This window comes from Canis lupus, chromosome 7 (assembly GCF_048164855.1).
Source record: "Canis lupus baileyi chromosome 7, mCanLup2.hap1, whole genome shotgun sequence".
Classification (NCBI taxonomy): domain Eukaryota; kingdom Metazoa; phylum Chordata; class Mammalia; order Carnivora; family Canidae; genus Canis; species Canis lupus.
In genome coordinates, this window is record NC_132844.1 from 59913880 (window position 1) to 60051988 (window position 138109).

The window sequence follows — 138109 nt, forward strand, 5'->3', positions numbered from 1 at the left end:
TCTCCCTCTGCCTGTGTCTCTGCCTCTCTCTCTCTCTCTCTCTCTCTGTCTCTATGAATAAATAAATAAAATCTTAAAAAAAAACTTTTTGAATTTATGCTCATAAAGCTTTACTGAGGGCAGTCCGGGAGGCTCAGCGGCTTAGCGCCCCCAAGGCCTGATCCTGGAGACCCAGGATTGAGTCCCACTTTGGGCTCCCTGCATGGAGCCTGCTTCTCCCTCTGCCTGTGTCTCTGCCTCTCTCTCTCTCTCTGTCTCTCATGAATAAATAAATAAAATCTTAAAAAAAATTTTTTTTAAATAAAGCTGTACTGAAATATAACTACTCTTATTTGTTTATATGTTGTCTTTGGCTGCTTTTAGGCTGTAATGGCAGACTTGTTAGTGTGGCAGAGACCATGTAGCTTGCACAGTCTAGAATACATACTCTCTTGCCTTTTTATTTTATTTTAATTTATTTTTTATAAATTTTTATTTATTTATGATAGTCACACACAGATAGAGAGGCAGAGACACAGGCAGAGGGAGAAGCAGGCTCCATGCACCGGGAGCCCGACGTGGGATTCGATCCCGGGTCTCCAGGATCGCGCCCTGGGCCAAAGGCAGGCGCCAAACCGCTGCACCACCCAGGGATCCCTCTTGCCTTTTTAAAAAAAGATTTTGTTTGTTCATGAGAGACAGAGAGAGAGGCAGTGGGAGAGGCAGGCTCCCTGCAGGCAGCGCAATGCAATTCCAGATCAGACCTGAACCAAAGGCAGATGCTCAACCATTGAGCCACCCAGATGCCCCCTCTCTTGCCCTTTACAGAGAAGACAGACCTACAGACCCCTGGTCTAGTTAAGTGGAGTGAGGTCTTGGAGCAGAGAGTCAGCTGGTGCTCCTACAGGCAATTCTAGTGAGACTGCACCACTGACCTTTCAAAGGGAGCAGGGAAGCCGCTGAGATAAGAAGCAAAGGATGAATAAAGCAATGAGCAGCATCAGGACCTCGGGGACTGTATGAGCATGGGGATTAGCTCTGAATCCTGAACTCCTGGAGCAAGCACCCTTCCCAAGCTCAGCAGCTGCCAGTTGGGTCCTGTCATTTCTGGTTCTACCCAGTTCCATGAGGCTTATAGCTGCTGAATTCCATGGGGAATACCCTGCACTGACATCTTCACAGGCCAGAGGACTTGATGTTCAGAGATGTTGGACAATTGAGCCAGTCTGCCTGGCCAACCTGGGCTCCAACTCTGCGTCAGTTTCCACATTCTGTTGGGACATGATGAGTCTCATAACTTTCACTCACTTCATTGTTAGCACTAGACTTTTTGTTTTTGATGCAACGCCAATGACAATTTTCCTTCATTTAAGGTTTCCTGAAGAGCTTGGAAAGTGATTGCCTTGGGGGAATCCCTGGGTGGCTCAGCAGTTTAGCACCTGCCTTCGGCCCAGGGCGTAATCCTGGAGTCCCACATCAGGCCTGCTTCTTCCTCTGCCTGTGTCTTTGCCTCTCTCTCTCTCTGTCTCTCATGAATAAATAAAAATAAAATCTTAAAATAAATAAATTCTATCCCAGCTGTATAAAAAGAAAGAAAGCAGTTGATTTTATTGGTCCCATAACTTGGTAAGCTACCTTTTTAATTCTTAATTTGTTTTTTTGTTTGTTTTTTAGGTACAACCCTATCATCTGAGAATAATGACAGTTTGGTTTCTCCCTTTCTAATCCTTGTATCTCTTATTTCTTGTTACTGTGCACCAGCTAGGACCTACAAGACAATGAAGAGTGGAAACAGTGATTCTGGGGATCCCTATCTCACTTCTGATCAGAAAAGGAATGCTTTTAATATTTCATCATTGGGGCACCTGGGTGGCTCAGCTGTTGAGCATCTGCCTTCGGCTCGCGGCGTGATCCCGGAGTCCCGGGATGGAGTCCCATATCGGGCTCCTTGGATGGCTCCTGCTTCTCCTCTCTCTCTGCCTCTCTGTCTCATGAATAAGTAAATAAAATCTTTAAAAATTTTTTTCATCATTGAGCACAATATTTCCTCCTTCTGTCCCTAACTTGATATAAATTTTAATCTGAATATCAAAATTATTTTTCTGCATCTACTGAGTTTATTGTTTTAGTAAATTCCCTTTATATGTTTAACTAATTAAACTAATATTAAGTAATATTAAACAAAAAAGTAATATTAAATGGAATTGACCTACTTATTTATTTATAAAAGTTTTTTTTTTTTTGAGAGAGAGAGAGAGAGAAGCAGACTCCTTTATTTTTTTGAGAGAAGCCCTACAGATGGTCAGATGGAGGGGGCTCAATCCCAGAACTCGGGGATCACAACCCTGAGCTGAAGGCAGATGCTTAACCAACTAAGCCACCCAGGTGCCCCTCCATCGATTTATTAAAATTTTTCTGGGATCCCTGGGTGGCGCAGCGGTTTGGCGCCTGCCTTTGGCTCAGGGCGTGATCCTCGAGACCCAAGATCGAATCCCACATCGGGCTCCCGGTGCATGGAGCCTGCTTCTCCCTCTGCCTATGTCTCTGCTTCTCTCTCTCTCTCTGTGACTATCATAAATAAATAAATAAAAAAAAAAAACTTAAAAAAAAAAATTTTTCTTGAACTCACCTATAAGATTGCCTGAGTCTATTTTCTATATGGAAACATTTTATTTTTTTTTTAATTTTTATTTATGATAGACATAGAGAGAGAGAGAGAGAGAGAGGCAGAGACATAGGCAGAGGGAGAAGCAGGCTCCATGCACCGGGAGCCCGACGTGGGATTCGATCCCGGGTCTCCAGGATCGCGCCCTGGGCCAAAGGCAGGCGCCAAACCGCTGCGCCACCCAGGGATCCCTATATGGAAACATTTTAACTAAGGACTCAATTCTTTTTAATATTTTTAAATATTATTTTTGAAGACTTTTTAAAAAGAGATTTTGTTTATTTATTCATGAGAGACACAGAGAGAGGCAGAGGGAAAAGCAGATTTCCCATGGGGAGCCATCTGATGCAGGGCTGGATCCCAGGACCCTGAGATCACAACCCAAACCAAAGGCAGACACCCAACTAACTGAGCCACTCAGGCACCTCTAAAATTTTATTTTTAAGTATCTCTACACCCGACATAGGACCTCAACTTATAACCCCAAGATCAAGAGTTGCATGCTCCACCAACTGAGCCAGCGAGGCACCCCTCGTTTTTGTTCTTTTTTTTTTTTAATGATATAGGACTATTCAGGTTTTCTACCTCTGCTTGAGTAAATTTTGTTTAATAATTTTTCTGATAGGGCAGCCCGGGTGGCTCAGCGGTTTAGCCCAGGGCCTGATCCTGGAGACCCCGGATGGAGTCCCACATCAGGCTCCCTGCGTGGAGCCTGCTTCTCCCTCTGCCTGGGTCTCTGACTCACTCTCCCTCTCTCTCTCTGTGTGTGTGTGTCTCATGAATAAATAAATAAAATCTTTTAAAAAATAATTTTTCTGATATAAATAAATATATAAATATAAATATATAAATATAAAGCTTTTCTTAAAGCTTTATTATTGCATACTCTTCTCTTTGACTATCTTTCCAACCTCTATTCCATCTAAAGTATGTCCTTTTTTATCCCTAAAATTGTTTTTTGTGTCTTTTATTTTATTTTTTTTTTTAAGATTTTATTTATTTGGGCAGCCCGGGTGGCTTGGCGGTTTAGCGCCACCTTCAGTCCGGAGCCTGATCCTGGAGACCTGGGATCGAGTCCTAAGTAGGGCTGCCTGGATGGAGCCTGCTCCCTCTGCCTGTGTCTCTACCTCTCTCTCTGTTTCTCATGAATAAATAAAATCTTTAAAAAATTGGCATGAGACAGATTAACAGGAGAAAAAAAATAAAAGATTTTATTAAAAAAATTAAAAAATACGTTAAATCTATTAAGTCAAGCCAATTAATTGTGTTGCTCAAAGAAACACACACACACACACACACACACAAAAACAGTTGGACTCCATAGGACATAACTTGGAGAAGGCAGAGGCGAAAAGTGGGGAGATCACACAGGGGTAGGCAAGAGGCATGGTGTTCTCCTTTTTTAGGGTAGAATGATGAAATGTGGGGGCTGAAGGAGGGGAGAACCTCTCTGGGTTCTCTGGGTCAAGAATCGTTTTTAGGCATGTTATGGGGCACGAAAGAATGTCCTCCTGGACAGAGCTGATGGCTGAAGTCATGGACAAGAACAAAATTTCTCAGGGGAGTATAGTGTAAAGGCCAGAGTTAGGATCTAAGCCATTTGGAAATTGTAAACAGGGCATCTTTGGTACCTACTCTATTAATACACCTATGAGTGTGTCTTGACTCTCTGTGGGCATAGTATCAGTGACCTAAGGGGGCGTGACGGAGTCCTGCCTTGTCAACTCAGCTCCAAATTGTCTGTTGTCCCGTCATGATGCCCACCAGGCATCCCTCGCTGTCTTGGTGTTGTTCCTTGCTACTGGGTCCCTTTGACTAAGAAGGTAAAACGTAACCCTAAATCAGTTCAGCTGAGTCGATGGCAGGCAGGGAAGGGGGGGCGGGGTTCTACCACAAACAACCCTGACCTACTTAGCCATTCTGCTGGTCACCTGACTCGCCCCAGGGACAAGTCACACCCTAATGTACAGTTCTCACCTGGCTGGATTTCTGGGCCCAGTGCCCGCGTGGCCCACCTGCACCCAGATAAGGGATGTGGTGGTGCTACTGGGTGCCGATGCCTAAGAACCCGGAGGGACTCAGGTTAGTTAGACATCAGGAAGGACTTTGCTCCTTTCATCTGGGGAGGATTACATGGGAGTTCCAGATCCTGGGAAGCTTGGGATCCTTGGGTATGTGAAAAGAACTGTCACGGGATCCCCGGGTGGCTCAGCGGTTTAGCGCCGCCTTCAGCCCAGGGCCTGATCCTGGAGACCTGGGATCGAGTCCTGTCCCACGTCGAGCTCCCTGCATGGAGCCTGCTTCTCCCTCTGCCTGGGTCTCTGCCTCTCTCTGTGTGCCTCTCATGGATAAATAAATAAAATCTTAATAAAGAGAGAGAGAGAGAGAACTGTCTGGAATATTTTGAAGGCAGGGGAGGAAGGTATACCAGGCTTGCATTACAGTGCCACACCATCACAAGAGGCTTTGTGTCTCCACCCCCTTCACTGTCTGGGAATTCTCTCATCTCTCTGTGTTTGTCTGTCTCTCTGCCTATCTGATAGTAAGAGAAAGAGAGAGAGGCAGAGCCTTGTATTTACCTGGTGCCTTGTGGTCTATAAAATATTTTTCCATCCTTTAACACTGCTAGCTTCCGTTGTTTTTTGGTTTTGTTTTTTAAAGATTGTACTTATTTATTCATGAGAGACACACAGAGAGAGGCAGAGACAGAGGCAGAGGGAGAAGCAGGCTCCATGCAGGGAGCCTGACGTGGGACTCGATCCCAGGACCCCGGGACCCCAGGATCACGACCTGAGCTGAAGGCAGACCCTCAACCACTGAGACACCCAGGCCCCGCCCTCCCCCCCCCCCCCCCCGCGCGCATGGGCACAGCAACAGCCAGCACCGCATAGGGTTCCTGGACGGCGGCAGACCCCCAGATGCGTGAGACGTGAGCAGGGTGGCAGGTGAAAGCAAGAGCTGCTGTTCACTACTGGGTCCGGAGTTTCACAGCCCCAGGGGTAGGCCGTGCAGGTGTGCCCATCCCTGCTTTACGGAGGAGTGGCTCCGGGACGGCAGATGTTTCCTTCAAGGTCACCCGGGCTTAAGCGGAGCCGGTCTCAAGAGGCCCAATCCGGTCTCCTAAGCGCCGGGCGGCACGCGGGACCGCGACGTGTCGTACCCCCCCCACCCCCCCCACCCCCCCGGCCGAGCGGACTCCGCCTCCCGCTGCTCCGCCCAGCCCCGCCCTGCAGCCCTCACCTGGGCCGCGCTGCGCGGGCACCCACAGGCGACTCGCACCGGGAAGGGCTGGGCTGGGGGGAATCGAGGTTTGGTTCTGGCGGGCTCCGGGGACTGGACGCGGGAAGAGCAGCGGCGAGCCGCGTGGATGCGGACGGGAGCGCAAGCCTCGGCTCATCCTAATGGCCTCTTGGTGCCTTGTGTCTCCAGGGCAGTCCTGCATCCAGGCTCTCCCGCGGACTCCCTAAATCACCTTAGTTAAGTCCATACATCTAAGTCACCGTTTGAAGAAGTCACCCAGCGGTTTAGCGCCGCCTTTGGCCCAGGGTGTGATCCTGGAGACCGGGAATCGAGTCCCACGTCGGGCTCCTTGCATAGAGCCTGCTTCTCCCTCTGAGTGTCTCTCATGAATAAATAAATAAATAAAATCTTAAAAAAAAAAAAAAAGGAACAAGGATCTGAGCCCAGAGGATGGGACTCGTCGGGGGTCACACGGCTGGTATCTGGAAGGCCCAAGATGGAATCCTAGGCTCTGAAACAGCATCCACCCCATCAACAGGCCCAGAAGGCATCCCCACCCCAATTTGTGGGGTCTTGCTGACTCACTTGCCCAGCAGTCTGGGGTCAGAATGCCGACTGGCTCATTGACAGGGAGCGCCAGGACTGCCAAGGCTATGGGGAGTTCTGAGTGAGCACCTCCTCTCTTGCAGGGGACCCACACAGCAGCTAGAGCCCAGCTAGGACAGTGCCATTGGTGGGATGGGTTGGGGAGGCGCCATGTCCACAACTTGCCCTAGAAACCGCCTGGCCTGTGTCAGATCTACAGGCTGGCTGACTTCCCTCCAACTGCCACTCTTCATGTCCAGGCTCCGGTTTCAGGCAGAAAGCTCCGCTATCTCTTTGTAAAGTGATTCTGCAGTTCTCGGCTCATAACCATTGTGAATCATCATCCTAGTTTCACATTCCAACTATTTGTCTTCCCCATGAATGGAGTTTCCCCTTCAAGCCCCTCACCTGTTATACCTGCCTTCACTGTGCTCTTTCCATATTCACCTCAAATAAGATATATAGTCCAGTTCATCAGTTATACCAGAGGCTTGACTTCTATTTTTTAAGGACTGCTGATTTTACTGGGGCTCTTAGCCTTTCACAAGTTTAAAGCCCCATCAATTCACCATGTAAGAGCAAACACAAGGAAACGTGTGTGTTGCAGTGCCAACCACCCTAGGGAGGCCAGCATACAGACTGATGTTTTAAACAATGTCACACGGAAGGCAGGTGATGGCCAGGTCAGGTCATGGTGAACCTGAGGCTGATTGTCATGCTCAGCCCTCCCACACCTTACAGGAAGCAAGTGCTAGGGACAAAGTGCTGAGGCCTGACAGTGGAGGCCTGCCTCCTATCCGTGGTGTTGCCTTCAGAGCACCTGTGTCTGGAGCCATCACTGCAGTTGGGTGGGCAGGAGAACTGGGGGCTATGTTTTCTCGCCCCCACCTTTCCTGTCTTCAGGTGAAGACTTGAGGTTGGGAGAATAGAAAAGGGTGTGAGACTGCATAATTTTAGCATTTGCATTAGAAAACTTTTTTTTTCCCCTTTGGAAAAATTAGTAATTTTCTTCAACATCTACTTGAGTACAGGGGGATCTGGGTGGTTCAGTGGTTGAGCATCTGCCTTTGGCTCAAGTTGTGATCCAGGGTCCTGGGGGTGCTGGGATGGAGTCCCACATTGGGCTCCCCATAGGGAATCTGCTTCTTCCTCTGCCTAGGTTTCTGCCTCTCTCATGAATGAATAAAAATAAAATCTGTAAATTAACAAAAAAATCTTTTGAGTACAGAAAAGAAGTAATGTGGGCAACCCAGGTGGCTCAGCAGTTTAGCACCACCTTCAGCCCAGGGCGTGATCCTGGGGTCCTGGTATCGAGTCCCACATCAGGCTCCCTGCATGGAGCCTGCCTCTCCCTCTGCCTGTGTCTCTGCCTCTCTCTCTCTGTGTCTCTCATGAATAAATAAATTTTAAAAAAAGTGATGTAATAACCGGTTTCCCTCTCCTTAAATCATTGCTGGGGTCGGGAGAAATCTACTTAACACCCATTTCTATCCCTTGAGCACCAGCAAGGAAGAGTGCCACCACACAGCTGGGGCCAGGTATGTGAAGACTGTGTGGAGAGGGGGGATGTTTTTAGTACCTCTGGGAGGCAAAAAGGAAGGAAACATTTCCCGAGTATCTCTAGGAGCTAGGAAAAGCACTTGCAGCTGAAAGAGCACAAACAGGAGTAGAATATAGACCCTAGGGACACCTGGGTGGCTCAGTGGTTGGGCATCTCTGCCTTTGGCTCAGGGTGTGATCCCAGGGTCCTGGGATTGAGTCCCATGTCAGGCTCCCTGTATGCAGCCTGCTTCTCCTCCCTCTGCCTATGTCTCTGCCTCTCTTTTTGTGTCTCTTTTGGATAAATAAAATATATATTCTTAATTTTATTTATTCACGAGAGACACACATACACACACACACAGAGGCAGAGACACAGAGGGAGAAGCAAGCTCCATGCAGGGAGCCTGATGTGAGACTCGATCCCAGAACCCCAGCATCGGGCCCTGGGCTGAAGGCAACTAAACCGCTGAGCCACCCGGGCTGCCCGAATAAATAAAATCTTTAAAAAATTTTTTTTAAAAATGTAGACCTTATCTTGCAAAACAGGAGTTCTGTTTAAGTAGCTGGAGTACAGTTACGAGCATGATAAAACTTAGGTCACAAAGCTATCAAATCTGAGGTGCAGAAGGGGAAGGAATTGCATAAACTAGCTGTCCTTGCTGGCAGTGGTGGGAGATCAGGAAATGCTTGGAATACTCTGGAGAGAGACCAATGTAACACTAAGTTTGGTTCTGGATTATTCTGTGGCCATGTGTGGGATGGACTGAGGGCATCTGGGCTGGAGTCCTGAAAGAGCAGAAGGCAGTGGAGGGACCCAGGGAAGACACAGGGTCCCTGAAGGGATCTTGGTGCCAAGGAGCCCAGTAGGACTCTCAGGTTGGGGATGCGTGGGTGGCTCAGTGGTTGATCATCTGCCCTTGGTTCGGGGTGTGATCCTGGGGTCCTGGGATCGAGTCCTGCACCAGACTCCCTGCAGGGAGCCTGCTTCTCCGTCTGCCTATGTCTGCCTCTGCCTCATAAAATCTTAAAAAAAAAAACAGACTCTCAGGTTGGGGTAGCACAGGAAAGTTAAGAAGGGCTGAGGGAGAGAAGACAAAGAGCACAGGTTTGTTTCAGCCTCGTTGCCAAAGGGCACTGCAAACACTGGAACTTCAGGGAACCCTGCTTTTGAATCCGACAGGAAAGGAGTACCTCATTTTTCCACCGACCTCAGGTATATACCTTGGTTTGACAGGTACCCCTGCAGTACACAGACTCCAGTTCTCCATATAATGATAATTTAACTCCCCCCTGAGAACTTCAGAGCTCTTCAAGTAGCCTTAAAAATGTGCTAAGAGCCCTTAATGAGGCCTGAAACCTTCAATTAAATTAAACTGAGAAACAAAAGCCCTGACAGAGGTGCCAATTTGTAGCTATCTGCTGGTCAGGGATTAGTGAGCCGTCTGGGCTGTAGCCAGGGTCAGTATGTATGTGTGTGTGTGTGTGTGTGTGTGTGTGTGTGTCCACTCTGGCCAGCACTCTGGTCCCACTTTCAGGAAGAGTCAATTTTTTAAGAAGGGGGGGTCCAGTGGTACGGCTCCCTCCAAACTATAGAAATGATCCCTGAAAGTATAGTCTTTGGTACGGCTCCCTCCAGAGCCACTCTGAGAGTCCCACACCATCCCACCCCTCCCTAGGTGAGCTGAAGAAGGAAAGGGGAGGGCCCAGTTCCAATGCAAGGACACATGGGCGCTGTGAATACCAGGCAGGGGACAACCCTGGAGGTGTGGGAGTGCAGCCAGGGAAGGGGACTGGGGGGAGGAGGGCAGACCAGCTTTTGTAGGTTTATCCCTGAGGCTGAGGGGTGAGGGGTGACGACAGGTGGAGAAGGTGGCAGTGAAGACAAAAGAAAGATGGGGCTCTACCCCCAGTCCTGTGAAATAAGGAATAGAGCAGCAAAGAAAAATGGCCTTTTATCAGGCTCAGCCAGCGGTCTGGGCATCCTGGCTCCAGGCCTGTCCCTCCTCTGTGGCCCCAGCAGGGGGCACTGCAGCCCCTCTGAGGCTAAGAGGACTAACTGCCCCCACCCCCCATCTTTGGACCCAGGCCCAGGGCTGGCGGAGGCTCAGCTGGGTCATGCTCATCCCCCAGATTCAGGCTGCCATCCCGATGCCCTCGATCTCGAGGGTGTGGAGCTGTGGCTGGAGGACACAAGGAGCCGCGGAGAAAAAAAAAAAGATTTATTTTATCAGAGAGCCTCCAAAGGCACCTGGTTTCTGTTGAATATAAAAAAGGGCAGTAAAATGGCAACTGTACAGGTTGTGTGATTGGTAGGAACAAGGCAAGGGGGAGCAGGAGAGGGACATGGAGATGTGGGGGCAGGAGGTACATGGGGAGAAGGCGGGGTGGAAATATCAGATCGGACCTTAGACAAACAGTCCTGGCCCCTAGCCACCCCTGGTATATATACGCAGATGAACAGACAGACAGACAGACACACACACACATATACACACTCTTTCTCTCTGAGCCCAGAAGCTTCTGCTGCCCTGCTCAAGCAGGGATCCTTCAGAGCCAAGGGGGTTGGGGGGTTGAGCAGATGCAGAGCCCACATGCCCTCCCCCTTGATTCTGACCCTCAGGCCCACAATGTCCCCACTGTCCATCCATAGAGGCTCCCTCCTCAGGGCCTGGACACCTGGGCCCAGAACAGGCCGTGAGAAAGCAGAAGCTGGCTAAAAGAGAAAACCTCAGACCACCCTAGCCCATCCCTGAAGAAGAAAGGGGGCAGGAGCAGGTGGTCAGTGCAGTCCTTCTATCCATCCATGGTCACACAATTGACCGGCACAGGAAGGAGAAGACAGCTCCCAGTGCCAGGCCCAGAGACAGAAAGAAGGCCATGATGGCTCCAGCTGTCTCTGCCTCGGCTGGCTTCACTTTCCTAAAGGCGGGAGGGCAAGGCTTCCTTAGAATGGCCCCTACCCCGGCCCCACCTGGAGCATCTGTGATGGGCCGACAGCCGAGCACAGAATTTTGCTGACAGCCATCCTACTTCCCCACCCACCCCCACCCGATCTGGGGGTTTCCCTCCCGGGGGACTATGTCCCCAGGGCTGTCGCCCGTCTTCCTGCATCTCCATCTAGGAGTCTGGGTGCCCCATTCTCCACCACGACTCCTTCACCTCCATGCCCCTGCAGGATCGGGGAGTCTCTCCTTCCACTGGGCGCCCACCACTGGAGCTCTAGACCCTGCCTAGTGCCACCCAGGTCTCCACTCACTTGGGCCCGAAGCACATGCAGAGACTGGCGAGGTAGCCATTGGAGAAGGCGAAGGCGGCCATGAAGATGATGAACCAGGCGTCGTGCTCAAAGACCACAGCCAGGTGGCGGCGGGGCTGGACATTGCACAGCAGCAGCAGAGGCACGAACAACATCCGGGCAAGCACCAGGCTTGGCAGCCAGTGGCTGTCCTTCCCAGGCTACGGAGAGCCAGGGGGTGTATCAGCCTGGGCTGCCCTGTCCTCCTCCACTGGGGCCCCTCACGATGGGAACTGAATCTGGTTACCCCTAGGACATACTGACTGTGAGGGAGCCTCCTCGAGCCTTCTGGAGTGCTAGAAATGTTCTGTATCTCAACCTGGGTGATGATTATATAGGGATGTGCACGCACCTGTGTGTGTGTCTATGCAAGTGTGTGTGGACATTAAGCTGTACATGTAAGACTTGTACAATTTATACGTAGATTTTGTCTTGTTTTGAATAAATCATGGTCCCCTTACCACCATACTTTCTGATTTCCTTTCTGGGGTTCTCAGGCTGAACTCGACCCTCTCACGGGGGCTGGGTGCCCCCATCCCCCACTTACCCATGTAAATATAGCTGTGAGGCTCCGGCCCAGCCAGTCAAAGACATTGAAAGTCAAGAAACAAGACACAGGAATGAAGTACTTTCCTGGAAGAAGAGCAGATTTGGGGGGTGGTTATTAGGGCCAGAGGGACAGATTTAGCGACCCTAACCAACCCTCCTGTTGGAGGATGCCTGGACTGTTTCCCCAGCTATAAAATGGAGAAGATGCTTTCCAGCCCAGGGAAGGGCAAATGGGCCAGGAGAGTTGAGTTAGGGAGATAGAAGCCCAAGTTCCCTCTTCCCCCACCCCCAAACCCGGTCTAGCACTGGTCTGTCCCCATCCTGGGAACCCACAGTGTCCTCACCCCAGGCACTGTTGCCCGCAATGGTGGACTGGACCTCAGCGGTTACGGCGGGAAACACTCCAATGGTGACCGTGAAGATGAAGCAGACGGAGAGAGCCGGGACTAAGATCTGGAGAAAAGGATCCAGGACCGTGTCTTCATGGCAGCTGTGCATTAAAAAGCCCAGAATCCCCACCCCCAACAGACAGACACACACACAGGAGAATCCAGGAGAGGTCTCGGGTAGGAAAGGGAGCAGATGGACAGTACACGGGTTGGGAGGGGCACAAGTAGGAGAAAAAGAGGGTAAGGGGCAGAGAGCAGAACACCGTGCCCCACGTACATTTCTGAGGATGGCTCGGATAGAGTGGCTTTGCTGGGTGGGCTGAGAGTTGGGGGCTGGAACTCTGGATTCCTCTTTGTTTGCCACTGGCTCCTCTCCTGGAGGGTGGGGGATGACAGGTTGTGGAAGCATCAAGTTGTGGGTAGGTCAGAACAACAGGAGGCCACGCCAACATTCCCTGAAAGAGCTGGGGCTAGTTGGGGGTGAACCACCCTGACCCGGGGCACAGCCATACCCTAACAGCCAGCCCAGATCTGCAAATCCCACAGCACAAGTCCCAGGAGCCCTCACCTCTCCCAAGAGCTTCACGTCCTATTATAAGGATCTGAAATTGCTTCTCATGCCACTCAGACATTCAAGGGCATCCAGAATCTCCCATTTCATTTTCTCCAGCCTTTGTTTTGTATTGTTCTCATCACAGCCCCCAGTCCCTCAGGCTTCTGGCTACCAGCAAATTTGGCACGTTCATTCTTGTGCCCTGTGTGCATGCTGCCCCCTGCTGGGCAGGCCACCCTCCACCCCAGCTTCTGCAGGCCTAGTCTGACCTTTATCTTTTTTTTTTTTTTTTTAAAGATTTAACGTATTTATTCCTGAGACACAGAGAGAGAGAGGCAGACACTCAAGCAGAGGGAGAAGCCGACTCCCCATGGGGAGCCTAAAGTGACACCCAATCCCAGGACCCCGGGATCAGGCTCCGAGCCGAAGGCAGCCGCTCCACCACTGAGCCACCCAGGCGCCCCAAGTCTGACCTTTATTAATGAGGTCCAACTTGGTCTCCTGCTCCCCAGGCCCTTCGAACTTGAACTGCTGGTAGTAGCGGTAGAACTCCTACCAAGTGCAGAACACAGGGGAGGTGGATTCAGAGGTGGAAGCTCCAGACCTCGTTTGGGTTCTCAAAACACCAGTGGTCTGGAGCCAGGGACCCTCCACCCCACATCCGGCTTTCTCCATTTGCTTACCAGTCGGGGCAGGACCAGGTAACAGATGATGGTCAAAACAATAACCCCACAGGCTGTGATAAAATAGCCGAAGGCACTTTCTGATAGCTCTGAGCCACCTGTGTGGAGCGGCGGTCAGAGGTCAGAGACTGGCATCGCCCCCTGCCCGCCCGCCCCCAGCCGGCAGGCACAGCAGGCACACAGGCTGCATTACTTACTGGCGATGGCGCAGATCATGGCCGCGGAGGCGAAGAAGCCTGCCAGGCCCTGGCCACTCATGATGGGGGCAGTGTAGCTGGTGGGCAGGAGGCCAGCCAGACCAAACAGGCTGCCCTGCAGGATGGCACCGAATGCTGGTGGCACAAGGTGGGCATCAGCAGGAGAGAGGGAGCAAAGTGGGACTTGCTTCCACTGGGGGTGGCTTGGGGGCCCGTGGGAAAACAGGTCCAGGGAGTCTTGCCATCAGATGGCCCTCTCTGCCCTGACTCCTGGCCCGGGCCCCTGTCTGCTCAGGCCTCTTGAGCCCTGACCATCTGCAGCATCCATTTCCACCACGGGGAGGAATGGGCTCCTTTCCTGGCTGACTGTGGGTCTGAAAGAAGGGGTGGGGGGGCGATGTGGGAAGATCTCTGGCCCAGGTCTCCTCCCAGCCCTGCTCACAGTTAATGAGAACGATCTTGACCATGGTGATGATGAAGAAGGGCACAGCATCCAGTTGCACCTTCACCAGGATAGCAGTGATCAGGAACACCAACAGGATGGCTATCAGGCTGCCCAGGATCCGAACGGACTGGGGGATCCTGCCAAGAGAGGCCGGGAGGCCGAGGCAGCAGAGGGAGGGGCGGTGAGGTGTGGGTGGGGGGCGGCTCAGCCCAGGGAGAGCGAGGGGTCAGGCCAGGGGCCTGGGCGCTCACCTCTGATGCAGGAAAGAGTTAAGGCAGGTGAAGACCAGCAGGGGTAGCATGGCACATAAGGTCATGACATTATTGAAGATGGCGCTGAGAGAGTTCCGCTCTGGGGAGGGCGCTGTGGGGGTGGCTGAGGGCTGGGTGTCCTTGCTCAGCTCAGCAGTGACCAAGGACATATTCTGGGACTCGTCCAGGCGGTTTGTGAAATACTGTGGGATTGCAAACAGAAGCCTTGAGACTTCTCTCCCGGTGCTCCCAAGTACACATCCAGGCCCTGTGTACCCTGGGGACATGGCCCTTGGGAGCCCAGTCCCCCCTAAGTCTCACCTGGGTGGCTGTCATGAAAAAATTCCATGGGAGCAGCGTCCCCAGACCCAGCATGAAGAAGATAAGCCAGACAGCTTTGTACCTGAGGATGGGAGAGGGAAGAGGGGCCAAGTGACCCTCTGTCCCACCCTCCTTCCCAGATCAAACCTAAATTAAGCTCCTCTGGCTCCCCAACTTGTGGGCTCTCCAGGTGTCCCAGGGCACAGGCATCTGTGTTTATGTCCATGGGCCCCAGTTCTCCAATGGGTATATATGGAAAGGGAAGCGTCCTGGGATAGGGGCCAGGGCACGGACAAGTCCACAGGGGGCAGGGGACCAGGAACACAGGACTGAAAGGCCTGGCCAACAGGACCTTGGTTCTCAGCCCCGAAGACTCGGGGGACCCTGCAGGCTTGGGAACCAGTGTGACCCACACATCCGGAGGTGGTTTGGGAAATCCTGCTAAAGGCTGGGGGTAGGCGGGTGAGCAAGAAAGCAAACAGCAAGTGTCTTCCACCCCCACCGGGCAGGATGGAAGTGATTATGCCGTCTGGGCAGGGACTATGTGGCTCCCCAAAGAGGATTTTGAGGTCAAGAAACTCCCAGACCATTCTGGACCTGGTGGGACAGAAGGGTGGGGTGACTCGGGGTGGCTGGGAAGTGAGAGAGCTGTTTTTAACGCCGGCCCAGACAAAACTAGCTTTGTAGGTCACACTGTGTAGCATAGGTCAGGAGGTATGGGGCCATCAGACGTCATGTGGGCCACAGAGAGTAAATAAGTGCCACCTCAGCCGGTAGGGGCATTGCCCCCAGTCCTGCACCTCAGGGCCTGTCTGGGATGGGCCCTTCCTCCCCACCCCCCTGGTCTCCAGATGTGTCCACCATAGCCTCCGGGCAGCCAATGCTTGCTTTCTTCAGACTGGCAGGGACAAAGCCTGAGGCAAGGAAGAAACAGGCCTGGCCGGCCTGGCCTTTCAAGCGGCCTGGCCTTTCAAGCAGGGAGGCCTGAACCACTGCAACTACAGCTCCCACCCCCACCCCAACTCTCAACTTTGAGGAACACAGCTAAGAGCTTGATCCAGAGGCCCAGAATGAAGGGAGAAACTCCTGGCCAAGGCTGCCCAGAACAGATGGTCAGAGTAGGGCTGGGTGAGGGCACCAAGGTGTATAGAGATGGGAGAGGGTCGACGGAACTGCTGTGGGGAGGGGAGGCCAGGCTCTGACAGGCCGGGCAGCCGGGAAATGGAGGAGACAGGGAGGGAACCAAGCTACGGCCTATACTCACTTTGTCTCCTAAAATTCCCTCCCGTCCAAACAAACCCCACCTGGATTTCACAGGCAGGGAAATGGTCCCAGCATGACTAAACTAAGTGCCTGAGGTCACACAGCCAGAAGTGGCCTAAATCTGGACTTCTGGCACAGGGGAACTGGATGGGCAGGGGTGAGGGGATGGGGTTGGATTTTGGACCACAGGCATGGCTTCATCATCAACTTGGGTCCCAGACTCCTTGGAGGGCTTACACGGAGTCAGGGCCTCTCCCGCCGCCAAACACATATGCACAATCATGGTAGTGGGTCTAACTTATAGGCTCCGGGGGCGGCGGAGTGAGAGGAAGGTCAGCTCAAGGACCAGGGTGGGCCAGGGTGATCTGAGGCAGAGGCTCGAGGCCAGGCCTGACAGAGAGGGCAGTTTTGCCAGATGTGCTCTGGAACGAGGGGTGCCGCCAAATATTTCCCCAGAGTGATGGGAGGAGCTGGAAGCTGCTAGCTGGCTGGAGAGCAACAGTGGAAACACTGAGAGGCCAGGGCAGGGCTGCCACCGCCCACCCATCCTGGCCCTCCCCACAGGCACCCCTGTTAAGGTACACAGGGCCCCCGCCCATTAGGCAGACCTGACTCATAGCTACTTTTCTGGGAGGCCAGTCAGCAGTGGAAACCCCAAATTCCAAAGGACACCGCACCCAGCCCCTTGGAGACCCATTTCCGCTCCCCTGGATCTGCTGCCCAGGATCCTCCTCCCCCCCCCACCTCCCCCCTACCTGTCCTGAGGCTGGTGACTGGTTGTCATGGTGACAGCGTTCTCGGTCTTGCCCGGTTGAGAGCTCCCTCCTTCTGGCGCTGGCTGGGGGCAGAAGCAGTGAGAGGCCACGTCTTGGCCCTGCTTCCCCATAGGCCTCTTTAGGCTCTTGTAGGGGCAGGCGGCAGGCAGGGCACACAGATTGGGCAAGCTGAAGAGTCCAAAAGGACCCCCTCCTGGCCCTGCCCTGTAGGACTGACTGCTCGATCTGACCCCTGTGGCCAGTGCTCTTGGGCCCCCTGGCTGCTCCGGCTCTACCTGGCTCCCAGCCTGGCCACCGCTATTTTTATCCGGCCGCCGAAGCAGTTTGTAAGCTGGGAAACAGGAGAGTGGCGAGCAGGAGAGGAGGAGGAGGAGGAAGTATGAGCCAGGGAGGGAAAGACTGGCAGAGAAGAAAAAGAAGAGGATGAGAGAGGTCAGGGACTGAAACGATAATAGGAGGGAAGGAGGGACAGGAGGAGGAAAAACAGGAGTCAGAGCTAAGAGGGCGAGGGGAGGGGAGGAGGGAGGGCACAAAACAAACAGATTCTCAGCAGCAGCAGCAGCAGCAGCAGCAGCAGAACCACAGGGAAGAGGACTGAAGCCAGAGATGTCCCTCAACCTCCCCGCCTGCCGCCACCCAGGTCCCTCTCTGCGAGTCTGACCTCCACACCCTCTGGGGGGGCCTCCGCACTCATGCCAAGAGTGGGGCTCTGGGGAGCCTGTCCCCTCCTGGAGGCACCCCAGATTCCAGCCTCCCTGTGGCATTTTAACCTACCTTTCCAGTCACTGCCCAGGGATTTCCTAGTTCCTGGCCAGTTTTCTAGGAAAACACTTAACCATGATGTGGGGACACAGTCCTTCCCATAACTAAGCATGCCCCTCCCCCTAATCTCCAGCCCTGGCCCCAGGGTCACCCCATCCCCCCTTGGTTCCTCTCTGACTCACTCCCAGGCCCCTGTCCTCTTCCCCTTTCTGTGAACAGACTTGGAGAGAAGACTGGAGGAGCAGAGGCACAGGCCAGGCCTGACCTAAAGCTCCCAGCCTCCCTGCTCAGTATCCCCCTCCTGCTTCCCGCTCGTGCTGGGGAGGCATCCTGGCACCAGATGAAACAGCCTTCCCTTTGGATAGCATGGAAAGCCAGGCAGGCGTGTGCTGGCGCATCCCCCACGTGCGGGTCTAGCTCTGAAGCCAGGTCTGCTGTTTGGGGTGAGCACTGGTTTCCCCACCCACCTGGGCCTGGGCCTGGGCCAATACTCACCGGATGCCCAGACTTGCCAGCAGAAGGGTCCGAGCAGAGGGGGCCTGGGCAGTCTCTGGGAGGTGGTCCTAGCTGAGGCTCTGGCAGCAAGCCTTGTCCATGGGCTCCCCCTGGGTAAGGGCGCGGAATGAAGAAAGTGGTACAGGGCGTCGTCTGGGGAGAGAATCCCGCGGGCCTTGCAGTGGGAGGGATCGGCCCCATTCGGAGAAGCCTCTTTTGCACGCGCACAATCAGAAGATAAAAACCGGGAGATAGGGGTGCCTAGATGACTCAGTCAGTTAAGTGTCTGCCTTGGGGTCCTGATTCTGGGGTCCTGGGATCAGCCCGCTTGGAGTGGGGGGTCCCTGCTTCTTCTGCCTGCCACTCCCCACTGCTTGTGCCCTAGTACTTGAGAGCTCACTGCTCTCTCAAATAAATAGATAAAATCTTAAAAAAGAAAAAAAAAAAAAAAAAAAAACGGGAGATAAGAGACCCAGCAGTCTCAGCAGGGGAGCTGAGGAGGCAGGGCAAGTCACAGGTACAACCATTGCTCCAGGTCCCAGCCTGAGACGGGGTGATACATCAGGGCCCTCCAACACCCTCAGTGGCCTTTTCTACTCCTCCCCATAATTCCTCTCAACCCCTCCCTGGGTAAATTCCAGACTCTCCAAAGTCCTCCCTCAGCACCCTCCCCCGCCCGCCAGCCCACACTTGGGTTGCAAGGCAGGGGACAGGAGGAGCACAACTACACACCTCCAGATGGAGGCAGAGGGCTTCTTCCATTCATCTTTTCAAAAACTATTTACTGAGGATCTCTGTTCTAGGCACTGGGGGCTGGTGGTGAATGAGTTTTTCTGTTTTCAAGAAGGATGGGAGCAAGAGGGCTCTACCTCGGTGGGGTGCAGGATGGGAGGCAGTGGGGGATAGGCAAAGAAGGCTCAGGACTCAGATATTCTATTAGGTAGCAGGGAAGGGGAACTCCCAGCTTCACACCTCAGCACATCCCGTGCTCCACCCCCACCCCCCCACCTCCACAGGCAAGATTCCTGGCAGTGAAAGAACTGGTATTGCTTCAACCCAGATGGGAGCTGGGGTGGAGAGACTAAAGTATCTTCCCTTCCTTAGTAAAATCTGCCTTAGGCTCAAGAAAGTATTCATTTCTGCCCTCTCCCCCAGCTATACTCCCACGTTCTATTCTGGCTGCAGCAGTCCCCGCCTCAGTCCTGAGCACAGTTCAACTGGGGGCAGGGGGCTCCCTCTGCCCATATCCTGACTTTCAGCCGGCCGCTCAGGTATTTTGTCCTTGCCTGCCTTTGCCCGGCAGCAACCAGGGATTTGGCACCATCAGCTCAGAGCATCTGGTGCCCCTCAAGGTATGCCCTGGCCTGCCAGGATGCAGCCCTGAAAATAACCATCAGATCCAGCACCTCCTCACCTCCAGGCCCCCAGCACCTCCCATGCATCCGAGCTTCTAGACACACCTTGGGGGTAGCATCAAATTCTCTACTCCCTGGGATTGCATGTGGGGCCAGCCACTATCTGCAGATAGTCCCTCTTGCCCTCACAACGGCTCATAAGCTAGTACTAAATTGTCTCCATTGAACAGACCGGCAGGGCTGACAGCTGAGGTTCAGAGATGTTGAGTCACTTGTCTAAGATCACAGGGCTACCGAATGGGTGCGCTGGAATTCCAACTCAATGTGCAGCTTATTCTAACCACCTTTGGGGGTGGGAAGGTAGGTCTAAATGCTGCTTCTCAGCTAGCCCCGTAACTGGGAGATGAGGCAAAAAATAAGGTGGAGGATGAGGTCATCTGCAGCCTGACAAGAGCTTCAGGTGTAAGGTACCCCCCCCCCAAATTACATACACATCCTGACACTGACAGCTCAACAGGCAGGAGGACAAATGGGAACCTACCGAGAGGAAAGGGCAAGGGGCGGCCCCGAGAAGAGTGAAGGGCAAGGCTGAGAGCAGGCTGGACCCACCACTGCTCTCCCTCGGGAAGGAAACCAGGGCTTCTGGGTTAAGGTAGGGTCTCCTCTGGGAGTAAATGAGGATGCGCCCAGAAGGGGAGGCCAGCACCACGAGTTCGGCCAAAACCCAGGCGGAGGTGAAAGGGCCGCCGGCTTCACCTCCGAGCCGCGCGCCCTCGTCCCCAGTCCCCCCGCCCTGCGCAGTCCCCGGCGCGGCCCCTCCGCTGCGACACGGAGATTACCCATCTACTCGCCCGCCCCTCGCGGAGGTCAGCGCGGCGACAGCCGGTTTCGGGCCCGGGAGCCAGGCCGCCCACGCCCCGCTCGGGTCGCGATTTCCGCAGAGTCCCCACGCGCCCCGGGCCCGGCGCGCCACGTGCAGCGCGGCTCCGCATGCTCGGCGCGGGGGCAGCGGGGCCCCCATGCGGCGCTCCCTGTGCGCGCCGCCCAGCCGCAGGCCCGACCTCCCCGCCCTCCTGGCGGCGGGAAGGGGCGCCCTCCAAGCCCGCGCCCGCGCCTCCCGACCCCCGGCCCCCGGCCCGGGCAGCACCTGCTGGGAAGGCGTCCTCCCGCGCCCAGATCCGCGCGCCCACTCGGCAGCTTCCCGCGCCCGCCGAAGCCCATTCAAACCCGCCCTCCGCTGGGCCCGCCCCGGCCGGCGTCCGCAGCCCGCTCCCCCCCCCACCGCCCGCGTCCGCTTCCCCCCCGCCCACGCCGCCCGCGCCCCGCCCCAGCTGCCCCCCCACCCCGGGCCCGCGCAGCTCCGGATGCGAGCCCCCCTCTCCGCGGGCCGCGGCGTCCGCCCCCCCCCCCCCCACGCCTCGCGTTATTTCCGAAGCCCGGACCCCTGCGCGCTGCCGCGCCAAGCCCTGCTCGGTTAACGAGCACCCGGGGCTTGGAGGGGCGGGCCCACTGGCGGCCCTCGTCCCCTCCGCGCAGGGCTCCGGAAACCCCTCCAGAACTCGTCTCCGGGCTCTCTCGGCAGCAAACCTTCTGCTCAGACTGGTCAGGACGCCCTCCCGTCCATATGTCCACAGTCCCTCCCAGATACTCCGGTGTCACTCTCCCAGCTCCCTCCACCCACGCCACGTTTTCCAACGCTGCACCTTCTTCCTTTCTAGCGCCCGCTCCCTTTTCACTGCCACCTTCTGCTCCTCGCACCTCTTCTCTGCTCCCCCAACCCTCAAGCCGAGGGACCCCTCGGTATAATCCGTATAATCAGTGACCTGAATCGTGAGTTTTCCCGCCTCCAGCACACACAGACCCGCACACCCGCGCACAAACAACCCCCCACCCTCAACTGGGACTTGGGGGCGGGGGATGTGTGTCTGGGACGGGTGGATGGGGTAGAGGCACAGGTCTGGAGGCCCCTCAGGATTCACTCTTTCTAAATCCGTAACTTTGGAAAAGCTAAGGAACAGCCGGAGAAGAAGAAGAAGAGAAGAAGCCCCAAACAGCCTTATATCCTGAATGAATCCTATTGTCCTGATACTCCGAGGCAGAGGCCAAGCCTTGCTGAGCCCCACATCCTCTACGGGCTGAGGAGGAAGGGGGTGGGCATGCCTTGGGGTGGTCAGCCCTTCTTGCACCTCCAGCGGAGGGGGAGTGATTCCCTTCCTTTTCTCTGGCCAGTAAATTAGGGGGAGGGAAAAATCAGAGCCCCTTGAGCAGCTCTCAGTGCTGGAGGACAATCCGAGGGCTGGAGAGGGGTGAAGGAGGAAGGTCCAATCCAGCGCACCCCTGCTCCCACCACCCAACAGACCTGTCCCTAGGGAGAAGCTATGGATGCCAATTAACAATTAGGGATATGGGACGCCTGGTGGCTCAGCGGTTGAGCTTCTGCCTTCCACTCAGGGCATGATCCCTGGATCCAGGATCCAGTATTGAGACCCACATGGGGCTCCTTGGGGGAGCCTGCTTCTCCCTCTGCCTGTTTCTCTGTCTCTCTCACTCTATCTCTCATGAATAAATAAATAAAATCATTTTAAACAAAACACAATTAGGGGTACTACCATTATGAAGATGAGGCAAAGTCGCATCTTCTTGCCAGGGAACAGACTGGACCCTGAAGGGAAAAGTAGCTTTTCTATTTAGGATCCATGAATTGTCCCCAAGCTACTCCAGAAGGGGTGTTCTCAGCCTTCCCGCTCTTCCCACAGAGACATGACACACCATCATCCCTCAGCCTTAACCAAACAGAGGGCAGGAAGGGGGAATGGGTGGTATTTTCTTAGGCACTGCCCCATGACTTGAGGACAGCTTCATGTCTGGGTCTTCCCACCCCCATTCCCATCCTGTGTTTGTCCAGTCTCTCTGTCTTCCTCTCCCAGCCCTCCTCTCCCCTCTCCCTTGTACCCTGTCTCTCTCCCTACCTTCATTTCCCATCTTTGGGCCTGTGGGGGTGGCAGGCCTTAGTGGTCAGAGAGATTGCCAGGCCTGGCCAGGCTGGTGACCAGAGGCTGTAGTTGTGTGCAGAGGGGGCTGGAAGTGGAAAGAAACTGGAGGGAAGTGGTGAGGGTCCCAGGCCAGACAGGGGAAGGCTGTTTCCTCTCCCCCACCCCCCACTGAGGCCTGGCCTGCTCAGCCGATGGCAACAGCCAGGACTGTTATTGCTGGAGAGAAGCCCATCTGGCATTCACTCTGCCTGGGCCCCCAGCCAGCATCCACGCCCCTTCAGAGCCCTTTCCTGACCAGAGAGGGTTGCTGGGTGCCAGGGCCCTCTGCTGGACAGCCTCAAGGCCTCGACTCACAATCACAGGTGGGGAGTCTGGCCGGGCTCAGCCAGTCCTGCCACCCTCTGCCCAGTCTTCTGTCTTTCTCCCTCAGGTCCTTAGCACAGGAATAGGGTAAAAAGGGCTGATCCAGCTGCACCTCCTCCTACCCCATCCCCCATGCTACAGGAGACTCCCTGTTCTAGGCCTCAGGCCTGCCCCACCACCTCACGTACGTTTCACTTTTCCCAGCTTATGTCCATCTGTGTTTGTTCTGTGTTTGCTTGGCTTGGCTGTTTGTCGCCAGCACCTGTCTCATGATTGTGCGTTCTCAGTTGCATTACTGTGTCCATGGCTTTTTGGCAGGGCTGGGACTGCGGACAGGCCAATGAGGCGCTCTCCTGAGGAGCACATTTTAAGGGAGTGGCAAAAAATTCAGGAGTCATGATACATAATATTTTACTGCGATATTTTTAAAAAAATCAAAGTTAGCACAAAAAAATATGATGAACAAAACCTCAATATTTAAAATAAAGACGAGATCCAGCCCTCCATAACCAGACTCATCTCACTTCCCTCATTTTCTTAGTGGGTATGTCCTTGAGGGTGAGAACGAGAGTCAGAGTTCAAGATTTGAGGTCGACTACCTCTGGGCTTGGTCTTCCCAGCCCTAACTTCTCAGACCTCTCCCCCTAGCCTTGCTCAGGGCAGGTCTGCGAGCCTGGGGGCATTCTGCAGAAGGCTGGGGTGGCGCAGCGGGGGCGGGGGTGGGGGAGGGTGGCCTTCAAAGTCCCGGAAGCGCATCCCCCTCATGGGGAACGGCAGATCCCGACCGCGGGTATTGCACCCCCCTCCGGCCGCCCAACTAGGGCCCTAACCCCGCGTCTCGCGACCCGGCCCGCGGGGCGCTCGGGCACCGCGCAGACTCCGCCCCACCGCCCAGCGGCCCGCCTCCGCTCCCCGCGCACCTGCCGGGGTTGCACTTGGGGGACGAAAATCCCCGGGCTGGCAGGCGTCCGGTTCCGGGCGGCCTCCTCCCCTCGAGGCTGAGGCCGCGGCCCGAGCTCGCAGCCCGCGCCGGGTCGGACCGGTCTCGGCCGCGGGCGGGAGAGGGGTTGCGACCGGCTCCGCGGGCGCCCGCCCCGCGCTCGACCTGCTCGGTCCCGCCCCGCGCCGTTCCGCGGCGAGGAGCGCTTCGGGAGGCCGGCGGCAGGCGAGGCCGGGCTCCGACGGGAGAAGAGGTGCCCGTGACCCCAGAGGGGGACGGGGCTGGGGGACCCCGCGCTCCAGCCGCCTTCGCTTCGCCCCTTCCCCCAGGTGGCCTTCCCGAGAGGGGCGAGCACGTGTGCTGACTTTTGAGGACGCCGGGAGGAAGCAGATGGTGCCCGGGGGGGCGGGGCGGGGTTCTGGCCGCAAGCCCCGCGGGGCGGGGGCGCACAGCTCCGGCCTCCTCTCTAACCCCCGGGTGGGGGCCGGATCCCTCCTGGTCCCCCTCTGAACCTACGGCCCCTGGAGGGAGGGCTATTGCTTGGGAACAATAAGCAAATTATCCGGAGGCTGAATGCAAATGAACCTGACAACTCATTTGACCCCTCAGGGGATGCTCTTTGAGGCGGCGGAAATACTGAGGTGAATGCCTCTGGTCACTTCCAGCCCCACCCCGCCTAGATCTCGGCGGGGGGGGGGGGGGACACAGTGCCCCTCGGGGGAAGCATTTCTGCATTGCTCCCCAGGCTGGCGGCCCGCAGGGTCCCTTAGCAAGCCAACCTCCTTCTTCCCACACCACGGGGTGAGAAGAGTTCCAGCCTGGCTCTAGGGCGTGTTTCCCCCTACCTTGAGCTAGCCAGCCCAAAAGGGACCCAAGACGGCTGGGTCACAGTGGGACATACTGCCTGAAGTCACACAAGAGAAACCATCTCCAGGAGATGAGGACTGCTGGACGATGGAATAGGAAGCAGAAGGAAGCTTCAAGTGGCTTCCCCACCCCACCCCCACCCTTATCCCCGCCCCAGCCCCAGCTCCCTCCCCCTGGTCAGGTTAGTTAGTCTGTGTCGCTCTGCTCAGGAGTGTAGGAGCTGCGTGGGTGACACGACTTTCAGTGGCATCCGGAGAACTCAAATCAACAAACGTTTATTGAGCACCTGATGCATGCCAGGTTTTGGGCCAAGACTGACTCCCTGGGAACCAAGGTCCTATTATTTTAAGTTAAATCCTGAGTCTGGAGACAGACCGTCGGGGTTAAAAATCTTGCCTTTCAGAGAAATTGTCAGTTACCCCTGGGTAAGCAGTGTCCCTCATTGGACCTCATGTCACCATTCGAGCATGGGAGAGGAGAGTCACTTCCTTGCCCCCGACTTAGACCCAGATGTGATTAGGAAAGGTGTCTTGGCAGGAATTCAGAGAGGGGTAATGATCAGTTTTCTGCTGGGTGCTGGGCATCTTCCAGGCATTCCTGCTGGGAGTGGGGAGGCATTCCCAGTCAGACCCTTGTACTGGGTCCCCCACCGTGTTTTCTGCACAGGGGACAGGCTGCACTCAGTGATGGTGCCAGGACTGTCTTACTCCAAAAGAAAGGCTTTTGATGATACTGCCAGTAGCAGGAATCGTAGCCTCATTTGGGGGGAGCTAGCCTCTCCTTCCTCTCCTGGCCAGCCACTCTGGAGGCCTCCTCGGCGTCCGGCGGATGTCTCTGGCTGAGGATGAACAACAGACAGCCCAGCAAAGCCTCTCGAACCTCCTGCGAGCCTAGGCGGCGGGCCAGTCCACGCAGCAGGGGCAGGAGGTGCCGCCGGGCCAGGCGGGCAGCAGGCAGCAGCAGGCGAGACACCAGCGTTCGCAGCAGCAGTGGGAGCAGTGGAGCAGGCATGGCTGTGAAGGCAATCCAGGCTGTAGGCTTGCCCCTTTCCTGCTCCCTCCTCACCTGGCAAAAAAAAAAAAAAGGGATAGGCAGACTCCTCTCCACTTCAGTTTCTACACTTATGTTCCCCCCACCTCAATTCGTGGGTCATTTTTGCTTTCCAGAAGCCCTTGCTCTTGGCAAGGTAGCTGGGGCAGGAGGATTCTTATCACATGGAACCAAAGCATGAGTAGAGCTGGGCTAAGACCTACAGGTTGCCCCTCTGAGCCCCCGGGGCTCCTGGTGTTCCCTAGATCACCCCTCCTTTAGCCAGGCCCCCCCACCCCCCACCCCCACCCCCCCCACCCCCGCCACATACACTTCATGCACACCCTCAATCTCCTTGGCAGTCCCCAACTCTTCTCACCCCAGCAGAAGTTCTTCCCCAGGCAATCGTAAGTTTTCTTCTGAGGCCCCTTGGTCCACCCTGACCCGATACTTCCGACCCTCCCAATCCCCCACACCCACCCATCAGCAGCAGCTCTCACCAGTTGGAACTGTTGCTCAGAATCAGTCTCTGGAGGAATTTGCCTACAAGGGCACAGCCTCCCCAGACACTCCACCACTGCCCCACTAAGCCCAGCCCCGCCCTAGGACAGCTTGCCTGGGTGGAGGGAGCGATGAAGAGGCAGCTGTGTTCTGGCACCTGGTGCATTGAGGGGAGGGGGCAGCTGGGCTGGAAGAGGTGGGAGGAACATATGCAGGAATTGTCCCTGCTGAGTGTAGACCTCAGAGTTGGAACCCAGACTGCGCTTTCTTTCTTTTTTTTTTTTTTTATGATAGTCACAGAGAGAGAGAGAGAGAGGCAGAGACATAGGCAGAGGGAGAAGCAGGCTCCAAGCACCGGGAGCCCGACGTGGGATTCGATCCCGGTCTCCAGGATCACGCCCTGGGCCAAAGGCAGGCGCCAAACCGCTGCGCCACCCAGGGATCCCCCAGACTGCGGTTTCTAATAGTGGGACCTTAGGCACATTGATCCTACGGGTCTCCAGTCCTATCCTCTGTTAGCTCAGTAACTGGGAGTAACTGGGAGGGGTAACCGGAATGGAATGATGTGAGACCCCCACTTGCCGGAACCTCAGCAGCGGGAAGGCTGCAGCCTAGACACACCACGCACACCAGCAGAGTGTGGCCCACTCGGGAAGAATAGGATCTGGGCAAGCACTGGTGGGCCGTCTCCCAGGGACAGAGGAGAGGGGTCACAGTCCATCTGACACCTGGGCCCAGTTGGACACAGCTGGGTGGCACTCCCACTCAGGGCAGGAAGAGAGATAGCCACTTTAGGACCATCTTTACCCACCTTTGCCCCAAGATTAAATGAAGTTCCACAGGGGTGCCTGGGTGGCCTGGTCCATTACATGCCTGGCTTCTGCCTTCCACTCAGGTCATGATCCCAGGGTCCTGGAATCTCGCCGGCATGGGGCTCCCTGCTACCCTGGGAGTCTGTTTCTCCCTCTCCCTCTGCCACTTCCTCCCCCATTCTTGCTCTCTTTCTCAAATAAATAAATAATCTTTAAAAATAAGTAAATAAATGAAGTTCCATGAGATAGCCTGACAAAGGGACAGCCTGGGTTTGTTTTGTTTTTAAATGCCTCATCCTCCTACTTCCTAAAATGGGGCTACTTTTTGTCTTCCGGGACTCAGAAGAGATAAGGGCCATGAAAGTATCTTGTAAACTCCAGGGCCTCTAGAATATCATCTGTCCTCATTCCCCCGCCCCCCCCAGCCTCCCTTGGTACCATCACCATTTCTAAAACCATCAAAGACCTTGAAGAAAGGAAATGTAAATATCAAAAAGGCCTGTCCCACTTCTGCCTGGAGGAAGCAGAGGAGAGGAGCTAGAGCACAGATTTATAGACATAGTCTTCGTCTTTTTCCGGGTACTTCCAGAGGAGATGTGTTGGCTGTGGGCCATCCCTGGGCCATGGACAGAACCCATAATGAGTCCACACAGGTGCCAATCCTGTGAATTTATGATCTTACTAGTTCTTACCTCCACTCTGCAGGAGAGACGTTATTATAACCATTGTAAAGATGAGGAAACCAAGGTTCAGAGTGGTTAACTTACCCAGAGTCATACAGCAGATAAATGGTCTGATCTTCCCCCAGACCTGTCCCCTCCCTCGGGCCTTCCCATCTCTGTAAGTGGCAACTGCCACTTTCTAGTTCCTCTGGCCAAAATCTTAGACGTTCTCTTGACTTCTCTCTTCCCATCACAGTTCACTACCCATATTAGTAAATGCCAGTAGCCCTACTTTCAACATATTCAGAATCTCACCACCTCACTGATGTCGCCATGACTACCCTTGTGTGAGCATTCATCATCTCTCACCTGAATTATTGTAGTAGCCTGCTAACTAGTGTCCTGTTTCTGTTTTTTTTCCACAGTGACCAGAATGATCTTTATAAAACATGAATCAGATCCTGTCTTCTTTCTGTACAAACTGCCCAGTGGCTCCCATCTCACTCAGAATTAAAGCTAAAGGCTTTCATTGTGATCTACAAGGCCTTGGGTGGTCTGATCTTCCCTAGCCTATTGACTCAACTTCTCTCCTTGTCTGCCATTCTGCTCTAGCCACACCGGCTTCCTTGCTTATCCTTAACTATGCCAGACATATTTTATGCCTCAGGGCCTTTGCACCTACTGTTGCTCCTTCACATAAGGCTCTTTCTCCAGGTATCCACCTGGCTCTCTCTCTCACCTCCTTCAAGTCTTTGCTCCTATGTTACCTATCCATCCTATTTAAAAGTACACTCCTCCAGGGGATTCCTGGGTGGCTCAGAGGTTTAGCACCTGCCTTTGGCCCAAGGCGTGATCCTGGAGTCCCAGGATTGAGTCCCACATTGGGCTCCCGGCACGGAGCCTGCTTCTCCCTCTGCCTGTGTCTCTGCCTCTCTCTCTCTCTGTGTCTCTCATGAATAGGTAAATAAAATTAAAAAAAAAAAAAAGTACACTCCTCCATCTTCTCTCTATCTAACCTTTGTTTTACTTGTCTCCACAGCAAATCATTATCTGACATGCTATATAATTTATTTTACTTCCTTGTTGATTATCGGCCACCCCTCCAAGAATGGAGGGACTAAACTCTATTTTGTCTGCTGCTGTGTCCTCAGTGCTTGGCAATAAACAATGCAAGTATAAATCAATAGAGGTTCTGTGCTGGGACCCAAACTCAGGTCTGCTTGTCCAGACCCTTGTGCTGCAGAGCCCCAGAGCTCCATTGATCTGAATATACACCCCAGTTGCCATGAACAACTGGAGAGAGCCTTTTGGAGAGGGGGAACTGATCCCATGAACCCAAGGGAGAAGAAATCAGACCTCAATGGTTCCCTCTGGGACCCTCTGAAAAGCGTAGTTTTAGGGTACCCTGTAGTCTCAACCAAGCACTGGCCCACATAAACTACTGCTGTGACCTCAAGTAAGTCACACGGCTCTCCAATCTCAGTTTCCACAGCTGCAAGATCCTTGGACCCTGGACCTGGAGCCAGACACCTGCCCCCATCCTCCATCCCCATCCCCCATCCCCTCTCACCATTCACCACTGAGCAGAGTGAGGGTTTCCAGAGCAAGCAAGGGAAACAGGCTGTTGTAACAATGGGAAACCCCAGAAGGGGGGTGAGAAGGGAGGTGAAGAGGGGAAGCAGTTGCCAGAAGGACCTGGGTCTAGTCATAGTTTACTCTCTACTCCCTTTATCCACTCTGATATTAACTTCCCTGTCCACCTCCTTCCCACTTTCACCTGGATTAATCCTTCCCTACACCCATCAGCCTGCCCCATTTTATCCAAGGTAGAAAACCAAGGGCTCTGCTAAGGATTTCCTCAGCCTTTCCTGGAAAGATTACCATCCTCTCTGGCAAAAGGGCTACACGGAACAATTCCTTCTAGTTCCTGATTTAGCCTGTGTAATGGATCCTGCCTGTACCACCACCCTGACCTCTACCCTTCACCCTCTGCTGCTGGGGATAGGCCAGCAACTTTGAGGAAATTGGCTAAACCTCCTGTTCCTTAAAGTTAATTAAAAAAAAAAAAAAAGGGATCTGAGTGCCAATTTGTGAAGCTGAGGACTGTGGACTGGACAGTAAGTGAGCCCTGGAGTCCTCCTCCCTGGTCCTCTTCCCAGACTTTCAGGGCCTTCCAGAAGCATTATGGAGAGCACCACCCCTCCACCTCACCCCTGCAATAGGCATCAATTAATTGGACCATTCATGTCAACAACAAGCACTGAAGTGCAAGCAACTGTATGCCAGGCCTGTGCAAGGCAGTGGGACACAGGACAGACACACTCAACAGATAAGGTGATAGACAGGCAGCCGGTAGACCAAGGATGAGGGTGGGGTGAGAGTTGCAATATAGCTGAAGGTTTCTGTTGTTGTTGTTTTTTATTTTTTTAAAAGATTTTATTTATTTATTCATGAGAGACACAGAGGGAGAGAGAGAGGCAGGGACACAGGCAGAATGAGAAGCAGGCTTCATGAGGGGAGCCTGACATGGGACTCCAGGATCATGCCCTGGGCCAAAGGCAAGCACTCCTGAGCCACCCAGGCGTCCCTGTTTTGTTTGTTTGTTTGTTTGTTTGTTTTTAAAGTAATCTCTACAGGGCAGCCCCAGTGGTTCAGCGGTTTAGCGCTGCCTTCAGCCCAGGGTGTGATCCTGGGGACCCAGAATCGAGTCCCGCGTCAGGCTCCCTGCATGGAGCCTGCTTCTCCCTCTACCCGTGTCTCTGCCTCTCTGTGTGTGTGTGTCTCTCATGAATAAATAAATAAAATCTTCAAAAAAAAAAAAAAAATGAAGTGATCTCTACCCAATGTGGGGCTTAAATTCACAACCCCAAGATTAAGAGTCACATGCTTTACTGACTGAGCCAGCCAGACACCCCGTATAGTTAAGGAGTTCTGGTGGGACCATGGAGCACTGGGCCTCCTGCTCCTCCTACCGCTTTCTGCTCCCCATCGAGGCAGCCACAGCACTCTACTGCATGGCCTCCTCTGCCATGAGCTGCACAGACAGGTGAAGAATGGATTCACATGCTGGCTGCTCTGGGACTCTCTGTTAGGGCTGCTAGGGATGCCTGAGAAGCCTTTTTTTTTTTTTTTTAAGATTTTATTTATTTATTTATTTATTTATTTATTTATAAGATTTTATTTATTTATTCATGAGAGATACAGAAAGAGAGGCAGAGACACAGGCAGAGGGAGGAGAAGCAGGCTCCATGCAAGGAGCCTGATGTGTGTGGGACTCGATCCTGGGAATCTGGGATCCCGTCCTGAGCCAAAGGGAGACCCTCAATTGCAGAGCCACCCAGGCATCCCTAAAACATTTTATTTATGAGAGAGAGAGAGAGCATGAGCTGGAGAGAAGAGGAGAGAGAGAGGGAGAAGAAGACTGCCTCCTGGGCAGGAAGCCTGACCCCAACATGATGTGGGGCTCCATCTTAGGACCCTGGGACCTGACCCAAGCTGAAGGCAGTTGCTTAACCCACTGAGCCACCCAGGAGCCCCATAAGCAGACTATTCATGGAGCTGTGCTGTGTGGGGGCCCTGTTCTCTACCATGGGAATTATCATAACCCCTACCTCTGACAGGATTGAGGCATGGGAAAATACTAGGTCCAGAGCTGGCTTCCAGAAAGTGTCCAGTAAACAGAATCTCCTTCCTTTACCTCCCAACCCACCCTATGTCTGAGGTCAGCCAGATTGGCTATGCCTCAAAGGCCTGCTATGAGGCACTGATGCTCACAACCAGCCTGTGAGAGTGGATGCCAGGCTTTAGTGAAAGCTTAAAAAAATCGATGGACCCCTGAGTCCCCTTGAAGCCCCTGGGTCTGTCAGGTTTCACTGTCTTGTTGTCTCCTCTCAGGGATCAGCATTGGCCTGGAGCCCTTCCCATTTGTGGGAAGTTGAAGCCAATGCTGACTCCCAAACAAAGGCTGGAGAGGCCTCATCCAGGGCAGGGGTGCTGCGGACGCAGGTGCTGAGGGGCAGGTGTGGAGGCCAGTCAGGTGTAGGAAGTGTTGGCAGGGAAGGGCAGACTACTGGCCTGGAATTGGGAGTTCGTTCATCCCTGTTACCTATCACACCTCCTCTTGGCTGGTGACAATAGTCACTCAACTATCTGAGTGGAGCTGTTGTGAGTTGCTGACTGACACCTGGTTGTGGTGACAACTCAGAGAATGTTTTAGGAACTTGTAGCTCCTCCAGAGTAAGAGATCATGCCCTTGGGAGGGATAGTCTTATACCCAAGACCACCATTCCTCTGCCCACCAATTCCAGGCAATGATAGGCCCATGAACAGGGAACTGGGTAAGAGAACACATACTAGATATGCTTACTAAGCATGAAGAAATGGGTCAGGGAGTTGGGTGTTGCCTGAAGAGTAACTAGAGCTGACAAGTGGGGCCCTACCCTATCTGCAAGAACAGTTGCTGGGGCCAGTGAGAAGAAGGCCCAGAGAGAGGAGTCTATACAGAATGCAGCCCATTGTCCCCACTGAAACAACTGTCACTCTCCCCAGAGTCAGCTGATGGGACCTGAAGTGGGAGGTGGGAGCACCACCCACTCTGGGGAGGCCTTACCAGGAAAGTCAGCTGTTGGGCCAGGACAGCTGCTCCCTGGACGGTGGGAAGGAGGGGTGTGGACCAGAAGGCAGGAGGAGGAGGTGAGGAAGGACATGCCTGGCATATCTGATGGGGGGAGGGAGAGCACCAAAACCCACAAACCCTAGGAAAAAATCTAACAAGGATTGAGCAAGACCCGAGTGGTGAAAGCAAACAAAATGTTTACAGTGGGACCAAAAAGAAGACCTACATATATGGATTAAAGTACCAAGGTAATAATTGTCAGGAAAGTATCATGTTATACAAATGTTAGTTCTCCCCCAAATTAATCTGGAAATTCGATGTGATTCCAATGAAGACCCCAACAGTGTTGATTTCTTCCTTCTCTGGAATTGAGTAAGCTGATCAAAAAATGTATATGGAAGAAAAAAGGACCAAGAATAGCCAAGTCAATCTGAGAAGAAAAAGAAGAGATGGTACCAATGTGGCCAATCTGATAATATGAGAATTACAACGATGTGGCAAAATGCAAAAATAGACACAGTGACTAAGGAACAGAATAGAGAATTTATTTTTTGTTTTTGGTCCTCCCCCCCCCCCCCAGAAGAGAGAATTTAGGAATAGATTCAGGAATATATAGGGCAGAGAGAGAATTTCTGATCAAAAGAGAAGGGACAGGATCAGAATACAGGGTCAGAAAGGGGGCTGGGACAGTTGGTCATTTATGAAGGGGAAGGGAAGGTTTTGGGGGTTTTTTTGGAAGGTAATTTTTGATCATCTGGAGCATCAGCTATAAAAGTATGGGGCACCAGGCTGGCTCAGTAGGTAACACATGCACCTTTTTTTTTTTTTAATACTTTATTTATTCATGAGAGATACACAGAGAGAGGCAGAGACACAGACAGAGGGAGAAGCAGGCTCCATTCAGGGAGCCTGATGTGGGACTCGATCCCCGGTCTCCAGGATCACGCCCTGGGCTGAAGGCAGGTGCCCAACCACTGAGCCACCCAGGTGTCCCTTGTTATGGCCATTTTCAAAATTACACAAAAGTAGAGATAATGGTATAACAAACCCCTATGTATCAATCACCCACCTTCAGTGATAATTCAAAAACTTTTCATCAACAAAAGATATTATAAACAAAATGAAAAGGCAGTCCATCACAGACTGGAGAAGACTTTCTGCATAACTGAAAAAGATTTAGTATAAATCATAAATAAAGAGACTTTTTAAAGGTTTTATTTATTTATTTATTTGTTTGTTTGTTTGTTTGTTTGTTTATTTGAGAGACCACAGGCAGGAGAGGCAGAGGGAGAGGGAGAGAATCCCAAGCAGATCCTGCACCAAGCATGGAACCCAACATGGGGCTCAATCCCACAGCCCTGAGACCATGACCTGAGCCGAAACCAAGAGTTGGATGCCCAACTGACTGTACCACCCAGGAGCTCCAACGGATTTTCAATGTAGACAAAACAGCCTTCTATTAGAAGATGCCATCTAGGACTTTCAGAACTGGAGAGACGAGGTCCGTGCCTGGTTTCAAAGCTTCAAAGGACAGGTTGACTCCCTTGTTAGTGGCTAATGCAATTGATGACTTTAGGATGAAGCCAATGCTTATTCTATTCTAAATAAATAAATAAATTCTTATTCTATTCTAAATATTCTAAGACCCTTCAGAATTCTGCTGCCTCTGCTCTATAAATGGAACAAAGCCTGGATGACAACACATCGGTTTGAAACACAGTTGAATATTTTGAATACTGTAAGCCCACTGTTGAGACCTACTGCTCAGGAAAAAAGATTCCTTTCAAAATAGTACTGCTCATTGCTGATGAGCCTGCTCACCCAGGTTAATGTTTTCATGCTTGTTAACACAACATCCACTCTACAGCCCCTGGATCAAGGAGTCATTTCAATGTTCAAGTCTTGGTATTTAAGAAGTACATTTCATAAGGCTATAGCTGCCATGGATAGTGATTCCTCTCATGGATCTGGGCAAAGTAAGTTGAAAATCTCTGATAAGCAGTCACCATTCTACTTTTTTTTTTCTTTTTTAATTTCCTTAAGTAATCTCTGTACCCAACATGGGGTTTGAACTTACAACTCTGAGATCAAAAGTCACATGTCCTACTGACTGAGCCAGCCAGGTGCCCCCTGGATTCACCCTTCTAGATGCCATTAAGAACATTTGTGATGCATGGGAGGAGGTCACATATCAACATTAATGGGTGCTTGCTTCAACAGCACTTGTACTAAAATTGGAACAATACAGAGGTTAGCACGTAAAGACATGCAAGAAGGACATGCAAATTCATGAAGAAAAAAATAAAACATTAAGAGGAGTTTGGAAGAATTTGATTTTAACCCTCATGGAGGACTTTGAGGGGTTCAAGATTTCAATGGAGGAAGTGACTGCAGATGGGGTGGAATTAGTAAGAGAACTAGAATCAGGAATGGAGACTGGGGACACCCAGTGTGGGTGGCTCAGCAGTTTAGCGCCTGCCTTTAGCGTCTGCCTTCAGCCCAGGGTGTGATCCTGGGGTCCTGGGATAGAGTCCTGGATTAGGCTCCCTACGTGGATCCTGCTTCTCCCTCTGCCTCTGTCTCTGCCTCTCTCTCTCTGTGTCTCCCATGAGTAAATAAATACAATCTTTAAAAAAAAGAAAATTTTAAAAAAAGATTTAGAATATTCCATAAACATAGTTGGGAAAGCAGCAGGTGTGAGAGGACAGACTCCAATTTTGAAAGAATTTCTGCTGTGGGTAAAATGCTATCATACAGCATTGCATGCTGCAGAGAAATCATTTGTGAAAGGAAGAGTCACTCAGTGTGGCAAACTTTACCGTTATTTTTTAAGAAACTGCCACAGAGGCGCCTGTGTGGCTCAGTCGGTTAAGCATCTGACTTTGGCTCAGGTTGCGATCTGGGGTGGGGGAGGGGTCCCTGGGAGTGAACCCTGAATGGGGCTCTCTGCTCAGCGGGCAGTCTGCTTCTCCCTCTTCCTCTGCCCCTCCTCCTGCTCATGCGCGCGCGCTCTCTCTCTCAAGTAAATAAATAACATCTTAAAAAGAAAAGAATCTGCCACGGTCACTCCAAGCTTCAGCCACCACCACCCTGATCAGTCAGCAGCCATCAGCATGGAGGCAGGATCCTCCACCAGCAAAAAGATTACAGCTTGCTAAAATCTCAGATGATGGTTAGCATTTTTTTAGCAATATAGTAGTTTTTTAAAAAATATTTTTAAAAAATATTTTATTTATTTGAGAAAGAGAGAGTGAGCAAGAGCAGGAGTGGGGGGAGGAAGCAGACTCGACCCCAGGACCCTGAGATTATGACTCAAGCCAAAGGCAGCTGCTTAACTGACTGAGCCATGTAAGCACCCCAGCAATAAAGTAGTTTTTTAATGAAGATATGCACATTGGGGTTTTTTTTAGACATAACGCTATTGCACACTCACGAGACTATAGTATTGTGTAAACATAATTTTTTAAAAGATTTTACTTATTTATTCATGAGAGACAGAGAGAGAGAGAGAGACAGAGACACAGGCAGAGGGAGAAGCAGGCTCCATGCAGGGAGCCCGACATGGGACTCTGGGACTCGATCCAGGGTCTCCAGGATCACACCCTAGGTTGCAGGCCGCGCTAAACCGCTGTGCCACCAGGGCTGCCGGATTAACGTAATTTTTATATGCACTGGGAAGCCAAAAAACTCATCTCACTCACTTTATTGCAATATGTGCTTTGCTGCACTGAACCTGCACTATCTCTAAGGTGTGCCTTTTGTTGGTCTCTCTAACCTCTTACCCCTTTTCTCTGGATCTCTCTCTCTTCACCTTTTCCTCATCTCCTTCCCTCCCTACCTCCTATCAATTTCTGGATCCCCAGCAGTAGAGACAATGAGGGCTGGCAGTTAGGGAACATGGTGCTGGGAGGCAGGCCTCTCACTTCTGGCTGTCCTTGGGGGGTGGGGGTGTCCTTCTTTCTGTGCTCTCCTTAGCTGTCTAGAAATGGTACCTTTCTCTCCTCCCTCTGTTCTCTGGCCCCCCTAGGCAGGAGTTGGCACTTTGTGCCAGGGTTAGGGCTGGCATCAGGAGTGGCAATAGGACAGGCAAAGGAGGGAGACCTGGGGAACTTACCTATGTGGAGGCGACATTGCCATGCCACCCCCATGGCAATCCAGGGGAGCACAGACTGCGCCCCGAGTCACAGACCTAGAAGGACTATCTGTGGCCACTAAACCTTTATCTCTCTTCTCCTGCCCTTTGTGAATGCAAATGCAGAGGCCCACTTCGGCTGGCCTCTTCCCTCTCTGCCCCGCCCCCATCTCTCTTTCTTTCTTTTTCTCATTCTCTCTCTTGGTGAGGAAATTCTGCAAATATGAAGGAAGGGACTGGAAACTCAGCCTAAACGTCCTTGGAAGACCTGCAATGGTGGGTTTGGGGAATAAATATTTTCAGGACTTCGAAGGTAACTCCCTGTAAGTTGTAACAGAACAGATGCTGTTAAACTCTGTGCAGCTCAGCTGAGGGGTATTTATTCTGTTTGAATCTGATAACACAAATGTTGAAGAACAGAAAATACGGGCATAGTTCTTTTCTGCATTTTAAAAATGTTTCCAAAAAAACAAAACAAAACAAAACAAAACAAAAACAAAAACATTCCATTTCCATTCTTGGGATAGTCAAATAGATATGTACACAAAAATTGACCTATAGAATGGCCGTTAGAGTTAGAATCATCCCAGGAGAGGGTGGTTGCGTGACAGATCAGTTTTATTAGAAGACGGCAGTTCTCCGGCCAAATAATACTAACATATTATATATTATTTAATAGGAATGCAGTATAGGGTGGTGGTGAAGCACATAGTTTCTGCCTGCGTTCAAGTCTCAGCTCTTCTACCTCCAATGTAGAATCTTAGGCAAATGAATCATTAACTGCTCTGTGCCTCAGTTTACCTTTGTTTGAAACAGAGCTGATTTGGATGAAAAGACCTTAATACCAGTGAGATATTAGAACTTTGTCTCATATAGGGGCGCCTGGTGGCTCCAACAGTTAAGCATCTGCCATTGGCTCAGGTCGTGATCTCAGGGTCCTGGGATCTAGCCCTGCATTGTGCTTCCTGCTCAGCTGGGGGCCCGCTTCTCCCTCTCCCTCTGCCTGCTGAGTGTGCACGAACACTCGCTCCCTCTCTAATAAATAAATAAAATCTTAAAAAAAAAAAAAAAAAAGATGCCGGGGATCCCTGGGTGGTGCAACGGTTTGGCGCCTGCCTTTGACCCAAGGCGCGATCCTGGAGACCCGGGATCGAATCCCACGTCGGGCTCCCGGTGCATGGAGCCTGCTTCTCCCTCTGCCTGTGTCTCTGCCTCTCTCTCTCTCTCTCTCTGTGTGAATATCATAAATAAATAAAAATTTTAAATAATAAAAAAAATTTTTAAAAAAGATGCCTGGTATAGAAAACAAGCTCAGTGAATGGCAGCATTGTTTTTTTTTTTTTTTCAGCACTGTTTTTAATAATGTACCCACTTCTCATATTCTTTTATCACATTGTCATTTACAACGTATATGATTCACGTGGCCCTTATAATTATCCCCTTAGTGTTCTCTTCCCTAGACAGATGAGAAAACTGAGGTTCAGAGAGGGCCTCTGTCAGAGTCCGAAGAGGGAGGGCAGGAAGACGGTGGAGGTAGAGGAGTTTGCACATCAGACCCAGGAAGGTTCCAATTCCAACAGGGCCCGCTTGGCCCTCCGGGAGGTTGAAACCTTCGAAGGTTCCAGCTGGGGGGCGATGGCGTTAGCTGGGAAACCCACCCGTGGTGTCCTCGGTCCACACACGCGGTCAGTGCTCCGGCGCCTGCACTTGAAGCGCGTCAGTGAAGACAGCCCTGCCCCCAGCATAGGGAGGGGAGGCGGAGGGGTAAACAGGAAGTTGCAATAGGGAGACACAATTGTTCTGCAGGGGAAAGTGCCAGGCACCTTCGGAGCCCAGGGGCGCGGCCGGCGCGGGGCGGGGGGGTTGGGGCGGGGGCGGGGGCGGGCCCGGGGGAATTGCCCAGCGCCGCCGCCTGCAGGGCGCGCGAGCCTGGAGTCGGGGCCCCAGAAGGCGTGGCAGGGGTGAGGTCGGGTGGTTGGGGGGCGGGGGAGGGTGGAATGGGGGGCGGCTTCCGAGCGGGATGGCCCGGAAAAGCCCGAGGGCGGGGGACGGTGCTCGGGGACAGGGATGGGCGGAGGGTGACAAACGGTGGTGGGAGGCCCCGGGGAGGGCGGGGGTCAGAGTCCAGGTGAGGCCGGGCTGGTGCGCCCCAGGCCCGGCGGGGGTGGTGCTTCGGGCCGGCGGGGGCTCGGAGGCCTGGGCGGAGAACCGTGCAGGGGCGAGGCTCGGCCGTCCGCGGGCCGGTGCCGCCGGCAGGAGCGGGGCAAGCCGGATCTTTCTGGGGGGTGGGTTGATGGACCCACGTTTCTCACTAGGCGAAGGTGCTTCTGAAGACCCGGAGACCTAGGGGCTGCCGACTGCGGCAGGGCTGCGGGCTTGGGTTAAGCTTGGGCGAGGCAGGGCCGCCTGGCTGGCTCAGGGCTTGAGCATCCAACCGCCTTTGGCTCAGGGCGCGATCCCGGGCTCCTGGGATCAGACCCGCATCGGGGGTCTCTGCCTCCCTCTCTGGGTCTCTCATGAATAAATAAATAAAATCTTAAGGAAAAAAAAAGGCTTAGGCAGGGCAGGAGGAATGGGAGAGAGGCGGAGGGGGGTCCCGGGAGAGGGAAGGTCACCACGGGTAGGGATGAGCAGGAGGGCCAGTTGCTACCCACGCTGCCGTCCTGCCAGCCCATCTCCATCGCCGCCAGTTGACAGGCCTGGGGGAAGAATATGCACCAGGAAAACTCTGAGAGGCGTGAAAGCGCAGTGATAATCGGCCCCCGGAGGGACTGGGTAGATTTCTTAAGTTTCTTTCATAAATGAACACACACACACACACACACACACACACACACACACACGCCTTGAGAAGCAGGAAGTGGTTTATCCTGAGAAGTGGACTAACAGGTGAATGTTCGTTTTCTTCTGTGTGCGTTTCTCTATTTTCTGTGTCCTAATGAGAATACGTAATCCCGGAAGCCAGACAAAGGACTCCGTAAATGTTTTTTACACACAAGAGGAGTCTTCAGTATAGAGCCAGATGTCACCAGGAAGAATGAGGAACAAGATGGGTTTTGGGATGTGGCTCTGAGAGGGGTCAGGCGACCCGAGGAAAGCCGAGGAGTGAAGGAGGGGTGGAGTCCATGTGGCTGGCATTAAAAACCTAGTGGAAAGACAAATGACAAAGTGGAATATTGGCAGCCCCTATGGCAGGCAAAGGCAAATCTTCCTAAAATATAAAAAGCTCCTAGAATTTTATACGGAAAACCACAAAAGCCCAGTATAAAAATGGACTATGAATATAGAGAGCCGGCTCACAGAAAGTGAAATGACATGCAAGCAAATGAAGCAAGCATGGATATTTGCTCAGCTTCAACTGCAATAAGAGAAATGCAAATTACAAGCAAACTGAGAAGACATTTTTCTTCTATCAGATTAGAAATATATAAAAGTTTAACCACAGGCTGCGTTGATGAGGCTGTGGGGACGTATGTGCTCTCTTATATTGCTGGTGGCAGTGTAAATTTCCCCTATATGGAGGGGAGTTTAATGTATGAACTGAATTACTGATGTATATACTCTTTTTTTATTTTAAACATTTTCTTTCTTTTTTCTTAAGATTTATTTATTTATTTATCATAGAGAGAGAGAGAGAGAGGCAGAGACACAGGAGGAGGGAGAAGCAGGCTCCATGCCGAGAGCCTGACGCGGAACTTGATCCCAGGACTCCAGGATCGCCCACTGGGCCAAAGGCAGGCACCAAACCGCTGCGCCACCCAAGGATCCCCTCAGTGGAGAATCTACTTCTCCCTCTCCCTCTGTCCCTACCTCCAGCTTGTGCTGGGCAGGTATTTTGTAAAATGTCCAAAAATGGGATTTGTCTGATGTTTTTTTTTTCTCATAATTAGACTGGAAGTTTTGGGTTTTGAAAATGAAGCCACAGAGGTAAAATGCCATTTTCATCACATCACATCAAGGGTACATTCTATCAACATGATTTATTACCATTGATGTTGACCTTGATCAGCTGTGTGAAGTGGTGTTTGTCATGTTTCTCTACCATAGAGAGTCTTTTCTCCCACTTCTCATACTATCCTTTTTATTTTTATTTAAAAAATTTTTTTAAAGATTTTATTTATTTATTCATAGAGACACAGAGATAGAGAGGGGCAGAGGCACAGGCAGAGGGAGAAGCAGGGAGCCCGATGTGGGACTTGATCCAGGGTCCCCAGGATCAAACCCCGGGCTGCAGGAGGCACTAAACCGCTGCGCCACCGGGGCTGCCCTATTTTTATTTTAAAAATATTTTTTATTTTTATTTATTCATGAGAGACACAGAGAGGGAGAGAGAAAGAGAGAGGCAGAAACATAGGCAGAGAGAGAAGCAGGCTGCATGCAGGGAGCCCAATGTGGGACTCCATCCTGTGACTCCAGGATCAAGCCCTGGGCTGAAGGCAGGAACTCAACCGCTGAGCCACCCAGGCATCCCAAGATACAGATTTTTTTTTTTTTTAAGTTACAGATTTTTTAAGTGAAAAAAGAGTGTAGACTGATGAGTATAATATGCTACCTTTGTGCAAAGAGGATGGAGAAATAAGAATATATGTTTGTAATTGCACAGAGAAATTGTAAAAGGATGTATAAAAATTTACCGAGGGGCTCAGTCAGTTAAAGTATCTGACTCTTGGTCTTGGCTCAGATCATGATCTCAGGGTTGTGGGATTGAGCTCCACATCAGGCTCCACACTGGGCATGGAGCCTGCTTGGGACTCTCTCTCTCCTCTTCTGCTCTCCCTACAAATAATAAATAAATAAAATCTTTAAAAAATGGTCAAGATGGGAAATTTTATATTCTATTAAAATTATCATTTAAAATGTAGAAAAAAAAACTTGTGTTCATTTTGCTTTATTATATTCCCCCCAGCATGTTTTCAGGATCTTGTGGCTGTTGCTGTGTGGCAGTCCACTGCTTCCAAGTGCTGCATGATAGTCCATGTTTTTTCTAGCACACTTAATTTTATATATTTTTTTTTTTAATTTTTTTTTTTTTTTTTTTTTTATTTATGATAGTCACACAGAGAGAGAGAGAGGCGCAGAGACACAGGCAGAGGGAGAAGCAGGCTCCATGCACCGGGAGCCCGACGTGGGATTCGATCCCGGGTCTACCAGGATCGCGCCCTGGGCCAAAGGCAGGCGCCAAACCTCTGCGCCACCCAGGGATCCCCTAATTTTATATTTTAAAAGATTTTACCTATTTATTTTGAAAGAGAGAGAGAGAGCACAAGCAGGGGGAGCTACAGAGGGAAAGGGAGAAGCAGGCTCCCCACTGAGCAGGGAGCCCAATGTGGGGCTCTATCCCAGTACCCTGGAATTATGACCTGAGCCAAAGGCAGATGCTTAACCAACTGAGCCACCCAGGCACCCCCATTTTTTTAACTGAGAAATCACTGACATATAACATTATATTAGTTTTAGGTGTACAACATAATGATTTCATGTTTGTAGATATTATGAAATGATCACCACAATAAATCTACTTAACATCCATCACCATACATAGTTACACGGTTTTTTTCTTGTGTTGAGAATTTCTAAAAACTGGTCTTGCAGGGTATCTGGCTGGCACAGTTGGTGGAGTGTGTGACTTTTGATCTTGGGGTTCTGAGTTTGAGCCCCATGTTGGGTGTAGAGATTATTCAAAAATAAAATCTTTGGGATGCCTGGGTGGCTCAGTGGTTAAGCATCTGCCTTTGGCCCAGGTTGTGATCCCGGGATCCTGGGATCGAGTCCAACATCAGGCTCCTTGCAGGGAGCCTGCTTCTCCCTCTGCCTATGTCCCTGCCTCTCTCTGTGTGTCTCTCATGAATAAATAAATAAAATCTTTAAAAATATTTTTTTAAAAATTAAATCTTTAAAAAAATATCTATTCTAGCAACTTTCAAACATACAATACAGTTTTATTAAGTATAGTTATGATGCTGTAAATTACATCCCTATATTTATTTTATAACTGAAAGTTTGTACCTTTTGACCCCCTTCATCCATTTTGCCCACCCTCACATCCCTGTGTCTGATAACCAGTAATCTGTTCTTTATATCTTTGACTTAGGTTTTTTTGCGGGTTTTTTTTTTTTTTTTTTTTTTTATTCTACGTATAATTGAGATCATATAGTATTTGTCTATCTTGGTCTGACTTATTTCACTTAGCACAATGCCCTCAAAGTCTATCCATGTTGTTGCACATGACAAGATTTCTGGCACACTTTTAGACCCCACTTTCTCGGAAACTAGGGTATAAAGCTATGAGGGACCAGAGAAGTCTGGCTGAGGGTGCTCCTCTGATGTGGCCTCATCTTTGCAGAAAAATCGGAGGCTCTAGGGAGGGGGTTCTGAAGGAAATGGGCCAGCAGCTGTGGAGAATGACAGTCATCAAGATGTGAAATCTAGATTGCCACAGAGCCTCAGTCAAAATCACCCGGCATGAGCTGCGCAGGTTGCAAGCAGCATGGGCTAGTGCCCCTCCCCAGCAAAGCCCTACAACCCTGTGCTGTGAAGAGAGGAAGCCACCCACACCGAAGACCAAAGACCGTAAGAGAAGGGCAGCAAGTGTGGTTACAGATCTTCGAAGGACAGCAAGGACAAAGTGGGAGTGGTGTTCCAGGACATCAGACTGGGGAAGGAGGCAGATGAAATTGAGTTGGAATGGAGCCCACAGGGGCTGGAGAAAAGGTGAGGGGTGATGCAGATTTTGCCAGCAAGAGGAAGGACCAGCCAGGCCTGGTTGGAGCTGGGGGGCACTTCTCTTTAGATTGTGGATGTGAAGGGATGTGACATATGCATGCTTGCATATGTGGTGGATACATATGTTCATTAGATATATTTATTAAATGTATGCTAATTCATCTCACTTCTCAAATACTGGGCTGTCGCCATGTGGTAACATGCTAGGGATGTCCTTCACGTCACAATCCAGGTGAATGACACTCCCTTTAGTTGTTTAGTGCACAAACTGCAGATGGGGCTCCTTGGAATCTAAGCGTGATGATGAGTTTACCAGCTGGGGAGTTCTGACTACGGTCCAGGCATAGAGCACACTTTCCTCTCTGTGGACACCCCCTGAGAGAGCCACTGTCACCTCGGTTAAAAAAGAAAACCACAGGTCCAAAATGGAGTCACTTATGTTAAGGCCCCATATCAGCAAAACCAGACTTAATACCTATCCTAGGGACACCTGGGTGGCTCAGTGGTTGAGCATCTGCCTTTGGCTCAAGGCATGATCCCCGGGGCCTGGGATAGAGTCCTGTGTCAGGCTCCCAGTGGGGAGCCTGCTTCTCCCAGATTTCTGCCTCTCTGTGTGTGTCTCAAATAAATAAATACATATCTTTAAAAAAACAAAACAAAAAACCGAACCTAACTGCAGTTGCAACCCCTCCCAGGAATGTGACCTTTAGTCAGTCAACCTAGGATTTCCTGGACAGCGCTAGGAAATTGAAAGATAGACCCATTCCGTTTCCCTTGCCTAAAACAATACACTCTGCTAATAATTTCCTTTTCCTGCTTCCTCTCTGCCTTGACAAACCTTTCCTTTTCCATAGCTGGACGGAGCTTTTTTTTCTGTTGGCCTGGTGGGATGCTGCCCAATGCATGAACTGTTCAATAAAGCCAATTTGATCTTTTAAACTGCTGGAGTTGAATTGCTGTTGTTTAACAGATTTGGTGGCAGTTGCAGACTGCAGAAGACTTCTGATAGGCCCGGTGCCCACGAACCCCTTTCTGAGTTCACTATCTTTCTCACCATTTCCCAGGGCTGTGGGTGAATCTCTTTTGGGAGCTAGGCTCTCTTTACCACAAGCTCCTGATCTAACTGGCTTTCCAATCCGGGGCTTAGCAGCTTAGCTGGAGTTGGCAGATGGTTCCATCTGAAACCCGAGGCCCTCGCCCTTGGTTCAGTCTGTAGGTCCCCAGTTGTTTGGACCTCCTTGCCCCAGGTCCAGGCTGAGGTCCCCATGTCCGCCTGTGAAGTCCACACTGGTAATTGCTGGTGGTGCTGGGGGCCTTGCTGTGGGCCAATGGGCTGTGACATCTGAACGCCAGCCCTCAGTTCTGTCCTCAGATTCTGTGCTGGGAGCTGCTGGTGACAGCTGGTCTCCATTTGCTGGGAATCAATCTACTTTCCCATTGTTTGGGTCTACTGGTTCCGCCCCTTCCCCAGTCCCTATTTCTTTGGGTATTGCTTCTGTTCATGTGCCCATGAGGTAAAGGCCAAATGCTGATGGGGATCTTGGAGGCCAAAAAGCCAGAAAAATTGATGGGCACAGGTCAGGTGCTTAAGAATTGTTAGAGCACGTGCCACCTGACCCAAAGATCCCTGTGTTAGGACAAATTGGTCACAGAACGGGTTAGGTTGACACTAAGTCACCTGCCAACCCCGAGAGAGTTTCTGTGCAATGGGGTGACACAGTGTGAAACCTCACACAACCCTCATGCCACGCACAGTGCCTCTTGCTTGGGTACAAATCTGGCTTTGAGAAACCCAAAGGCTTCACTAAAAAAAGAAACAATAAAAATAAGGAGATAAGTAATGAAGATGGGATCCTTTATTTCTAGAGAGTCAAGCGTACACCATCCAGCACACCTGCTTATTGTATGTCTAAGAACTGCAGTTCCGGAAGCTAATAACTATCTATGAAAATGGCAACATCTTAGGAAGCATGATTTGTGTCCTGAAGAACGTGGCTTTGTAACTGCCAGATTGGGGCCCCTGAAATAAGGCCAGATGGAAATGTGAGTTGTACCTCATTTACCATTTAGATCTTGCTGGACAGAAATGTGGGCTAAACTCCATTTGCGGCTAGGGCCTTACCGAACTACTCTCAGCCCTCAGGGGGAATCACAATCTAGAATTACAATGGCCATTATGAAGAATGTTCCAAACTGATAAGATCATATAAGAAGTGCATGTAAAAACAAAAGCTTCAAAACTGCAAAAATAGCTTTATGGAAAGTTTCATTGCAAAAGAGCTGATAAAAAATTTAAAAGACCCAGAAGTTTATTTATTTACTCATGTGAGACACACAGAGAGAGGCAGAGACACAAAGGGAGAAGCAGGCTGAGGGGAGCCAGATGTAGGACTGGATCCCAGGACCCCAGGATCATGATCTGAGCCAAAGACAGGTGATCAACCACTGAGCCATCCAGGTGGCCCAAGACTGTCATAATTCTTGTGGTCTCTCTCTTTTACTTGACCATTCATTCTAGTTATCCTCTGTCTGAACTGTCTCTACATGACTATAGACAAAAATCCACCAAGTTGATGACCTCATAGAGAGCCACATATCAACCTTCAAAGGAGGCCGCCCTTCCCCGTGAGCCCCTCCCAGAGCTGATGGGACTCTGAGGGATTTTCTGCTGAATTGCTACATTATTCTCTTAGCCAAGGAAAACTAAAGCAAAACCAAACCACACCTTGCCAAATTCTAGTAAATATCAGAGTTATACCCTTTGCTCAGACTGGGTGTTACATGCAATTTTTAAAAAAATATTTTATTTATTTATTCATATGAGAGAGAGAGAGGCAGAGACACAGGCAGAGGGAGAAGCAGGCTCCATTCATGCAGGGAGCCTGTCGTGGGACTTGATCCCGGGTCTCCAGGATCACGCCCTGGGCTGAAGGCAGCCCTAAACTGCTAAGCCACCGGGGCTGCCCTGTTACATGCAATTGATGAGTCATTTGAACTTTACTTCTGAAACTAATAATACGCTGTATGTTAATTAATTGAATTTATTTTATTGAATTTAAACACAATAAAAAAATTAAAAAACCCGCTCAGAAACTTCAGATGGGATCCTGGAAAAAAACTGATGGAAGCTGGCTAATGGCTGTTTCATCTCAGCTAAATGTGCCCAGAAACAAACAAAAACATTCCAACATAGGTGAGTGGCTATGTCAGTCCTTCAAATCCAAGCTACAACCTAGTTCTTTAAAAGAGGGAGTAAAGGCAACTGTCCTTAGACATGCAGGTTTTGAGGCAATTCAAAGTTCACCTATTTCTTTATTCATTTCCATACTTCCCTATTTATCTCAAGCGGCTCATAAATTATTGACATTGAAAAACCAAAGTCCTCGTTGGAGGGATGTGCATTCTCTCCCTGGGACTTTGAGATAAAAATAATAAAAGTCCGCACCTCAGGGAGGTAATTCTTTTTATTTTCCTCCCTCTTTTTAAAATTTAATAACTGGAAGTATGTAGTCTTAATTCCCTTCACCTATTTCCCCCAAGGTAATTCTTTTTTTTTAATTTTAAAATTTTTAAATTAAAAAAATTTCCCCCCAAGGTAATTCTTACCAGAAGTAGAACAAAAGGGATAAAAGGCCATTTGAAATTTAGACAAATGAAAAGTCATGTGTTTTCTCTACAAATATTGGTAAAAGAATCTTTAGCCGTCTGAGCAGGTGACCTTGACTTATTCTATCTGCCAGAAAAACAGTTTGAAAAAAAAAACAGTTTGGATCCAACTGTTCTTTTAAAAACTAATGGGTAAAAAAAAAAACAAAAAACAAAAAACTAGTGGGTTTTGCATTTTCATATCCATAGCATGGCTAAAAAATTTAAAACAATAAATATAAGGTCTCTGTTTATTTATTTTATTTATTTATTTATTTATTTATTTATTTATTTATTTATTTATTTTTTAAGGTCTCTGTTTATATGTTTATTGTAGATGAGTGACATTTTCTACCTCTGGACGGTATTGCTAGAATTAATTTGTAAAAGACTTCTTTTTTTTTAAAAGATTTTATTTATTTATTCATGAGAGACAGAGAGAGAGGGGCAGAGACACAGGCAGAGGGAGAAGCAGGCTCCATGCAGGGACCCCGATGTGGAACTCGATCCCAGGTCCCCAGGATCACGCCCTGGGCTGAAGGCAGCGCTAAACCGCTGAGCCACCCGGGCTGCCCTGTAAAAGACTTCTATTTAAAAATAAAAAGACTTCTATTTAAGTGGTTTACAAATAAGCACTTAGTAATTAAAAATTACTAAATCTCAGAAATATAATAGAAACTAACCCAAATGCTTTTCAGGTTCACACAATCTGGGAAGATATTTGGTATTATAAGTTAAGGTTGTTGGTTTAATTAAAATAGACGTATCTTTAAAGCTATTAGCATTAAATATAATACTTTTCTCTCACCCGGGCTAACTCATCAAGTAAGGTCATGTTATCACTGTTAGAAAATTTGTCATCAAGAAGAATAGCTTGAGACAATGGTTGATTTTATCTAATGTCTCGTGAAGTTTTTGTGGGTAATCTAAATATAATTGTTAAGAAAAAATAAATTGGATAGATGTAAATAAGATTAAAAATTTTTAGGTAAACTTTTAAAATAATTTCCTCATGAGGCGCCTGGCTGGCTCAGGCGGAAGAATGTGTGACTCTTAATCTCAAAGTCTTGAGTTTGAGCCCCATGTTAGGAGTAGAGATTACTTACATAATAATAATAATAATAATAATAATAATAATAATAATAAAATTTCCTCAAGTCTTTTAAACATCTTTGTCTTGTTTTTAAGTAAGCTCCACACCCAACATGGGGCTGGAACTCTCGATCCTGAGAACAAGAGTGGCATGCTCTACTGACTGAGCCAGCTACGGACCCTTTCCTCAGGTATTTTTGGTAGAAATCTTAAAGCTTGCTAAGTTAAGTGATGAGTTAAGTTAAATTCATAGACTATCCAGATCATTTCCAAATAAGATAAAATACTGAAATGTTAATTACTGAACATAGGCTTATCTTCTTTTTCTTCCTTTTGCAGAAGAACTAAAGGTAATTGCGTCTATTGGTCAACATGTTTTATACCACGTTGAGAAATTTCCTTTAAAAAAAGTGTGTTTCTAGGGGTGCCTGGGTGACACACTTGGTTGAGCATCAGATTCTTGGGTTCAGCTCCAGTTGTGATCTTGGGGTAGTGGGATTGAAACCCAAGACAGGCTCCATGCTCAGTGCAGTCTGCTTGGGACTCTCTCTGCCTTTCTCCCCTGCTTGCTCGCTCTCTTTCAAGTAAATGAATACATCTTTTAAAAATTCTTTTTAGGGCAGCCTGGGTGGCTCAGTGGTTTAGCCCCTGCCTTCGGCCCAGGGCCTGATCCTGGAGACCCAGTATCGAGTCCCACATTGGGCTCCCTGCATGGAGCCTGCTTCTCCCTCTGCCTGTCTCTGCCTCTCTCTCTCTTCCTCTGTGTCTCTCATTAATAAATAAATAAAATCTTAAAAAATAATAAAACGAGAAAAAAATTCTTTTTAAAAAGCCTGTTTCTATAACTCATAAGAAGTATTTATCAGTCTGACAATTCACAGTATGTTAATGTAGAAGACAGTTCACAATCATTTACTTATTAGGTAAGGTTCATACAGGTTAAGAATTCTAATTAATATGTGTGATTACTGCTACTAGAAATAATAATGATCATCTCTGTATGCAAGAAAAGCAGAATGCGTGCTTTCAGTAAAAGAAGTTATGAAGAGGGCAGCCCTAGTGGCTCAGCGGTTTAGCCTACCTTCAGCCCAGGGCATGATCCTGGAGACCTGGGATCGAGTCCCACATCGGGCTCCCTGCGTGGAGCCTGCTTCTTCCTCAGCCTATGTCTCTGCCTCTCTTTCTGTGTCTCTTATGAATAAATAAATAAAATCTTTTAAAAAAAGAAGTTATGAAGAAAAGTAATGCAATTTTGCAGATGGAAAATATAGTAATTTTGTCCTCGAATGAGAATATTTAAAGAGGGAAATATAGGACAAAATTTGAATGTAAAACAGAAAGAAAAAAGTGGTTTGTGGAAGATTTGTGGAAAATGAATTTTAATGTGTGATCAAACTGGTTAAGAGTAAAATGAAATTATTTAAAAATGAGTTTTAGGGGTGCCTGGTGGCTCAGTCAGTTGAGCCTCTGACTCTTGATTCTTCTCAGGTCGTGATCTCACATTTGTCAGATGCAGCTCTGCCTCCAGTTCCACGCTGAACATGGTGCCTGCTTAGGATTCTCTCTCCTTCTCCCTCTGCTCCTCCAGCCCCATGATTGTACACTCTCTCTTTCACTCTTTTTTTTTTTTTTAAAGATTTTATTTATTTATTCACGAGAGAGAGAGAGAGAGAGAGAGAGAGAGAGAGAGGCAGAGACACAGGCAGAGGGAGAAGCAGGCCCCATGCAGGGAGCCTGATGTGGGTCTCCAGGATCACGCCCTGGGCTGAAGGCGGTGCTAAACTGCTGAGCCACCTGGGCTGCCCTCTCTCTTTCACTCTTAAAAATAATAATAATAAAATAAAAAATGAGTTTTAATACCAAAAGTCCAAAATTAGAAGTTGTTTTTTCTGTCAAAAGAACAAAGTTTTCTTGAGGCACCTGACTGGTTCAGGGGAAAGAGCATGTGACTCTTGATCTCAGGGTTGTGAGTTTAACGTCTTGGAGTCATGGGTTTGAGCCCCATGTTGGATATAGAAATTATTTAAAAAAAAAGAAAAAAAGGATAGGGGACATGACACCTGGGTGGCTCAGTCAGTTAAGCGTCTGTCTTTGGCTTAGGTAGATTCCAGGATCTTGGAATGGAGCCCAGAATGGGGTTCCCTGCTCTGTAGGGAGCCTGCTTCTCCTTCTCCCTCTGCCTGCTGCTCCCCCAGCTTGTGCTCTGTCTCTCCCTGTCAAATAAACAAACACACACAATCTTTAAAAAATAAAAATAAAAAAGATAGTTTTCTAGATTATCACTCTTTTTTTCAGATTATTGATCTGTGTTTCATAAGACATTGCAAACAAAAGTTTTTCATTACCTTTAAAGTAATCTACCTAGAAACACAAAGGTTCTGTTTGCCTTTATTGCCTTGATTACAACCCCCCCAAAACACAAACCTGAATCTTTTTAATATTAAAAGAGCCAGAGTTTTTTTATAACTATTTAACTTTCTGTATTTGCCTGCAAAGTCCTGTCACTTTGATTAAATGGATAACTAAGTATTGTGAAAGTGACCTATGATTCTATTTGATCAAGTGCTTTAAAACCTTTTTGATATTTTTAATGAACTTCCCCCAAATCAAATCCTAAGTAGTCTTTTTGACCTTGAACTAACTTCAGATTATTTCAGAAGTTTCCTAGAATAACTCAAAGAATTTGTTCTCTCTCATAAAAAGGGAGATATTAAACTAATTAGGTTTATTTGCTATATTAAAATACATGGGAACGTTGTCAAATAAGTAATACTAAACCTTCTTTATATTATGTCTGTATACATGTTCCGGAAATTATGTAAAATTCCTGGAAATCTGATGTGTCCTAATATAATATCAGTGCTTGTAATTCTAATTACTGTTTTAAAATGTATGTCACAAAAATAACCAATTTCTTTGTCAATTGCATTATAATGAACTCTCATCAGATCTTTATCCAGGTCATTTTTAAGTCTTTTATCATTTATCAGTAGTTATTGCTATACTCAGATACTTTTTAAAAAGCTTCCTGCAACTGTCCTTTATCTTCAGGGAAATTTATAGAAAGGAACCTGACAAGTACACTAGAATACAGATTACTTTCAGATCATACAATTGAACTGGTTAAGAACAAAGACTGCCCTTGACTCTCCTTGAAAGGGACCAGAGCAGATCCTCCTCACTAGACAGATGGCAGTCAAACTTTACGGGCTGAAATCTTGCCTTTCGGGATCCCTGGGTGGCGCAGCGGTTTAGCGCCTGCCTTTGGCCCGGGGCGCGATCCTGGAGACCCGGGATCGGCTCCTGGTGCATGGAGCCTGCTTCTCCCTCTGCCTGTGTCTCCGCCTCTCTCTCTCTCTGTGTGTGACTATCATAAATAAATAAAAATTAAAAAAAAAATGAAATCTTGCCTTTCGGACTGCTGGATTTGTCATCCAAAATTCCTATCTGTCCATTCACAGTGCCACCGTTAGTGGAAGTGGTTTGTACCCCGACTGGGTTTGTCCTTTGTCTTAGGTGATTATCATTCTCTTGGGCCTATGAATGTTGAGGTGGCTGGGACACAGCCAGGCAATGCCTCTTAGGGTACCTCATGTGCCCTCAATTTTTTACAAGTGAAATATGACATCTCATTGACTGATTTCCCTGGATTTACATCTTCAAGCTAGAAAAGACCTACCAGGAGGCATTCACAACTCAGGATCTGCTTCCTTTGGCAGAGCCATACTTCCTTCTTTAAGAGGAAATGTAGGTATGAATATGATCAGGGGTGCCTGGGTGGCTCCCTGGGTTAAGCTTCTGACTTTGATTCAGGTCATGGTCTCTGGGTCCTGGGATAGAGCACCGCCACCCCCCCCCCCAAGTCTCCCATTGGGCTGCAGGCTCAGGCTCAGCAGGGAGTCTTTCTCCTTCTGCCTCTCCCCCTCCCCCTGCTCATGCTCTTTCTCACTCTCTCTCTCTTAAATGAATAAATAAAATCTTTTTTTTTTAAAGATTTATTTATTCATTCATTCATTCAGAGAGAGCGAGAGAGAGGCAGAGACACAGGCAGAGGGAGAAGCAGGCTCCATGCAGGAAGCCCGACGTGGGACTCGATTCCGGGTCTCCAGGATCACACCCCGGGCTGCAGGCAGCGCTAAACCGCTGCGCCACCAGGGCTACCCAATAAATAAAATCTTAAAAAAAGAAAAAAGAATATGATCAGAAACCTCTCCTTAGCTCTTAAAGATATTGACAGAACCTGTCAGTAAGACAATAGCTGCCCAGCAAAGCTCCTTCAACTCTCCAGCCAAAGTTGTCCTTGATAATAAGCCCCTGATTATCTTTTAGTGGAGCAAAGAGGTGTCTCTGCTGTCTGTGCCAACACCACTTGCTGCACCTGGATTAACACTTTTGGGGAGGTTGACACTCAGTTGTATGAGATCACTGAGCAAGTCCGCTCAAAATGGTGACTCCTTCAGCGGGGTCTTTCTTTGACTTAGTTGATTTTGATTGGTTTGGGTCTTGGAGACCATGGCTCCGAAGTGCACTCCAGACATTGGGGATTATCCTGTTTATAATAATCACAATAATCTCCCTGGTACACTGCACTCTCTCAAAAGCTTTAAATACATCTTCGCAGCTGCTAGCCACCAAGCATGTGATCTCCTGAAGACTAGACTTGGGAGTCTAGAAAAAGAATGAAGTCAGAAAAAGAATGAAGAGGACAACTGACTTAAAAATTATGAACTTTGGGACACCTGGCTGACTCAGTCGATGGAGCATGCAACTTTTTTTTTTTTTTTTTTTTTTTTTTTAGCATGCGACTCTGGATGTCTGGGTTGTGAGTTTGAAGCTCCACATTGTGTGTAGAGATTACTTAAAAACAGTTGTGAGGGTAGCCCCGGGGGCTTAGCGGTTTAGTGCCGCCTTCAGCCCAGGGCATGATCCTGGAGACCTGGGATCGAGTCCCGTGTCGGGCTCCCTGCATGGAGCCTGCTTCTTCCTCTGCCTGTCTCTCTCTCTCTCTATGTGTCTCTCTTATAAATAAATAAAATCTTGAAAACAAAAAAACAATTGTGAACCTGAAATTGTAACCTGTGTCTAATCATAGTCATAGAATGCCTTACATTCTTTAAGATTTTATTTGTTTGACAGAGAGAGAGAGAGTGTGTGTGCGTGCGCATGCATGAGCAGGGGGAGGGGCAGAGGGAGAAGCAGACTCTGCTGTATGGGGAGCCCAACGTAGGGCTGGATCTGGGGATGATTCCAGCCCGAAGACAGATGCTTGACCAACTGAGCCACTCAGGCACCCCGAATGCATTACATTTTGATCACATCTCTCAGTTAAGCTTAGAATCTAATCAAAAGGGAGATATTGCTAAAAAGAAAACCACAGCCCCCACATGGAATCACTTATGTTTCGGCCCCACATCAGCAAACCAAGACTTAACACCTAACCTACTTGTAGTTTCAATCCCCCAGGAATGTAACTTCTAACCAGTCCACCTGGAATTACCTGGGCAGCACTAGGGAATTTACACATAGACTCCTTCTGTTCCCCTTAGGAGGGAGACCCACCTGAAACAATACCCTCTTTGCTAATAATTCCTTCCCCTGCCCCCTCCTCTCTGCTTTCACAAACGTTTCTTTTTCTACAGCTGCCCAGAGCCCTTTTTTCTTTTGGCTAGGTGGTGTGCGGCCTGATGCATGAACTGTTCCATAAAGCCAATTTGATTTTTTAAATTACTCAGTTAAATTTTTGTTGTTTAACATTGCCAGTCCACAAATGTGAAAAAGGAGACTGTCAGAGAAGTAAAATAACTTGCCCAAGCCGCCCAGACAGAAGGGGGTAGCATATTGTGCTAGTGCAAGACACAAGTCCCAAGTGGGACTGCCCAGGACCTCTCAAAGGCTCAAAGGACCTGCTAGTTTTCCAGCCTCTCCAAGTGATCCCTGCCCTGCCCGCCCCCCAATTCCACGGAGCCTTTCTTTGATCCTTTGAGAGCAACCTTGTGGAGAAAAGGTGGCGGAAGCAGTCTTTAAGAGGCTTCTCAAGAGAGTGTGACCTCTCAGACAGGATTTGTAGAAGGCAGAGGAAGGAAGAGGGAGGTGGCTGGTGGAGATGATTTCTGGGAAGCAGTGAGAGTGGCAGAGGAGTGAGAGGGTAGCCGACTCTGTTTAGTCTGTGGGACCACAAAGGAGGCCTGGGGCAGGGCTGGTGCAGAGAATCAGTCACTGGATCAGGGGACATTGGAATCCCAGCCCCTAACTAAGCATTAAGAGGGGTGGGTGGGTGTCATGCAAAGGGAAGGAAGCCTCTGAGCACAGCTGCAGGAGGACACTTGAAGCCAGCCATCCGGAGAGGACAAAAGTGCACATAGGCACAGGAAGGATCTAGATGCATTTAAGGTAGACAGGTCCCTAAGCTAAGGGTATTTGGAGACTGTCTCTGTCCAATAGGCTAAAAACCTTGATGCACAGGATGGGTGTCCAGGCCAGTGAGACCAGAGGGGAAGCCACAGAAAGATCTGTAAATGGATGCCTGCTCAGCAATTGAACATCTGTCTTCAGTTCAGGGTGTGATCCCAGTCCTGGGATCGAGTCCCATATCAGGCTCCCTATAAGGAGCCTGTTTCTTTCTTTCTTTCTTTCTTTCTTTCTTTCTTTCTTTCTTTCTTCTTTCTTTCTTTCTTTCTTTCTTTCTTTCTTTCTTTCTTTCTTTCTTTTCTTTCTTTTTTTCTTTTTCTTTCTTTCTTCTTTCTTTCTCTTTCTTTCTTTCTTTCTTTCTTTCCTTCTTTCTTTTTTTTTTTTTTAAGATTTTATTTATTCATGAGAGAGAGAGGGGCAGAGACACAGGCAGAGGGAGAAGCAGGCTCCATTGCAGGGAGCCCGATGCGGGACTCCATCCCAGGACCCTGGGATCATGCCCTAAGCTGAAGGCAGATGATCAACCGCTGAGCCACCCAGGCGTCCCAAGGAGCCTGCTTCTCCATCTGCCTGTGTCTCTGCCTCTCTCTGTGTATGTCTCATGAATAAATACATAAAATCTTTTTTTTAAAGAAGAAAGAAAGAAAGAAAGAAAGAAAGAAAGAAAGAAAGGAAAAGAATAGAAAAGAAAAGAAAAGAAAAGAAAAAAAAGAAAAGAAAAGAAGAAAGATCTGGAAGGATAGGTGATGTGCAGTTCAGGGGCCACTGCAGGTGGTTTGTGCTTCTCACTGCAGCAAGAGGCTGGGGGCTGGGATGGGGCATTGGGGAAGAGACTCCAAGGTCAGTAACTGGCAAACCATGGGTCCTTTGATCCTTTCTGTGAGGGCAGTAGTTTGGCAGGCAGCAAGTCTCTAACAATAAAAATGATTTGAATCAGAACATGTTTCAGGCAGGAAGGAACTCACCTGTGGCCACAGTCCTCAGCCCTCTTGGCCTCACACCTAGGAAGGTCAGTTCATTTCTAGGATCTGCTAACTGGTGTGGGTGTTGGATTCTTGGTCCTTGAGACACCTGCACTGCTACCTTTGGAGATCCCAGTTTGGGTGAGGGGATGAGAGAGCAGGCTGGGACCCTGTGAGCCCCAAACTTTGCTCAGTGCTCTCTCCTCCGATGCTGCTCCTTGGAAGCATACTCCGCACAGTCCCCAGGGAGGGACTGTTTTGCCTTTAGCATCCCTGGGACTGCACATAAATGTCAACAGTGCCCTCTAGTTTTTGTGACAGTCACACACTCTTCCCTGGAAGGAAGGGGGTGACGCCCCAAGAGCTACTGGGACCCCTCTTTGGTACCGGGGAGGTGATTTCCACCCCCGCCCGGATTTTCTTGGCATAGAAACATGGTGACACATTGGCCAGTGGCATGGGGTGTTTATTATAATAATGCCCCCAAATGAGGCAGAGAAGACAGGCTGGGAGGGGTGGTTAGCAGGCAGGTGTGAGCAGGAAAGTGGAGAGCCTCCACAGTCATTGGGGAAGCTATACTTAATCTTGGGTAAAATATACTCAGAGAGAGAGAGAGAGAGAGAGAGATGGGGAAATGCAGCTGCCAGAAGCTGGCTGGGGAAAAAGAGAAACACTTTGGGCTGGGAGGGAGGGCAATGGAGGGCCTGGGCTGGAGTAAGCATGTCACCTGGGGCCCAGGTGCCACTACCTGGAGCCCATTCTATCGGCAAAGACTGCTCAGCCGAGAGCAGTGAGGAGTCTCCCGCTCTTGGGCCAGAAGCCCCAGGGTGGTGGTGGTGGGAGCCAGGCTCTGTGGCCCCTCTATCCCCACATGATTGTCTGCAGCCACTGTGGGGAGAAGAGATCCAAGGATGGGGAGTGGGGGGTGGGCAGGATGGCTGGGGGAGCAGTGGGCGGGGGCAGCCGTGAGTGGGGGTGCCAGAAGATCCTTTCCGTGTACCTGGTTCAGATTCAGGTGAATATAGCCGGTATTCTTGGGGTCCATGGATAGAAAGTATGCTGTTTTGGAGAGAAAGCAAGGGGAGGGGTTTGGGAGCTGAGTCTGGGGTCTGCAAGACCCACTCCCAAAGAGGTAGGAGGTCAGAAAAAGCATAAGAAGCTACCCCTTGCTGCTTCCCAGCTAGCCCTCAGACCAGGACGGAATTCATGATAACAACTCATGGCCTTGCTATGAGACCTATACTGAGTGCTGTGAACTCCTGTGTTCTGTACCTCTGTCCTATGATGGCGCTACTGTTATTGCCCACATTTTATAAGATGAGAAGAGAGGTCAGAGACACAGAGAGATAAATGACTTGCCCACGGACGCCTGGGTGGCTCAGTGGTTCAGCGTCTCTCTTTGGCTCAGGGCGTGATCCTGGGGTCCTGAGATCGAGTCCCACATTGGGCTCCCCACAGGGAGCCTGCTTCTCCCTCTACCTATGTCTCTGCCTCTCTTTGTGTCTCTCATGAATAAATAAATAAAATCTTAAAAAAAAAAAATAAATGACTTGCTCAAGGCCCAGAGCCAACAAGTGGAGCTGGGATTTGAACCCAGATCATCTGTGCTCTTAAGAGGGGGTGGTTAGGGAGCAGGGCTCCTCATGTGCAGGTCTCTAGCCCAGGGTGGGGAGTGGGCAGATGACTGACTCACTGAACATGGCCTTCAGCCTCAGGAAACAGCTGATGAAGCTGTCAAAATCCACAATCATGTCCTCATTCGAATACCTGGCCACCAGCACCTGTGTCACCTTGTTACTCAGCTTGATGCCTGGGAGAGAGAGGAGAGCGGAGGGGGAATCTGGCCCTCTGACCACTGCTTCCCCCCGCCCTCAAACCCTCTCTTGACCCCCCTGCTAACCTGCTTTCTCAATGGCCAAGCGCATCTCATAGGAGTTCAAGCTGCCCGAGTGGTCCTCGTCACACTCTCGGAAGATGTCCTGAAGGGAGACAGGTGTGGTAGGGCTGTGTGTGTAGTGTGGTGGCTGAAATAATGCAGGGCTCTACTATAGTTAACCTACAAGGCCCACCCATGAACCCAGGTTGCCTAGTATTCCTGTATCTAATGACTGGAGGGGGCCTCTGGCAAGGGAGAGGGTTGGAAACTGAGTCAGTGGTCTCAAAGACCCACTCCCAGCTGGGGCCTTCTGTGTGAACCCTTTACACTGGCTGATGCCTGGACTATACTGGTTTCTAACTCTTTTGACTAACCAATGTCCCCACTTCAACAGATCCTGCCCTGTCCTGTGTGTGTGGTGCGTGTCTAGTCTGGGGCTCTAGCATCACCCTTACTAATCCCCATCATTCTTGAGGATCTCTCTTTTCCCTGCCATAAACTGCCCTTTCAATGTTTTTTACCGTCCATTTCTTGATTTTTTTCCACAGGATCTGGAACTCAGGAAGCCCCAGCTTGCCAGAGCCATCTTTCTGGGGAGAGGTCAAGGATGCCAGAGGAGAGAGTGAAGAGGGCCTCTTGGGGTCAGGGAAGCAGAGGGGCTCACCAAATGGGGGCCGTGAGACCAGAGGTTCCTGTGTAGTCACTAGGGTGATAGCCAGAACTGGCTTTTGCTACCTCAGAGCCTAATCCCCTCCCAGTAGGAAGGAGGGCATGGCTGGCCAGAGAGAGGTGGCCACCTGGGGGGCAGGCTTGGGAATGGGGGTGGGGGGAGAGCGCTGGACAAGAAGATACATCCATGAGGTTGACCATACAGCGGCACACGTCTAGGCCGAAGCCCTGGGTTCTGAAGTTTCTGACTGTGAGGGAAGGAAGGGACAGGAAGAGAGAAGGAGTGAGCAGAGCCTTGTAGGGCACACGGGGAGTGGTCAAGGTGAGGCACAAGCAGTAGGGGAAAGGTTTCGAGGCAGAGTTGGTGGGGGGATTGGAAGACTCACGTTTGGTGACCACTTTGTTGAGCAGCTTCTGTAACTCATACATGCCTATCTCCTTGCCCTAGGAAGGGAGAACGTAAACCCCTGCTCCCGCACGTTCACCCTGTCCACCTCCTTTGGGCACCCTGCCCTCAGCCTCTCACCTCTCCTCCTGCCACGATCTCAAACAAATGTATGAAGTCCTGATCTACGTCATTCTCAGAGAAGTGCTCCTGGAGGAAAAGCAGTGGGAAAGGGTCCCAGTCTGGAAAGTTCCTTCACACTCCCCAGATGCTTCCTCTGATTCCTCGACCCCACAGCGTCCCCTCACCTCTTGGAGTAGCTCAGCATAGTTGGCTTCGTCCAGTTCCCTGAGCAAAAAAATGAAGGAAGTCTTGGGGGTTATCCAGGATCAGGGAGATAGATTTTAGAGGGGTGGTTGTGAGGAGATCGTGTCATGTATCTGAAGCCTCAGTTTCCCTAACTTAAAACAGGGACAGAATTGGGGAGGACCAGATGACTGCTCCAGCTCTTGGGCGGGTGGCCTTGGAGCAGCGAAGCAGGGCTCCTCACCAGGACTCGCTGTGCTTCTCTGTGAAGACCCGAAGCAGGAAGTCAGCATCCTTGTGCGGCTCAAAGGTGGAGGGAATGATGACGTATTCCCCCGGAGGCAGCTGGAGATGGCTGCTCACTTCCCGTGAGTTAGTGAAGATCTCTGAGAAGCCATGGTCCTGATACTTGAGGAAGAAGTCCTTCTTGAAGTGAATATCCTGGACGTTCTGAAACTATATGCGCCTTGGAGGTGGGTACAGGGCTGGCTGGTAAAGAGACAGGGACCCCGAAGGGGAAGCCTGGCTGGGCAAGGCCCACAGGCAGGTAACTCCAGTATGATCTGCCCCAACTCCCACCCAGGGCCCCAGGGCACTGGAATCCTAACCCAGTGGCCCCCAGTGGCCCTGAGAGCCCTAGCTGAATTCCACCCTTTGCCCGTCCACATGCAGCCAGAGGTGGGGTGGTGCGTGCCCGGAATCAAGCCCCACGTCTTCTGTACCTCCTTTGGGACCTAGGAAGAGAAAAGACAGGGAGGTCAGAGCCCCAGGATGGTGAAGGGGCTCAAACCTGTTCTGCCGGTAGACAGAGAGAGAGAGAGAGAGAGAGAGAGTGTGTGTGTGTTGGGGGATGTTAAGGGCACTGGGACACTGGTGGGGGTGGGGTGGGGCAAGGGCTCTGATAGCTAAAAGTTCTAGCATTAAAATCAATAGTCCTGAAGTTTGGGAGACGCCTGGGGGGCTCAGTGGTTGGAGCATCTGCCTTCAGCTCAGGTCCTGATTCTGGGGTCCCAGGATCGAGTCCTGCGTCGGACTCCCCACAGGGAGCCTGCTTCTCCCTCTGCCTGTGTCTCTGCCTCTCTCTGTGTGTCTCATGAATAAATAAATAAAATCTTTAAAAAATAATCCCAAAGCTGCGGGGGGGGAGGGGCAGCGGCGGGGGGAGTTGCCAAATGCAGTTTGTGCAAAGTTTGGCCGGTGGCGGCAGCAGGGAGACTTTTACCACTGCAGGTGAAGGACAAGAAGCCAAATCCCAAGAGGTGAGGTAACGTGCCCAACTTCACATGCTAAAGAAGTGAATGGGATGAAAATCTAGGAAAGCATTTTCCGGAATGTGACCATTTTCCATGGAACGCTCATAGCTTGCAGGAAGACAATAGGTGATTACCGAAATTGAGCGTTGAACACAAATACTTCTGTAAAAAGGTATGTTAAACCAAGATAACTAGGCTGTTCTCCGGTAGGGATGGCCAGAACCTTTCACATGCCGATGCGCTGACAAAGCTGGGGGGTGGGGGGGGAGTAGGGCATGTGATCTCTCCCGAAGGGCCACATCTAACCTTGGAAATATCTGAGGCACGTCTGGAGTCTGTTAGCCTGGTGGGCTCACAGCCTAGGAGGAGGGTAACGATTGCGTCTCTATTTTGTCTGGTACCGAACCAGTGGAGACGGGCCTGGGGCCTGCACGCAGTCGGTGCTCCACGACTATTTGAACAAATGGTCATTTGTAGCATTTTGCAAAACACAATTTTGGAAGTGCTGCCAGGGATTTCCCCTGGCTGCTGGAGTCAGTGCTCTGTGTGGGGTATCTGGGGGAGACTCAGGGATGGTGTGGGAAGTCTCAGAGGGTCTGGGAATCAGGATGCAGCCAAGGGTGTGTGAAGTTGGGCAAGTACCTCACCTCCCTTGCGCTCATGTCCTTTCTCTTCACGGAAGGTGCAAGGTGTGTTATTATTCATGAGGCCTTTGGAAGGGTGTTGGAAGGGGTGAGGCCAGGAGAGGGAGCAAGACCAGCACGGGGGGTGGGGGGGTGGGGGGTGGGGGGGGTGGGGGGTGGGGGGGGTGGGGTTCCTGCTGGAGCACCCACCCTATAGATGACAAAGCCAATTGTCTGCAGCTGAGCTCCGTGGGGCCGTGCCCGTCGCCAGTTCTTCTGCATCAGGGCCACCAGGCAGGTGCAGATGACTTCATCGTCCTCTGGGTCGTCGTCGTAGTCGTCCTCCTCAGGGAGAGAGATCCTAAACTGGGGGTTGCTCCAGAATGTGTCTATGGAAGAAGCCGATCAGCATGGCTCTGCCCTTCCTGGGCTGGGTGGGCTTCCCAGCCCCATGCCTGTCTCCTCAACAGGGCCGGGTGGGATCTGCTGGGTCCCTGAGCCCCCGGTGGGCCCCCAATCCCCTCACCCACCAAGATGGTTCCTGCAGCCCCCCGCTGTGCTGCCCCGCCTCCAGCTGCCCTCATAGAAGGTGGTGTGCCAGTAGCTCTTGTAGTCTCCAGAGAGTGCATCCGGCGTCAGGTTGCAGATCTCCAGGAGGGTGAAGTTGCCCAGGAAGTCTTGGTAGGACATCCTGTGTGGAGGGGGTGAAGGCTCGAGCCTGCAGCATCCCCAAGCCCCTAAGCTACCCCCCCCCCCGCCCCCGGCCTCCCCATTGAAGGCACAGGTGGCAGGGTGGCAGAGGACATGAAGGGACAGGGCATGGGTGCAGAAGGAAGCCCACCCTGTACTGACCAGAACTCCCCATCCTCCTTCCTGTTCAGTAGCTGCCTCCGGGTGTCCAGGGCCACCTTGTCCCATTCGGAGGCGCTGGAGCAGAGACAGGCAGTGGAGGGAGGGGCTGGCTCAGGAGGCATTTTGGAACCCCCCCACCCATGGGATTCCCTCATCCCTGATTGGCTGCCTCTGGGGGAGTGGGCCTGAGTTAGATAGGGAACCTAGTGGGGGAGGGGCTGGCCCTGGTCCACCTGCCAGCCTAGGTAGGTAGGCCTGCTGGGTGCTCTGCCCCTCACCTGAGAGTGCTGGTCAGGGCCACTCACTTGTCACTCCAGGCTCCATTCCACTCGACCCGGCCCCAGGGGTTCCGGACCCGAATCAGTGTTTCTGTCCTGCCCTGGTACCAGACCTGGTGGGAGGGGTGCGGCAACAGGTCAGGGGGGCAGGAGGGATTCTCTTCCTCCTCCGGTGGCTCAGGTGTGGGCACGGTTGGCAGACTCACCTCCTGGAGGTCGGTCACGGAGTAAGCATGCCCTCTTACCAGCATCTTTTGAGTCATGGTCTCCAACTCACTCTCGCTGACGATCTACAGAACAGAGAGGGAGGAAACAAATTCAGATGTGAGTAGGCCCGGGTTCAGTGTTTTTACTGGTATTTGCAAATAATTGCAGATTACCATGCAGTTGTAAGAAATAATCCTGGGAGGGGCACCCAGCTGGCTCAGCAGTTTAGGGCCACCTTCAGTCCAGGGCCTGACCCTGGAGACGGGGGATCGAGTCCCCCATCAGGCTCCTTGCATGGAGCCTGCTTCTCCCTCTGCCTGTGTCTCTGCCTTTCTCTCTGTGTGTCTCTCATGAATAAATAAATAAAATCTTTTAAAAAAAGAGACACACAGAGAGAGAGAGAGACAGAGGGAGAAGCAGGTTCCATGCAGGGAGCCCGATGGGGGACTCGATCCCGGGTCTCCAGGACCAGGCCCTGGGCTGAAGGTGGCACTAAACCGCTGAGCCACAGGGGCTGCCCTCTCTCTGTGTCTCTTATGAATAAATAAATAAAATCTTTTTAAAAAAAGAAAGAGAGAGAGTGTGTGTGAGTGAGCGCTCATGTGCCTGTGAACAGGGGTAGGGGGACAGAGGGAGAGAAGCTTCAGGCAAATCTCTTCCCCTTGCCAAGCGTGCAGCCTGAGGTAGGTGGGATCCACCTGAGCTGAAATCAAGAGTCAGATATTCAACCAACCAGGCCACACCATGCCTCTGCTCCCTACTTTTAAAAATTTTTGTCATTTTGGGGCACCTGGCTGGTTCAGTTGGTAGAGTGTGCAAGTCTTGATCCTGAAGTTGTGAGATCTAACCCATGTTGGGTGCAGAGATTACTTAAAAGTAAAACTTCAAGGGGCATCAGGGTGGCACAGTGGTTGAGCATCTGCCTTCAGCTCGGGTCATAATCCTGGAGTCCTAGGTCATGATCCTGGGGTCCTGGGATCAAGTCCTGCATTGGGCTCCCTATAGGGAGCCTGCTTCTCCCTCCACTCTGACTCCACCCCCTACCTGCACTCTGTGTCTCTAAAAAAATAACAACAAAATAAAATCTTAAAAATTGTCATTTCAAGATTGTCACGGAAATGGAATCATACAGTAATGGAGCTCTCTTGGCTTTTTTCATTTAGCATAATTCCCTTGGGACTCATCCAAGTAGTTGAATGTATCAATAGTTCACTTCCTTTTATTGCTGAGTCATGTTCCATGGCATATGTGCACCACAGTATAACGATTCACTCCTTGAAGGACACCTAGATTGCTCCCAGTTTCTGGCTACGATGAATAAGGCCGCTGTGAACACTTGTGTGCGGGCTTTTGTGTGGACATAAATCTTCATTTCTCTGGGATAGAAGCCCAAGAATGAATTGCACGGTCATACAGTTGCACTCTGGGTTTATTTATTTATTCAAATAAATATTTGCTGGGCGTCTATTGCATGCTAAGCAGCACCCTAAGTCCCGGGGTTTCCAGCAGTGGATGAGCCAAGTCACCACCCTCAAACTGTGAAACAGGGGAAAACGGGCTGTGAATAACGACGTTGATAAATAAGACCATTTCAGATCATGGTAAATGTTGAGGGGAAAATAAAAACAAAGTAGAGAGCAAATGATGTTAAGAGCAGCTGGTTTACATTGGGAGGCAGTGAAGAGAAGCCTGAGGAAAGGGCATTTGAATTGAGATTGAATGAGAAGGAGCTAGTCATGCAGGGATCTGGGCAAAGAACCTTCTAGGAGAAAGCAACAGCAGGTACAAAGGCCAGGAACAGGAACAAATATAACAAATATAACTTACTTCGATGGAGCAGCCCATGAGGGAGGATCGCTCTACGGCCTTCCTAAGCATCCTCAACAGGTTCCGAGGGGGCTTCTGGAGTTGGATGGTATAGGTTACACCTCCGGTGAAGTCCTCAAAGCCCTCCACTGTACTGCCCCCCGATAGTGCTTCATAGGACCCATTCAGCCTGCAGGCACAGAGAGGGCACTTTTGTGCTCCGGGATAGAGGTGTCAGCTAGGACATGGGAGGGTGTGGCAAGGGAAGAAAGGGATGCCCTGACCTCCCTCTGCTTTTTCCCCTGATTCCAGCTGCCCCCATAGCTGCCAGCTGTCAGGACAGGCTTGGAGGCAAGCCCAGGCTCGGGGCACTCACTTGGCATATGCCTTCTCTAGCAGGGCACTCCAGAACTCAGTGCGCTCAGCTGAATGCACGAACACCAGCTTGCCGTTCTTTGTGGGCAACCGGTCATCCACCACCACGTCCACCCACTGCCCAAACTGCCAAAACTGTGGGCAGCAAGGTGGACCTCAGTGGGGCTTAGGGCAACTGTCTGCCCCACGCCTTCCTCCAAGGACATGCATGAATACACGTACACGCTCCCCACCCCCTGCCCCCTCACCCCCCTTCACCCCCACAGCCCCACACACTCCTCGTATAAGAACTATGTTCCATGAGCACCTCCTGGTGGCCAGGATCAGTGACGTGCCAGTGTCAGAGAGCCCACTCCCCAGAATGGCTCAATAGCGAGGGAAAGGCAATGAAAAGCCTGAACCACTCCCCCTGCTTCATCTCCAGTTTCTGCCAGGGCCCCCAGAAAGACACCACCCACATTTTGACCTTGGCTGAACTTTCAGGATTTCTGAGGTTTTACAAGCTCTTTTGATTCTCAGAAATATTTTGATGTGGGGAATTTGTCCACATGTTGCTAAATTTAAAGAGTAGATTACATAAATTATGTGACCGTGACTCCCAATGTCACTGTCTCTCTCTTTCTCTCTCTCTCTCTCTCTCTCTCTCTCACACACACACACACACACACACCACACACACACACACACACACGTTTCCACCAAGAGAAGGAGGGAGAGAAAGAGAGAAGCTGGAGAAGGAGAGCTGCAAACTGATAACAATGATTTTCTTTTTGGGCTTTAAAAAATTAGCCAAATGATTTCTTTAGTGAGCAGATATATCTCTGATAATTACACAAAAACCCACCCTAATAAATGTCATTTTTCAAAAAGAAAAGAAAAAAGGTAACTTTATTTTTATTTTTTTTAAAGGTAACTTTAAAGCATAAATAATTCTTCCTCTTCCTCCCTCCCCTCTTTTTCTCTGTCACTCTGTCTCTGTCTCTGTCTCTGTCTCTCTCTCTCTCTCACACACACACACACACACACACACACACACACACACGCCACCAAATAACTTGGGCTTGCAAATCATCCTTCACCTGAAAATGGAAAATGCCAGCATAGTTTTTCCTGAAGCTCTGCCCCTTGGGTACCACACGGTGCAGCAGTTTGGGGCATGTGGTAAGGGAGCCAATGGCAGCCAGCAGCCAGCAGTCCCCTGGAAAGACAGGAAGGGGGTTGCCTCTCCCTCCCTCCTCTAGGTGAGTATGGGTCCCAGAATCCAAGCCTTAAAGGAGCAGGACTGGCTCTGTGGCCCCTCCCCCACAGAGACGCACCTCCCTTGGCCCTTCCGCTAAGAAATGTTCTGGAAGGAATCTAGTAGGGAGAGACAGGGCTGAAGGAACAGCCTCTAGGGGATGATCCTCTTTACCTTTTCTATTAGGTAAGAGAGTCACAAATTAGAGCCCGATGCTTTGGGTTTTGGATTTGGGGAGGAGGTATTTGGCCTTTGTCTTGCTCCCTACCCTGAGATCTGCTTCTTTGGGGAGACAGCTAGTTTTCACCCATCCCTTGAACAAATCCAGTTACCTTCTCCCACTCCCCCTGCCTTCTACTTCTACTCCATGATTACATTGGTGTAGCAATCAAAACATCTCTCCCTGATGTCACCCACATAATACTGAAGCCCCAAGGGGCTTAGTCTGTACCCCAGCTGGGTCCCTGGGGCTAGGCATTGATGGGGGCATAGGGGCAGTATCCCTAGGCTAAGGTCATCCATTGTGATCTCTCTCCTGGGTATCTCGGATCTCACTAGGGGGGCTGTGGGCAGGGTGGTACCCGGAGTGAGATCCTGGGGCTGGGCTGCGGCTGAGGTCACTAGGAAAGCTCCTGTGGCTACCTCTTGGCACCCGGGGGGCCCTTTGGGAGTGGCAGAGGGTGGAGAAGGAAGGTTAAGGACACTCCAATCCTCCATTGCAAAAAGGACACCTAAATAGGAAGAAGCCAGTTCTCCTCCCGCAACTCCATGAGCCACAGTGGCAGACATGGGGCCTGAGGTCACCTGGGCTTCTGCCCTGCCCACAACCTGCCCTTTTCTCTGCCACAAATATGATAGAATCATCCCCAGAGAAAGCCCACCCTGCTCCTATTCCTGAAAATACAATGAAGGCTTTGGAGGAACCCCTCCTTAGGAAGGAAGCTATCCCTTGGGGCTGTCACAGGAGCCCGTGGGAGAGTGGGCTGGGGAGCCTAGTGCTTCTCTATCTGATATGTCAGACTGAGGAAGTTCTGGCACCTGCAGTGGCTTAAAAATATGTCCACAAGCTCTTTGACAATCCTCCCCTCAGGAGGGGGAGCCTAATTCCCTCCCCTTGGGTTTGGGCCAGATTTGGAGCTTGCTTCTAACAAATGGAATATGGCGGTGGTGACTGTGTATGTTCTCCTGATACTAGGTGGTAAAAGACACTGTGGTTTCCAGGGAAACCGACTACCATGTTGTTTGGACACTCAAGTGGTCCCACAGGGAAGCCTATGTGGCAGGGAACTGAGGCCTCCTGGCCCGTGAGTGCGCCATCTTGGAAGCAGATCCTCCAGCTCCTGTGAAACCTTCAGATGAACACAGCTCTGCCTCACATCTTGACTCCAGTGTCATGAGACACTCTGAGCCAAACCCACCCAGATGTGCTTCTTACGAATTACTGACCCACAGGAATGGAGATTGATAGATGTTTGTCATTGCTTTAAATCACTGAGTCTTGGGGGAAATTTATTGTGTAGCAACGGGTAGCTACTATGCCGCCTGGCTTACACCCAGACCCAGATAGCACAGGATGGGCTGGAATCACATTGGGGTAGGGCATGGGGTGAACAGACCTGACAGTCTCACTACCTTCTCCTCAGAAGGGGAGGGGCAGGGGAAGAGAAGAGATCATCCGAACCTAGCTCCCCAGCCTTAAAAGATATTCTGGCACTCCCCCTGCCTCAGCCTTCTTCCTCAATTCACCCCCTCCCTCCACACAAGCTTTCTTTTCTTTTTAAATTTTTTTTATTTATTCCAGAGAGAGAGAGAGAGAGAGAGAGAGAGAGAGAGTGAGCGCACAAGCAGGGGGAATGGCAGGCAGAAAGAGAAGTAGGCTCCCCACTGAGGGAATCCCTGAGCCGAAGGCCCATGCTTAACTGACTGAGCCACCCAGGCGCCCCACACCAGTTTTCCAGCTCCCCACTCACCAAGGACGCCTTGGCAGATGTCTGTTGGACTGAATCCGTTCACAATGAAGTGAGGACTGCTTGTGATTTGCTGCAGTGGAGGAATAAAGATTTTAGGGGGCCCAGGACATCCCCCTCCCGACCTCCCTCTCACCATTTCTGGGGAAACCATTTCACATCCAGGTTCTAGGGGAAAACATGGCAGGGGAGGGGAAGGTCACCGGACCGGCCTGGCTTGGTTGTAGGATGTGATAGCAAAGGTCAGTGAGGGACTTTACCAGGAGTTATCTGAGAGGTTTTTGCTTAAGCATGTCCAGAACTGTCCCCAGCCCTGATGGAGGTGGAGCCTGGCAGAGGGTCAGGATGGGGGGCCGGGGGAATTGGAGATTGCAAAGTGACTAGGACATCATTACAAACAGCCCTCCCGCTCCCCCAGTGAGCCCATGCCTCCCCTCCCAGTACCCACACCGGGCCGCTGCCAGCAGATGTTCTGCACGTTTCTGGAGTTGGGGCCCAGATCCTTGAAGCCCAGGGAACTGGGTTCAGCAGGGAAAAAGGAGTCTTCGAACAGTTCTCCTTTCCTCAGACAGGCTGCTTGCAGGTCTTCAAAGTTCTGGTTATTGTAGTTCTGGGCGTTGTGGTGTTGGCCCAAGCCCTTGGCTTTGAGTCGGCTGTGACTTATGTGAGCCGCCATTCCCTGATCCGCAAAAAAGGCCTCTGCTCAAGAATGAAAAGACAAATAACCCAATTAAAAAAATGGACAAGGGATCAGGATAGATTATTTTTTTTCTGAAGAAGATCTACAAATGACCAATAATCACACACACACAAAAAAACGCTCAACACCAGTAGTCACCAGGCAAATGCAAATCAAGGCCACAATGATCCACCACTTTGCACCCACAGTGTTGACACACCCACGTGTCATCGGGGTTGTGGAAAAATTGGAACCTTCATCCATTGCTGGTAGGAGTATAAAAGAATGCAGCCACTTTGTAAAACAGCCTGGCCGGTTAAACATAGAATGGTCACCATATGATCCAGCAGTTCCACCTCTAGGTATAAACCCAAGAGAAAGGAAAACATATGTCCACATAAAAAACTTGTACATAAATGTTCACTGTATTATTTACAATAGCCAGAAAGTGGGAAGAAACCCCAAGTGTCCATTGGCTGACAAATAATAGACCAATACGACAAGAAACACACATACAGTGGAATACCATTCATAGAAGAATATTCAAAAAGAAATAAGGTACTGGGGCACCTGGGTGGCTTAGTCAGTTTAATGTCTGACTCTTAATTTTAGCTCAGCTCATGATCTTAGGGTCGTGGGATTGAGCCTCACATCAGGCTCTGTGCCAAACGTGGAGGCTGCTTGAGATTCTTTCTCCTTTTCCCTCTGCTGCTCTCCCTGCTTGCTCATGCTTTCTCTCTCAAAAAAACAAAAACAAAAACAAAAACAAAAAAAAACAAAAAAACAAAAAAACAAAAAAAAAAGAGAGAGAGAGAGAGAGACATCTGGGTGGTTCAATGGTTGAGTGTCTGCCTTTGGCCCAGGTCATGATCCTAGAGTCCCTGGATCAAGTCCTGTGCCCTCTTCTCCCTCTGCCTATGTCTCTACCTCTTAAGATCTTTTCTTTTTTTTAAATAGATTTTATTTATTTTTTCATGAGAGACACACAGAGAGAGGCAGACACAGGCAGAGGGAGAAACAGGCTCCTCACAGGGAACCCGATGTGGGACTTGATACCCAGACCTGGGATCATGCCCTGAGCTGAAGGCTCAGCCGCTGAGCCACCCAGGCATCCCATACCTCTTAAGATTTAAATAGATGAAATCTTAGAAAGAAAGAAAGAAAGAAAGAAAGAAAGAAAGAAAGAAAGAAAGAAAGAAAGAAAGAAAAAGAAAGAAAGAAAGAAAGAAGAAAGAAAGAAAGAAAGAAAGAAGAAAGAAAGAAAGAAACACAGTACTGATCTACCCTACAATATGGATGAACCTCAGAAACATGATGCTGGGTGACAGAAGGCAGTCACAAAGGACCGCATATTGCATGATTCCATTTATATAAAATGCCCCAAATAGGCCAGTCTATATAGAGACAGAGAGTAGTAGAAGGATGTGGTCTGAGTTAAACAGAGCCCAGTTGGTGCCGCGGTGTGGGAGGAATCCAGAGTGAGGAAAAGAAGGGGCAGTTACAGGGAGGGGCAGGAGAGTTCTAGGCTGCCTAGAGGGGGGAACCAGATTGAGCCCACAGAGGGCTAAGTTCAGCAGAGGCAAGAGCAGGGTGGGTGGCCCAGGAAATCGTCATACCTCCAGCTGACAGACCAGGAGATTTATAATAGCAAAGCTAAGAGTCTTGTTGAGTGTCTGCTCTGTGCCAGGCACACCAACCTCCAGAAAGATCTCAGCAATATCCTCAATTACTGGAAGAGGAAGCAGGGACTTGGAGGTCAAGGAGCATGCCCAAGGTTACAGAGTGAGGGTTGGGCATGGGACAGTCTGACTGCAGCCTTCAGACAAGGCCTGTGACCTTTCCCTGACACTCCCTTCTGAGGAAGGTGCCTCTTCTCAGCAGGAAGTCCTGTGCAACTAGGGCCATCTTCCCATTTTCATCAACAAAAGGGGATCATGGGCCATTTGTGGCTAAACTTCTCTGATGCCCCTTGACTCCTCCCACTAAGGAACCCACTCTTTCGTCTCACATCAGTGTCCCCTTGGGACTTCCCTAGATCCAGTAACGCCCCTGTGATCTCCCCTTATTAGCCTGACAAACCCAAACTAGGCTACCACCAAGAGGCCTAGCGCCTTTGAGCACAGGCAGCTTTCTCAGCTGCCCCAGACTGCTCCTGCCTCTGTGCCTCTATCTGGAATCACTTCTGCTCTCACGCACCTACCTTGCTCACTGGGCAAGTCCTGCTCAGCCTTGCAGGACTGGCTCAATGCCACCTCCTTGGTGAAGCCCTTCCCTAATGTGTCCATGAAGAGTTTGAGGCCACCTTCGTGTCCAGCACTTTCTTTTGTTGGGACACCCATCACTGCCTGCTGGGTCTGAGTTGGCTTGTCTGTGAGCTCCCAAGGGTGGAGATGGGGGATCCTCTGTCCACCTCTGGGTTCCCTGTCTCAAATGGCATCTGGCCCCAGCAGGGGCTCAGAAATGCTTTCAGTGGATGGATAAATGAGTGAAGGGTTGGGTGGGATGCCTTGCATTGCACTGTAGTGATTCCTCATCTATGTTTGCAAATCTATGTTTTTTCTCTCCTGCCCTGCCCCTCAACTCCCTGTCCCACTCTGGGCCCCAATGGACTATATATGTTTTACTTATTATTTGTCTCCCTTACCAGAATGAAACCTAGTGAAGGCAGGGGTTTTGTTTTCTGCTGCATTGAGCACATAGTAGGTGCACAATAGATGTTTTGAATGATGTTCCCCAGTGCTCCTAGAAGGGAAAAGGGTCATGCATCTTAGTTTCTCCCCATGAAGGGATGGATGGGCATGTGGCTCATCTCTGGGACCCTCCATTCCACTCGGGAGGGTCTCCCTGGAGGGCCCACTCTAGAGCAGGTGTCTGGTAAATGGTGGGATGTGCAGATTCCAACCCAGCACTGTCCATAGGCCATGCCTGCCTGGGCTGGGGACCAGAAAGAGCTCGCCTCAACCCAGGGACGCCCAAGCGTTGGTGCAGGCCACAAGCAAAGGCCTTGGGGCCACCGCATAAAGGCTTCTCTGGTGTCCCCTTAGGGTTTCTGGGACTTAAAGCCTCCTGGCCCCTGCTGAGAGAAGTTCATCGGCCTTAAGGATTAGGGTGAGTTTGCTGGACAGACTTGGGATCCTGTCCTTTTGCTTCTTCCACGGAGCCTATGGTTTGTGATGAGAAGACATAAGGAATCTCTCCCAGTGGTAAAAGGGACTCGCACTCACAGAGCAGTTATAAAAATACTAATTAACCGTGTTTGAGGACTCAGTACGTGCCTGGCTCTAAGTGTATTACATGCATTAACTCAGGGAATCCTTACAGCAACAACACTATCGACTAGGTTTATTATTGTTACGTCTCCCGGCTACAGAGGGAAGAACCGAGGCCCAGAGAGGTTGGGCTTCAAGGCTGCACACCTGGTGGGCAACAGAGTCAGGCAGGGTCACACCTGGACAGGCTGGTCCAGGCTCCTACCCATCACTTCCCGCTTTGCTAGGAGGGACCCACAGAGCAGGGGAGAGGCCGTGCTGGAAAAGATGAATGGTCCAGCCCTTCCTCCGTTTTGCTACAGCCTCCAGGTGGTCTTTGTTAAGTCCTGGGTGAGGGGAAGTGAGGATGGAGAAGGTGTTGGAAGAGAGGTCAGGAAGGCAGCGGATTCCTCCTTAGCAGAGCTGGCGCCCTGGGCTGCAGCACCGAACCAGGGTGGGTAGCTGTCTAACCATGGGCACGTGGCTTTATGTCGCTGAGCCTTGGCTTCCTCATCTGTATAAAGAGGCTGCTATCTCCCCCTTTTCCAGATTAAGTGATGCAACATACATGAATTGGCATCCAGTCGGTGCTCAGGAAATCTTGGTTACCTTTTCCCCTCCTACCTGGCTGGGTAACTAGTTATGTATGGAGTTCCTACTAGAATCACATAGCAGTCCTCTTCTTGGGACTCAGTGATCATAAGGATGCAGCAACATGTTGGGATCATCTGTGTGCCTATCTGGGTCTGAGCTCCTTAGAGCAAACTGTAACTCATCTCAGCCACCTTTGTGGAGCATTTATTCAGAGGTGAACACTGTCTGCAGGGAGCCCTGACAAGACCCTCCCCAGACTATCCCTCTTCGGGTTTAGCTTCATGGGCCACAGAGGCAGGGGGAAGGGCCCAGGGAAGGAGGCCACCCAGACTGGGTGGGATAATTGGGAGGTTCTTGTGGGGATGTAGGGGGGGTGACTGCCTCCTTTTTCCTCCTCAGTGCTCACTCCACTCTCAGGAGGATAGGGTGCACCCAGGAGTTCCTGGTTCTGGAATAGTCAGGGTTGGGGGCAGGGAGGATGGTGTGTGCCGCTGGAATCTGGGGATTCTTTCCTTTCCTCTCCCTCTCCCCCCACCCTCTCTCTTCCCACCCAAGCTCCCTGGCTTTCTCTTGGAGATGATAGAGGAGCTCCTTCCCACTCCCTCAGGTCAGGGGAAAATGAATAAAGGGGTGTGTCTCGGCAGCAGGGGAATAAGTGGGTTATCTCTTTGCTCAAAGGGCAGGGGAAAGACTTGGAGGGAGGCCTGTGGGGGCAAACCTTGGAGCCCCCTTCAGGTGAGGAGGGTCCAGAGAGACAGGCTGCAGAACATCTCCGAGGAGGGGTGAGAATCAGAACTGGTCTTGTTTCACCACTTGGTCCTTACTCTGTGTCACCAGCAGGTCAGGAATGCCTGTCCCATGTGACCTAGGCCTGCCCCAGGGCTCACCCAGAGGTGCTAGTGTTAGGGATCCTCAATGTGGGAGATCACGTCTCCAGGGAACAATGGGCAGTGTCTAGAGACATTTTGGGTTGTTGTAACTGGGGAACATGGAGGGGCTGCTGGCATCCAGTGGGTAGAGGCCAGCGATGCTGCTAAACATCGAGACAGCCCCATGACAAACAGTCTGTCCAACCCGAATGTCAAGTGTCCAAGTTGAGAGATACCTGCGGTAAGTGAGGGGCCCAGGAGCACCCACAAAGTGAGGCCAATCGCTCTATGCCCTCCCACCACGGGGTCACCTTAGGGAGGCCTCTGACTTGGCTGCCTCTGGGAGCGACTCCGCCGGCCTGCCCTGGGGGTCTGGAAGGACCACAGGAGGGGGCCGTGTCCAAGAAAGCTGCAGAACATCAGAGGGCAGACCGAGGCTGTGAAGGTTAAATGTCCTTAGCCCTCTTGCAGCCCGCCGTCCCCTGGCCACCACCCAGCCTGAGGAGTCACTTCTCACTGTCCTGCCTCCAAACCCTGCCTGACATCTTGCACACCCAGCCTGCGAAGTCTGAGCAAATTACTCAGCTGGTTGGCAGGGGGACTTCACACACACACACACACACACACATACACACACACACACACACACTCCACCACAGCTATCACCAAAAGAATCTCCAGAGCAGGTGACAGACCTGAGCCTGTCAGGTGGGCTAGAGGCAAGGGCAAGCTGAGACAGACAAGGCTGGCTGTGGAAAGGACAGGCAGGTGGCCAGACAACACAGTAAAATGAGGCACGAAGGGCTAGGAAGCTCTCTGGCCCAGGCGTGTATCTGGTCTCCTCTACAGATGGGGAGTCATCCCTGAGGGCGGGGGCTGCAGCTCCCCCCCAGATGGAGGCCTGTAGATTTGTGGACAGCTGAGTTTCCAAGGCTGGCAGGAGACAATGTCGTTGCCTGGACTTCTCAGGGAACTTCTGAAGAGCCAGGACTGGGTTTAGTCCTCTCTTAGGCCTAGGCCTACACTTCCAGGGCCCAGGCAGATGGTGAGGGCCCGAGAAGCCAGGATCGGGGGTGCCCCTTATAGCTGAAGCCAGCTGCCCTCCTAGGCTGGGTGAGAGGTGCAGGGCTGAGGCCTTCTGCTGGCTGGAACTGGCTGCTCCCCTCCACTTAGCTCCCACTCCACAGAACTCCCGTCTCCCAGTGCTGCCTCTCTCAGGCCTGGAGGTCAGGTCCCAGGCCTGCATACAGAGTCCCATTCCTGTGGCCCTCTTAGGGTCTGGTCTCTTTGGACCAACAGGCTGGCTTTTCTGGGCTGGAGAGAGATTCCCTCTGTTCCCTGAGTTTTATTTCTCTAGTGGCCGCTCTGGCTTCACACAGGCCTTTCTCCCAGGCAGCTATGATAGTGGGGTGACTGGTCCCTCTCCTCTCCCCGACTCCAACCTCTCAGTGGAGACAGGGGGAAGGGCTCCTGTGAGTCTGGCCATCAGCGGACCATCTGAGGAAGAGGCCCATCTGCTCCTAGGGGGCATCCAGTCTGATGGAGGAGTCACCCTCCAGGGGACACAGCCCCTTCCCTGAGGGGAGGCCCTGGTCTGCAGAGGTACAGTAGTATAAGGCCCATCTGCGCCTACCTGGGGAGTACAGCATGTTGGTGGCTAGCGTGGTGCTTGACAGTTGAAGGTTCTGGCAGGGAGGGGGAGGAGAACCCCCACCCCCACCCAGAACTCTCCAATTACAGCAGGAGTCCTAAGGCAGTGGCACGATTTCTTTTTTTAAGATTTTATTTATTTATTTATGAGAGACACAGAGAGAAAGAGAGAGAGAGAGAGAGAGAGAGAGAGAGAGGCAGAGACATAGGCAGAGGGAGGAGCAAGCTCCCCATTCAGGGAGCCTGATGTGGGACTTGATCCTGGGACCCCAGGATCATGCCCTGGGCCAAAGGCAGGCACTAAACCACTGAGCCACCCAGGCGTCCCACTGGCACATTTTAATACATGCCTTCCTCTTCTGTCCTCTTTCCCACTTCCCACACACGCTGGCACAGTCAGTAACCTGGTCGCTTTTGATCTTCCTGGTCCCCACCCACCAGCCCAAGGGCCATCTCTGTGCAGGGGGCAGGAGTTCCAGCACCCCTACCCAAGGGCACCTCTACCAGACTTGGCTGTTCTCATTGTACTGTCCAATCAGGATGAGTCTGAGTCTCTCCCCTTCAGCCCACAGCTTCCAGGAAGGGGTTGTCCCTGACACCCCAACTTGACCTTTTTATCTTGAAAGTCCCCTCATTTCCAAGAGGCCCCTTCCCACCGACATGGCACTCCTCCTGTATGTCTCTGTGCCTTCCCATGGCATTCTCTGTGTCTCTCCTCTTCTCATACAGACGCCAGTTGTATTGGATTAGGGACTCACCCAATTCCAGCATGACTTCATCTTAACTATTTACTCCTGCAGTAACTGTATTTCCAAATAAGGTCACATGCTGAAGTCCTGGGGATTAGGATTTCAACATCTCTCTCAAGGGGACTCAACTCAACATTCTGCTTGGCATGTTTAGGCCACTGGCCTGGCTGTCATGTCTATCCAGGGGCAAGTGTGAACTCTTTGACCTGAAAAACTCACCCTATAGTGTTGTGTATGGCCATCGACGATGGGGACCGTTGGGGTCATTGGGGTGTCCCTCTGCCCAGCCTGCTGGAGTGTTAGCCACAGAACAGATGCTCAGGCCACTGAGTGGAATCAGAGTCTTGTTCCAAGCCAACTTTGGACAAGTCCTCCCCAACCCCTTTTCTGGGTCTCAACTTCCTCATCTATAAGAACATTATAGTTAATTAAGTTCTTATTATGTGCCAAACACTGGGCTAAGCACTTTACACTTGTTAAAGTCTTAAAACAGCTCAAGGACACGGTATCATTATCCTCATGTAATAGAGGAGAAAGATGAGGGCCAGAGGTGACAAGAAATATATAGTTGGTCTCTTCTCCTGGCTCCTTGGAATTTTTTGAGTGATAATGGCATCTTTTGTTCTAATGAGGCCATTCCTGGAGTACTTCTGGATAGCCTCAGGATGGGGGCTGGTGGCCAGGAAGACCAAGCCATGACTGAAAGCCTAGAACTTTTAACCCAAGGAGAGAACAGGGGCTGGAGATTAATAATCAATCATACTCCTGGGTGGGTGGGTGGGGTCTCCTTAAACACTCCTAAATGGGGGGGGGTGTTATTTTTTTATTATTTTTTAAAAAGATTTTATTTATTTATTCATGAGAGACAGAGAGAGACAGAGAGAGAGAGAGAGAGAGAGAGAGAGAGAGAGACAGAGACACAGGCAGAGGGAGAAGCAGGCTCCATGCAGGGAGCCCGATGCGGGACTCCGTCCCGGGACTCCAGGATCAGGCCCTGGGCTGAAGGCGCGCTAAACCTAAACCGCTGAGCCACCCGGGCTGCCCAATGGGGGGTTTAGAGAGTTTCTGGGTTGGTGAACCCATTTATGGGCTGGGAGGGTGGTGCACCCCAACTCCACAGGGAGAGAAGCTTGTATGCTTGGGACCTTCCTGATTTCACCCTACGTCCTTCCTCATCCGGCTATTCATCGGTATCCTGTAGCACATCCTTTTGCAAGAAACAGATGAATATAAGTAAACGTTTCCCTGAGTTCTCTGAGTTGTAGCAAATCGTAAAACCTGATGGAGGGGCTCATGGGATCCCTGACTGAGAGCTGGTTGGTCAGGAGCACAGGTGACAACGTGGGACTTGTGACTGGCGTCTGAAGTGGGGGCAGTTTGTGGGATGGAGCCCCTGGGGGTTCTGACGCTAACTTTAGGTAAACAGCGTCAGAACTGAATGGAATCGAAGCGCACCCAGGTGGTGCCTGGAGAGCCAGAGAAATGGTTGGTGTGGAGAAAGCCTCCTTTCCCTCATTTAGTGTCAGACTGTTTTGTGTATAAGGACAACAGGTTTCCTGTTCAAGAGGTGTGATACAGGGCAGCCCCGGTGGCTCAGCGGTTTAGCGCCGCCTTCGGCCCAGGGCGGGATCCTGGAGACCCAGGATCGAGTCCCACGTCGGGCTCCCTGCATGGAGCCTGCTTCTCCCTCTGCCTGTGTCTCTGCCTCTCTATGTCTCTCATGAATAAATAAATTAAAAAAAAAAAAAAAGAGGTGTGATACAGCTGGCCCAACATCACCCAGCTGGTATGTGGCTGACCTGGGATTTGAACCTAAATCCTCAGTTCTTGTCCATGATCTTCTGTTGGCTGTAAAGGGAGGAAGAGAAATGGACTCTGGGTCTGTCTCCCTGTGGCCTCCCTCCTCCTTCTGGGATTCCACCGAGACACCTTGCAATCCCTTCCAGCACTCTGCGTGGAGCTGGACACCCAATCCTGGTTCAGGAAATGTTCGTCAGATGAGCAGATTGTAATTCCCTCTTTCTGACCTGGGTTCCGCCTGTGAGGAGGCACCAGGGGCAGGGTCTGGGTGGGTGTGGGCGCCCTCCTCTATTCCAGCCTCCCTCCTTGGGGCTGTGCTCGTCCCAGCACCTGTGTTCTGTCTGCTGTTTGGGCATTATCTGGAGTTTCACATCTGGAAACACTTGAACCTGACTTTGTGCTTCATGAGGAGGGTAGGGGAGAAGACCCTATGAGGTGGGATTAGGGGAGACCTTGCCCCAAGAGAGGCAGAGGCGTGCCAGGCAGGTGAGGAATTCAGGGGTCTAGGCTGAGGTCTGTCCAGGCCATGCTGTGCAGACAATGTGGCTTGCCAGGCAAAGTGGTGCTGTGTCTGCCCACTCATACAGAAAACAGGCTTTGGGGGTGCTGAGGGGCCTTCATGAACCAGGGTGCTTGGTTCAAGACCTTTCTTGGCTGCTGAAAGCACCCCCTCTAGGACCTACTCTGAATCAATACCACTGGTCACTCCCAAATGACCCAAAACACATCTGGTTTCTTTCTTCCTCAGCTTATGTTCCCAAGAACTGATCGGAGCCCCTGGGACCTTCAGAGGCCAACCCCAGGATGTTTCCCTGGTTGCCTACAGCCCCTGCAGACAATGCCAGCTGGTTCTTACCTGGGCCTCCCATCACTTTGCTGCCCCTTAACCCAGGTCCCCAGCCTTATTTGGCCTTTTGGACTTTTCTGTCTGACCTAAGGGTCCCCTCACTGCCCACTCCCCATTCTCAGCCTCAGAGGAGTTGATGGGAGTGTTTCTGACTTAATCCAATGACCCTAGGGAAGGCATTTGGTACCACGCTGACCGTTTTGGACTTAATAATTGTGAGTTCTTTCATTCCTCCTCTTTGGATGTCAACTTTCTTGGCTGAACAGTAAAAAGTTTGAATGGGCAATATGTCTTGATTTGAGGCTTCCATACCATCCTAAGATTTTTCTCATCCTTGTCCTAGCACCCCTGCATCCAAATTGTGGAGCAAGGGATATCACCTCTGTGTGTCCTGGGTTCCTCATCTCGAAATTTGGGATAGGGCTTCTATGAGGACTCAGTCAACTCATAGAGGGTGGTAAGAAGGGTGCTGGACCTAGTGGGAATTCAGATCTGTCTCTGGCTTGCCCACTGGGCCACAGGTACCTAGGATCAGTCTTGCTGTTGTGTCATTGGACCCTAGCTCAGGGCCTGGAGCACAGGAGGTGCTCAGAAGGGTTTCATGGAGGGATCAAGGGCCAGACTGCAGTTTGCAGCCTCTGGGGCCTGCTGTGTGTTCCCTGCTCCAAATTTACAGCCAGTTTCTGCCCACCCACCGGCTGGCACTCTGCTCTCCAGCCCTGAGACTCTGGGGACTCCACTCGGAGGTCCACATTTCATAAGGCCGTGGATCTGTCATACATGTGAAGGCTAAGGCCTGGACCAAGCTGTCCACAGCTGGCCACCAGGGCCACTGTCCTTCCAAACTATGTTAATCAAGTAGGGGGCATCTCTCTGTAGCTTGGGGGTGGGTGAACCTCACACACAGAGACAGATCCCATCGCACATGCAGCATACACTGCATGTGACCATGTGGCTGACTGGGCCTCCGGGGAGTGGGCTAGAGTGGCCACAGGAAATTTCTTACAGAGGGTAGATTACAGGGGTGCCTGGGTGACTCAGTCAGTTAGGTATCTCCCTTTGGGTAGGATTGAGCCCAGAGTTGGGCTCCCTGCTCGGCGAGGAGTCCGCCTCTCCCTCTCCCTCTGCTCTTTCCCCTGCTCATGTTCTCTAATAAATAAACAAAATCTTAGAAAAAAAAAAAAGTAGATTACAGTAGAGCCTGGGGATGGGTAAGATTTGACTGGGCAGGAGACTTGTCTGGAAGGAGGCTTTTTGGGGAGGCCCTCAGGCACTCCTGAGGGGGAAGGGACAGGTTGGTTGGGGGCCTGGGCTGACTGAGATCCTCAGAAAGGCTTTTCCCAGACTCCTCCCAGGCCAGTAACCTCAGACAAACCCCTAGAGCCTCACTGAGCCTCTGTAGAGAAACCATTTTCTGAAGAGAAAACCACACTGCTTTGGAGTACTATTAATGGCTACAGCATTAATTATAGTTGGCATTTATTGGGTGTTTTTCCTGGGTCAGGTGCTGGGCCAAGGGGGCACTTGGCATATCCCATCTTATGGAAGACTCACAGCAAACCCATGCCTGACCCTGGAGCAGACTCTCTGAGGAGTAAATGCCTTAAAACACATAATACAGTCACTTAGCCTAATTCCAGGCACATAATAACTGCTCAAGAAGCTGTAGCAACAATGACAACAAATAAGGATATTATTTGGTGGGCTACTGTGGCCCCACTTCCTTGCCTCTTCCCCTCCAGAACCACCTGCTGAGTCTTTTAGAAGCAACCCTCCCGGGATCTTCCTCCTTCAGGAAGCCTTCTTCCTGGGCCAGTGGGGAATCTGTGGTTTTGCGCGGCCTTTCTCCCTGAATCTCTGTCCCACCTATCTGTGTGGCCCTCGAGGATTCAGAATCTGTGTCCCATCCCAGTTTCCTCACGGCAGGGGCTGGGAGCTGACCAACTCCGGAGTGAACACAGCAGCCCCTCCTGCCTGAGACTCCCCCAACATCTCCTGTGTCCATTCTCTCCCTGGAGAAACTGAGGTCTGACACCATAAGTCTCTTGTCCAGGCACCGAACAGGTCCTCCAGATATAGAGGACCCTCCAGGGCAGCAGCACAAATCGGACACCTGCCTCAGAGCTTTTCTTTTCATTTTTATTTTAAAGGAAAAAAAAAAAAACAGTGCAAAAACCCATTTTCCAGTGTCAGCCATGCCCACCCCCCACCCCTAGGTCACGTCCCTGGCTGGGGGCCTGACTCTTCCCCCCTCCACTCTGCAGCCCCTCCCCTCTCATGCAACCCACAGGGCTGGAGGCTCCACTTCTCTGGAGTGCCAGGACCCAGGGGGCTTGGGGGGAGGGAAGAACTAGGAGGGCAGCCCCTGGTCTGCCTGCCCCACCCAGGTCTCCAGCCATGGCACCAGGTACCCCTCTTGGCTCTCAATAACCCTCTCCTGACCACACTACTCGCGTGGGGGGCACTGATCTGGGGAATCCTGTCCGCACCCCTCTTTGCCCCGGGTCCGGCTCGGGGCTCTCCTCACTGAGGTTGGGGGGGGTCCCTCCCTCCCTCCATGGTGGGGGAGAGTGGTGAAATCCCCAGGTTTAAATACCTTAATGAAAGCAGGGATGGGGGAGGAAGGGGCTTTAGATCTAATAAATTATTAGCGTTTTTTTTTTTTAGTGTCCGTGGGGGGGTGGGTGGGGTGGGGGGCAGGGCGTGGCCTCCAGGGCCCCTCCCTCCCCTTACTGGTGAATCTCATTCTCTATGAGGCTGTCCTCATAAGACTGGAAGTCTGTGTCCGTGAGGCCATCAGGAGGCATCAGCAGCTCCTCATCTTGGGACGAGGACAACGGGGGCTCATCCCCCGAGCTCCCGGGAGCCCCATCCCCATCCCCGTCCACCTCTGAGTCCTGCAGCACCTGAGCGATGTATTTCTGGAGGGCAAAAGGGGTAGAGGGTGAGGAGGGACAGCTGCACCTCATGGGGGGTTCTCAGGGCCTCCAGGGAGCAGGATAGTGATCCCCCCGCCCCAGGAGGGGTGGGCAGCCCCCTCAATGAAGCCAGATCTTTCCCTGGCCCCCTGGGGGCTGGAACAGGCTTGACTTTCTGGAGGACTGATGGGACCCCTGGCTTTGAGTTGAGCCTCGCTGGCAGGCTCCTCCCCACCAGGCCACCAGCCAGTGTACTCACCGCAGATTTCGGGACAGCGGCAGCAGTGGGGGGCCGACCGTTGCTTCTGGGGTCCACGGCATCTGTCTCTGTGTGCTCAATCTTGGGGAGCCCAGAATGAGTCAGGGAGTGGGGAGATGTCCTCACCCTCAGCCACGAGCAGGACCCCGTGCCTTCCTGACACCCTCACTGCCCCTGCCCTCAGCTCCCACCCATCCCCCTGCTCCCCTGTACCCCCTTGAGCTTCTGCCCTCAGCCCTCCCCTGCCCCCCTCGCCCCACACCTTGTAGTTGTGGGCACTGAGGTATTTGAAGTGTCCGAAGCAGACGTGGCAGAGACAGATGACGATGGTGATGACCAGGACCACGAATGTGAACATGGACGTGGGGGCTAGGAACCCTGGGGTGGGGGGGAAAGGATGGGGCTGCTACCTCTCCTCTGGGCACCCCCTCCAGGGGCCCACCACCCCACGTCTGCCACCTTCTGAAAGTACTCTTGCATTCCTCTGTGCTGTGGCCTGACCTGGCTTCTCCTGGGCTCCTCGCCTGTGACCCTTGGGCCATCACGGCCCCTCCCCTGGCTTGCTCTGCCTTGACTCTGGATGGAGCCCCCCCTCCCCCCCCCGCCCACCTCCCCCCCCCCCCCCCCCCGCCCGTCCCTGGTGCTCCGGGAGGTGTGTGTGGATGGCGGGGGGGGAGGGGAGGTGGCCCTCACCCGTGCGCATGGTGGAGAAGAAGAGCAGCCAGAAAAGGCAGAGGATGGGTGCGGCCACCACCTGGTTCACAGCCCCTGAGTGGATCTTCTTGTCCAGCTTGGCCGGCAGGTAGGCGTAGTAGAGATTGTACCTGTCTACCAGGTGCTTCAGCAGCATGTACATGAGCCCTGGGGGAAGCCACATGGGCCCTGACCTCGGAACCCGTGACACCGGACCTGTGTGCCTGTCATGGCTCATCCTAGTCCTTCCAAGACGGCTGGGGGCTGGCTTCCCTCCTCTTGCCCCAGCCCCCAAACAGGACAGAGCCCCAGCCTGTCACAGGATCACACAATGTCAGTTTCCTCAGCTTCCCTACTTCGTTCCGCGGCCCCTCAGTGAAAATCCTATTAGAAGTCTATTCATATGAGTCAACAAGCTTCTCCTCGAAACCCTTGTTTTTTTCTCTACCCTGTCCCTTAACAGATGGGCATAAATTAGGTGGTAAGTTCTGTTTTCCTGGAGGCTTAGGGAATGGGAGCTTCTGAATGAGGACAAGGAGGTTAGTTTGGGAGTTTGGAGCCTTCAGCAACCAGGGAGGGTGGTTAAGGGGTTAGGATGTTATGAGGGGGAAAGCAGAGGGCACCAATGGGGTGACAGGTGCAGGGAAACTTTGCTAAATTTCAGAAGGAAGAAGGGCTTGTTCAAGACGCACAGCTTAGCTACAGTGGGGTATCTCCACGAGTGGCAAGAGCCCAACCCCACCCTGGAATCCAAAGGTCTTTCCTGAGCATATGGGATTGTGTCCAAGTGTACCCGCAGACCTTGTGTAGGTGTGAGTGTGTGTGGGCGTGCGCGAACACCTCTGTGGGTATGTGATGTGTGTCCAAGTGTATCAGTTGAGTGAAGGCACTTGGTGTGGATGAGTATGGCCATGTTGGGGTGACTTTGCCCCACACAACAGCACAACAGCTGGGGCCAACCTGAGCTGAAATGGTTTTCCCCCTCCTCCCCCCAGGCCAGGCCCCAGACTGAGGCAGGGACCGGGCGGGAGGCCCGAGGGGCCGGTCTCCCAGCCGGGGCCCTGTCCACTCAGGGTGGCCTTCCTTACTAGAGTGAGGCAGGTGAGGTCCTGGGTCCCCCCGAGCAGGGCCCAGGTCCCGGCGCGGCGGTGCCTACCGAAGGGCACGATGATGGGGCAGGTGATACTGTAGGTCATGACCACCGTGAAGACGCACATCATCCAGGCGTAGGCTGCGCCAAACTGGAACTCGTAGGCCTGATGCTGGGGGGGAGATGGGCAGGAGGGTGGCTCAGGGAGGGGAGGGACAGACTGGAAGGGCGCAGGGCAGGTGGGAGGGGGCAGGCGCCTACGAATGAAGCCATGGGGGAAAGGAACCCGATATCTAGGGTGGGGCAGGGGAAAGGAGATGGAAAGAGGGGCTGTGGCTGAGATGGGGTTAGGGTGGGTACAGTGACGGGTCATGGGTGAGGGGAAGCTGAGAGATCGGGGGCTGGCAGGTGGGTAGGCCTGGGGATGGGATGCCGAGAGCCTTTGTACGGGGTTAGGGCGCACAGACCCTAGGTCTAGGGACCCGGACCTCCCCCAACTCCCATCAGAACACTAGACTGTCAGGACTGGCAGGGGCCTTCAGGGTTGTCTATATTGATCATCACTGCCCATACGGGAAGGCTGAGGCTCCAGATAGGAAGGGGCTAGCGCAGGGCCACGGAACCGGGTCCCCCAAGTTCCAGCACCCCTGAGTCCCCACACCCTAGCATGGCTGCCGCTGTTCCTGGTTGGGCCCACCAGGGGGCGCTGCGCGGGCCGCGGCGGCCCCAGGCGGCCATACCCGCTTCACGTTGCGCCTCTCGGCGGCAGAGCGCGCCAGGCAGAGCCGGATCATGTACATGAGCAGGCCTGGGATGCGCAGCAGGTCCATGGCGTTGCCGATAAAGGCTGAGGCAATGACGTAGTTCACGAAGAAAGCGCCGTTGTCGGGCAGGAACACGCACCTGCAGGCACCAAGTGCTCCAGCACTGCACCCTTGGGTGACCCAGTGGCTGCCGACCCACTGCCGGCACAGCAGCACACACCTTCACCCTCGACGTGCCTTCCTTCGTGGGGACACCCCAGCTCAGCTCTTAAGCGCCCGTGTCCCAGTCCCCCCAGGGTGTGAGCCCCAGGAGCAGATGTCAGATGTCAACAGACACCTTCAATGCCCTCGGTGTGAGCTGATACAATCTGAGAGTGTGAGCCCAGGAGGGGACTCCTAGAACTTGTACCCTAGGAAGACCCATGGAGAGTGCTCCAGATCCCTAAGGCCACCAGTGTTCAGGGTATGACTGCCTGAGATCCCCACAGACAACCCCCATGAGTCCCTCAAAGACCCCTACGGGTGTGAGCCCTAGGAATACCCAGAAAGTACTCCCTTCGACCTTAAATTCATTCACAGTTACCCTCCAGAATGTGAGCCTCAGACACCTCCAGAACATAAGCCCCACAGACCCTTCTTCAAAGATCTTCAGGGTGGGGAGCCCAAGAATCTTTGTCAATGCCTGTGACCCCCCCAAACGTGAAACTATCATAGATGGCCTAAAGCAAGACCCCTAGAGCTTGTGCCCACATATATAGCCATGGTAAGTGGCCCTCCATCCTCCTGACCCCAAACAGCCTCACTGGGCTTCCCAGGATAGGTACCCCATAAATACCCCAAGTATGAGCCACAGAGTCCCCTGTAAATACTCCAGAGTTGTAAGCCCAAGAGATCCATAGATACTGAAAGGTATCCATGGATATCCATGGGCTCCAGGGACCTTCAGGGATAACCCCCAAGTCACTCCCAAAGTATGACCAAGATCCTATTACAGACACCTATTCAAACCTCTTGGGTGAAACTTGACTCCTAGAGTGAGTCCCAGAGTACAAGCTCTATAGGCTCTCACAGAAATCCCCCAGTGTGGGTCCCAAAGCCCCCAGTGTACCCTGAAGGTGACCTCTAGAGGGGTTCCCAGAGAATGAACCCCAGCACAGACCCCAGGGACACTTCCATGTCCACAACCGAGCACTGTGATGTAATCTTCGGGATGACCCCCACCACACCATGTGAGTACCCCCCTCCCTGCCCCCCGCAGCAGGGTGGGAAGCTTTGCAGCACCCTCCCATGGGGGAAGGCGGTGTCTCAGGCATGCCCACCCGTCTTCTGGTCTCTTTCCCTGGGGCCCAGGTCACTCACTCAAACCGAATAGCTGCCTCAGCCAAGAATTTCTTGTCAAAGAGCCAGCGGAAGAAGAGGTCCAGGCTAGAGAAGAGGAGCGGAGAGATCTGTGTGAGGGCCTGGAATGGCCCAGAACACCAGGGGAGGAGTCGTCTAGTCCATGAGCCTCTGGGGATGCCCCCGCAGACATGGGTCCCCCAGCTATGTAAGGGAAGTGGGAGCTCCCCTTGCTCATCCATCCACCCCCCAACCCCAGCTCCCATCCCATCCTCTGCAACCCACCTGCTCAGTCCCAGCGAGGGCAGAAGCAGCACCATGAAGATGAGGAAGGTGTAGCACTTGTGCATGGTGGTCCTGTTCTCCCCGGAGCTGAGGCAGGGGGCACGGGGCTCAGGTCAGGTGAGCCAGCCCCCCTGCCTGCTCCACCAGCCAGTATGGTGTCCCAGGCTGCTCTGCTGGGATGGGGGCCTCCTGGTGGGAGCATGCTGGCCAGCCTCCCTTCCCTGACAGCTCTGGGACTCCCTGGGGCAGGGAAGCCAAAGGGGCAAGGGCTGCCCAGTAGGGATGACCATATACCTAGGAGGGCCAGCGTGCAGGGCGTGTGAGGCCACTCACCGTGTCCAATGAGCTTCGAAGAAGGCTGAGTAGTAGACAATGGTGGGGAGCAGGGCCGAGAAGCACCACAGCAGCAGGGTGGGGAAGAACTGAGTGATGATGGGATTCTGCAGAGGGGCACAAGGGGACCTATCAGGTGGGGGCCGTCTAGTGGGCCCCAGTCTGACTGGCTTTGCTTACCTGCCCCCTCCCCTGCTAAGCCCAGGCCCCATGGCTCCCAGGGCCCCGTGGCAGAAGTCCAGAACCCGTGCAGGACCGAGGCGAAGGTGGGAGCCGGGGTCATGAGGACCATTGCAGGGTGAGTAACGCTAGTGGTTAGCATTTCCTGAGTACCTCCTAAGTGCCAGGCACAGATCCTGGGCTTTACATGTGTGGATGTCACAACAACGCTATTACCCTCCTTTACAGATGAGCGAACTAAGGCAAAAAGAGATTCAGTAGGTTACCCGGCTCGTAAGCAGTGGGGTGGGGATGTGAACCTGGGCAGACTGGGTCTGATATATTTTGCTCTTATCACTCAGTAATTTTCAAACCGTCTGACTTTGGACCTTGAGGCCCTAAGGAGGTATGCCATGTGCATGGCAGGAGGGGTGAGGGAAGAGCTGGTGTAAGTGACCCTCACTCTACTGCCATCTGAGCAGACTTGCTTTTCCACACAGGGTTTCATGTAAAAGTCTGTTCAATAGGGACGCCTGGGTGACCCAGCGGTTGAGTGCCTCTCTTTGGCCCAGGGCGTGATCCTGGGGTCGCAGAATCGAGTCCTGCATTGGGCTCCCTGCATGGAGCCTGCTTCTCTGCCTGTGTCTCTGCCCCTCTCTCTGTGTCTCTCATGAATAAATAAAATCTTAAAAAAAAAAAAAGTCTGTTCAATAAAGGCATCAGAATCTAAGTTGGGAAGCCAATAATGGAGTCTGAACCTCCATTCTTCTGTCGGGGAGACGGGGTGGGGGGATGAGGAGAAGGGGCTTGTCTGAGGTCACATGGTCAGTTAAAACCGGCCCTGGGCTCTCTCTCTTCCCAGGTGTCTCTCTAGGTGTGTGCAAACCCACGGGTGGTCTTGCTAGAGGGAAGGCAGCACGGAGCTCAAGGGATGTTCATAGGGGGCTCCGCAGCCCATGGTTGTGTGGGAATTCTGGGTGGGGCTGGGCTGGGCTGGGCAGGAGGGCATTCTGGTTTCCCCCTAAAGAGGGATTCGAGGCCTGGCATCTGTATCTCGTGAGCCAGCATGGAGGGGTGGGGTGGGGCGGGATGGGCACGGGCCTCACATTGAGGTACTCCACGGGCTTGGTGACGTTGAACTTGTCCATAGTGGTGATGATGATGGCCGGGGTGGTGAGGAAGAAGAGGAGGATGAAGAGGACAACATTGATGACCAGGCAGCGCAGCCACCAGATGAAGCCTCGGATGGAGAGGTGTTCCCTGGGAAGGCAGGGGAAAGGGACACCTTGGACCCCCCCTCTCCTCCCTGTACCCGCTGAAGCCAGCAGGCCCCATGAAGCCTGCCCCTGCCACCCTGTTGTGCTCACCAGTAGATGTTCTGGGGGTCGGGGGCATAAGATACGGTCCAGTTGGAGATATGCAGGGACTCGCTGCAGGATGAGGAGCGTGGCTCCCCGCGGCAGGTGCAGCCCTGGCACTTACACACATTGAAGTCCTTCAGGATGCTGGGGGATGGGCACTGGTTACTGTGGCACCAGCCGCTGGGGGCCCCCCTGCCAATAGCTGGCCATGAGCGCAAGGACCCAGGACCCCCGGCTGGCTGGTCACCGGGGGGCAAGGACTGGGATGGGCAGGCAGGGCAGGGGCTCACATGGCGGTGATGGTCTCATTGTGGAAGGTGACAAAGGCCATGCCAAGAGGCTTCTCGTTCACCTTCTCCTTCTCCCGCTTGTAGTCCTCCTTCAGTTTCTGTTCCAGCTTTGTATAGTACTCAATGGCCTCCACCTGTCGAGGGCAAGCGAGGCAAGGGCTCTGGGCAGAGAGCCAGGCTGGTCCCCGGTACTACACCGCTTTCAGCTTTCTATGTGTTAACCCTCCTGACAGTCCTAAGGAAGGTACAATTAGCCCTGTCTTAGGAAGAAACTGAGGCACGGAGCAGTCAAGACACTCGCCTAAAGCCACAGAGCTGGCAAATACAGCACAACACTGTTCTCTTGACTGACCTCTTCTGATTTGGGGCTTGAAAACTTGGCCACTGTTGGGATAGGGACAAACCCAATGGGGGAACTGGGGCTTCAAGGGCTGTAGGAACAGCTGGGGGTCTGCTGAGGGAGGTGCTGCACTCTGCTCTCAGTCCTGGCCGCCACCCACCCTGGCATGGCCTTGCCTGCTCTGGGAGTCTGTTTACTTTTGGCTGTTTATCTGCAAGGGCCGTTTGTGTGTGTTCCTGGGGGTCGTGGGACATACACCTGGAGTGTCTGCCTCTACTGTGACCTGTCTTCCCAGGATCTGTCCGACTCCTCCCTATACCCAGCAGGAGCTCTGGCAGCCAGAGATCACCTCATACCTGCTCACAGCCTCGCACCACACAACAGCAGAGGTGGCCACAGGGCTTGGGGTTGATCATGGTGGGGACATTCTCCTTGCTCTGGAGGTTTGTGAAGTAGAGCTTTCCCCGCTCGGCCTTCTTCCTGTGAGAACCAGGCGCCCAGTCACCCGCCGCCCAGCTGGGACTGCGAATGACTGGAAGGAAGGGTCGGAGCTTGGCTCAGGGGTCATCTAGGTCCACTCCCTAAGGACAGGGGGGTGAGCTTGGAATGCATGGTTCAGATATGTCCCCATTCAAGAGTCTTCCCACCCATCCCTTGAGGGCCAAAAATTCTTCCTATGGTTTGACCTAAATTTCTTATACTGTAGCTAGAGAAGGGGATGTCCTCAGATGAGGTGGGGATGGTGGACACCTTGCCTCTTGCAACAAACTCGAATCTCCAGGGCTTGCTCTTCCCAGAGCTGAACTGACAGGCACTCCAGGGGTTGAATTAAAATCACATGCCCTGGGAAAAACCTGGAAGGGGAGCCAGGTGCCTGTGGCAGCCAGGATGCCCTCCACAATAGGCAGGGGTCCCTCCAGTGTCATCCCCCCATTACCTCTCTGCATCGAGGAACATAAGGCGAGCCACATTGTAACACGGGCGAGCTTCAAGAACCGTGCAGTTGGGATAGGCCTCCCTGAAACACAGTCCACCATCATCTTCTGCAGGGACTCTGCCCAACAGCGCCCCCTCCCGACTTGCAGCCGTGACCTCATCACCTTTAAGACCTACATCCCCAATTCAAGCTCCCTCTCTCTGGTCTACAAATATGGGAGTTCCATATGAATAAACCTTTGAAATTCTTCCCCATGTTTATGTGAGTAGCGGGAGGAAATAGGAGGGCACGGGGACTTTGCACACTCCTTAATGACCTGGGATGACTGTATACCTGTGTGGTGCTAGGGAGGCCACGGCTGGGGGCTGATTCCATGTCCAAGCTCTAAACTTCCAATTGAGAGAAACTGTTTCTACTCATGGGTTGTTCTCTTAACCCTGTTTCTAGAATACCTGGTTACAGACCAACACAGCCTTGACCATGAACTGACTACAACTTACCCATAGCCCAGTCTACAGAATGACTCCTGCCCCAAGACTGACCAAAGACTGATCCTGAACCCTGACCTGAAACTGACCCTTTACCTGGATCCAAATCACCCATAACCTAGACCCAAGACTGACCTTCTAACCCTGACCTGAAATTGACCTTAATCTTGCCTTGAAACTGAGCAGAGGGAAACTGTGACTCTCAGTACTGGTACCTGGCAGGACTCGAGAGGTGCTTGTTGATGGAAGGAGCAGTTCCTTTTTACTTTTCATCACACACTGCTCCCTCCCTGCTCTCTAATCTAGACTGAGCCACATATTTTTTTTCTTAAGATTTTATTTATTTATTCATGAGAGACACAGAGAGGCAGAGAGACAGGCAGAGGGAGAAGCAGGCCTCTGCAGGGAGCTTGATGCAGGAAGACCTGAGCTAAAGGCAGATCCTCAACCACTGAGCCACTCAGTTGTCCCTGAGCCTTGTCTTTAAAAAAAAAAAAAACTTTTTAGGGTCACGTGGGTGGCTCAGTTGGTTAAGCATCTGCCTTTGGTTCAGGACATGATGTCAGGGTCCTGGGATTGAGCCTCATGTTGGACTCCCTGGCTTGTGGGGAGTCTGCTTCCCCCTTCTTCCTCCCCCTTCTTTGTTCCCCATCCCCCCAAATGAATAAATAAAATCTTAAAAAAAAAAAACCTTTTAAATAAAGAACCACCAAGTGTCACAGAGGTATAAGATCTAGTTCTAAAGTGGACCATGCAAATCCATGAGAATTTGGAAACTTCAATCTGGGATGGGGTCCTTGAAATGCACTGTAGACCTTTTCCCTGTTGCTGTGTTGTTCCAACTATTTTAGGGTTCTTCTTCAGAAGGGCCTTCAGCCCTGTGGCAGGCTGAGCCCTCATTCTCACCCAACTAATCCCTAACCCTCTAATCCCCACCATGCAGGCTTTCTGATTTTGCATACAGGATCTTCCCTAGTTCTGCTGGGGCAGCCTTCCAATCCAGACAGACCCCCAGACTTGGATCACAAACCCTACTCATACATCACCATACATCAAGCCTGGTCCAACAGCTTAGACACAGTAGGTGCTCAATAAACATGTGCGGAACGAATGGATCAATGAGATGATTGCTCCCTGATACTCAACTCCTTGGGGATATTCTCCAAGCTCCAATTAGGACTATAGTCTCCCCCACTCCTGTTCAAAGGCTGACCACTAATTTTAATCACAGTTTGCTTCCTAAACGAAACCACAGACTGACCCCTGAAACAGAAAGCCTCAACCATGAGCTCCCCACAGGTACCCATCAGGTCTGGTATAAAGTAGGTGTATGACAAATGTGTGCTGAATGGATGCTTGGTTAGCAGGGTTCACTTCCTCATGGCATGCAGGGCCCTGTCAGAGACCCCCTGCCCACCCCAATGTTTCCCCAATGGAAACACACCTCTTCCTGACTCTACTCTGTTTCTCTCACTGCTTTAGTTTTCTTCTTGGCACCTGACCCTGCTTGACATGGTACCTATTACTCATTCATTTGTTTCTTATCTGCCTCGCCCACCAGAATGTGAGCCGATGAGGGCAGAGGCTTTTTCTTTTTTTGTTTACTGCTGTAACCCCAGCTCCGACTCCGGTGTAGGCACATGCCAAGTACTCAGTAAGCATTTGTTATTAAAGGCTTACCAGTACAAGCTGACAACTGATCCCAACAGGACGGTCATATTAAGATGTCGCCTAATTCTGAGCACACACTGTCCTTAATCCTGACCCAGACTGCCCCCTAATGCCGATCACAGCTTGGACTCCAGATAGGATCCCAAGTCATTCTCCTACCGACCGAGGATGATCTAAATTTGATTTCTGTTCTTTAACTTCTATGAGGGTCTGGCCTGTTTCTAATTTGTTAATACTTGGGGTATAGAAGGTGACAATAAATGCATGTGGAACAAATGAGTATCCATTCACTATTGCGGATCACAAACCACTCATTTACCTGCAACAAAGGGATCTGTGATCTGAACCTGACCAGAAACTGACTCTCAAAAAAAAAGAAAAAAAAAAAAAGAAACTGACTCTCGATCCTGTTCTGATCCAGGCCAACTGACAGTGGATCTAGACCTCACTGAGTCCTTGATTCTGACCACCAATGTCCCTTATCAGGGCCACTGGCCAACTCCTAATTCTGGTCACAGACCGACCTCAGACCAAACTCTGATCAGACCTTGCATCAGCTCCTAATGCTAACCGCCACCATGTGAATCCTGTGAGTGCTCAATGATCTTTCATTTATTTCTAGGGTCCCAAGGCTCACCACAGTGACTTAGCCCTAATATTGTTTGAAAAAGTCTGCTGAGTGTGCAGATAAATGTATGACAGGATCCCTAATCCTGTACATGCACTGTTCCAACCACCTGGCACTCCTGGAGATGTATACTCCCCTCTCCACAAAACAACTCCAGAGGTGAAAAGAGCCTCAGGGAACATGTAGCTCAGGTTTTCAGGGCTCCCTCAGGACCCAGTGAAAACCAAGGAGCTCCCCTCTGCCAGTCTGCACACAAACCCCAGCATGTCACATAAAAGTTTGAAACCACACATCTCAAGGGGCCTATGGATCCTGGTCAACAACCCATGACCCAGTTCAAGCCAGGAGGGGAGATGGGCGTGGGAGGGGGTGGATATGACACACACTTTTCTCACTTTGCAAGTATTTCTTGTATTTCCCCTGTTCTTGCAGAGGCCTAACACCCAGCCCAAGTGCCAGAATGCCCTGGACTCATGTTATTCTTCTGTGTTCTCACCTCCACCCCCACTGCAGCCCCAGACCTTGGTGGGAAGGCGTGAGAAGTCTGAGGGGCTGGATAGCAAAGGAGGGCCCTTGGAACCTGGGCTTGGGGTAGGAGTGGCCACTCACTCAAAATGCTTCTTGATCTTTTCTGACTCTGCATATTTGGAGATTCCATTGATGAAGAGGGTCCGCTTCACCTGGGGGTGAGAGGGGAGTGGGTCTGCCTTCCAGAGGAGGAGGCTTGAGAATGCTAGGAGAGTGTGGGGCACAGTGAGTTTAATGGGTGGGAGGAGGCCTTAGGAGTAAGCCAGGTACCAGAGAAAGCAGGGAGAGGAAAAAAACAAAAAACAAAACAGAATAAAAGCAAGCAAGCAAGCAAGCAGGGAAGAGTAGATCTAAATGAAATCAGGCAGCAAGCTTAATCAAAGAGCCATTTGGCCCCTTGATCCCAAAGGGGTCATTGAGGAACAGGGAAGGGGGAACAACTCTCTGATCCTTGGGCCATGAGGACTGGGCACAGTGGCTGGCATGGAGCGAGTGCTCTGTGCCGGGTCGGGAGATGAATGCAGACAGGGCACGTCACTGCCATAGCATCATCACAGCTGTTTCCTGAAGGCCAGGCACAGCATGGGTGCTTCCCACTGACCTTAGGAAGATTTTATTGTCTCATTTTATTTTTATTTTTTTTATTTTTATTTATTTATTTTTTTGTCTCATTTTAAAGATGAGGAAGCCAAGGCTCGGGGAGGCAACTTAACGTGCAGCATAGCATTTTTTTTTTTAAGATTTTATTTATCCACGCGCGCGCGCGCAAGAGAGAGAGAGAGAAAGAGAGAGAGAGAGAGAGGCAGAGACACAGGCAGAGGGAGGAGCAGGCTCCATGCTGGGAACCCAACGTGGGACTCGATCCTGGGTCTCCAGGATCACGCCCTGGACCGAAGGCGGCGCTAAACCACTGAGCCACCCGGGCTGCCCAACAGCATAGGGGGTCTTGAGCTGCCGAGCCAGGCCTGGAACCCAGGTGCGTCCCCCCCCCACCTGCCGTGCTGACACCCCTAGAGGCTGAGGCAAGCAAGGCCCGGAGGGAAGGGAGGAGGCTGGAGGCGGGCTAGACTGGCCCCCCTACTCCACTCACCAGATCGTCCTCCTTGTAGCGCATCTTGGAGGTGTGTCTACGCATGCTGTAGACGGTGAGCAGCAGGTACAGGAAGGCGAAGGAGGTGTGCAGCCATAGCAGGTTGTTCCTGGGTGTGGCACAGGAGTACATGGAGCCACCCTCAGACAACCTGCAACCTCCCAGTGTGAATTCAGCCTGGTACGGGGCCCCTCTCCTGCCACCTGTCTTCTGGGACTGACCCCCTTACAGGGCAGGGCCCATACTCTGTATAGTTGAAGCCCCAAGATTATTTGGCTGCAGTTGAAATGTCCCCAGGAGGTCATCTCTTCCTGCCCTGCCTACAGGCTACACTGCCCCCCAATTATCCTGTCATCTTTCCCTGGCCTGTGGTCACACGGCTGCTTCTTTACCTGGGCATCCCCAGGCACACCCAGCAGACATCCACCTCCTCTGTCTCTAATCCAAGCCCTCAGGGCCCCACAGTCACCTCTGCAACCTCAGCCACCTCTCCCCCAGCACTCCCCTTGCATCCGTATTATGGCTGGACTATGGCGCAGACCCTGACCTCACCAACCGGCTTCCCAACCTTACCCTGATTTCAGGTTGGCAATGGTGGTTCTCCCGAAGCTGTAGGCATTGTTCTCTGGGGAGGGCAGGAAGAAGGGGAGGGAGAGGACGACACTGGGGTCAGGGCACGTGTCCTCCTGCCTCTTCTCCCCTGCCCCGCCCTCCCCATCCTGGCCCTCACTGACCCAGCAGGTCCCCTGAGAAGTTGACAGGCAGCACGATGCCCACAGAGAGGACACCCACGACGACCAGCAGCCCGATGATGTGCCGCTGGAAGGACAGGTAGTGCACAGCATCGCCCCCACATTTGTCCCGGATCTCATCGTCCCTGCAGGCACGAGGCAGCAGAGGAGCCAGGTGAGGACCCAGGCAGCAGAGGGACCAGGGTTTGCCTGCCTTGCCCGCCCCCACCCCATAGCCACCCTAGCCCCTGCCAGTCTGGCAGCAGTATGGGGGTACAGTGGGTCTCTGGGCCCCCTTTCTGGGAGGGGAGGGATGAGAAAGGGAGAGGGAAGGCGAGGGAAAGGAGGAGAGAGAGAGAGGAAGGGAACAGGGGCAAAAGGGAAGACTGCAGAGAGATGAAGAAAGTGTGAGAAAGGTTGAGAAGAGAGGATATGGAAAAGAAGGGTGAAGAGGAAGAAAGGCAGGTTGATGGGGGAGGGAGGACCGTGGTTGGGGACGCAGTGGTGCCTTATGGGTGCTGAGAAGCGCATACATGGTGCACCTGGGCAGGGGCCCCAGGGGCTGGGGTGAGGGCAGTGGCAGTGCTGACCTGTCCGGGCTTCCTGCCTCTCTCAGCGCTCACTGCCTGCCTGCTGCACTCTGGCTCGATCTCCTGACTTCTGCCTGCTGGATACTGGCTCCTGCCTGTGGCTGGCTGGCTGCTCCCAGCTTGCCTGCTGCCCCCACCCGCTGGCTGCACCCAGGCTCTGAGGTGGGGGGCTCCAGCCTCTGCCCTCATGGGGTGGCAGGGGCGTGGAGAGCCGAGGGCAGAGCGGGCCCGCCAGGCAGGGGGCAGCAACACAGGAGACTGTGGGGTAAAGTGAGGCCAGCTCGGGGGGGAAAAACAGAGGCCAGGACTCCAGGGCCTGGCCTCTTGGAGGAGGGAGGAGGGTGCTGGGCTGGCTAGGAGCGCTAAGGCCTTCATAGCTGCTGGCCTCTGGATTTTGTAGGGAAATGACAGGTTCTGAAGTTTCTCTGTTTTCTCTTTCCTTAGAGTCTGAAGACTGTTCACTTACTTTATCCTGAAGATGGCTGTCAGCCAGGAACAGAAACCCTGGAGGGACAGAGGGCTATCAGGTGGAGTTCTTACCCCACCAACCCAAACCTTCCCCCCCCCCCCTTGAATCCCACCCATCCCTTCCTCACGATCACCTCCAGGTTGGGGCCCATCTTGGCATAACTTCCACAACCCCCCAAAGAAAGTAGCTCATTCCAGAGGGGTAGAGGGAAAGTGCTAGCCCTCAAAGGAGAAAAGGACTAAGGCCAAACTGGCCTATCTGTGGATGCTCATGCTCAAAGCTGCAGGTCCCTGCAAAGAGCCAATGGGGCAGTGAAACCAGAGGAAAGCTTGAAGCCTTGTGGGTCAGGGTAAGGATGGGTGGGATTCAGGTTTCTAGGACGGGCAGTGGGGACCTCCAGACCTGTAGCTAACAAGAAGAATTTGCCAACAGCAGAGAGCAGGCCAAGCTGCCTGAGTTCCTGCCACCTTTCTTCTAGTACACACCAGAGGGACCAGACCCCCAGTCCCCTTGAGCTGCAATCTCCTATCCTCAAGACCCCAGGCCTGACTTCAGACAGAGACCCCACTGAGAGCAAGGTGGAAATATATGGGGGAGGGGTAGGCAGAGAGAATCCTCCTCCACCTTCCTTCCAGGAGAAGGTCTAGGCTTAACACAGAATTGGGGAGAGAGGTGCTTTCCAGGTAAGATGCAGGACTGCTACCTGTTGCCAACATCACCTGAGTCTGGGGAACCATCTGGACACCTCTGGTGGGCAGAAGTGATACCTTTGCTTTGCTACTTACCAGTATGAGTCCAACTCAGGAAGCTGACAGGCTTCTTCAACTATGGCTCCTATAAGAACTGCTGTCCCCAGGGCCCCCAGCCCAAGTTGGACTGATGGGGCCATCTCAGGGCCTAAAGATTAGAGTTCTGTCCAGGACCCTGATCCTGACAGGATGACAGGGGCCAGGGAGGTAATGCCAGAGTACTGGGTCTGACATGAATGAGGGTCTGGGCACTGCTGTGAACCACCAAGTACATGCCTTGTCTACAGGGGCCTCTGGCACTCAGCTCCCCTCTACAACTGGCCCCACCCAGCTAGGACTACCAGCTTGCAATCTCTGAGCAACAAAACGAATTCTAGGTTTTGCTACTTGGGCCAGAAAGGCCTGTTAGTACTTCTAAAACCCTGTCTAAGGGAAAGAGGGTCCTTGGGATTAACTGTGGAGACAGGCACAGAGTTCCACGTGGGACAGAGTTTGGGTTTCATGATGTTAGGTTGGTGCTAGCTTGGAGGTTAGAATGGAATACAGACCATCCAAGTTTGGGTGGTCATCTTGTGGCTCTTAGACAAGCATTGCCCTTTGCTGAGGAGGTCACATTCCATAGGTCCTGACTCTGTATCACTGGAGGTTAAGGCTGCTGAGCCTCCTGCCCTGGAGGAGGAGTGGGTGGGTAACAAGTCTGCAGGAGGCAGGAGGGCACTCACATTGTCTCTTTGGTCAAAGTCGACGGAGCTGGAGACAGACGTGAGACGCTCATACCGGTCATGACTGTCCCCGTGCATAGCTGAAGCCACACTGGAGGTGGGGGAGGTGAGAAATCAGAGAGCTTGGTGAGTCTGAGCTCTTGGGGAGCAGGTCTGAAGTGAGGGGCTCCCACTCCAGAGCTCCAGGGACTAGACAAGGCACAGAAAGCGCAGAGGCTGAAGCGGGGAGGAATGATTGCCTTCTCCCTGCCTCTTTCCTTCAGGGGACCTGGGGTGAACCAGTGCAGGTCAGAGAGTGAGGGGAGGAGGGTGTCTTCATCATCACCCCCTGGAGGTTGAACTAAGAATAGGAGCAGGGCCTGCAGTTCTGGAGCTGACCAGCAGGGGACGGGAGAGGAGGGCAAGAGAGCCAATATTATAAGCACAGGGCAATGGGGTGCTGAAGTAAAGGATGGATTAGGAGAGCCCTGGTAGGGCTTGTGGGTATTGGGGGCTGGGTGATGTCTCTCAGGGGAGTCCCTACCCTCCCTCTGCCCTGACCCCAGCAGCTGCTGCAACTCCAGCGCCAGTCCTAGAGACAAGAGACCATGATGTGACACAGAAGGCCAGACTCGGGGCTCCTTGGGAAGCCCCCCTCCCAGGCCTCCAGAAGGGGTGAGCAGGGAACCCTGAAATACGAAGAACTAGTTGTTAGGGGATGGCAAGCCACTGGTGACACCCAATCTTGTCTCTGTGACCAACAAGTGAGTGTTCTATAAGTGTCCAGGAGGACAGTCCCTCCTGCCCAGCTACCCAGAGAGCAGGGCATGTGAGGAGGGGCTTCTCCCATGCTTAAAGCCAGAGGGAGAGATGGGGGAGTGAGGCAGAGACAAGTTGGGGAGCCCCTGCTCTGCGAAGCACACCGCCTGCGTTAATCCGAAACATGAGCCTGCAGAGGAGAAAACTGCAAAGAGAAACCAGTAACTTGGCAGGAAGAGAAGAGAAGCATGAGAGAAGAAAAGGGAAAGCTGGTTTAGTGGGGATGAGGGGGCAGGTGCCCCACATACTATTCTTGTTCCACTCGCTCCCTCTCCTGCTGCCGCCGACGCCTGGGGACAGAGAACAGACAGGGTTAACAGGGGTGGGGGAGGGTCCCTGCAGATTGGCAAATGACAGAGGCCCAACAGTAGGCCTTCATGTTCCCTCATGTCTGCTCTGGGACTGGTCCCTCTTCATCCCCCCAATAAAGGGGGATGAGAGAGGGCTGGTTCTTTCCTATCCCCGAGGAATGAGTGTGTGTGTGAGTGTGTATGTGAGTGAATGAGTGTGTAGGGCTAAGGGAGAATCCCAAAGTCTTACCTGTCAGCATCTGTCACCAAGGCCAGCCGCCCATAGTCCCAAGCCACTTTCCGGAGGATGGAGAACAGGAACAGCAGTGCCTGAGGGCAGAGAGAACAGTTGGCAGGTAGACAGACTGTCCGCCCAGCAGACTATCCAGGAGGGCAGTGGTAGAGGGGCTAGGATCTTGTCTTACAAAGGGATGACCCTGGCTTGGGTGAATGATCAGAGGCCAGGCTTTTTGGTCTGGGTGATATGGACCCCTCCTGCAGTTAAGCCCCAGGGAGTGAGGGTCAGGTGGAAGAGTGGTTAGAGCTGCAGGTGTTAGCTAGCTGCGTAGAGGGTGCAGATGCTAAGTGAGGGGTGATGGTGTGTGGGCACTCACAAGGAAGCACATGAAGTCAAGAGCCAGCACGGTGGGGACACCCCCGAAGGGCAGGCCCTGCAGGACGGTGCTGCGGATTCGGGCACTGTAGCAGTAGTCCTTGGGGTTACTGTTGTTGAGGGCCGTGGTGCCCAGAGTGGCCAGAAGGAAGGGCAGCATGGCTGCTACTGCCGCATGGTCCTCCTGGGCAGAGAGCGCAGTGGTCAGCTGGGCTGGTCCCCTCTTCCCTTCATGGCTCCCATCATGAGCATGAGGCGAAGGAGTGAGGGCAGATCACCCGGCAAGCCTGGGTGGGTGGAAGCACTGGCTTCTAGAGATAAGGGCCTGGGGAGGGGAGGGGTGAGTCACATGGATTTACCTTCATTGGCTGTAAGGCTGAGACCCCACCCTGGGTCTGGGGAACTCAGCCCAGATCTGGACTGGGGAGACTGGTTTTTCTAAGCTGGAAGTTGTGAGTCTCTAATGTCTACCTCCCACCACCTCCATACCACACACACACACACACACACACACACACACACACACTTTCATGCTTGCTTTTTCTTTCTCTCCCTCTCTCTCTGTGTCCCTGTCTCTGGCAACTGAGTATGAGGGAAGATGGGGAGAGGTCTTAGGCCTAAGGATTCAAGGCTAAGAGGTGGGGTCTAGAGGCCAGGGGAGGATGAGTCAGGAGCCAGCTAGCTCATCCTGATCTTCTCTTCCTACCTCTATTAGAAAAATGGCATGCTTTCATTTGCTTAGTTTTCAACTCTGTTAATCACTTTCTCAATAAAATTAGCTTCTAAAAAAAAAAAAAAAAGAAAAGAAAAAAAAAAAAAAAGAGAGATTCAGCTTCAGAGCTGGCCCTCTGTGCTCAGGGTAAGGACCTGAGCACAGAGGGGTCAGAATGGGAAGTCAGTTAAAAAGTACACTTCTGGGTTTGTTACCTGCCTGGTCTCAGCTACTCCTGCCTACTCTCATTGCTTTTCTTCTGCCTTGGAAGCAGCTACACCCTCCTCCCCCCTCCAGCTTCCTCACCTCTCCAATTATCTCAGCACAGGGGTCACCTGAGTGGCATGAGGACTACAACTCCCAGAGTGCCCTGCTCCTGCCTCCGGAGCAGGGCAGGCTGGGAATGCCGTGCCCTCCAGAGAGCTTTTCCATTGGCAAAAGAAGAGGGAGTAGGCGGGGGCCTCTTAGCCTGCCCCAGCCCTGGACTGCCAGGGGAGTAGCCTCCTGCCCCGACCCCAGCGCTGCCCAGGCGGTCCAGCCCTACAGTCTGGGTGGCTGGGGCGGGGAGGAGGAGGAGGTAAGGGGCAGCCAGCCCAGATACCTGGATTCTGGAAGTGCCTGGGGACAAAGCCTAGCAGGGCTCTGGGGAGGCTCCCAGGGTGGAGGAGACACATGGCCGAGGCGCTGCTGCCCCACCCGCGTCCTACTGGGGGGCCCCTGGGGGCCCCTTCTGCCGACTACACTGAAACTCTGCCTTGAGGCGGGGGTTCCCCAGGGAAGAGAGGAAACCAGACAAAGAGAGAGAACAACAAACCTAGAATCGGTGACTGTAACTCTGGAAGCAAAGCAACCTCCAGCCCCCTGGGGAGACTCAGAGGGTTTCTCCTGCCCACCCGATGCCTGCTTTTCCCCAGCCTCTTCCTAACACTTCAATTACAGGGCAAGAGACACCAGCTCTCAGATGGATGGGGGAAGCTCTGGTTATGTTTCACTTGGTCCCAAGGAGTCTCTGAAAAACCTGTGTTAGGAAGGCTAAGGTAGTAACTGCCCGGTGTGTTATGCCTGCCTCTTCTCTTCCAGGCCACATTGCCTTAAAAAAAAAAAAATCCCAGGGGCGCCTGGTTGGGTCAGTCAGTTAGGCATCTGCCTTCAGCTCAAGTCACGATCCCAGGGTCCTGGCTCTCTGCTCAGTGGGGAGCCTGCTTCCTCCTCTCCTGTGTGCTCGCCTGTACTCTCTCTCAAACAAATTTTTTTTCTTTTTTAAGATTTTATTTATTCATGAGAGATACACAGAGAGAGAGGCAAAGACACAGGCAGAGGGAGAAACAGGCTCCATGCGAGGAGCCCGATGTGGGACTTGATCCCGGGACTCCAGGATTATGCCCTGAGCCGAAGACAGATGCTTAACTGTGGAGCCACCCAGGCGTCTCTCAAATAAACAAAATCTTAAAAAAAATTCCAAAACCAAAAACCCCATTAATTTAGTGATTGCAACAGGCACCATTTATTGAGAGCCCACTGTTTCAAGAATAACACATACATAATTTCACTTAATCCTTAACAGTCTTGAGTTGGATATTATTGCCATTTTAAGATGAGGGTACAGGGGCTCAGAGAGGTTAAGTAACTTTCCTTAAGTCACACTGCTAATAAAATGATGGTGTTCAAACCTAGGTCAACCTCTTTTTAAAGCTAGAACACAGTTCAGGGCACCATGCTTTTCTCATGTGCCTAGAACAGTACTCTGTAGAACATGAAACCTTCATAAAAGCTCATTAAATGTTCCCTGGCTAGAAAACACCAGAGCACTGTGGGAATGTGTATGCTTAGGTGTGTAGATGTGTGCTGATGTGTCTATTTGTGTGTGTGTTGGGGGGAGACAGGAGACTGGTCTCTAAGTTGAGGTGTGTGTGTGGGTGTGCCTGGGAGGCTGGGTATGTAAACAAAAGGTGCATAGAACCCTGGGGCACCAGAGTTAAAGGTAGCTAGGGTCTCTGGTATTTGGGGGCCCTCTGCATTAGCGCCTCCCTCGTCAACTCCCAACTCCAGTGTACTCCAGCAATAAAGACAGTCCATTCCTACTTTTTGCCTGTCTTCCTAATTCCAAGGCTCCACCTGATGAGAATGCGATGGGTATTAACCCCTGAAGCGTCCCCCTCCCAGTCCTCTCCACACCAAAGGAAGGTGGAACATTCTGGGAGCTTCTATATTAAGGAGACCCCATAGGATGGGTGAAGGTCCAGGTAGATGCTTAGTAACTGAAATTATTGTGCCCATCTGCTGCCTCCCTCTTCACAGTCACAAAACACTCTTCCCTCCACAAGTGCATTGATCTTATTCTCCCCAACCCCGGCCCCTCTACACCAATAACCCAGGAAGGCAGGGCACACTTGCAGGATCAGATCACTGTCCCCACTTTACAGGGGAGGAAGTAGGGACCCAGGGAGGAGAAGCAACTCACTGAGAGGTCACAGGGCAGGTAAAGGGTGGAGCCAGGGCTGGTGGCTCTTCAGGCTGACTGGGTTACTCTGAGCTCCAAATTGTGAGGGCGGGGTTGCTGGGCTGAACTTCACCTAGGGCAGCTGTTCAAAGCTTTTCAGTGAGAGCAGCTGGGAGGAGGGAAGAGACTGAGGCAGAATATTTGCGGGGAGGTGTTGGGGCGGGGGCAGTTCATCCACTCAGCCAGCTGTATCCTGGAATTTCTCTAGTCCTGGAATTTAGCTAGCAGTGTGTGGAGGGTGGCAGAGGACTTTATTTCCAGCTATCTAAAGGTTGTTATTTTACCATTAAGAAGTGTGTGTGTGGTGAGGGTGGGGGGAGATTTCATTTAGGGCCTGGGCTCATAGGAAGGCAGTGAGGTCTGTAGGGAGGAGGTGATGATGGAGGCCAGCTCTGCTACTATGTAACCTGGGCCTCAGTCTTCCAAACTGTAGCAAAGAAGTATTAATATCCTTGTTCCACCCCTCCCAACTTCACTGGCCTGGCAAAAAAGTATCCACAAATGAGAATAAAGGTAGTAGGAAAAGAATGCATTTAAAAAGTATCCACAAGTGAAAATAAATATAGTAGGAAAAGAATGCATTTATCAAATACTTGTTTTACTCTGATTTTGTGCCAGGCACAGTTCTAAGCGCTTTACACATGTCAACTCATTTCCTCGCCATCAGGATCCTGAGAAGAAACTGAGGTACAGAGAGGGTACATAACTTGCCCAACATCACACAGCCTGTCTGTCGGAGATCCAGATATAGACTCAGGTAACTTGGTTTAAGTATATGCTCTTGACCACTGCATTTTGCTGCCCCGCCAACAGAGTAGCTGCTTCCACCAGGGGCCTGGGGGGTGTCAGCTATGGCTCTGGAGAAATGCCACACCCTATTTCTGTTTGTCTTCCTTCTTGCCTGTAGCTGCCAGACCCTCCACTCAGACCCTGTGGTTGTGATTTCAGGTTTCGAGAGAGGGGCAGATGACAGGCAACAGGGCCTGGTGGTTAAGAGTTCAGTCTCTAGGATGAGACAGATCTGGCTACTGACCTGGGCAAATTTACTTCACCACCCTGGGCCTCAGTTCTTTCATCTGAAAAATGGGAATAATTCAGTAGTGTGGTTGTTTTGAGAACGAAATAAGATGATTTATGTAAAACTCTTAATACAATTCAAGTCACGTGATGGATTCTAAAAAAATAGCTACTGTTATTAATAAAGTGTGGCTTTAAAGGGTTGGTTTAGTGGAGAAAAATTGGTCAAAATCAAAATAAAGGAAAACAGACTTTAATATAATAGAGCCTCTCACTCAGGATGGGTTTCTTGTTTAGACCCAGGGGCTCATATGGCATTTGGGACCCAGCCTCTAAGTGGCAGGGTGTGTTTCCAAACTCTTCAAACATACCCAATCCATCTGTAGCAGGTTGGAAAGGTTGGGGGAGCATAGGAGGGTGATGCTATGCTAGGATGGGTCAGAAGTTCAGAGAAGAGAACCTGTTATTGATCAACAACCAGGCAGGGTGCCAGACTCTTTACCTGCGTTATCTAGTTGATCCCCATGACAAATCATGTAAGGAGGTGGTAGTAAACACACTTTTATATTAAAACTAAGGTTCAGACAGGTTAAGTAATTTGTCAAGGTCACACAGCTAAAGAATGGCAGAGCTGGAATTTGAACTGAGGTCTCTAAGACTCTGTTACAATTGGAGAGAACTTGTAGAATGTCCAAAAGGGGGTTAGCTACCCTAGCTACCTTTAGCCACCCACCACTGGCCTTCTGCCTTGCTACATCCCTACCCACCCACCTACCCACAGGTCAAGCCTGAGTTGGGTGAGCCAGCAGCAGGCCCCAGCATGTGCCACCTGGAGCAAGCCAGGGCCTGGACCCTCTGGTGCCCTGGAGGACAGTCATGCTGCCAGCACATCAGGGCTGGAAGCCTGGTAGACACTCCCACTCCTCTCCTCACATGCACCTGCGAGGCAAGACTAAGGGTCCGACCTCAAGAGGGGCTGTGCACAACCTCATTCTTCCTGGGCAGACCCAGGGAAAGGCGAGAGGATGGTACTGGGTAGAGAAGCCAGGGCTCTCCTGCCCCCCAGGGAAGTGGAGTGCTGAGCCAACAGACCTCCCCCCAGGGGACCCTGGCAGGTGGCAGGCACAGAGCCCCAAGGGCAGGCAGCCCCTCTGACCTCTCCTCTCCAGTTCCCAAGTGTCCTTCTCTTCTGAAGAACAAGGCACCAAATCTTTGGGACTGTCCTCCCTAGACGGTCAGGAAGGCCAGGAGGGACAAAGCGCGCCCCCTCCCCCCAACAGGGCCTTTGCCCCACTCCTGGTTCCGCGTCTGAATCCTTTCCCCACCGCACCCTCCAACGCAGGCCCGGGCGGCTCATGAATGAACTGCACTGTGTGGGGCGCAAGGAGAGGACACGCTCACGGGGCCAGTCGCCTCCCCGGCCCGCGACCAGTCCCCAGACGGGCTGGGGGCAGCGAGCGGCCGGCCTCATGCCAGCACCCGCAGACCCTGCCCTTGCACGGGCCGAACCGCTGCCCCGGGCCGGCTTCTGGGGTACTCAGCCCCAGGAACAGGAGAGAAGGTAAAAGAGACCGAGGGCGCTGGACTTGGCGACCCTGGGATCCAAAACTCGGGGGCGGGGGCGGCAGGTTCCCCCAGCGGCAGCGGGCTGGTGGGGGCGCAGCTGGAACCCTGGAGGGGCGCGCGGGGGACGCGCACCTGGACTGGGCAGGTGGGAGAAGGGAGGCGCTAGGGGGCCGGGGCCGGGGCCGGGGGCGGGGGGGGGCGGGGGTCCCACCCCTCGGGGTCTCCCCAGGGGTGGGGACAGACGGCGGCGCACATCTGGACCCTCGGCGGGGCTCGGAGGACTCGTGTTTGGCTCAGGATGGCGCGGGGTTGGGGGCAGCGCGCGGCACCACTGGGTCCCGCGGGCCCGGGCACCTCTGGGTCCCGCAAGGAGGCTGAAGGGAGGGGACACGCAGCTGAGTCCGGGGTTTTCTTTGGGTGGCGGTAGGATCCTCAAAGAAAAGAGAAGGGGTTGGGGAAGGGTCGCGTACTTACCCCCAGGCGCAGACTCGGCTCCGGCTCGGAGCCCCGGGCTGGGGCGGGGCGGGGCTGGGGGAGGGGGAGGGGGAGTCGCTGGGCGGCTCGAGCTCCGGGCTCCTGCGGCGGCCGCGGCAGTGTCTGGGGGAGGGGGAACGGGAGGAGGGAGGGGGACGAGGAGGGGGCGGGGCCGCGGACGCCCCGCCCCCCACGCCAGCACACGCAAGGCGCGCGCGCACGCTCAGACGCCGCTCGCCCGGCCGGGTCGGGCGCGCAGGCGCAGTGTCGCGGCCGCGCCGCGGGGGGAGAAGGCGGCGCTGGGCCGGGGAGGCCGCGGCGGGCCGTTCCGGGGCGGCGAGAGCGGTACGGCGGGGTGGCGGTGGGGAGTGGGCACTAAGCTCCGAACTTCTCCTCCGCTCTCTTTCCTCCCCGCAGCAGGGAAGGCGCGCCCCCTCTCCCCCGGGGCTGGGTGGGAGGTTAGTGGGCCCCGCGGGGGCGGAGGGGCAGGGGAGGGGTCGCGCTGAGCCGGGGCGCCCCGTGACCCCGGTGACCCCGGCCTGACCCCGACCCCGCGGGGCCGGCCGCCTGCGCTCGCCCGCCTTCTAGGGGTGGGGGGCCGTGCTGGGAGGGGGGCTGCGCTGCAGCCTTGACCCGCGGCCTCAGCCGGTCGCTGTGCGGCGCGCGGCTCCTCGAGTTTGTCTGCTTCTCTCCGCTTCCCTCCCTCCCCTCCCCTCCCTCCCCTCCCTCCCCTTCCTCCCCTCCCTCCCCTCCCCTCCCCCCCTTCCTCCCCTCCCCTCCCCTCCCTCCCCTCCCCGTCTTCCGACGACTTTGGGACTCGCCTGCCAGGCGCTTCTGTGGTGTGGAGAGCCAGTCCGCTGCTTTCACTGTCGAGCGGATGCGTGGCTCCCCCGGCTCCAGGGGCTTCCCTGGTTTCTCATTTCACCAGAGGCTGCATCAGCCTGGGACTAAGCCTGAAAAGATGGAGAGAGGGGAAGGGAGAGGGAGGGACAGGCTTGTGTGTGCCTGTGGCACCCACGCAGAGATCGCAGAGGCACGCAGAGCACCACCCTGTGCACTGAATTTGGGGAAGGCTCTTTTCCTCCGGGCGTGAAGGGGGTCGGTCTGGGGACAAAGAGCAAGTCTTGCTTTCCAGAGTGGGCAGTCAGTGAACTTTGCCGTCCTAAGAGATTGGACTGAATTTACAAACAGGGTAACAGAAGGGCATGTGATGGAGTCCCGTTGGGTGACTTGGAAAAAGCTGGGAGATTAGGAGCTACTTACACCCCGGCTCGGCTCGGCTGCTGGACGGAGGAGGAAGGGCATTGCCCACCTGGCTGTGTCTGGTTCTCGTGATTGGTCGTTTTTCTCTGCTGGCCGCTGGCTTTTTGAAGGGTTCCTTCAAACTGCTTGTGGAATGCCCCTGGGGGGTGTGACTTGTTGCAGTTCAAACTGAACTCCCATTCAAACTAAGTCCCATTGGTTAGCTGGGATCCAGTTTAGTGCATCATGGCCATCATTAAAAAAGAAAAAAAAAAAAAAAAGAAGAAGAAGAAAAAGAAGAAGAGATCACTGTGCATCGTACCTAGACCAAGTATTATTTCTTGATGCTTGCTTCAGGTGCACATACGGATGTGAATGTGTTAGGTGTTATACCCTGTGTGCTTTTTGTGTGTCACGGAAAACTTCAAAATGTATTGATCTTCTGTATCCTCCTGTTTGCTTTCTTGCCTTCCTCAGTCTGAATGTTCAGTCATTTAAACTGTACACGAGGATTCAGCACCCTGGGAACATACCGTAAAGAATAGAGTGTGTCTCTATTTTTTTTTTTTTTTTTTTTAGGGAGATAACTGTCCAGGAAGAAAGACTGTTTACTCTTCATTCATGGAAGTTAATGCAATTTAAGAACAATCATTTTGTCAAGATAGGAGGTGGGTTGGCTTACTTGGGAAGGGTAGAAAGGAGTGTGGGGTGAAACTGTCTTTGGTAGACTTCCTGGTGGGAAGGGTCATTGTAGATTTGAATTCTGCAAGTTGTTTTGGGTAGGAGCAAGCAGTTTAGATGACAAGGAATCTACTCTTTTTTTGTTTTTGTTTTTATTTTTCTTGGATGGAATTGTCCATTCAAGCCTTAGAGCTTCTTGGAGGCATATTTCCTATGGAGCTTCTTGCTTATTGTGTTGATTTTGTGGTTGTAAAGCTGGTGTGATCCATTGCCAATAGCACTTGTAATGGAAGTGGATCTCTGAGGATCACTGCAAGGTATTTCTTATGTATCACTATTTTTTAATCTGAACATGTGGGGGATTCCTGGTCTATTTCTGTCTGTGCCTGATTAAGATTACCACATATTAACAGACAGAAGAGGGAACTTTTCAAAAACCCTGAAATGATAATTGAATCACATGCACTGTGGAATCCATGAAGAAACAGTGGCCAAAATAGTTTATTGTTGCTCCTGAATATCAGGGGTAAACACCTTGGCATGGAATTCATTTTTCAGGTGGCACTCTGTTAGGCACTGAACTTTATTTATTTATTTATTTATTTATTTATTTATTTATTTATTTATTTATTTATTATTTATTTATGATAGTCACACACACACAGAGAGAGAGGCAGAGACACAGGCAGAGGGAGAAGCAGGCACCATGCACCGGGAGCCCGATGTGGGATTCGATCTTGGGTCTCCAGGATCACGCCCTGAGCCAAAGGCAGGCGCCAAACCGCTGCGCCACCCAGGGATCCCTGAACATTATTATTTAGACTCTCCTCAGCATTTAGAATTTTAGATGATATAAGAGTCCTTTAAAACCTGCCTTGCCCCGTTTTTGTGTTCGGGGATCCACATAAAATGGATTTTCCTATTTGTTACTTGGGTAGTTCTTATGGTTATGGGGGGACTAGTTATAAGTTATCTTTCATTTTATTTTATTTTTTTATTTTTATTTTTATTTTTTTATCTTTTTTTTTATCTTTCATTTTAGAGGCTGATTTGTTTTGGGTTGTAGCTCACCCTCGTGCAATTGTACAGGCGTATTAGCAGTGACAACCAGTTTGTAAGAGAGGACTGATTCAGAGTCCAGCAATGTTGCTCTGGCTCAGATGATCCACTCTCTTGTTAAGAAAGGCACTAGGTAGCTTACTCTTTATTAGTGAAAAACAAGTCAGAGTGAGAAAGTCCCCATCAAAAACTTTCTAAAAATCATTTGTGTCTTTAGAAAAGGGAAGAAGCACTTCGTCATGTCTACTTTAGCTGAAAAACACTTTTAGGAGTGAAGAATCTTAAGACACACCCATGGTGCCTCCCTGAGAATTAGGGAGTGAAGCTCTTCTCCCTGGTCAGCATCCATGGGAACAGACTGCTTATGCTGCAGACCTAGTCCCTACTGGTTAATTCAGAGAGGGATTCCTCACTTGAGGATGACCCCTTTCTTGAAGGAAGCCAAAGCATTTTCATTTGCATGCTTCATTGGTCTTCCCTAGGACTCCTAGTTGACAGAGTTTCTGAGGCGCCAGAGGATGGAAGTCAAAGAGATGTGCTTTCCATTAGCAGCATCCTGTCTTTGAGACCAGGGGCTCCTCTAGGCTTTTCCTTTTCTCTACTGCCTGCCTGCCCAACTGACATCTCCATAAACCCGGCTCCTTGCCACTGGCCCAGTAGAGGTACTAATGGGAAGGATTAGTGTATGTGATTAAGTAGAACTTAATTTTGCCTTGTACAGTTTTTCTGACTTTGACCATACCAAGATTGTTACAGACTTATTTCTGGGACACTTGCGAGGTAGGGATGGTGTGTGTGTGTGTGTGTGTGTGTGTGTGTGTGTGTGTGCGCGCGCGCATGCAGCAAAACTAGAATAGATAAAATCCACACACTGAAAAACCAACTTGAATAATTGAGAATTATCATGTATATTAAAGAACCACTATTTTAAGTACTTTCTTAACCAGGTGGAACATAAGGTAAATAAATAAGCATGGGACAAGAACCCTGGAAACATTTTATCTTTGTGAATGAAATTGAGAAATGGGGCCCTCACTGGTAGCCTTGGTAGAAACAGCCCACTGTACCATGGAGGGATGCTTTGCTTATTGATAGTGATGCTGTGAAAACTGACACCTTGGTAGGAGAATCAGATCAGTTTCAGCTTTGGTCCTGGGCTGGGTGTAGTGTAGATATTTATTGAAAAGACAGGGGGTGCCTGGGTGGCTCTGTCAGTTAAGCATCCAATTCTCGGTTTTGGCTCAGGTCATGATCTCAAGGTCATGGGATTGAGTCTGCATGGGGCTGTGCACTCGGTGGGGAGTCTGCTTGAGATTCTCTCCCTTTGCCCCTCCCCTCACTTGTGCATGCATGCTCTCTCTTTAAAGTAAATAAACCTTAAAAAAAAAAAAAAAAGCTTTTTACGTAGGTGGGGGATTGGCTAGATAGACGGTATTAAACACTGGGTGTTGTATATAAGTGATAAATCAGTGCTAATTCTATTCCAGAAACCTATACTGCACTGTATGTTAGCTAAGTGAAATTTAATTTAATGAAAAAGCTTTTTAATACCTGAATTTTAAAAGATTTGGCAGAAGAGAAAGAATGCTTGCCCTCTGTGAGGTGTGTTTCTGTGAAGTTTATTAGTGATTAGAGCAGCCATCTTAGTTGTATAGGGTAAAATAGATACAGACTTCTGACCTTGGACAGTCAGCAAGTTGCTTAGTATTTTGGACTTCATTTCTTCATCTGCAAATGGTACTTTATTGAGCCCTCAGAACTATTCAAAAACCCTTAGCAGATTCAGCCCCTTGCAGACTGTTCCTTTTTGTTACTTGTCTATAGGTTTCTCTTGGGTGCTCATCAAGGGAATCATCCATTGGCTCAGTCAGTAGAGTAAGTGAGTTCGAGCCCCATGTTGGATGTAGAGATTACTTAAAAATAAAATCTTGGGACGCCTGGGTGGCTCAGCGGTTTAGCATCTGCCTTTGGTTCAGGGCATGATTGTGGAGTCCAAGGATCGAGTCCCATGTCGGGCTCCCTGCATCGAGCCTGCTTCTCCCTCTGCCTGTGTCTCTGCCTCGCTCTGTGTGTCTCATGAATAAATAAATAAAATCTTAAAAAATAAAATAAAATCTTAAAAAAAAAGGGAATCATCCAACAAAGTGATCTATGAAAGTACTTTGAGAATTGTAATATATTCTACTTGGATGAGGTTTGAAAAAAAATGCACAAAACTTCCTAAAAGGGACTACTTGGACAACAAAACAATGAGTTTTTTTTTTTTTTTTTTTTTTTTTTTTTAAGATTTTACCTATTTATTCATGAGAGACACAGAGAGAGGCAGAGACACAGGCAGAGGGAGAAGCAGGCTCCCTGTAGGAGCCTGACATGGGACTCGATCTCTGAACTGCGGCCACACCCTGAGCCGAAGGCAGACGCTCAACTGCTGAGCCACCCAGGCGTCCCAAATAATGAGTTTTTAAGCAACAAATAAGAGTACTTTTTGGTACAGAAGAAATGGGTAGGCTTCTGCCTTTCCCTGCTTTAATTAAGAGGGATGCTTCTATCTTTACACTAAGTGTTTTTCCTTTTTGTGGCTAGACCTTGCATTTGTGTAGTGTTTCTTTTCAGTTACTGACAATGTCCTTTGAACACACCTTTGTGATTGTGCTGAACTTTTTTTTTTTTTTTTTGCTCTATTTTTAGAGTCTATTCCTCTTGAGAGTCCTTTAAAATGTACTTAACATGTTCAGGCACTTAAAGATGGAAATTGTTCAGGTGGAGACAATATATATGTATGCATGTATATCTCTCTCTTATTTTTTTAAGATGTTATTTATTTATTCATGATAGAGAGAGAGAGAGAGAGAGAGCGCGCTAGAGGCACAGGCAGAGTGAGAAGCAGGCTCCATGCAAGGAGCCTGATGTGGGACTTGATCCGTGGACTCCAGGATCAGGGCCTGAGCTGAAGGCAGGCACTAAACCACTGAGCCACCCAGGGATCCCCTGTATCCATGTATATATCTCTGATACTAAGTATACCATTTTGCTGATCCTTGCTCAAGTGGTACATTCTTGCTTTCCTGAAAGCACCAGAGGTATAGGCTCTTTCTGTCTGCTTTTCCAGCTGAGTCTCTGTGTGTTAAAATTCACTAAACATGAGTTCTCCTTGTCTAGGAGGCTTCCCCCAAGTCACTGGGAGCCTGAGTGAAGGACACAAGAAAGACCACCAACCCCTCCATTATGGAACCTCTCTGGAACTTGAGCATGAATTGCAGTTGCAGATTGAATTGTATTCATTTAATAGATACTTAGTAAACTCCATTTGTGTGCAATTACACTGAGTTTTCTAGTGTGTAGCACTGACCAGTGCAGACCTGGTCCCTGCTCTCACTGAGTGTATTTCCAATGGGACCTATAAGGTGTTGCCAAGTAAAATATTCACCTGTGTGTCCCTGAAACTTACAGCCCTCCCTGGCCTTCAAAATGGAAGGGAGATCTTAAAGCTAAACCAGGATGGAAAATGAACACAATTCTTGGACTGTATGAAGTAATCTCTCTCTTTCATTCCCTCCCTCCCTCCCCTTCTCCCTCCCTCCCTCCTTTCTTCCTTCCTTCCTTCTCTTGCTCCCCCCACCCCCCTTCCCTCTCTCCGGAGAGGTTGTGATTCATACCCTAAACCTGGAGGGCAATACTTGATGCTGACCAGGAAGTGGCATGAAAAGCCATCTCTGGCACTGGAGTCTCCTGAATAGTTGACCTCTGAGTGAGAGTGTTGTGGAGAAGGAAATGTCATTGGGGTTTTTTTTCCTGTGCAAATACAAGACTCAGAATGACATTGCTTGTGAAACAAAGCATTATATATAGACTGCTCTGAAGTGAATCAGGGCCTATGTCTGCTGATGGATTTATGCTGGGAAATAACATCAAGGTCATTCAGAGTTGCTTTGAAGTATATTGCTGCCTCCATTACTCTTGTCTGATCCAAACCAGTTATTTAGTGGTGGGATGAGGTGTTTTTCCTTTGTCAGGGAGGCTTCCCCAAGTCACTGGGAGCCTGAATGAAGGACACAAGAATGACCAGTGGGCATTGTAGGCCCACTGAGATGATTCTAGGGGCTTGTAAACATGGCATGGGCTGATCCTCCCATGACTGGTGCTGTGGTTCTAAAGTATGCTTGCATGTGATGTCCCGGTTCCTGATACACAGGTAAGAGCTCTACAGGGTCTGGCTTTCCTTCTGTGTGGAGCCACAGGTGAAGGGATTCTGTTTTTCTGTTGGCTACCTCATTTATTTTATTCAACAAATATTCATTGTGTTCCTACTCTATCAAGACTTGCTGGGGTCTTTTGCTGGAGTGGGAATGGAGGGGACCATAGGTTTTTGTTTTTGTTATTTTAAAGAAACAAGGGACATGTATACAGTAAGTGAACATATTTGGTTCTTCTGTGCTTTCTTGTTTATGAGAATGCTTACTGCTGTTCACTGGATGTCTTAAGTTCTTTGGGTGTGGCGGCAGTCACTATCAAATCCACTAAAGAGCTAGTGAAAAGTCTTTGAATTGGACCTTGTGAAAATGGAAGCACCCCCTGGAGATATGAGTGTGTTGCTCCTGTGTCTGAGGGCACTACACATAATCCTTATGATCTGAGTCTATATGATCTGTGAATTCTTGTGTGAGTTCAGATGCCATGTTACCAAGATCTCTGGTTCCTGAATTTTGGAGAATGAATAGCAAGAACTAGAATGTTAAGTGTTATCAGCCTTATCTCAAAAAAAGTATCTAAATTTATGCAGTGACTGAGTTTGGATAGTGAACATTGGAGCTATGAGAGTTCCTCTGGCACGGGATCCCCCAGTGTCCTCAATGTACAAGAGGGGTAGCAAATGATGCTGCAATTTTACACAAAGCTTCCTGGAGGAGATGCATTTGGCGCTGGGTCAGATTTAGCTGGGCAGAGATGGGCATAGGTTGTGGGGGTGGCTTATGAGCAAGGCATGGAGAAGAGGTCTGGGTTTGGGTCTGTGCCCAGGCTGCCCAACAGATTGGAGAGAGGTGCCTTGAATCGTGGGTTTGTTGGACCCAAGTCGGGAAAGTTCTGGGAAGCCCCCAGCACTTTGGCAGTCCTTGGATTAACATAAGTGTTATTGAGGAAGAGGTGCAGTGTGGAGGGGGAGGGTGTTGCAGTTCTCAGGAGAGGGAATGTGGGTGGGTGGTGCTGGGCTAATCTTGAGGGTTCTGTGGAGGAGCTGAGGAGCCTCTTCCTGGGAGTGAGAACAAGGGCCCGCTAGAGTCAGATGGGAAAGCTTAGCTGACATCAGAGGTCCCTGCAGCCTGGACCAGACGGACTGCTTTTCAGAGCCTTTAAAAAAACTTTTTTTAAGGCTAGTTTTTAGTTATTGTTCAGTCTGGAGTTATTCTTGCCACCTACACTACACATTGTCTTCAAAACTTAAATCGGATTAAAGTGAGTAATTTTCACCTGGTGTTTATACATTTCAGTTGATTCAGCAAGCGTTGAGTTGGGCAAGAGAAAAATGTGCCTGTGATACCAGTGATGGAACAAAGATGAATTCACAGTTGGAAAAATATTAATATTTAAAGTTAAACCATGCATGTTAGCTGTTGAGTAAGAGCTGTTGGGTTTGGGAAGCCCAGCTACTGGGGTTCAGATTTCACCTTTGTCACTCCTGGCTGTGTGACCTTGGGCGAATTCTCTAACCTCAACGGGCCTTATTTCCTCATGTGTGAAATGAGGCTAATACTAATGCCTGTTCCATAGAGTTTTTGTGAAGCTTAAATGAGAGGATAACGTAAAGCCCTCAGTCTAGTGCCTGGTGTGTTATAACTATTGGCTTTCAAAAAGAAAGAAAACGGATGCCTGGGTGGCTCAGTGGTTGAGTGTCTGCTTTTGGCTCAGGGCGTGATCCTGGAGTTCCAGGATCGAGTCCCACATTGGGTTCCTGTGAGGAGTCTGCTTCTCCCTCTACCTGTGTCTCTGCCTCTCTCTCTCTCTCATGAATACATAAGTAAAATCTTAAAAAAAAAAAAAAAAAAAGAAAGAAAAAAAATAAGCAGACCAGATGACCCTTAAATCTGCCACTGCTCACCCTGAACTCTCCTGCAAGAAGTGAGCATTATATGGCTGGGTGAAGCTATAAGGTGTTGGGGAAGACCCTTGGACTGAGGCTAGGCCTGGTTCTGGGTTTGCCTGTGGCTAGCTGTGAGTCTTCACACAAGTCACTTCATCACTCTGTAGTCTCTCTGTATCTCTGTTTCCTCATCTGTAAGACGAGATGTAATTGGATGGGCCATGATGATGGTGACAGAGACAGCCAGTAGGTTCTGAGTGTCAGGGACTGTGCTCCGTGCTTCATACAGCTTATCCCATGACCAGCTGTGAGTAGTTATTGCAGATGGGGAAGTCAAAGCTCAAGAGTTCTTGTCCCAGGTCACCCAGCTTTAAAGGTAAAGCTGAGGGATCCCTGGGTGGCGCAGCGGTTTGGCGCCTGCCTTTGGCCCAGGGCGCGATCCTGGAGACCCGGGATCGAATCCCACATCGGGCTCCCGGTGCATGGAGCCTGCTTCTCCCTCTGCCTGTGTCTCTGCCTCTCTCTCTCTCTGTGACTATCATGAATAAATAAAAAAAAATAAAATCTTTAAAAAAAAATAAAATAAAATAAAGGTAAAGCTGGCCTGGTCTGCTAGTCTTTGATTCAATGTGTCAGATGTTGATAGTTCTATAAGTTCACTGCTGCCTTTTGCAATTACTTTTCTGATCATAGTTACATTTTGGCCAGTGCTTCCTGAGTTGTCTTATGGAAAACACTGGTGACTAAGCTTGTGATTTGAGGCTAAATTGTAGTTAATAAACATTTCTGGAGTGTCTGGATATTTCTTTGGAAGTAAATAGTGGCTCCCTCTCCCACCCTTATTAAATAAAATCTTATCTGAGGTGCTTTGAACTTAGGTGAGGGAAGGCTGTGTGTGGTAGAGGTCTTTCTCAGCAGAGTTCTCCATGAGGCCATGTGCAGCCAAACGTTTGGATAGAACAGGCATGTTTTGCAGCTGGCTGTAGGATTTTCTTACACATGGCCCTAACTGATGCCCAAGTGTTGGCCGGCAGCTGGGGTTGCCATATTTGTTGGTGCTAGGGAGCCACAGGGTTGGGGTTCTCCAAGTTGGAGGCATTGGTGTTGGGTTGGGGTTTGTCCTTTTATCTCCAACTTGTTCTCCCAAACTCTGCTTTCAGCTGTAGTGTGGGGCAGGTAGTTTTTCCGTGTTATATTGTTGTTTGGGATACTGACCCAGATAGCGGCTTTGGTGATTGACTTGGCAAGGACATCCTTTGGCTCTACTTGGCTAGCCCTGAGCTACCCAGGTGTTCTGGCTTTTATATTTGGGGAAAGGTAATGTGGTGACAAGACAATACAGCCGCTGCTCGGGCAGTTTACCTTTAGGGAGTAAAGTTCAGACTTCAGGAGGCACCTGAGTGTCAATGGTGGCACTAGTATGCAGGCCTCTGGAGGACTTGGGGAGGGGTCACTAGGTGGGTGTATACCAGAGGATTCCTGCTTTCTTCCTGTCTGTGGAAGTGATGTAACCAGGAAGGCATCCTCTGTGCTATTGTATTATAGCAAGAACTGCTGTGGGCCGTTCCAACTCTCTGACCCCAGTTAAAATATGAATCAGCAAAACTGTAGCTGGAGTTCGATCTAATCATCTGCGTATCTTTTAACCACTAAGATTTATATTTAGTGACTAATGATCTTACGCTAGAAGTACCATCTCCCACATGAGTCCTTGGCAGGCTGGCTCTGAGTAAGGAAGGACACTGATTTAGAAATAAATCCTTTCCCCCTCTTTTCCTGCAGGATTTGCCATGGCTTTTTTTGCTGGGCTCTGGGGCCCCTTCACTCATGCAAGCAGAGCATTCAGCCAGCGCAGTTTCAGGTAACTTTCCCATTCAATTCTTAGAGCTGTGTCTTGGAGTAAACCTCCCATCAGGGATGGGTATTATGTGACTAGAAAGGGAGTGGGAATGAAGAGAGGTAGGCTTGGCATCTGGGAAAACTAAAGGGGCCAGAGCAGCTGGGGTTTGGTCAAGTTGGGTAAGAGGATTGGTAAGGAGGTGGCTTTGCTATTGGAGAGGGAATGGCCTATAGTAGATGAAACTTCAGTCTTTGCCAGATTTATAGTGACCCCAACATATCTCAACCCTGTCATTCCCCCCATGCTTGAAAACCCTCTTTTAAAAACAGAAGCTCTTTTTAAAATGTTATATGCTTATTACCAAGACTCTGGCATGATAGAAGTGTGACAGCCTCCCCTCCTTTTAGATGCTAAGCTAGGACACAGAACATGGGGTTCGTTCTTGTTGGCAAACATGCCTCCTGGCCCCATTTGTGCACTTACTCCCTGGCATTTACTGAGCACTGCGCCTAGGGTTGGTCATAGATGAATAAGAATTGCTTCCTGTGCTGAAAGAGTCTTCACAGTTGGCCACAGGAGCAAACTTGGAAACAAATAAGTCTGAGGAAATGTGACCAGTATAATAATAGAGGTTTGTACGGTACTTTGGATAGCTTGAGACCCGAGCTGCTAATGGAAGAGGAGGAAAGGAGAGCAGAGGCAGCCTTCCCAGAAGGGAAGTGGGAGCAGGCCCTGTCCAGACCTCCAGGAAGGTTCCAGACCTCCAAAGAGGGCTGAGAGGTTTGGCGTGCCTGGAGGGCACAAGGTACTCTATGGTCCTCAGAGGGCAGGTAAGTGGGGCCAGGTCAATAGTGTAGACAATGGTGGACCATTCAGCAGTTCTAAGGGGAGTGGTCTCAGTTTTATGTCCTAAAAGAGCTCTTGGCTGGCAACACAAGACACTAATGTAACAGTCTTGGTGTAAGAGAGAAAGCTGCCAAACAGAAGTATTGGTGGAGGTGGAGGGAAAGGACAGAAGAGCTTCACAGGTAGTATCAATAGGACTTGGCAGCCAGAGTGTTGATGGAGAGAGAGATTTATGGCTTGGAGGCTAGAGAAACCATTATGTAGATCAGAAATGTAGCAGCATGGGGAGGTTTGCAAGGGGAGATGATGAGGTCAGCGTGGGACCTAGTGAGTCTGCAGTATCAGTGGGACATGTTGGGAGCTGAGAGTGGAAATGTAGGGCCAGAATATAGGCGAGGAGTAAGGCTAGAGATGGGATTTACTAGTTGGAAGCAAAGGGAATAAATAAAACTTCCCCAGAGTAGGCATGTGGGATACGAGGGGAGAGCCTAGGATTATCCTGGAGAATGCTAGCACTTAAAGTGCTAGCTTTGGGAAAATAGAAATCCCACTGTTATCAGATTGCTTGACAATAGCGTCTCTGCCTTTAATAGGTACTGCTTAAAAAAAAAGTTCCATTCTAATGGGGGAAAATGCATTGAAACCTTGACTTATTTCTGGTTTCTTCCATCATGTTAGGGGACTCCCTTAGCCAACCTACTTAACTCCTATCACCTGGTTCCCAGCAACACATAGATGGGAAGTTTGGGAATCAGTTTATTCTGGGGGAGCAGGTTTTACAGGCTAGGCAATAGGTGTGGCCTGGCCCATAAAATATTCCCTTAATCCTCAGAGTTTTTTTGGATACCAAAGGCTTTCAGTTAGGCTGCCATGAAGTTCGTTGTAACAGAAAGTTGGGCTGTCTTTAAAATCCTTCCAAATTGGAATGTTGACCCAGCAACAGAAGCTTTTGATTGTGAGGAAGCTGTCTTGGGCACAGAAAAGTCTTCACAAGCACCTGATTTTCTGTCAGGGCCCTGGGTTTTGCTCTGTTCAGCATGTCATTGCTAACCTGGATCTCTCCCAGGCCTTGGCCTCAGGGGCCTCTGCACCCTGACTGGGAGAGAGACAGACCTAAGACTTTTTTTCTCTTTCCCCAGCACCACTGGGAGCTTCAGTGCAATTCAGAAGATGACGCGGGTCCGTGTGGTGGACAACAGTGCCCTGGGGAATACTCCGTACCATCGCCCTCCTCGTTGCATCCATGTTTATAACAAGAGTGGGGTGGGCAAGGTGGGCGACCGGATACTGCTGGCCATCAAGGGACAGAAGAAAAAGGCGCTCATTGTGGGGCATCGCATGCCTGGCCCCCAGATGACCCCCAGGTTCGACTCCAACAACGTGGTCCTCATTGAGGACAATGGTAACCCTGTGGGCACTCGAATTAAGACACCCATCCCTACCAGCCTTCGCCAGAGGGAAGGTGAATTTTCCAAGGTGCTGGCCATTGCTCAGAACTTTGTGTGAGTGGGGCTCAGGCCGCTGGCTGCAGGGGAATTCAGGGGAGGGCACTCTGGGCCCCCTTGGCTGGGGAACAGTGTCCTATGAAAAAATAAACCTTTTCATGAATGTTTCTTCCTAAGCTTTCTGGGATATAGTCATGAGGTGAATGGCACCGAAGCAGTTAAAAGGTGGCCAACCCTTGTCTGGCCACACAGATGGCATGAGGTATGAGCTCATCCAGGATTATCAAGCTCTGGAAAACGGAGGTACAAACCAAATTCCAGTTCATAAATGTACAGTTGGACTCTCTCATTTTCTAATCAGGCAGGCTTTTTAATTTTTTATTTTAATTTTTTTGCCACTCAGAGTATCCTCTTTCTGTGTCAGAGGGCTCAAGATACTAGATGGTTATGACGATTATATATATATTTTTAAAGATTTTATTTATTCATGAGAGACAGAGAGAGAGAAAGAGAGGCAGAGACACCGAGGGAGAAGCAGGCTCCATGCAGGGAGCCTGACGTGGGACTCGATCCCGGGTCTCCAGGATCATGCCCTGGGCTGAAGGCAGCGCCAAGCCGCTGAGCCACCCGGGCTGCCCCCTGAAGATTATAGGTTAGCATGAATAACAACAGAGGCACTTGATTCATCTAGTGGAACATTGCCTTCAGGCTTCACTAGAGCCCAGACAGTGATCCTTTCTTTACTGTGGAATACCCTGTGCTAGGGGCCAAGACACTCCTCTCTGTTCTGTAGTAGAAAGCTGCTTCCCTTGACTGCTAGGGAAATGGACTAGACCTTTTGTTTTGCAGATGACCTAATCTTGGGCCTGTGTAGGTGAGTCCATTTATTTGTTCATCTGGGGGAGATTTGGTGGCTCCCTTAGTTCCTTTAATGAAATCTCATCAACTCATTTATAACATTCATTTATTCACTCAAAATATTCTGGGCACACATTCATTATATATTCCAGTGGCCTCTGAGGGTCAGAGTAACAATGATTAATAACACAGGCTCTGTAGCCAGACTACCTGGGTTTGAATCCTGACTCCACTACTTACCACTTAATGATTTTGGGCAAGTTATTTAATTTCTCTGTCTCTCAGTATCCTCACCTGTAAAATGGGGATATAATAATGGCACCTATTTGGTAGGAATGATGGGAGAATTCAGTGAGATAGTGCGTATAAGTGCCTGGCAATAAGTACTTGAGAGGTATTAGCTAATTTCTGTTGTTATTACTCTGCATGCCTGCCTTGAGAAACAGAGGTGAGTACAAGTAGATGAGGTCCTTGCCCTCATGGAGCTTACAGTGTTCCTGGGGAAAATCCACACAGGTCACATAATTACTCAAATGCAAATCCTCAAGTGTGAAAGTGCTTGTGCTAGCAAGGTTAGACTTTTTCTGAGGGATTAGAGGCAGCTTCCCTGAGAAAGGGTTGCATCAGCAGCTTTCTGAAGAGTGAATAGAAGTGATAGAAGTCAGAATAATGGTTACCTAGGGGCTGGGGATGAGGAGAACTTAAGGATATTGGAAGTGTACATAGATCAATCTAGATCTAGATGAGAGTTACGGGAATGTATACATCTGTAAATAATTATTGACCTGTACATAGCAGTGTACTCTGTGTACTTTATACCTTAGCAAAAATGAATGGTTAGGCATTAGGTAGTCAAGAAAGGAGGGGGAAATGTTCCAGGCAAAGGGAAGAGCATGTGCAAAACCCCTGTGGCAGCAGTGAAAAAGCCAGTGTGGCTGGAGCAGGGAGAGTGAGTCAGGGTGTGGTGTAGGATGAAGGGAGGACCAGGGCCAGGCTGTGCAGGGCTTCATAAGCCCTAGGCAGCTTTCCTTGTCCTGAGGGCATTGGCGTACTGTTGTGGGAAATTTAGCATGTGGAGTAGGGGTGGTGGGAGATATTGGCCTAGATTTGCTCTATGGACAGGCTGAGGGAGGCCAGAATGGCTAGCATAGGCTTTGCAGCAGACCCTGTGAAGATGACCACGAGTTGGAGAGGGATGGTGATGAGAGAGGGAAGTAGAAGTCTTTAGGAGGTGCAGTTGACTGGGCTTGGTGGTACATTAAGACGGTGGAGAAGAGGAATGGGTTCCAGGTTTCTGGCTGCCATCCCTGGATGGTTAGTCTTACCAGGCAGTGAGGGGGGAGGGCCCTAGAAGAGGTCTGGGGGGGAGGGTGGGAGCTGTTGGGGGCATCTGGATAAGGGTGCCTTTGAGACATCCAAGAGGAATCAAGTAGGTAGCTGGATGCAAATGATCTCTTAAATTGGAATGGCACTTAGTATCTGTTTTGAAAGTATTTACGTATATGTCTATTCGTGGGTCCCTCCCAGTCCCTAGGTTTGGCAGGCACTGGTCCTTTAGATGTTTTTTAATATTTTAGATGAGGACACTGAGTTTCCTAGATAATTTCACAGGGTCTTAAAACTAATAGGTGGGAAAAACTGGTCTTGAGCTTAGATCCTGGGACTTTACCTGAGGGGTCTTCTCACATTATGGAGTCTGACTTTTGTGTTTGATGAGACCTTTCCACCTTGAGTTGATCTCTAGCTATGATCCTAGAGGAGAATTTGAGTTTTCTGAAGTCACTGGGTATACCCTGGAGCCTGTTGCCTGCTAAGGCCCGACTGCAAGGAAGGGAGGGCTAGTAGTTTTCTGTCTTCCTAGTTGAGATGGGCACCGCCCCCCCTCCCCAGGGTTCCTCTGACTGACTCTGATTCAAGGTACCCATGGGTACCCAAGGTTCCTTTCCATCTGGCCCTCTGAAAGGGCCGCTAGAGTCTGTGGCTTTGCTGCAGTGGGTGGCCGTGGAGGAGGACTCACACACAGACCAGGACCTGCTTTGTCAGTGGTGAGTGTCTCTGCAGCTGCAGTGGCTAGTACTCAGTGAGCTTGTCACTTTCTGTTCTCCAGGCTGTTCCTAAAGGTTCGCAGGAGAGGGGTAGTGGTGGGGAGAACCCTCCTGGAAAGGAAAACAGAATTGTGATTCTCAGGCAGGCACCACCAGCTCAGGGCCTGGGCCTTTGCTCTTTCCTGAGCTGCCCTCTTGCTTCACAGGTTCCCTGCTTTCTGGAGTCAGACTCCTTCCTGTGCCCTTAGTCAGTGGAGAGTGCATGAATCCTTTCATGAGTGTGCAGGGTTCTGCAGCTCTGCCGCATTCTTTCAGTTAGTTACCCGCTGCCACTGAGGCTACCCAGGTCATTCAAATGATTGTCCTTGCTGTCCCCTCCTCTGGTCTTCCATGGGTTTAAACACTCCTCCCAAGGTGATCTGTGCTGACCACTGGAAGGCTGTGGTTTCTACAAAGCCGAGTGGCCGGAGCCTGCTCTCCGTCTGTGACGCAGGCCTTTCTAGAGCCCAGCCCAGAATAGCCTCAGCTTTGCAGTTTTTCCAGCTGCCCTATCACTTTGCAAACTGGGATCTAATTTGCTGTCCACCCTCCCCACCCCAGTGTCTCAACCAATACCACTTTCTTTGCTCATGAAATATTTATAATCACAGATTATGTTTCCCTATGAGTCTAGGCTGGCTTTTGTTTTTTTCCCTTCTTCACCCTTAAGAAGCTATCCCTGACAGGACAAAGAGCCTCATGTCTCTTGGTTTATAGGCTTCATTGCTGTGTCTCCTGAGGGGTCTGGTTCTCCCCACAGTTTTACTCCCTCTGCTATAGCACTGCGAAGAAATGTGGAAGGGGCTGTAGGCCTGTTGTTGGGGTTGGGAGATCTGGGCTCCTGTTGGGCTTGTGCTGCTACCTAGTTGTGTTGGGCAAGCCAAGCCTCAGGGCAGTTGCACAAGGGATGAGTGCTCAGGGGACCCAGCTGATGGGGGGTGCTTCTGGAGTAGTCTGGACATGCTTCTGGCTGCCACCCCTGCCCCAGCCACTTTGAAGGGCGTGCCCTTGGCTGCAGGTGGGGACCCGGCCAAAGAATGTGCAGAGATCGTCTTGTCACCACCAGTGCTCCTGGGAAACAGAAGCCAAGCACTTGTGGCAGGGTGGCCTCTTCCTGGGTGATAGACAGTTCCCTCCTGAGACTCGAGCCCAGCCTTGCTATAGCGCAAATGGGCAGTGGAAGAGAGTCCATCATGAGGCTGAATTCATCTGAGGCCTGCCTCCTGCGTCTGAGGGGAGGAGCTCCTCCCTCAGCAGGGGATCTAGCCCCAGGGTGCACCTCCTCTGGGGCCCAGAGGCTCTGTCCTCTCTTGGGTGCATCCTCTTTGGCTTCCCTCCTTCATTCCCTCCTTGCCTTCCTTGGCCTCTTCTCATGCTCTCTCATTTTCTTTCTCAGCTGCTGAGAATTCTTGTTTTTGATGAAAATTGCGTGATACTGATAACTGAAATTCATATCTGTCCGGGCAGCTGCATTTCTTTCTTCCCTCTGATTTTGTAATTCAATCTTTAACAAAAAGTTTTGGGACTCTATTTTATTCTCTTTCACCTGGAGGATGGGTACAGATCACAGTTCAGTTCCTCTCAGCATTTTGGACATTTGCTGAATTGTTTTCCCAAATGTTAGTCATGTGCCAAATTATTTGGACTTCCCAGGTTCACAGTGGTCATAAGTTTGCTTCTCAGTTTTTGGTATCAAGCCAATGTCTTTATGATTTTTTAAAGCCAGTAGTTTCCAGCCAGATTCAGGAACAGTGATGCCTGTTGTCATTTGTTTGGTATTGTGACAGGCTATCTCATAAGATACAGCACAAGATTTTTTTTTTTTTTAAGTGTAAGTGACCTTAAACATTTTGGGAATTTCACAAGAGTTCTTGAATAATTGAGATACCCTTGGATATTATGAAACCCTGATTGGCAATTGATCTTAGGGCAAATGTTTGCTTGCCAAATAGAGGCAACTCTTGGTCAGCCAGGACTGATGATCCAGCGTGGGTCAGAGCCATCCTCCTTGCTCCTGGCTCCTGCTCTGGGATTCTAAAGGCAGGAGGGCCCAGCACTGAGTACAGGAAGAGGGCAACAGAGACCTCTCCTGCATGCCAGTCCTTTTCAGATGCTGCTCCGGGCCTGGGTCTGTGGGGGATTTCCCGGACTGGGAGTGGTCTCTGCCCACCCATACCCACGGGCTGACCCAGTACCCTTCCAGTTCCTGGTTGGCCCCATCCATAACTACAGTGACGCACTGGTTTGCTGCCAGCGCTGGTTAAAGGTTTGCTGGTAAAGGAGAATGAAACCCTTGCCTGAAATGAGGTTTTAGGGTTACCTGTGGATTTTGTGTCTCTAGGCTTGTCCCCCAAATATGTGAACGGTTGAGAATTAGTTACACAGTCATCAGACTTTGCCACAAATCTTCTGTCCTACAGTCTTCCCTTTGTACTTAACTAAGTTGCTTTTCAGTAGGCAACTTCTTGCAGAGATGGTGTATGTATGTGTGTTTTTTTCTCTTTTGTCCATATAAAAGTTAATTTTAGTCTGACTACTCTCTTTATAAGAGCATGTTTTTATGTTTAAAAAGCCTGATGCCAAAGTACTTAGTGAAATGTCTTGATATCTGCAAAAAATGATCAGTTGATGAATCTAAATGAGTATATGGCAATTGTACTATTACTATTTTTTAAAAAAATTATCTATTTGAGAGAGAGCAAGAGAGCATAGATGGAAAGGGAGAGGGAGAAGTAGGCTCCTTGCTGAGCAGGGAGCCTGATGTGGGGCTTGATCCCAGTACCCTGGGATCATGACCTGAGCTGAAGGCAGATCCTTAACCGACTAAGCCACTTAGGGGCCCCTCTTTTCATTTATTTTCGGTTTGACATTTCCAAAATAATGATAGGGATAAAAGAAATAAAGGAATTGTTGCATATCTTTCTTTTTTTTTTTTTTAATTCGGAGGATAAAACCAAACCTGTATTCGAAATGTGTTCTCAGTGGTCGGTGCCTAGCCTGGGCCTCTGAGCCTATGGCATGGTACTGGCTGATGGGGACTGGACAGTTCAGATGGCAAGAGCTGGAGCTGTGCAGTCCACTTGCTGCTGCCCACGCTCCAGCTTCTGGGTGGGCCTTTCTCACTGCCCCTCCCCTGTCCTCATGGCCTGGGCTTGGTTTGTCTCCTTTTCTTCTTCCAGGAATGTGGCGGTAGTGTTTCTAACTCTGTTCTAACATCTGGCACAGAGTAGAAATGCAGTAAGTGTTGAATTAATAAATTACTTCTATTTAAGTTCATGTTGAGTGTTTAAAGGAAAGAACTTTGTGCTTCCTAAATAATTACTGTTCTTTGGTACGTACTTTGAGTTTTCCTTTTTGTGACACATGGCTGGGAATGTAGGGTGCTTTTCTCACGGGGCATGTCAGATGTAACCCACCTGTGGCTTGAGTTTATTTTAAAACAGAACTGGTACGGATTGCACCTTTCACTATGACCATGTAGACTTGGGGGCTGAGGAGCTCCCCAAATTTCACAGATGAAAGAAGCAGATTCAAGATGAGAACTTGGATTTTCTGGTTCCCAGTCCAGTTCTTTTCACTGCACCTCAGCATCACTGAGCATTTCCTTTCGCTACTGAGCTTAGAAATATCATGAATTTTCTGAAAACCACTTTTGGAAGGTGTCACACCTACTCAGCCTGTCGAGGCAGAAAGAAACATTAGTGTGAAGAGCTGAGTGAATCCTGTGTGCCTGGGCTGGGGCGGGTAGGGGTGCTGTGGGGCTGGTTGGGAAGGAGGAAGGAAGCTTGTGCTGTGGTGGGCTGAAGCCTCCTCTGGATCCTGCTTCTGCCACTGAGTCCCAGGGCTTCAGAGCCTACTTCGCTGCTGTCTCTCTTCCTTCGTCTGAGTAGCAGGGCGCTTCCTCCTGGGGGGTCTGCCTGAGTTGTGCACACCACCACTAGCAAACCTCTGCCTCTTCAGACTTTCACTTTGCAGAGTGTTCTCATGTTTGTGGTCTTACCTCATGCCTACTACTAAGGTGTCTTCCAGTCTTGAATTCTGTGACTGCAGCCCTGTTGACAACTCTGGGTGGTTAATGTCTTTATTTCATAGATAGTAAAAATGAGTGAGTATGCAGTGGAGTTGGGCCCAGTGTTCTTTTTATGCTCTTTGGCGCCTCTACTGTGCTTTGTACCCATCCTTAGCATGGTACTTTTTATACCACATTGTAATTGGGCAGGGCCCATGCATTCAGGAGTGTCTGTCCTCTGCTGTCTCCCTGACTTGGTAGGTACACAAAACATATCGACAGCTCAAAGGTTAAAATTTGGATTCTTTTTTTTTTTTTTTTTTTCATTTTACAATTTTGTTTGTTCAGAGGGAAAGACAGCAAGTGGAGAGGAAGGGGCAAAGGTAGAGAGAATCTCCATCAGACTTAGTGCTGAATGTGGAGCCTGACATGGGGCTCGATCCCAGGGCCCTGAGATCATGACCCAAGCCACAATCACGACTCAGACGCTTAGCTGACTGAGCCACCCAGGTGCCCCCAAATTTGGATTGTTAATTTAGGAGCCTGTGTTTAGATGTTTAGTATAGGAGTGGGCAAAAATTAAGACGTTACAGAGTATTTCCAAGGACCAGTGCTGGACAGGGTTGCATATTTCTGTGCAAATCTTTACCTGTGGACTTCACCCATACAGGTCAAATGCCCAGTGTTCCCTGCTCATAGGATTCCTGCCCCTGCAGAGTCTAGACTGTTAATCTTGTGAAACCAGAGTTCATATTCATGTCCAAAGTGTCAATATGTGGTTTATGGGAGAGAACCCGTGATGAGTGAGGCTTTTGGCCATACCTTTGATATCTCTGCCAGGACTAGCCAGGATGAGAAAGGAGCCCTTTACTGGAACTTTTTTTTCCAAACAATAAAATACTATTCCCTTTCCTAAACATGGCTTCATTCATATGAAAATTTTAGTACCTTCAAATGTTTAGGCAACAATAAAAAAGAGTTACAAGGTGGCTTATGAGGCAGTTGTTTGTACAGGGATTCAGAGGACAGCAATCCCTTCAGGCTGGGGATAGATGGAAGGAGTGAGATGAAGATAAATGGCTCAAGCCTTGGTGCAACTTCAGTGGGTTTAAATGATGTCTTTGGAAGCAGTCAGCAGTCCTCAGGCTCTGGCTGGGGACAGAAAGAGTGGAAAAGAAAGAGGAAGAGATGCATGTGAAGAGTATCATCGCGCCACCATAAGTTGGCTTCAGCCCTGAGTGCCAGGCTGTCAGTCGCTTTTTGTTGACAAAGCTTTTCCACCTCTGCCATCTTGTTTCCTCTACCGACCCCACCCAGAAAGATACTGGAATAACAAGCATCTTACTAAAGTTGAATTTTTAAATCTTTACCATGATTAGGAGAAAATAAAACTGTGCAAGGGATAAGGCAGTCATGCTCAACTAGGGACATTTGTCAATATCTGGAGGCGTTGGTGGTTGTCACACCTGTGGGTGGCATCTAGCAGATAGGGACCAGGGTCAGTGCTAGACATGCCACGATGAACAGGACAGCATCCATAACAAAGAACCATCCGGCCCCAAATGTTGATAATGCCAAAGATAAGAGAGAAACCCTGGGGCAGCCCAGTGGCTCAGCGGTTTAGCGGTGCCTTCCGCCCAGGGCATGATCCCAGGGACCTGGGACCGAGTCCCACATCAGGCTCCCTGCATGGAGCCTGCCTCTCCCTCTGCCTATGTCTCTACCCACCCCCCCCCCCGCTCTGTCTCTCATGAATAAATTAAAAAAAGAAAAAAAGAAAAATACTGGAGTAAGATTAGTGTGTAAGGGGACATAGGACATCTGAGAGTCACAGTCCACCATTGGTCCCTAAATAATGGTGTTGAATTAGAGGAGCGAAACCCTCTAACACTGAAATCCATGAAACACTGTACTTGGCCACTGTTTAGCTGCCATTGCCCTGGCTTGAGCCATAAAGGTAGAGCAGCAGGTAATGGGGGAATTTAGAAGGGCTGCAGCTTCCCAAAGGGTTGAGAAATATACCAGCAGAGTCAAGGCCATCAGAGGACTAGGCACTGGGCTCACAGACTGTGGATGGAGGGTCTCAGACCACATAAGAGCTGTAGGTTGGGCACAGCCATTGCTCATGGCTTGGGTCACCGAGGCTAGTCACTTTTCTCAGAGCTTTGGCTTCTGCCCCTGCCCCCATTCTCCACAACTGTCTTAGTGGTGGCACTAGCAGCCTTCTTACCTTACAAATCTTACAACTTTGGAGTCCCTTTGGGTTTACCCTGCTTTTCCTGTCCCATTATTAGTTTTCATAGAGTGCTGCCCATTTTCTTACAGTAGAGTAGCACCCTTCCTCCAGCCTGGGGCCCAACATGGTGCCAGCTCATTGCTCTCTGCTACGGGGTCACTGTGACAATCCAGCTGCCCACCAGAGACAGCTCTCAGTGTAGACATCACATCTCTTTCAACTTGGGATATGAAGGCTGGTTCTGGGCCAGTTTTGTGCCAGGCACTTTACACATTCTGTTCCAAGTAGTCCTTGTGATGACACTGTGTGACTGTTGGGCCTAATATGTGAGTGAGCAAACCAGGCTGGTGGCAGGCCAGGATTTGAAGTCATGTCTGTCTGACTTCATAGCTTCTGCTCCTTCTGCTACACTGATCTGTGGTGGAAATCTTTCTTGGTAATGTGCCCTCCCTCAGCTGTTAAAGTCTCCTGGAAGCATCAGTTGGATGGCCACTGCAGATACCCACAAGTTGCTTCCAGTTTTCTCTGAGGTCAGTTCCTTCCAGCCAGCCAAGGGCAGCGCTTCCCTCTGGAGACCTGCTCCCTGCCTTATTTATCAGTACTATTTCCTGTCCCTTGAAACTTGAGCTTTGACTTTGGCCAAGGAAGTGGGCCACCCTGTGCACTCTGCGCCCAGCTGACTGTGGGCTCCCTGCACCCAGCTCTCAGCACCCAGGACCAAGTGGGTGCTCAGTGTTTGTTGAGTGATTGATCAAAATGAAGAGTGCAGGGGCAGCCCGAGTGGCTCAGCGGTTTAGTGCCGCCTTTGGCTCAAGGCGTGATCTGGAGACCTGGGATCGAGTTCCATGTTGGGTTCCCTGCATGGAGCCTGCTTCTCCCTCTGCCTGTGTCTCTGCCTCTCTCTATATATGTCTCTCATGAATAAATAAATAAAATCTTAAAAAAAAAAAACAAAATGAAGAGTGCAGATCTTTCCCTGCTCCCCAAAAAGGTTGTCTCTGCCTCTCCATCTGGAGAAGCCAGGCCAAGGAAGTCCCGTATAAGCTGGCTAAACAGCTCTGTTTCTCCAAGCGCTCCCACTTGCCTGCTGCCTTTATGGGCAGGGGAGCTTTGTGAACCCACAGCTATGCCTTTGCACCTGTTTGGCTTGGAGTGTCCTTTTCTCCTGGAGACACGGTCTGTCATCCTATGGACCCCTTCTCAAATGGCTCATCAATTGAATTCTCATCAGCTGACATTCATTAAGCCCAGGGCTGGACATCTTAATTTTTCTGTCAGTGTTCCTCTTGCCCTTTTCTGGACTGCAACCAGGGGCTCCCATGGCCTCTAACTGGGTTTGGCCAGCGGGAGGTCCCAGCAGGAGCTCATAGGGAGGGTGAAAGAGAGGGCATGGGGTACTTGTTGCTGTCCTCTGCCCCTGCAGGGGTGGCCTCAGTCCCCTCTTGTAGTATCTCTGCTACACTCTCTCTCAGAGCTGTGCCCATGGGGCACTGCGGAGCCCACTGTGCTGCCCACACCTTTGTTACACCCTCTTCAGTGATGCTGGTGGAGTGGCCCACCTGTGACATGCTGGGACCCTGCCGGATTCAAGCATGGGCCATGTGAGCCCAGATGGCAAACGATGATCCCTGCCCTGGAGAAGCTCCTGAGAGGTTATGGGTCCAGTTCATTCTACAGGAAGTGTCAGGAAGTGTCTCCCTCAGCAGCCATTAGCCTGGGAGACCTAGAAAGACTCCCCAAGGAGATTCCTGGAAGCCAGAAAATTAGCTGGCCAAGCGACATCCTAAAGTGGGAGTGCCTTTCATCCTAGCCAAAGCCAGAGATGACATTGAGTGGGATGGACTGAGACCCACTAACAGTTTGGGGGCCCTAGAGGCCAGTGAGGCTGCACCAGGCCTGAGACCCAGACCTCACAACCTGGCTTTAAATGCCCAGAGGCTCCTCATCCCAAATTGCATCTGTCAGGATTGACAGGGCTGCTGTGCGGAGGACCCCTCTACTTGGCGGCGTGAGGGCAGGCAGGCAGGTAAGAGCACTAGGGTAGGGCAGGCAGGGATAAAGGTTGAGAGTTATGACATATTTGGGGGAAAATTGGTATTTAGCAGTTTGAGATAGTTTGGCATAGAGGAGTCATGTTGGGAGATAGGGCAGGGGTCCAGAAATTCAAGATAGCACAACCAAGTTATATGGGGATAGGTTATTTGAGGGCAGAGCTTTGCCTTAAGAGGAACTGTGGGGTGGGAAACAGTGAAGGAGAGTGGGCAGGGAGGGGAGGAGCCTAGCGTGGGGCAAGCTGCAGGCTGTGCCTAAGGAGGGGGAGTGAAGGGGAGTGTGGCCTGTTCAGGGGGTGACTGGCAGGGCCAAGGCAGGGAGGGGAAGATGCCCACAGCATCCCTGATATGACTGGGGGGCTGGGGCCTGCTGAAGACCAGGTCTGACAGCCTGTGACTGGGGGCATGGGGCTTGCTAGTTGCCCTCTGAGCCTCTTTCTTTCTTTCTTTCTTTCTTTCTTTCTTTCTTTCTTTCTTTCTTTCTTTCTTTCTTTCTTTCTTTCTTTCTTTCTTTTTCTTTCTTTCTTTCTTTCTTTCTTTCTTTCTTTCTTTCTTTCTTTCTTTCTTTCTCTCTCTCTCTCTTTTCTTTTCTTTTCTTTTCTTTTCTTTTCTCTTTTCTTTTCTTTCTTTTCTTTTCTTATTCAAGAAAGACAGAGAGAGGCAGAGACATAGGCAGAGGGAGATGCAGGCTCCCTGCAGGCTGCAGGGAGCCCGATGTGGGGCTCAATCCTAGATCCTAGGACCACTCCTTGAGCCTAAGGCTGAGCCACCCAGGTGTCTCTGAACCACTTTCTTGAAGTAAAGTACATCTATGTATCCTTGAGTCTTCAACCTGCTAGGTCACCCAACTGTTGAACTGCCCCAAAGGTGGAATGGGCAGGATCTGGTGAATGTTTGGAAGTAGAAGGAAGTAAGGGTGTCTTCTAGATCTGCAGCTTGGTGGGGAGCTGGTGGGACCTTGAGAGAGGAAAGGAGAGAAGGAGGAGGAGCTCTGTTCTGGTTGCTGAGTTGCAAGTGTTTGGGGGAGACAAAACACAAGGTTGGGGAGAGAACAGAGTGGAAGGTTTCAGAGGCATCGGGACACATGTGGCCACCCAGAGAGCGAGGAGGGGCAGAGAGGAGCACACAGTCAGGGCACAGCCCTGGAGAACTCTGGTGTTTAAGAGACAGCTGCCTGGAGGAGGAAGCTGGGCAGATCAAGAAGAAATAGGAGGAAGGGAGGGAGGAGAGCTGGAAAGTGGAGTCCCAGAGGCGCAGAGGTGAGGTGTGAGGAGGAAATGGTCACCCCAGTTCATGGAGCAGAGACCCTTAGAAGAGAGGTCCGCAGAAGGATGGGTCAAGTGTCCACATGACTGTCACTGGCGGAGAGGTAGGGCAGAGGCAGCCTGCAGTGGAGCGAGGAAGAATGGGGACAAGCGGACTATCATGGAGGACTTTCTTGAAGAAGCTTGTCTGACAAGAGAGGACCAGGAGAGGGCAGCGTGAGGAATGCTCTAGGCTGGGAGAGATTTGAGCAGTTTGTAGACCGGTGGGTCCTCCTTTCTTTGAGGGGGTCTTTCGTAAGAAGATGCTAGCATAGGTAAAAATCACAAGCAAACAGAGGCCAGACTTGAAAAGTCCCTGAGCGGACAAAACCAGGTTAGTTGTACGAGCCATGCTTACTTTAGCTTATTTTGCACAACTAACCTGACCTGGGTCATTTCTTGCTTATGCCTCTGGAAATTACAAGCAAAACTGGAACTGTTTCCTGAAGTTGATAGGAGGTAATACTGATTAATTCCCTGTCATTTAAGAAAACTCTAATATTATAACCAGTCACTTCTTTCTCATTACATAAATTCCTTTAAAACAACATACCTGAGCCTCATTCCATGTTTTGGTTTGAGTGCTAAGTGCGGGTTTGCAAACTGTCTTTTTGGTGTGTGCACAACAAACTTTTATTAATGACTCCTTGGGTGATGCACTGCTTTTGCTTCTGTTATTTTGGAACTTTGATAGCTTTTGAGGAGAAAGACCCATTAGCACAGTCTAGATTTCACTCTGAAGACCCCCCCGGTGATACCCGGACCCGAGGAAGGTGACCCCCTGGAGCAAAGCAGAGCAAAGTTGCCTGATGGAGAGCCAGAGTCCTCAACAGAGGTGGGTTGAGGCCCCAGGAGGGATGGATTTGGGGGTCCATCCCTCTGGCTTAGACCGGAAGACAGTGTAATGGGATGAGTGAACAGCTGTTGGTGCCATCCCATGCAGGGATGCTGCATTCCTGAGCACCTAATAATCTCTGGATGGTGCCTTTTCGGCCTTCCAGACATGTGGGTGTTACTTAGGGGTTAAGGCAATTGTGATCACATTTGGTGAACCCCTCCTGCCTGCCAGACCTCTTCCAAGCACCTGGTGTGCTGATACTGTCTTGTCTTCCCAAAGCCTTAGGAGGCAAAGGTTCTGTTCGGCTTCCCCATTCTGCAGAGGTGGGGACTGAAGCTCTGATTGGTAGAGTAATTGTCATGGGTCCCAGGGCTTGGGTTGCTGAGCCTCTGCAGTGGCTGTTGGAGATGGAGGCCCCAACAGAGGGGGAAACAGGGGAGCCGGAACACGCGAAGGAGTGTTCTGGGTCCTCAGGGATGAGGACCCAGTTTGCATAAAGGTGTACTTGGTAAAGACTTTGAAGTGTTCACTCCTGAAGGCCTTGGGAGTGGGAGGCTGTCCCCTGAGAGTGGGGCCGGGGTGGGAAAGGTGGGGATCAGCTGCCCAGAAGGAGGGAGAGGGCTGAGGATGGAGAAAGGGTCGTCAGTGTACTAGGGCCCTAGGCCCCTGCCTGTGCAGTAGAGGAGGTTGCCCAGGAGGCCACATTGGGGAGGGAGGGAAGGGAGGAGAGAAGGTGGCGGGAGACATCCTGGGTCAGGGTCTGCAGGGCGCCCCCTCTCCCTGTGGGTCCGTGGCCCCAGGACACAGCTGACTCCACCCTCTTCTACTCTAGGTCTTGAGCATGCTTCTGTTCCTGGGTGCCACACATGGAGTTGTGCCTGTGGAATTACGAGTCTGACTCCAGGGGTTGGGGACAGTGCTGTCTTCTGGAAATACTGCCTGAGCCCAGCTGTTTTGCTTTTGTCCCCTCGGGAGCTCCTCAAAGACAGGAGCAGAGTTTGGCACACAGGGTGATTGCATATCATCAGCCGGGAAACTCCTCAAGGGCAGAGGCCAAGGCTTCTGCCTCTCAGGAAACCCTGGCCCCCTGCTGCTGTCTCTGCCTCTCCAACACATGTGGGCACACTAATACACACACACATCCACGTTCATATGCACGAACTCACTCTCCCATGAATCACACACATGTATTCACTACTTAGAGCTGCCCCCTGCCCCGTCTCTCGAGCAGAACCCCTTCAGGCCCAGGGCCTGTGCTATGGCATTGCTCCAGTGTGGCTCACAGAGGCAAGGCAGGGACTCTGCTCACGGTGTTCTCATTTGTCCACGGCAGATTTAGGCTTCAAGCCCAGGGGGTTTTGCAGGCTTTGGGTGAGCCTTGGTCTCTGCCCTTGAGAGGGTCCCAGTTGCCTAAGGATCTTGGCCGGAAGGAAGGAGGCCAAGGGCAGGGACACAGAGCAGCGCCTACCACTTGGCACCGGTGATTTCATTCTTTTCACAGCAATCTTTTGAGGCAGGGATGACTTCACTTTGTAAAGTGGAAACTGAGGCTCATGCTAATTAAGTGCTTGCAGAGAGGGGTAGAGCCAGGATTTGGCTAGGTCTGCCTCCAGAGGTCATCACAGCAGTAAAAACTGCTGGGAAGGAAGAGGCTTCATGGTACCCACCTTGTCTTTTTTGAGCATGTAGCATGGTATTTTGCAAAGGCACAAACGTTCACACAAGTCACTGCTTCTTAGCTTTTGAGGCCCTCTGAAAACCAGAAAACCTGTGAGGGTTATTGGCTCCTCTCCCCAGAATAGTCCATACACACAGAGGCATGCATGGATAAACTGGGGTATGATTTCAGGGGTTCAAGGCCTCCCAAGACCTCCAGTGGCTCCCAGGTTGAGACCTCCCCTTAGATGTGTTTGTAAGTGGTGTGAGAGACAAGAAGAGGTGGTGTCCCTGCCCTATACAGGGCACTGTGCTCAAGGGGGTCTGTACAAAGATGTTCATCTCAGCCCTGTTTTTAGTAATGAAAATTGGGAATAATTTGAACAGCTATTAGGAGGGGCTGATTTGATCAGTAAAGCCTATCCAGACACAATGATCCCAAGAAAGGATGGCATAAGTATAAATAGACGTGGCTCTCCAAGACATACTGTTGAGTAGGGGAAAGCATGTTGAAGAATGACATACACACACGCATCATTTATGTAAAATAAAAGCACTCAACAATATTATTTATTTCTGCACATGTGGAAAAATGTGTGTTGAATGCACAGAAAAAGGATTGAGATCATATCCAGGATATCCAGTATATTGTATTTTTTAAAAAAATATTTTATTTATTCATGAGAGACACAGAGAGAGAGAGGCAGAGACACAGGCATGGGACTTGGTGGGTCCCCGGGATCACACCCTGAGCTGAAGGCAAACGCTCAACCCTTGAACTACTCAGGTGTCCCTCCAGTATAGTGTTAGTAGTGGGTAGTAGGGGTACTTTGGGGAAGGTAGGAAGTCCTGGTCAAATATGACACAGCCCTACCTATAGTGCTTTAATTTTTTTGAGAATATACCCCTGTATTATTTGTATACTTTAAACTAATTTTATTTAATTTATTTATATAGTTTAAAAAGATTTTATTCAGGGATCCCTGGGTGGCGCAGTGGTTTAGCGCCTGCCTTTGGCTCGGGGCGCGATCCTGGAGACCCGGGATCAAATCCCACATCAGGCTCCCGGTGCATGGAGCCTGCTTCTTCCTCTGCCTGTGTCTCTGCCTCTCTCTCTCTCTCTCTCTCTCTGTGACTATCATAAATAAATAAAAAAAAATTAAAAAAAAATTAAAAAGATTTTATTCATTTATTTATGAGAGACCAGAGAGAGAGGCAGAGACATAGGTATTGGGAGAAGCAGTCTTCATGCAGGGAGCCTGATGTAACACTCAATTCTGGGACCCTGGGATCATGACCTGAGCCAAAGGCAGACAGACGCTCAACCACTGAGCCACACAGGTGCCCCTTAAAACTAATTTTAAAATGCAGCACACGGGTAGCCCCAGTGACGTAGTGGTTCAGCGCCGCCTGCAGCCCGGGGTGTGATCCTGGAGACGCTGGATCGAGTCCCACGTTGGGCTCCCTGCATGGAGCCTGCTTCTCCCTGTCTGTGTCTCTGCCTCTCTCTCTCTCTCTATGAATAAATAAATTAAAAAAATAAAATAAAATGCAGCATACATACTGGGTATATGGGGGAAAACAGGAAGGAAGAGGGGTTCTGAAGGAGGTGGTATGGGGTCACAGAAAGCTTTCATGTCAGACAATCTTGTGTTCCAGTCCTGACCTGGACAGTTACTATCAGTGACCTTGGGCACTTTCTGAGCCTCAGCTTTCTCGTCTGTGAAATGTGGATGATAATACCTGCCTTCCAGGGCTCTTGTGAGAGTGAAGTGGAACACAGCACTCCCAGCACTAGTAAGTGCTCAATAAATCATAGTCATTATTATTATTTCAAATCCCAGCCCTCAAAATATTTGAGCTCTTACTCGGGGACAGGCGACATGGCTTTGGGACCATATCTGATTCAATCAGAGATGACTTCCTGAAGGAGATCAAGCTACCCGACCAAGTGTGGGAAGGAAGACAGCAGTGAGTCAGAGAGGGCTGTGTGCAGAGGTGAGGAGGGATCATGCCTGTGTGCCCATTATTAGTAATGATATCCCTAATGTCCACGCTGCAGACCAGGATACTTGGAGAGCCTAAATAAGTTGCCTATAGACACAGCCATGTAGCGCAGAGCAGATCACACAGAAGGGATGAGCTGAGGAAGAGAAAGAGCTTGGGAAAATGCAGGAAACTGAGGCAGATCTCTGGGAGGGGAAGAGGGAGAAAATAGGCCTTGTTACCAGGAAGATTCTGGAAGGCAGGGATGTGGGGCACTTACTGAGCGCTCACCAGCATGGCCTTGGTGAGCGCTCAGTAAAGGTGGGCAGAGCAGGCCCAGGGGTGACAGTGGGACTAGCAACATGGTCGGGTTTTAAAAATATGGTGCTGAGAGAACAAAGTAAGACATATATGACGTACTAAGCACCAAATTTAAAAAATACATGCACGTGTTCTGCAAGAACACATACAAATGGTTGGCTGCGGGTGGGGGTGAGGAGTGGGAAGAAAAGCTAGATAAAGACAAAGGGTGTGCAGTGAAAATTCAGTCCCCTGGGCGGGTGAGGAGGGAGGCCGGCTGGTCGAACCTACATTTCTGTGCGCATCACGACATCTAGTGGGCACCAGGCTCCCAGCTCCCTGGTCCCAGAGCCCATGCTGCGATCCAGGAAGCCAGGGGTTGCCTGGTGGGCCCCTCAGCAGACAGGCTGGCTGAGGTTTGCTGTGGGCAGGTCGGAGGTGGGGGGCTCTGCACTGATGTAGGGGTGGGGGCAGCTTCAGACAGGCTGAGCTCCTCACCACCCACTGTGGCAGGCAGGGGCAGAGGCTGAGGCTCAGATGCCAAATCTTGGCATGCATACCTCAATCCTGGCAGAATCATCAGGTGGAGTCATCATGAAAGCGGAGGGAAGATGTGCCCATTGGCCTAGGGTCTGTGAGTGTGAGTACAGAGTTCTGGGTTGATGGCACCCCTGGCAGCAGGGCCTGGGGCCATTGGCTCGGAATGGACCATGGACTCTGGCCAGGCCTGGGGTGGGTGGAGTGAAGCAGGGTGCATCCTAATGTGAGGGCCCGCAAAAATCCCTCCTTATCCACCGCCTGAGCTCCTCTGCTCTCCCAAATACCCACCAGCCAGGCTGTGGAGGTCATGTGTGATCAGGATAATTATGCCCCTGGCTGGGAAGCAGCGGGGAGGGGTGGTTACCAGCAATGGCAGTGCTCTCAGGGGTTTGAGAGGCCCTACCCTGCTCCACCTCCCCCTGCAGTTCACGACTCACCCTCCCTTCCTTGTGCTTCCTCTCTTCTCCATCAGTCTCTGTCCCCTCATTTATGTTAGCTGTCCCTTCCCCCAATCTCAGCCTCTCCTGCCTCTGTACCAGAGTTATCTTCCTAATGCACAGAACAGCTTAACCTATTCAAGAGCCTTCCGTGGCTTTTCATTGCTTGTGAGTCAATTCAGACATCCTTTTTTTTTTTTAAAAGATTGAGTGATTGATTGATTTGTGAGAGACACACACACAGAGGCAGAGACATAGGCAGAGGAAGAAGCAGGCGCTCCATGGGCAGCCTGATGCAGGATTCGATCCCAGGATCCTGGGATCATGACCTGAACCAAAGGCAGATGGTCAACCACTGAACTACCCAGTTGCCCCCAGTTCAGACATCCTTGATAGGCACACCAGTCCCTTATAATCTGGCCCAACCTGCCTCCTCCATTGCTTCTCATCCCCCAAATAGACCATGTGTTCCCAGTCCCCAGCCTCTGCTCAAGCTCAGGCTGTTTTGAATACTCTTCCTCCCCACTCCTCTGCCTGGTAAAGTCCTCCTCATCCTTCAAGGCCCCTTAAAGGTGGTTGTTACCACCTCCGCAAAGACTTCCTGGTGAAGTGGCCACCCTCATGTTCTTGTCATTCAATCAGCTATCATTAATCCCTTTCTAGTTACTGCATTTTTAAAAAAGATTTTATTTATTTATTCATGAGACACACAGAGAGAAAGAGAGACAGAGACACAGGCAGAGGGAGAAGCAGGCTCCATGTGGGGATCCCGATGTGGGACTCGACCCCGGGGCTCCAGGATGACTCCCTGGGCTGAAGGCCGCTCTGAACCGCTGAGCCACCCAGGCATCCCCCTAGCTGCTGCATTTAGGAATAGCCAGCCCAGTGTCTGTTCAGTAGGTAGAGAAAAGAAATATGGGTTCTGACAACAGACCGTGTGACATCTCGTTTGGCCACTCACTAGCTGTGTGACGGTGGGCAAGGTAGCTTACCTCTCTGAGACTTAGTTTTCTTATCTGCTAAATGCGGGTGAAGCTCTTATTACACAACCCAAGTTCCTCATCCCGGTGTGCAAGGCCCTGCCTGACCCATCTCTGGCCCCCATCCCGGTAGCTCACCACGCTCCAGCCACAGCAGCCCCACACACTCTTCATTCTTGAACACCTTAAGTCCTTTCTTACCTCCAGGCCTCCGTACCTGCTGTTCTCTGCCTGGAATGCTTTTCCTTCTCCTCCGCCTCATTTCCAATGTCGCCTCCTCAGAGAGGCCCTCTGCAACCACCCCCTGAGTCGCCGGCTCCACTCTGCTTTGTCCCACCTTCTGTTTATTTTCTTCCAGGGCTTACCCCAGGTTAGAATTTTCCTACTTTTTTGGCTTGGTTATCAGCTCTCGAGCTTCTGAGGATGAAGCTTTTGTCTCTGGGATTGTGGGATTGTGGGAGATGACCAGACTCGATAAGTGTTAGCCCTGGCTTTGCCTCTTCATCTGCTCGTCGTTGGGGAGCCATGCAGGGCAGGGAGTCTGGCTCTTTGATGATTGCATTCTTAGCACAGAGCACCAGGCCTGGCCCAGAGTAGGCCCTTAGTCCATGTTTGCTATCTGTCCGCCTATACTTGTTCTTTCTTCCTTCCTTCCTGTTTTTTTTTTTTTTTTAAGATTTTATTTATTTATTCATGAGAGACACAGGGAGAGAGAGAGAGGCAGAGACACAGGCAGAGGGAGAAGCAGGCTCCCAGCAGGGAGGCTGATGTGGGACTCGATCCCAGGACCCCGAGATCACACACTGAGCCAAAGGCAGACACTCTCACTGAGCCACCCAGCTACCCCCGGCTTGTCCCTTCTTAAGCCAAACTAGAGTTCTGGTAAATGGGGGAGTGCCATGGCTCCATGTCACCCTCTTCACTGCTGGAAGACAGGCCCCTGGTGCCAGGATGCAGGAAGCGGTCTCAGAGCCCTGGCCTCTGTGACAGTCTGGAATCAGTCTGCTGCTGTGGGGACAAGGTGCTGGAGAGAGCCACCCGGGTAGAGATGGACCCCAGGGGCCCCAGTGTCCTCCCACCCGCTGAGCAAGTGAGGCAGGATTCACCTTCTTCCAAAAGAGAGGGACTTGAGGGGGCAGGTGAGGCAGGACTATGCTCCTCAGATTTGAGGATGTACCAATAAATTTTAAAAAGTCATTTTGGGAGCTGACATAAGAGTTGCTGGCATCTCATTTTGTCAAATAAGGAGATAAGATAATTTTAAAAATTAATTTCTTCTTCTTATTATTTTTTAATTTCTTATTATTGTATCCTAAAAAATGAACATTGGGGCATGTAGGTAGCTTAGTCCATTAAGTGTCTGACTCTTGGCTTCTGCCCAGGTCGTGACCTCAGAGTTGGGGGATTGAGCCCTGTGTCAGGCTCTGAACTGGGCATGGAATTTGCTTGTCTTTCTCCCTTTGCTCCTACCACTCCTTCAGACTTTTTAAAAAAGATTTTATTCATTTATTCATGACAGAGAGAGAGAGAGATAGAGAGAGAGAGAGTCTGAGACACAGGTAGGGGGAGAAGCAGGCCCCACGCAAAAAGCCCGATGTGGGACTCGATCCCGGGATCCTGGGATCATGCCCTGAGCCAAAGGCAGACACTCAACTGCTGAGCCACCCAGGCGCCCCCCGACACAAATAAAAAAAAATCTTTAAAAAATTAGTATTTTAATACGAAAAAAAAGAGAGAAAGTATACTCTTTCCCTAGAAAGGTTTGTAGGAAAAAAATAAATAAATAAAATAAAAATAAAAAGGTTTGTAGGCATTCTTACACTGACATTTTGGGCTGTGGACAGGTAAAATTTATTATTATTATTTTTAAAAGACTTAT

The 138109-nt window shown here is 50.9% G+C and overlaps 5 protein-coding genes and 3 long non-coding RNA genes across 20 annotated transcripts; 4 read left to right on the forward strand and 4 right to left on the reverse strand.

The window, feature by feature from the left end:
- Positions 1 to 10215: 10215 nt before the first annotated feature.
- Positions 10216 to 23771, reverse strand: SLC29A1 (solute carrier family 29 member 1 (Augustine blood group)). 6 transcript variants are annotated; one of them, XM_072832855.1, is made up of 14 exons: positions 23622 to 23771; positions 17991 to 18100; positions 16713 to 16795; positions 14695 to 14776; positions 14374 to 14576; positions 14120 to 14259; positions 13678 to 13812; positions 13481 to 13578; positions 13271 to 13349; positions 12522 to 12619; positions 12200 to 12308; positions 11854 to 11939; positions 11268 to 11467; positions 10216 to 10930 (listed from the first exon to the last, which is right to left on the reverse strand). In XM_072832855.1, the coding sequence occupies exons 3-14, from the start codon at positions 16739 to 16741 to the stop codon at positions 10819 to 10821; spliced, it is 1371 nt and encodes a 456-aa protein (XP_072688956.1). In that variant the 5' UTR covers positions 16742 to 16795; positions 17991 to 18100; positions 23622 to 23771; the 3' UTR covers positions 10216 to 10818. The 6 variants fall into 6 exon arrangements, with proteins under 6 accessions (XP_072688956.1, XP_072688954.1, XP_072688957.1 ...); XM_072832853.1 differs by lacking the exon at positions 23622 to 23771 and adding an exon at positions 22315 to 22580; XM_072832856.1 differs by lacking the exon at positions 23622 to 23771 and adding an exon at positions 20933 to 20957.
- A 996-nt stretch (positions 23772 to 24767) lies between these two features.
- On the reverse strand, positions 24768 to 28370 carry MYMX (myomixer, myoblast fusion factor). Of its 4 annotated transcripts, none has more exons than XM_072832861.1 (2): positions 27543 to 28370; positions 24768 to 25573 (listed from the first exon to the last, which is right to left on the reverse strand). In XM_072832861.1, the coding sequence occupies exon 2, from the start codon at positions 25517 to 25519 to the stop codon at positions 25265 to 25267; it is 255 nt and encodes an 84-aa protein (XP_072688962.1). In that variant the 5' UTR covers positions 25520 to 25573; positions 27543 to 28370; the 3' UTR covers positions 24768 to 25264. The 4 variants fall into 4 exon arrangements, with proteins under 4 accessions (XP_072688962.1, XP_072688961.1, XP_072688963.1 ...); XM_072832860.1 differs by having other exon boundaries at positions 27618 to 28357; XM_072832862.1 differs by lacking the exon at positions 27543 to 28370 and adding an exon at positions 26038 to 27535.
- Positions 28371 to 38447: 10077 nt separating this feature from the next.
- On the forward strand, positions 38448 to 54309 carry LOC140636959 (uncharacterized). The gene is made up of 3 exons (XR_012034212.1): positions 38448 to 46175; positions 47816 to 47910; positions 52341 to 54309. It is a non-coding gene; the product is annotated as an uncharacterized lncRNA (long non-coding RNA).
- CAPN11 (calpain 11) lies at positions 49780 to 74028 on the reverse strand. Its single transcript, XM_072832864.1, has 22 exons — positions 73947 to 74028; positions 67372 to 67622; positions 66927 to 66996; positions 64799 to 64917; positions 63721 to 63854; positions 63366 to 63534; positions 61538 to 61621; positions 61359 to 61444; positions 61054 to 61128; positions 60732 to 60892; positions 60412 to 60590; positions 59048 to 59059; positions 58570 to 58781; positions 58328 to 58367; positions 58161 to 58229; positions 58021 to 58078; positions 57818 to 57882; positions 57487 to 57555; positions 56990 to 57068; positions 56783 to 56899; positions 56090 to 56148; positions 49780 to 49932 (listed from the first exon to the last, which is right to left on the reverse strand). The coding sequence occupies exons 1-22, from the start codon at positions 73960 to 73962 to the stop codon at positions 49816 to 49818; spliced, it is 2241 nt and encodes a 746-aa protein (XP_072688965.1). The 5' UTR covers positions 73963 to 74028; the 3' UTR covers positions 49780 to 49815.
- Positions 56064 to 58745, forward strand: LOC140636960 (uncharacterized). Its single transcript, XR_012034213.1, has 2 exons — positions 56064 to 57956; positions 58083 to 58745. It is a non-coding gene; the product is annotated as an uncharacterized lncRNA (long non-coding RNA).
- Positions 74029 to 79477: 5449 nt separating the features above from the next.
- Positions 79478 to 104710, reverse strand: TMEM63B (transmembrane protein 63B). 3 transcript variants are annotated; one of them, XM_072832866.1, is made up of 24 exons: positions 104584 to 104710; positions 97495 to 97677; positions 97131 to 97210; positions 96839 to 96880; positions 95793 to 95883; positions 94319 to 94356; positions 93266 to 93408; positions 93105 to 93156; positions 92532 to 92640; positions 91523 to 91593; positions 88127 to 88207; positions 87546 to 87669; positions 86850 to 86983; positions 86566 to 86703; positions 86305 to 86458; positions 85040 to 85146; positions 84707 to 84793; positions 84443 to 84508; positions 83060 to 83222; positions 82386 to 82491; positions 81230 to 81397; positions 80799 to 80914; positions 80537 to 80617; positions 79478 to 80280 (listed from the first exon to the last, which is right to left on the reverse strand). In XM_072832866.1, exons 2-24 carry the CDS (start codon positions 97651 to 97653, stop codon positions 80089 to 80091), a joined length of 2502 nt encoding a protein of 833 aa, XP_072688967.1. In that variant the 5' UTR covers positions 97654 to 97677; positions 104584 to 104710; the 3' UTR covers positions 79478 to 80088. The 3 variants fall into 3 exon arrangements, with proteins under 3 accessions (XP_072688967.1, XP_072688966.1, XP_072688969.1); XM_072832865.1 differs by lacking the exon at positions 104584 to 104710 and adding an exon at positions 103763 to 103895; XM_072832868.1 differs by lacking the exons at positions 96839 to 96880; positions 104584 to 104710 and adding an exon at positions 103763 to 103895.
- MRPL14 (mitochondrial ribosomal protein L14) lies at positions 103110 to 117114 on the forward strand. 3 transcript variants are annotated; one of them, XM_072832869.1, is made up of 3 exons: positions 103110 to 103283; positions 114603 to 114681; positions 116646 to 117114. In XM_072832869.1, the coding sequence occupies exons 2-3, from the start codon at positions 114611 to 114613 to the stop codon at positions 117010 to 117012; spliced, it is 438 nt and encodes a 145-aa protein (XP_072688970.1). In that variant the 5' UTR covers positions 103110 to 103283; positions 114603 to 114610; the 3' UTR covers positions 117013 to 117114. The 3 variants fall into 3 exon arrangements, with proteins under 3 accessions (XP_072688970.1, XP_072688972.1, XP_072688971.1); XM_072832871.1 differs by lacking the exon at positions 103110 to 103283 and adding an exon at positions 104002 to 104107; XM_072832870.1 differs by lacking the exon at positions 103110 to 103283 and adding an exon at positions 105589 to 105672.
- Positions 117115 to 119198: 2084 nt separating this feature from the next.
- Positions 119199 to 132617, forward strand: LOC140636963 (uncharacterized). The gene is made up of 3 exons (XR_012034214.1): positions 119199 to 128164; positions 130188 to 130328; positions 131164 to 132617. It is a non-coding gene; the product is annotated as an uncharacterized lncRNA (long non-coding RNA).
- Positions 132618 to 138109: the final 5492 nt, after the last annotated feature.

Coding starts and splice junctions, on each gene's coding strand:
- CAPN11 (XM_072832864.1), bottom strand. Junction 61,622..63,365: donor TCATGGGCTGCTCCATCGAA/GTAAGTTATATT, acceptor TCTGTTCTGTAG/ATCGTCAGCGAGAGTGAGTT. Junction 56,900..56,989: donor CTTGGCCATTGAGAAAGCAG/GTTAGCAGGGGG, acceptor TCTCTCTCCCAG/GCATCAAGCTGAGTAACAAG.
- MYMX (XM_072832861.1), bottom strand. CDS start 25,519: ATGCCTGCTCCACTGCTCCCACTGCTGCTGCGAACGCTGGTGTCTCGC.
- TMEM63B (XM_072832866.1), bottom strand. CDS start 97,653: ATGCTGCCCTTCCTTCTGGCCACTCTGGGCACCACGGCCCTCAACAAC. Junction 95,884..96,838: donor GAGCGAGTGGAACAAGAATA/GTATGTGGGGCA, acceptor CCCCACCTCCAG/TGTGGCTTCAGCTATGCACG. Junction 86,459..86,565: donor GACCCCCAGAACATCTACTG/GTGAGCACAACA, acceptor CTGCCTTCCCAG/GGAACACCTCTCCATCCGAG.
- MRPL14 (XM_072832870.1), top strand. CDS start 105,636: ATGCAATTTAAGAACAATCATTTTGTCAAGATAGGAG. Junction 105,673..114,602: donor TCATTTTGTCAAGATAGGAG/GTGGGTTGGCTT, acceptor CTTTTCCTGCAG/GATTTGCCATGGCTTTTTTT. Junction 114,682..116,645: donor TTCAGCCAGCGCAGTTTCAG/GTAACTTTCCCA, acceptor CTCTTTCCCCAG/CACCACTGGGAGCTTCAGTG.
- SLC29A1 (XM_072832853.1), bottom strand. Junction 13,579..13,677: donor CATGATCTGCGCCATCGCCA/GTAAGTAATGCA, acceptor CGCTCCACACAG/GTGGCTCAGAGCTATCAGAA. Junction 11,940..12,199: donor TGCGGGCAACAGTGCCTGGG/GTGAGGACACTG, acceptor CTCTTCTTCCAG/GAAAGTACTTCATTCCTGTG.